Source organism: Phoca vitulina, unplaced genomic scaffold (assembly GCF_004348235.1).
Source record: "Phoca vitulina isolate PV1807 unplaced genomic scaffold, GSC_HSeal_1.0 scaffold1, whole genome shotgun sequence".
NCBI lineage: Eukaryota > Metazoa > Chordata > Mammalia > Carnivora > Phocidae > Phoca > Phoca vitulina.
Genome location: NW_022589704.1, coordinates 4,826,638 through 4,955,643, shown reverse-complemented (window position 1 = coordinate 4,955,643; position 129,006 = coordinate 4,826,638). Strand labels below are relative to the sequence as shown.

The 129,006-nt window shown below is 47.9% G+C and overlaps 3 protein-coding genes across 3 annotated transcripts in view; all 3 read right to left on the bottom strand.

The window, feature by feature from the left end:
• Positions 1-7,338: 7,338 nt before the first annotated feature.
• Positions 7,339-9,402, bottom strand: GBX2 (gastrulation brain homeobox 2). Its single transcript, XM_032408323.1, has 2 exons — positions 8,880-9,402; positions 7,339-7,862 (listed from the first exon to the last, which is right to left on the bottom strand). Exons 1-2 carry the CDS (start codon positions 9,400-9,402, stop codon positions 7,339-7,341), a joined length of 1,047 nt encoding a protein of 348 aa, XP_032264214.1.
• Positions 9,403-28,570: 19,168 nt separating this feature from the next.
• On the bottom strand, positions 28,571-88,879 carry ASB18 (ankyrin repeat and SOCS box containing 18). Its single transcript, XM_032408251.1, has 6 exons — positions 88,672-88,879; positions 68,706-68,825; positions 64,920-65,187; positions 45,531-46,035; positions 29,686-29,799; positions 28,571-28,948 (listed from the first exon to the last, which is right to left on the bottom strand). The coding sequence occupies exons 1-6, from the start codon at positions 88,877-88,879 to the stop codon at positions 28,763-28,765; spliced, it is 1,401 nt and encodes a 466-aa protein (XP_032264142.1). The 3' UTR covers positions 28,571-28,762.
• A 33,621-nt stretch (positions 88,880-122,500) lies between these two features.
• Positions 122,501-129,006, bottom strand: part of IQCA1 (IQ motif containing with AAA domain 1) — a 150,433-nt gene continuing 143,927 nt past the window's right edge. The window contains exons 18-19 of the mRNA XM_032408149.1: positions 127,364-127,602; positions 122,501-122,658 (exon numbers count right to left, since the gene is read on the bottom strand). Coding sequence (XP_032264040.1) covers positions 122,533-122,658; positions 127,364-127,602 — 365 coding nt within the window. The 3' untranslated portion in view covers positions 122,501-122,532. The remainder of the gene's footprint in view (positions 122,659-127,363; positions 127,603-129,006) is intronic.

Genomic DNA, 129,006 nt, shown 5'->3' with positions numbered 1-129,006 from the left:
CCCCCCCCCCCCCCCCCCCCCCGCCTTCCTGTGCCCTTTGCGCTGTTCTGTGCTCCATCTCCCCCAAGATCTAGCCAATCCCAAGGAAAGATGCTGGACTCTGTGAAGAGAAGGGGAAACTTGAAACAGGACCAAAGTGCCCCCAGCACCCACCCCACCATCCCAGATCCACCAGCAAGAATGCTGTCTGGAAGCCCTTTCCTTCCACCAGCCTCCTCTGTCTGCCACCTCTTCCCCAGCAGGCCCATGGCTCTGCCTCCGCCCCTGACTGGGGGGCCGACGGCCTTGTCCTCAGCGCCCAAGTCTGTGCAGAGACAGAAATCAGGTTTTGCAGTGATCCCAGGACAGACCCCACTGCAAGCACCACCCAGCTGGAGGCGCCTTTCTAGTGGCCTAGCTACTACCTCTGCAGACAGGGGGCCTCACCCCTGCCTCCCCCAGCGGCTGTGAGATCTGAGTGGGCAGGGAAAGCGCTGAGTACAGGGTGGTGTCATTCCCGATTCTATTTGCACTCTAGGCCCCAGCTACCCTGGCTGGAGCCCTGGGAGAGGTGTCCTGGAAGCTAAGAGGCTGAACCACCCAGCTTGGGTTCAGACAGGCTGGACTGGACTGACCCTGCCTGCAGGGAGACCAGTCCAAGCCCTGGTGGGGTCACCCCCGCCCCCCACCACCGCTGGTTTCCTTCCGCCGCCGTGTGGCCGGGCTCGGTTTTTGTCATTCAAAGCCAGGGCCGGCGCTCCCACCCTGGGGTCAAGCGGCCACTTCCAAACCCCCAAGGCGCTCAGCTCCCTGCGGGGTCGCCACACCAGGGGCTTGGGCAGAAGTCGGGCTGGGGGCGGGGAGAGAGGGAACAGGCAGGGGATCTGAGTCCGCCGGAGCCCGGGCCCTCCGGCGGGGTTGGGGAGGCGAGGGTGGGGGAGGGAGGCTTAATGGGATCAGGTTGGTGTAATCCCATTTCAGTCTTTGTCGTTCAGGCGGCTGCGGAGACAGAGCTGGGGGGCCGGGCCCTTTAAGACGACGTGCGGCCACACCAGAGACAGACCAGCACGACAAAGGCCCCGAGGGATCCAGTGGCGGGAAATCAGGAGAGGAAGGCGGGTGGAGGAGGGAGGGTGGGCGCCCAGCGTGACGTCCGCCTCCGAGGCTGGGCTCTGCCGCAGGCGTTAGCCTGGACACCCGGCCGCTCTCTCTAGCCTTGGGCGCGCCTTTGGGCAGGGCCCGCAGTATTGGGCGCAGGGCCCAGGAGAGTTACCCCAGCAAGGTCGGTTAGGGTCGAGAACGAGAAGCGCACGCGGGATGGGCGGCCGTGCCCACGGACGGCCTCCCGGCCTCCATCGAGCTCTGAGCTGCGGGGGCCCCGGTGCGACCAGATCTGCTCCTCTCTCCTTTAGGGACCATGGGGCGCACGATGGATGGTTCGGGAAGAACAGGCTCTCCTCGTGGTCTGACGACCCCTCCCTGAGCTGCCCAGGCCTTGGCTTTCCCCTCCTTAGCCCAGCGCATCGCGCAGCTCCAGGGTGGACACGTGGAGTCGTTGGGATCTGTTCCAGGAAGAGCACGGTGGGAAGGAGTAGGCCAGGGTCCGCGCACTGGTGCAGGTGGGGGTGTTGGTGGTGGGCTGCCAGGTTGGGAAGGAGGGATAGCCCAGAGGCCACACTCGGGGATAGCTCAAAGGCCAGAGCGGGTGTGACGGAGCAGGACATGGACCTCAGAGGCGGTCATCCCAGAGACTAGAAGGCGGGGTGGTGCCTGCACCGTGGCGGTCAGGGGTGTGTGGGGAGATCGCAGAGGCCAAATGCAGTGAGGGGACACGGACTCCGGGGTAGGGGGGCCAGAGACCAGACTCTGGGCCTCCATGCAGCAGGAAAGAAATAGGGTGGCGCGCAGAGGCGCAGGCCCCTCCAGTGGGCTTATGGCGGTGGAAGGTATGGTCCACGAGTCGGAGGAGCCCCGAGGCCAGACTCGAGCGCACAGTGGGCGCTCAACTTCGATGGGCGCCTCTGAACGGCGTTTTTGGTTCCTCCAGTGGGGTGGTTCTCTTGGCCGTTGGGGATCCAGGAAAACGGAGAAACACGGCAAGGTGGGTAGAGACGTAACAGGGAATTGCACAACTCCACGCGCTCACACCCCCACCCATACGCACTCACACCTGCGCTCGCCACAGAGCCCACTCCGTGGGGAGGGAGCGCTCGCAGGGACCGTTGGGTCCGAGCTAGAAATCCGACCGGCCTCAGGGCAGCTAAAGCAGCACGCGCGGCGGGGCGGGGCGGGGCGGGGGGGGGGGCTCCTGGGACCCAGACGGGGCGGTGAGCCGCTGCAGCCCCAGCGCCCGTAGCGCCTCTCGCCCCACCGGCACCGCGCCTCGCAGGGCGTCCATGGTCGCGGGCCTGTCCCCCCCCCCCCCCCCCGGGGCGCGGAGCTGGAGTGTGCGCCCTGCGTCGAGTGCGCTTCCCGCCCCCGGCGCCACCAGGCCGGTCCGCAGTTCCCGCAGGAGACTCCGCGCCCGTCGGGGGGACATGCGCTCCCTGACCTCAAACCAAAGCCACGGAGGGCGGAAGTCAGCTGAGGTCTCTCACTTCTGAACTATTCAAATAGGCAATCAATTTTTATGATGTAATTTATAATTTATGCAGGTTGTCTTCATACATATGGTGTTGCTTTTGTGTGTCGGGGTTTCAGGTGCTTTATTACTCTGACGCTGTGATTTGCATTCATGTTAGGTTACCAAGATCATATTTCTCCTGTTTACACCATAAGGGCCCAAAATGAAGATTAATGCCTCCTCCCTTCGCCCAGGGCCTCTCCCTGTAGACCCCAGACCGCAGCTTCCCCCCTCGACCCCAGAGCCTGGCTCCCCGAGAGCCCCGGTGGGTGCCAAGCTGCCGGAGAAAGAGGCCCTGGCCTCAGGGTCTTCCAGGAAGCCGTGCCCTGCAGAGGGTCCAAGCAGGCCACCTGCTCAGGCTGTGCACGCTGGAGCAGAGGCCTGGGGTCTCCGGGGACAGAAAACAGGGGCACGCATACAGAAGCCTCCTTCCCAGGGAGGCCACAGCTGGGCGTGGGCAGGTCACTTGGCTGCATGGTCACTCCAGTATCCCGCAGGCAGGCGAGAGGAGAGCCAGTCGAGGTGGACTCTACTGCTGGGCCGCCGGAGGGCCCCCCCCACACCCGGGGCCGCAGATGGCAGATGAGATCTGGGAAGGCTCAGGATCAGGGAAGGTGGTGACCAGATCCTGAGGTTCACCAGAGTGACCCTCCTGACTTCCAGTGCATGCAGACGCCCCTGCCAAGGGGGGGGGGACAGCGGACAACTCCACTTGGGACAGACCCAGGCAGAGGGAGCCGCCGCAGGGGCCCTCTGCTAGGCTTGCCCAACACAACTGAAATGGTTAAGCCAATTAAGCTCAAACAAACAGACACTAGGCTAAGCGGGCTTTGACCCCGAGAGAAACCGCAGTCTTGGAATGCAGGTGCTTGGGCCAGCCATAGGCCGAGAGGGAACTGCTGAGGCTCAGGCAGCCATAGGCTCAGGATGATCTTGGGAGGCACACCAGACCTGGAGGGCCCCACCCCACCCCAGTCCACCCCAGTTAGCTGAAAAGCTCCTGTGAAAGAACAATCCAGGGGGCTGAAGACTAGGAGGCAAAAGCTGGATGTAGAAGCGTGTGCTAAATCTCAAAAATTCCCCTTGGACTGGGGTTGGGGGAGGATCCAAGCGCTGGTGGCCCAGGCTGCCCCAAGGATATCCCCAGCCCCTGCAGAGAGGGTGGGAGAGGTTGCTTGGGGGCCCAAGACCAGTCTCAAGAGGGCTCTGCTCAAGGAAGTGATGTGTTTTCAAAGTACCCTTGGTTCTCCAAAGGGTGGTGGTGTGTGTGTGGGGGGTGTCACCCAACTCCCTGGGGAGCTAGGGCAGAGGGTCCCTGGTAGGGTGGCTGTTCCTTCACACCCCCCCCCCGCTACATACCCCTGTCCAGGTTGGTGGACAAGGGGTGCCGGCAGCCCCAAGGGGCTCTAGTGGATGGCTGGGGGCACAGGGCCGGGAGCTCCCAAGCGTAATTATTTGATCTGCAGATGTAAGTGGAATTTATTGTAACAACAAATATAGTGATGTCAAAACCCAACCTTGGATTAAAGCCGGCAGCCAAAGGGGAAGTGTATTAATTTCCAACAGCATCTCAGGCCAGAGCCTATTAGAACAAGCTATTCTTCAGGCCCCCCCATCAGAATTAATCATTGGGAGTTAATTTGAAGCTCAGACAAGTTGCTGTTAATTTAGTGCAGGGAGGACGGGATGGAATAAAAAGCTGAGGTGCTGGCCGAGCCTCGTGGGTCTCATTAATCAGCCAGCTGAGACGGCCTGGCTTGATTACAATTTGCAAAAAAATTCATTAGGGCCCAGGCGATTGACAATTTTTCTCTCTGCCTGTGATGTGACTCATTAGGCAGCCAAATGAAAGCCATGATGACGGCCATGATGACAGCGGCCATCAAGGGCTGCTTGTTTATCTTCCTCCCCTCGGCCTGTCTCTCGGGCCTCGGCCTCCGCACCGGGCTCTCGGGGGCGCCCCGGCATTCAGGGGTTGGGGAGGGGGGGGCAGCTTCCCGAGAGCGCAGAGAGGCTCCGCATCCTGTCCGCAGGCTGGGGGAGCCCTGGCCCTCTCCTTATGCTTCCAAAGGGCGGGAGGGCCGGGCAACTTGGTCCCCCCACACCCACCAGCGGGGTGGGGATTCCTGAAGGTGGCCCCCAGTTTCTAGGGAGCTTCATTTTCCCGCGGGGTCCGTGTAGCCAAGGCTCTGGGTCCCTCTGTGCCTTCTATCCCTACCTTGGGCTTCTGGAGAAGATGAGTAGGAGTTACACCTGTTATGGTGTCAAGGTGCACGGGAAGTGGGGACACTCCAGGATCTGCCGCGGGTACCGGGCGCTCCATACCCAGGGTGCTTCCCGCAGGCCCAGAGTGCCGAGTGGGGGCGCCCCCGCCCGGGACTCCGCACCACCAGCCACAGTTCCGCGGGGGGCGCCTATCCATCCCGCCCCAGGACCGGCTGGCTCGGGGTGTGGGGTGGGGGTGGGGGAACGGGACGTGGTGGGGGCGGCGTCTCCACTAGCCTCGAATGCGCGGTAGCGGCGTGTGGCCGGGGAAACCTGCCTCGAGCGCAGGACGCCAACGCGCGATCCGGGTGCGCTCGCCGGCGGGCCACTGGCGGGATCCCGGCGCCGGGGCAGCAAAAGGCCCCGGCGCAGCCCCCAACCGCAGGCCCCAGGGCCCTGGGGGGAGGGACCGCAAGGAGCCCCCAAGCTCTGCGCGCCCCGCAGAGCCGGCTGAGGCCTTCGGAGGACTGGCCACTCCGTCTTACTGTGCTCGAAAACCAAGTCTGGGCCATTTTCCGCCCCTGGAAATCTCGGGAACACGGCGGGAAACGCTGCCTCAGTCGCCTCGGTCCCTCACCTTGTGCGTGAAGTGCCGGCGGAGGCCTCAGGCCCCATGGCCCTCCGGCGCGGGGAGGCGACGGGCTGTAAGCCGTGTAAATTAAGTCAATACCAGTATTGACCAAGGGCGACGTGTCTCCCCTTCCAGGGCTGAGATCCGTGGTGGGCACCGCGCGCGGCTGCTCCGGAACCTGCTCCCCACGCGGAAGGCCGAGGTTGGCGAAGCCTCTGGCTTCTTTCTCTTCGCCCTTCAGGCTGCAGGTGAGCGGGCCGCGCTCACGCTCGCTCGCTCGCTCCGCGCCCCTGGAACGCCCCGGGCCCGTCCACGACAATCTCCAGTGGGCCTGGCCCCGCGCTTCGGGGTCGGGAAAGGAGCGGGCGTTCTGGGCTGGGCTCGGGGGCGCGGTGCCCGGGGGTGAGGGCAGTGGGACTTGGGGGGCCGGGGCCCTTCCCGCGCCCGGTGGGCCGCCCCGCCACGGCGGGGAGCTGCCCAGCTCTCGGGCACCCCTGCGGACCGGGCCGCCACCCCGCCTGCGTTCCTCTCCCCTACCCTCTTTGTGCGGCCGACTGCCCCAGAGCCCTTGCGGTGGGGCGGTGGTCGGGGCCCGCCCCTCCGACCCCGCCGGGAGAGGGAGGTGCCCGGCCCGCCTGCGCTCGCTGCCCGCCTCTTCCTTCCAGCTGAGCGCGGCCGGCAAGTCCAGCTCGGTTGGGTGGGTTTCTGCTCCCGTCTCAAGATAAGGCCCGGAGCCTGATTTATGGGCGTTTGGCCCAGCTTGGGGAGCGAGCACAGCTCCTTTTCCGACCGGGGATGTTGGTAAGAAAACGCGTTTCCTCCCTGGCAGTGGTCGGTTTAGAACATCAGGAGTTTGTGAAAAGCCGCCAATACCCGCACTCGCTTTCCCTCCTCCCGGCGCCCGCCTCCTCCTCTGGCCGAAGTTTGCCAGCCTCCTAGGTATTGATTAGACCATGCAAAAGGGGAAATGTCAGCTTTCTAAGATGAAAATTAGGCTTCCTTAAATTTATAACCCAACTAGAGCTCTTGCTCTCCACTTAAAAACCTGGTAGGGTGCAGGGTGGCTCGTGTCCAGCCAGCCTGCAGAGACCAGGTCAGCGGACCTTTATCCAGTAGTGGCCCCAGACGAGCCGCCTGGCCATACCCTAGTAGTACCCTCTAAACAGTCAAATCTGGACACACTTATGCGACCCAGAGATTGGTCCTTTTTTTCCCTTCTCTCTCTCTCTCTCCTTTTTATTATTCACAAGACTGCGATTGTTTAAATGTCATAAGTTATAAGAAAATAAGCTACATTGAAATAAATTAAACACAACGGAGACGTGCTTCAAACATGGCTCAGATAGGATGTGCAACCCCAGGAAAGAAAGCCAGGCAGAACCAAAGCAAAGCAAATTTCCAGGCTGCCCAAAAACATCTGCTTTTCAGTCAACTAAAAAAAAACCCACAAACCAAGATAGAAACAAAAATGAGCGTAAACCCCATGGTTTGTTCTTGAGTGTCATGTTTACCTTTGGAAAAGTATGGAAAGGAGGCTGCTATGCGTGGCGGATTACAGCAGAGGTTTTGTTTTCTTCTGGAATGTGAGTGGAGAATATTACTGGGTAGTTTGGTCCTATGACTTTCAAAATACTGCAGCTGAGATCCAGTTTATATAGATATCTATGTACAAAGTAGGATAGTATAATAAATATTTAGTGTGTCTTCAGGTGTAGCTGTAGCCCCTTCAAAAGCAGTCTTTTAAGCCTTTTTTAATGAATATACTCTCAATGTGCTTGGGATGTCCAAAGTTGGGGGGGGTGACTTTGAGTTTTGCTTCAAACATGGCAGAGGCCACCGTGGTTCCCTCCAGAGCTATGGCTTCTCCACGGTGGTCCAGGCCCTGGCTCTCCCTGGGCCCTCAGGGCCGGGCCTGCTCCAGCTGCTGATGCTGACTTCTGATAGCGAACCTGCTGACGTGGACGGGGATGGGGACGACGATCTTGGGGTTCCTGGAGGGCTCCCCTGTCTTGGAATTGGCATTGCCAGCCTTCACGCGTTTCCACTTGGCCCGGCGGTTCTGGAACCAGATTTTCACTTGCACCTCGCTGAGTTTGAGGGCGTGGGCGATCTGCGAGCGCTCGGTCAGTGAGAGGTACTTTTTGCAGTGGAACTCCTTCTCCAGCTCGAGCAGCTGCTCACTGGTGAAGGCAGTCCGCCGCCGCCGGTTCTTGCCCGTGGACGTGGTGCTGCCCGCGGCCCCGCCGCTCGGCGGGGTCTCCTCCAGCGCATGGCCGGGGTCTTCCTCCTTGTGAGCCGCCTGGCCAGTCAGATTGTCATCCGAGCTGTAGTCCAGATCACTCTCCAGCGAGAAACTCTCCTCCTTGCCCTTCGGGTCGTCTTCCACCTTTGACTCGTCTTTCCCTTGCCCTCTGACAGCCCCGACTGAAAGCAAAACCAAACGGCGTTTTATTACATTTCGCACACTGGCCTTCCTTTCCCCTTCCCACCCTCACTTGGGCCTTTTCCCCCCTTAGCGGATTGTCTTTCTATGACATTAACACATTGTGATTTCCTGGCCTTTGAGGGGCAGAGAAGGGGGGGGGGCGTGAGAAAGCTCAAAGGAGGAAAGAAGACAGTACAGGCGACGGCCCTTTGCCCAGAACCATTACTCAAGGGGCCGCCAGGCCACGTCTGCACCCTCCCAGCCTCCGGCAGCTTAAGGCATAAGTAACAGGAGGCGTGAGGCCCAAGAGAGCGTCCTCTTTGTCCCCAGGGTGGGGGCTGGGTGAAGACGGAGGGGGAAATTCATGATCCATCTTGCCCCCCCAATGAGAATTTAGTGAACCTCAATTTACATCGCAGTCAAAGTGGAGACACAGGGAGGTACAGATCCCAGACCGTCTCTCTTTTTTTTTTTTTTTTTTTGAGACAGATAATGTTTGTAAAAGGGAAGTTTTGCAGCCTTAGGAGAAGTTCCCACCAGACACCCCAACACACAGGCAGACGCACAACCTCCCAGGAATCCGCTTCTCTCGGGCAAGCCCAGTGAAGGGGTTTAATAGGTCTGGGCGCCCCCTGAGCACACGCACTGCTGAGACGCACAGCCCAACCCGCCACCCCTAAGGGCTGAAACCTACCCGGGATCCCAGGTCAAGGCGCGCGGGAGGGGGCATAGACTCATCCAAATTCGCCGCGAGACAGATCAGCCGCCCCGCGCAGCAGCTGGCCCCGGGGGCTAAATGCCACCCCACCCCCTAGCTTGTTGCTCGGCTCTAAATGCCCCCCGGAGGCCTCGCGGCACAGCTCCGCCGCGTCCTCCTGCTGCTCGGGAGGGGGGAAGCCGGGGCGGGGGTCGGGAGGGGCTCGGCCTCGCCCCCTCGGCCCCAGCGGGAACCTGGAGCTGGCTCGCCCCCGCCCCCTCCCGCCCCCGCGCCCGGGTCGCGCGCGCCGCCGACTCACCGAGCGACGCTTGCACAGCCTCGGCCGCGGAGAAGGCAAGCAACGAGCCCTCCTTGGCCAGGAAGCCTTTGCCGTCCTCGGGGTCGGCTTGCAGCGCCTCCGCCTTGTCGAAGTTGCCGCCGCCCGGCAGCGGCTGCGGCGCGAACTTGCGGGCGGCCGCCGCCTCCTGGTGCTGGGGAGACGCGGAGAAGCCTCCGGGCAGCGTAGCCATGAGCGTGGAGGTGAGCGCCATGCCCTGCGCCAGGCTGGAGCAGAAGCCGGTGGGCAGGCTGGGGATCTGGTGGTGAGGGTGCGCGGGCGGCAGCGCGGGCTGCAGCGCGGCCTGGGGCAGCGCGGGTGGCGGCGGCGGCGGCGGCGGCAGCACCACCGGCCGGTAGGGCATAAACATGGGGTAGCCGGTGTAGACGAAATGGCCAGGGCTGGGCTGCGGCGGGCTGCCGATCAGCGAGTCTATGCTGAAGGCGGTACTACTCCCCAGCGGGCGCTGCATCATCATCAGCGACGGCGGGAACGCTGCGCTCATAGACGCGCTCGGGAGAGGCCAGCGAGAGGCGAAAAGTCCCCGCGCCGCGCCGCCGCCAGGAAGCCCGCCGGGCGCCGGGAGCACAGCCGGGTGCGCCGGGCAGGGGCCGGCCGGGACCCTGAAAGCAGGCGCCGCCGCCCCTCAGTCCTGGGCGGGTTGCATGCCCGGCGGGAGCGCGTGTGGGCGGTGCGCGGGGGGAGGCCGTGCGCCCGGGAGTGGAGAGGGCACCCGGGCCCCGCGGGCACGCTGAAGCCTCTGCCCGCCGCCTGCCCGTCGGAGCCCGCGCGCGTCTCGTCTGCCACCCTCGGCCCCGGCTCGGAGCCGTCGGTGCGTCCGTCTGTCGGATCCGCAGTCCGTCGCCTCCCGCGGGCCGCTGGGGAGCGCGCGAAGCTGGCGCACTTGTCTTCGGCGGGCGCCGCCAGCACCTTTAAATCGCGCTCCTCTTTCTCATTCACATTTTGCCTGCTGCCCGGCCGGGCTTACCTCACGTGGGGCCGGGCGCCACCGCCTATTGGCTGAGCCAGGAGGGGGCGGGGGCGAAATCGGGACTCCGCCCCTTCCACCAGGGCTGGCGTTGAGCCGGCTGCGGGCGCCACCGGCGGAGCGCGCGGGCCCGAGAGCCGGAACCTGCGCGCCGGGCCCGCGCCGCGCAAACTTGAAAGGGGGCTGTTGGCTCCAAAGCTCCACGGCTCGAACCCCGCGGCCCGACAGCCTTGTCGAGGCCTCCTCCCAGGGCAGCTTCCGGGGTTAGGACCTACCGCCGCTGGGCCGAGGGCGTTTTATTTCTTCCTCAAATGCCCTGGAACAAACCTGCCCGCGGCTCACCCTAGCGTTGGGTGCTGCTGCTGCGCCCGTGGTCCAGAAGAGGTTCCCGGAGTTGGCAACAAGGTCCTGCCCCTTCACATCCGCCCCTAGGGCCCTGGTCGGGAGCTGGAAGGCCCCAGCCACCGGCGGGAGCCGGCCGGGTTGCTCGCTGCGCCCCCCGCGCTCCCGGGCGGGGCGGGGAGGCTGCTGGTTCCCCCATCCCGACCTGGGCCCTCCTGTGAGCGATCCCTTCTCATTTTTCATGACATTCTTAATCATCGCACCTATTTACACACTTTGCCTGCGCGCACCAAAATAACAGCCACGATAATTATGATAATAAAGCCAGTCCTTTATCTGCTCCATCCTCGGGGAGGAAGGGGGAGTTGCTGTGCCTCCAGACTGTATAACGTGAGATTATCCTGATGAAAGCTTTATGATGTTTGCTCAAATAAAAGCTGCGTTTTGTAAATAGGCGCTAATTAAGCACGTTGAGAACGGAGGGAGCGCTCACCCCGGCGCCGCCACCCGGTTTCCTGAATGAGGACTCGAGGGCGCGCGGTTCCCCTTTGCCTACTGCAGGATGGAGCCGATTCCCTCAAGATGTTTCCCCTGTCTCAACAATGGTAAAACCCCAGAATTTGGGAGTAAGGGGACTGGCGGGGAGGGAGTGGGAGCTAGGGAGGTGCTTATCCCCTTCTCTATGACAAAAACAAAAACTTCCAGTGCTTGAATTTCTCTTTAAAAATGGAATCGTTCGTGGCAAGGGCAGCCCGCGCAATGCGCGTCAGCGCGCGCGGGCCTTCCACGCGCCTCCAGGGCCCGGGCTCCAACTTCCCGGGTCTAGACGTTCGCCCGGAACCGCTGACAAGCACCTGGCTCGCGAGGAGAGGAGAGAAGGGCATTGTTAGATCAGTCATTAAAAATCAGCTCACGCCGAGGAGCTAGTGGTTGGGGAGTTGGCCCGTGTTGGACGTGTGTTATGTATCACTTACAAGCACATTTAATTGGGAGATAAAGATAAATCGATCTTTATGAATTTATCGACCCTATTCTTTGAAGCTCTTCTTTCTCGCTCTTCTTTCTCCTGCTCTAACCCCAAGGCCCCCAGGGGGACGTCTTAATTCCAGAGCACCTACCTCTTCAGCCAGGAACCCACTGCCCACCCAAAGGGCCCCTGAGGAAAGAGAGGAGGGTGCATCCCCGGCGCCCCCGAGGGCTGGGAAAACTCGCCGGCCCCGCCGCCAGCCGCCCTCCTCCTGCTCGCCTCCTCCCCCCCGCGCCACCGCCACCCGGACAAAGACGTCTCGAGCGCGTTTCCCCACTCCAGGCCGCAGTAATAGATGGCTCCGGCGGCAGGCGGTTTGAAAGGAATTCATTAGGACGCCGCTAACTGCGCCGCCTGCGCTCCCTTCACGCCCAGAGCCCGAGGTGGCTTAGGCGGCGTGAGGGGGGATCGTTGGAATCCGCGGGGCAGGAGGTGTCTGTGGGGTCTCTAAGCTCTAGCCCTCTTTCTCCACTCCTACAAAAGAAGAAAAAGAAGAAAAGGAAAAGGAAAAAAAAAAATCGAAGCCCAGGGCAAAAGGCTGGTTTCTTTATGAGCATAATAAATACTCCATCTCATTATGAGATAGTTAACAGGCACAGAGTCTCTGGTATGGTTACCTTGTTTTTTGAATACTAAGAAAAAATGTTCGACTCCTTGCTTGATTTACGTTGCTACAGCCGGGTCTTTTCGCCGCTTGACGCTGGGCCTGTGTAAGCTGTTACTCATTTTACCTAGGCAGATTTGCCATCCACTTTGCTATTTCGCCGGAAAAATATTGTTCTAGGGACTTCCGTCGCCTGATTACCCTCCGAGAGAGACAGGCATTCCTTTGATTATTTTGGTGATAATTCTACATTTAAAGTTCAGCAAGAAGATTTAGGTCCGTTGAATTATAGCTACACTTGAAATAATTTGATGGCATATTATTTGCATCCATAAATTGCTGTGGAAAGTATTGACTGCGGGGGTTATAATACTAATCTTCTTTTATTAGTGAGTTCAGAGAATTCTCATCAATATGAATTTTATTTACTAGTGTGCTTTTTCTCGAATGCAATGCAGTAATATTTTCTCATCTAATGCTTAACTGCTCAGAAAACGACTGTTGGCGTCATAAAAGGATTCTTGTGTTTCGCCGTGATTAACAAGATTCATTCGGGGCACCTCAGCTACCTGCAAAGCGTTCAGAGCGTGGGGACTGCGGATAATAAAAGCCCCTAGAGTTCTTCCTCGTCTCCTCAGAGAGATTTATGGGTAGCGAGCGACAGGTACATGGTTTATCCATCCTTCGGATTCCTACCTGCTTACCTCGGAACTGCCTCAAACTGCAGAGGCCTTGGGGTGACTCGGCTCAGCCCAGGCTGCGCAGGAAGACCACCCGGCGCAGATCTTTGCAACTTTGCCTTAAGAGGTCCCCCACCCCCAGCTCCCTGGGATTAGGAAAAAGGAAGGACGCAACCTCAGGCACATCTGGGTCCTCCAACTCTAGTTAACTTTCCGCGAACTTCTCCCCCCGCACCCCGCCCCCCAGGAAGGCTCCCGCGGGGATGAAGGTGGCCCACCCCCTGGGCACTTTCCTTGGCTGGTGCCAAGCTGGTGTCAAGATAGTATTAAGCCACTTAAAACCTCAGACGTCAGTAAAAGTGAGGGTAATTAAGTTGTCTCCACGCTTCGGGGCTGTCCCAGTCAATGTTTGCATGCAGGTGTATGGAGGTTGAGTATAAAATGCTAAATGCACAAGTAAATGAATATTCATGTGGCAAACTTGCGTTGGCCCGCCGAGTCCAGACCCGAGGAGGAAGCACCACGAACCGCGCCTTTTCACGCTGCCGCCAGGGTGGAGGTCGCGGGCGGTCGTGGAGAAGGGGCAGCGTGGGCGCCCCAGGTCTCCGTGGGTGCGGAGACACCCGCAGACCTAGCGGGCCGGGTGCTCCCGCCCGCCGCCCAGTCCCAGGAGACAAGCTGGTTTCTCTGGCAACCGTGTTGTTTTTATTTATAGAGACTTTGAGTGGCCTGATCATTCGGTCATTGCAGCAGCTCTTGCTCCTGGCAATCGTTGGGAAATAGCTTGGGATGGGTTTTATTTATGGAAGGGCAATTGGGATTCACACCCAGCAAACCCACAACAGTCCCTCCCAAGCCCAAGACGCACTTACAAAGGGGTGCTTGTGTAAAATTCCCCATCAGACACACCAATTTGCAAGTAGCAGAAAGCATTGAAGCCTCATCTTTTTTAACTATTTTATTCAGCCTTTTTTTTTTTTTAATCTGAAAGCCCAAAATAGACTCCATGTGGTTCTAAGTGAAGTCAGCCCTTGGCTGGCTTTGAAATAGCTCCTGCAATTATGTAAAAGAGCCATTCACTAACAGGACGGAATTAAAAGGGATCTCGCCCGCTTCCCTTTCATTGCCAACTTCTCCTGTTTGGCTTTTCAAAGCACTTCCAACACGATGTCTTTCTCCAGGACAAAAGGCAGAACAAAAAAAGTCCCCAAACTTGTAAATTGAACGTCAAGGGAACTTTAAACAATTTAAAGCCCATAAATAATGATAAAGGGGACTGGCAAAAAAGGCAAACCCATTCAATTAATAGAGTTTCCCAAGCAAAGATCAAGTGGTTTATAAAATGAAAGTCTTTGGTTTCATTATCCTCCTCCTTGACCATGCAGAAAGCAGGACAGGGGGGTTTTCTAAAGCGCCCTGAAGAAGAAACACTTTAAGGGACTGTGTGTGCTGCGACATTCTTATGTAGAAAGTTTTGCTTTTTGTCCCCCACCCTCAAAGTAGCAGAAACAAAACCGCAAACCAGAAACGTGAAGGGGAGGAGACTTTTTTTTTTTTTCCCCCCTGGTGCATTTTCTTGGGGAAGTTGGAAAATGTTCCCGGCAGGCCTGAAGGCCGGGAAACCTGACCCTTAACACCTGCGCCGCCCTCCCCACCCCAGTGCGGAGCAACACGCGGAGCCACGGCCCCCTGGCCTGCGAGCGGTGCCCTCGTGGGATTTAGGGGCCGGGGTGAGGGGGTTCCTGCACCGCCCGGGAGCCTGGGGGCTGCGGGCGTGGACTGGCCGACCTGGCACCCTATCCTGGGCTCGGCTGCGGACCCCGGGCCTAGGCGTTCGAGGGTCCCTTTTGGGAATAGCCGTACAGGTTGGAGTGGGGAGTGCGTGACCACTGGGGGTACTGGATGGCCCGGGAAGCCCCGCGCCCGCGCTCAACCAGAGAAGGGGGATCCTCTGCAGGGACTGAGCCCGGCCGCCCCGGGGTTCCCAGCATGGGAAGAGGGCGCGTCAGGCGGAGGCCGGGCGCGAGCCGGGGCCCCAGGGCTGCAGTTGGGGGACGGAGGCTGAGGCGCAGACGACAAGGGACGGCGAGGGCGAGGGCTGGGCTGCACAGGAGGAGTGTCCACTTGGGTCCGGCCCGGGGCTGGCTGCTCGCGGGGTCCGGGAGGCCGTGCGGTCTGCGAAACCCCGGCCCTGGGGCGCTGGGGGAGGGAGGCGCAGGCCGCGGGGCGTTTCTCACCTGGCTCTATCTCCTCGCATCTGCCCTCTCGGATTCCCGCGGCCCCACCTTTCAGGGACTTCAAACGACCCCCTGCCACCCGGCGCCCGACTTTCATCTCCCCGCACAGCGGGCATTGTTTGCGGGACTTCACAGATATGCTAATCCGGGGGCCGCGAAACGGGCGGCCTGGGAGGCGGGCAGAGGGCACGGAGGGGTGAGGAGGGGCGCAGCCCGGACTGGGGCCTAGGGGACCGCCTGTCGAGCAGGCCTCCTGGGATGCCGGGGTCCACTACCGTCCCCGCGGCCCGTCGGCCCGCCTTCTCCTGGAAGGCCCCGGGCTGCACACGGCCGGCGTCCGATGGATGCTGAAGTCGGAAGCGTCGGGCTCAGCCGTGCGCCCCGCGAGCTTCCAGCTCCCAAGATGAGACCGTGGGTCGGGGGAGAGGCCGGCCAAGGACTCGCGCGCGTCTCCCCGATGGCTGGGAGTCGGGAGACCCCCCGCCCCCCCCCCGCCCCGGCCCTCGCCAAGCAGGGCCCCTGCCGCTGCCCCTCGATAGCCCAGACCCCTGTAGGCGGGTTGTCTTTTAAAAAAGACGCGGTTTACCGCGACTTCATCCCTTTAACCCTTTCGAGCCCACCCTGGAGGGAGCAAGAGAGTGTTTGGGTCAACAGCTACCCGCATCTGGGGCGGCGCTCCCACTTTAACTTCTGCGGGGACCGAACAAAAAGCAGCCATGGCTTTTAGACGGAACTCCGCTTCCCCTTCTTCCAGAAATACTTGCAAAGCGGAGCCCGCGCTTGCATTGGTTACCGCCCCTTCCGACTGGAAAACAGAACCTAGAGAAGAGGTCTCCAGACTGGGGCGAGCCATTGGGTGTAAACACAGGGGAGAGAAGTTGGCTAACTGGGGAGGGAGCATGAGAATGGCCTGTGTGCCTCCTGTGGATTTCCGGGGGAAAGGTCTTTGTAAAAGTGCACTTAGCAGTAAGCTCATCTAGAAAAACTCCAGGTGGGTATGTGTGTACCTGACCAACCTAGCTCCGCTGAGGGTTCCCAGAAGGACACTTGTGACTAGTAGGGACAGCAACTCAAGGAGGGCCACCTTAAATGTCAGGCTTTCCCAAGGAGAGGGTGGAAGGGATGTGTGCCGAGGAGGGCTGGGGAGAGCCCTTCTATTAGCCCACAATTGGAGGAAGCTAACAATAGATACCAACCCCGCCTCAAAAGGCAGGCGGGGACACTTGGCTTACAATAGAGCACCCAGCTTACAGAACCGGGGAAAAGAAATGTGCTTGCTCCAAAGCCCCTGGGATGGACGCATTCCACATTGGAGGGAGATCCCAGGGTAGATCTCTGACTCTTGTTTGAGGGGCTAAAAAGACTTTAAGCAGCACAGTCAGTGACGAGGGCAGTGAGTAGAGACTGGCCACAGGACTTAGCGCTCCTCTCCACCCTCCTTGCCTCACCCATCCCCTTTGCTAACCGATCTGAGGCTAGCTGTAGGCCATTGGCCATAAGGGAGTGAGCCAGTTTCCTTCAGTGAGGTTTGAGAAGTGAAAATCTAAGTAGCCACCTGCATTTGCCAGGCAGGGACAATCTAAAAACCATTCCCTAGTTACATCATACACACTCACCGTCTTTATTGCTCTCTGCTACTGCATGAGAAGCTTGCAGTGGTCCAGGAAGGAGACCGTCCTTGTTTTTAGGCCTTTTAATTCCCTGCTGTCTCACGTTCCCTAAATATACAGCCCCTCGTTGGTGAGGTGATTGCAGAAATAATTGGATATGCTGACCTGCCAGGCCTTGGAAACAGAAGAATCTTGGTATTCCCCCCCCCCCCCCCCCTTGTCATCTGAAAAAATGCAGGGGAACTGAATTTGCCTGACTTTGCTGCCGACAGTGATCTCCCTTATGGGAGAGTTCTGGAACTTTAGGGAAAGAAGGAACCAAGAGCAAGGATGGAGAGCAAACTCTGACATCCCAAAGTATCTTCAGCTAGGGGCCAACCTGCTAGAGCACCTGTGGGTCACACAGGAGAAAGGGGGAATGAGGAGAGAGGAGCTCTTTGAGGCCCAGCAGGAAAAAATCCAGAAAACTTGAATGCTGTCCCCATACTGTCCTAGGGGACACTTCTGGGTTTTGTAGGAAATGAAAACATTTTTTTTTTTTTTTTTTGGTGGGACATGTTGTCCTTGTGTGTGTGTGTGTGTTGAGAGTGCCTGCTTTTCCTCCCCCCTCCCTCCTTCCTTTCTTCCCTCTCCCTCCTTCCTTCCTTCCCTCTCCCTCCTTCCTTCCCTCTCCCTCCTCCCTCCTTCCTTCCTTCCTTCCCTCTTTCCTTCTGTCCTTCCCTCCCTCTTTTCCTCCTTCAGTCCCTCCCACCTTCTTCCTTCCTTCCTTCCTTCCTTCCTTCCAACAGAGAGTTAAAGAAAGCCTGCTGTTCATACCTTACTATCTAGTGTTTATTCTTTTTTTTTTAAAGATTTTATTTATTCATAAGAGACAGAGAGAGAGAGAGAGAGGCAGAGGGAGAAGCAGGCTCCCCACTGAGCAGGGAGCCCGATGCGGGACTCGATCCCAGGAGTCTGGGATCATGACCTGAGCCGAAGGCAGATGCTTAACCATCTGAGCCACCCAGGCACCCTATCTAGTGTTTATTCTGCACAGTGACTTTGAAACACCCTTCGAAGTGAAGTTATTCACGTGGGTGTCCACACTGAGGGTGACGGCTGCCTTCAGGGACATTGCCACAGACACCAGGAGAGGGGTTCGGAGGCTGCTTCTGGGGGCCCCTGTGGGTGTCCGATGCCTGTTCAAACCAGCCCACAGCAGAGCAGCGGTCCAGCGCGGTGACAGACCTGAGGATGGGGCAGGGGCAGGGCTGGTGGAGAGGGCCTCTTGCAGGCCTCTGCCTCAGGCTCTCCTCCCCCCCCCCCCCCCCCCCCCGGGCAAGTGTGAAAAACTAGGTTCTTCTGGGAAATGAGCCAAAGCCAGAAGCCATCCTGCTCGTCTCCACCCGGACAAACCTTCTGTTCTCTGAAGTCTGGGACAATAATGAATGGGAAGCTTCAGAACTAGCAGAAATTGATCATGATGGCTCAGAGAGTGCGGGTGATTGACATCATGTGACCAATTTGATGCATTCACTGAGTTCAGGGACTTCCCCTCCCCCCTTGCTCACCATGTCCTCTCCTTCTAGTCATTAATTTTGTTTTTGAGAAGATGAGTATTTTAGAATCTGTTTGTTATTGTGCTGTGATAGTCCTAGCTTATCTTTTGCTTGTTATAATTTCCCCCTGTTCTAAGTTTCTCTCAGACCCACTTAAATTGCAACAAACACCCACCACCACCATCACCACCACAACAAAACCCAAGAAAACCTCAGGACACTTAAGAAATGAGAGACTTTTAAAAGTTCAACTTCATTCTACCCCAAAAAACATTCAAATTCAGTTCATTCCATATTACTGAATGTTATTTGGAAATTAATACTTTAAAATGTAATGAACTGAATACGTCCTTGTATTTTGCAACACAAATTTCACACTGCACATTTTCAATTTAATGATGTAACAAGGCTATTTCCTATCTGTAAACAGAACTCAAATGTGTATTATGTATTTTAATAAATTAATGAGGGAATGACAGGAAACATTTTTATTTGAGGCTTCACAATTTCCAAAGGATTAACAGCCTGAAAAGACGTGGGTGTGCAGAGCGCTCAGGGATCCGCATCGCCCCCTATGGGCCATGGAAGTAATGGCATCTGCTATAGAGCCTGTTTGGGCTCCGCGGTTCCAGGGGAGTAGACGGCTCCCCGGCTCCCCTTCTCAGAGATAAGAAGGCCTGAGACGTCTATTTTTTTCATGTCTACAATTGCATAAGAAAAAGATTCCCAATTTCTTTTCATTATAAACGTCCAGGGCACAAGAGAAGCCTTTGTGACAAACGAGGGGGGAAGATCAGACACAAAGTACTAGGAAATATGATCCGATTTTGGATGTGATAATAGAAACCCCACCTCGGGCTCTCTTTAAAACCCAAATTTTCCTGACTCTGACTCATCCTGAGCAGCCTCATCCAGGAAGTGGATGGATAAGAAACCCTGTAACATCTGGGCCTGACCGGCATGGGCGCACCGCCGAGCTCACCGCGGCCTCAGTTGCCCCATCTGCGTAATGGGCGGGAACCCCGGCTCTCTCCCACCAGCGGCCAGACTGCGTTTCTAAAACGGGGGTAATTAATATAGCGCTTCTGCCACGGGTTGTCGCGGAACCGAATTAGATCACGTAGCACTCCTTGGCAGGGGCCCCGGCCCAGAGTGGTTGCTCAGTAGGGTGGCTGCACTGGGCGCCGACCGCCAGCCCGGGGCGTCGCAGAGTGCTGGATGGATGTGGGGCAGCCAGGGCCGCAAGCCTGTGCGCTCAGAGGGAGGGTGTCAATTTGAGGGCAGCCTCTGATCACAAGACTCTCGAGCATTTAAAGACAAACTACAGGCCACCAATGGAACAGGATACTGTGTAGTATTTAACACACACGACTACTGGGGGTGGGGGGTGGGGGTTGCAGGTCCCAGAGCACCGCCCCCGGGTCGGCTCAGTGTCAGCCCCTCCGCACGCACTGAGACCGGTGCAGAGGCAGTTCCCCGCCCTGGGAGCTTCCTCTGCAGTGGGCTCTCATCACCAAATTGAGCACCAGAAGGGCATAAAGCACTGTCTTCCTAGGGAGATGGCCTCTATGTCATTTTAGATTATTTTATTTTAAATAAAAGCTCTGTAAATTCTGTTAACGTGCTAAACAAACAAACAAACAGACCCTAAATCCTCAACTCTTTGGGGAGGGAATAGGCAACTCGTGCACTTTACCCTCTTGCTCCCCCCCAAACTCCATGTCCTCAGGGCTCCCATCGCGATCTCACCGTCGGAGTTTTGAACGTGGCTGGGGTACTGGGGTGGACGAGGCTGGGGGGCCGGACGCGGGTGCGCGACCAGGACCAAGGGCTGACCGCTCCTTTCCTCTCCTGGGCTCCGTTTTCGCGGCAGGACCCTGGCTCGAGGGCGCCCCCTGCGGGCCGCGGTCGGGATCGGTCCCTCGGAGCGGGGGAGCCCGGCTGTGGCTATCCCGACGGGAGGGGCGCCCCGCCAAGGTCCCGGCAGGCTGGAGTCCCCCGCACTCCCGCACTTCTGGTCTCTGAGCAGCAGGGGCCTCGAGTCCTCGTTTCGGGTGTGTGTGCTGGGGGCGCTTTTACCGACCCCCTCCCCCGGGTGGTTTTTTTTTTTTTTTTTTTTGGAAAGGAGCAAACATCTCCAGTTTTAATGTGGCCCAATTATCTCGTTTAAACGACTTAAAATGTTTCTCTTTAACTCATTTCAATCTAGTAAATATGCTTCAGCAAGTAGCTAATTTCTCAGGGATGGCTTCGCCTCGTCATTTGCATATAAAGCGCGTCGGGGGCCGGCCCCCTCTTGGGGTGCCCAGGTCGCAGGCAGCTGGGCCATCTCCTCCGGGGCGGGGGGGGGGGGGGGGGGCGCCTGGGTTTGGCCCGGGAAGGCGGAGGCCGCGGTCGGCGATTGGGCCCGGGGACCAGAGCAGCAGCGGGGGCGGGGCATCCAGGCCCCCGGGAGGGGGCAACCCCTCCTCCGAGCGCCCCCCTCCGCGCCTGCGGCCACCGCATCAACCCCCGGGCCCCCGCCCGCTCCCGTCCCAGGGAGGGGCAGCCCCTTGGATGCCACTAGGGCGCGAGGGGCAGGGGCGCATTTATCCCCAAGTGCGTTTATTAAATCGCGTCTGGAGATAGATGGACGTGGATACAGGAGAGGAAATCGCAGCGCTCAGTTGAGCAATCTTCTGGCTTTAAATTCCGAATAAAAGTCTCAAATATTCCCGGGTCAGGGGGGCACTGTCTCATTAAAACCACTCTCGTCCTGAAACTGCAATGCAGACATTAAAGTGCAGTATTTTTCAATTAGAGCTGACGAATTCAATCAAAATTCCATAGATTAGGATGAAATGAGGCATGGGTCATTTACAGGGGAATTTAATTGCCGAGCCATTAGACAAATAGTATATTTGCCATTCCCGCGTTATCCATCATTTTCGACATCAATACCGGGGCCGCATCTCCCCGTCCGCAGCCGCCCGGCGTCGGCTGTAAACACTCCCTTCCCTGTATCTTCTGATTATATCTGATTTCATTTAGGGCCATGGGGGATTATAAATGTTCACGCAATCAAGTTCATTAGGACTTCAAATCGCATTTCTGATTGGGATCGCTCTGCCGCTGTCCTCGGTGCGCCTTTCAAACCCCAGGACGAGGCTTTCAAAAACATCTTTTTGAATTTAAAGCTGCACATCCTTTTGTCTTCCGACGTCCCCTCCCGCCTCCCCCTCCCCCGGGGCGGCCCCCACGCCCCCCTGTCCTCCTTCACGGGGGAGCAGTCCCGAACCCCATCGCCCCGCGGGCGGGACCCCCGCGCCCCCCCCAGACCCGCCTTCGAGACCCCCAAGGCTGGGCGACAAACCCCCCGCGCGGCCGCGGGGCTCTCAGGACCCCCGAAGCATGAGCGGGGCGCGGGGGGGTCGGACCCCAAGCGCTGGCGGATCGTGGGTGGGTACCCGGCCCTGCTGCTCGTGCCCGGGTTGGTCGCCGCGGGGAGCGAGTGGGGCGCCGGGCACCTTGGAGTCTCGGGGCCGCAGGCCTCTTGGCGGCCATTGGGCCCGACCCTGGGGACCAACACATGGGATCCCTTTCCTGGCAGACCCCTTTGACTCCAGAAAGGAGGGCGGGGGCGGGCCCCAGCAATTCTCTCTTCCTATTAGCACACCCAAGAAACAAAGGAGCAGACTCTTCTGGGGAGAGCTCGGCAAGGAAGGCTCGAGACATCCCTTCCAGCACAGTTGAAAAATAACAGCTTAATATTAACTGCTTCTCATAAAAATATACTTTCACAGTGATACAGTTACAAGAAGAAACCCTCATTTTACCCCCGTACTTTGTGCTCATCGCTGTTAGCTGCCTCAGTAATTTAATTGGAATGAAACTTGAGAAATGTGTCATTTTTGAAGAATTTATGCATCACTTCCTAGAAATCTCATTGTGTTAACTAGGAGCCTACTGCGTTCTGTTTAGAACCCATAATCACATTTTTATGTGTCTGTATTACGAGTTAATGTGACCTCCTGTCTTTAGCAGATAAAAAAATATTCTTTTTCCATAACATCTACATCCAACTCCGGTTTGCATAAAGTACCTGGAAACCCTGTTTCCCCAATGTTCTGCAAACTTATCAACTTTCTCTAGAGCAGGGCGAAGACATGTGAATGGAAAAAGTACCTACTAAATGAATAATTACACACCAAATTAAAACCCTGCATTAAACATAGTCGACAGCAAATACTGCATTCTCAATCATGTTTATTGCTTACAAATTGCATTACAAAGAAATCTACTCTTTTTATTGGCGTGATTAAGCAGAGTGTTAGGACTGCAGAAATACCATTCTGTTAGATTAGATGGAGGCTGAAGCCGGGCTCGTTCCATTGCCATGGTGAATGTATAATTTTGTTAAAGAACACGTTTAACACACAAATGAGGATTAGCTGTCATTATGGCATCATAAAAGAGTCCTCTTAAAGTTATATTTATTTATAAAACATTGCCTATAAAACGTGCATATTTAATACAAAAGAAGTAGGCAATTCCATAATCAATATTTTAATTACTGAGTTTTTTATTATAGCAGCACAATTCTATATGATACGTTACAATTCTGTAGCTTTTCTATATTCTCCTCCCCTTTTTCCTGTGAGCTAAAACCTTGTTTTCTTCTCTTCAGTTCTGGGGGGAGTGGGTTGGTGGTCGTGGGGAAGACCGTTTGCTTATGGCGCCACCTGCAGGATTCTATGGAAATGAGTTTCAATCCTTGCACTCCTCCGCGGGGCTCTAGGAATGTCACCTCAGGCTTGTTGCAGCAATTCAGTGAAATTAGTTTTTGTTTTAAAATAGAACGATGTTGGCAGTTTCACGACAAAATCCTGGGGTTTGAAAAGTATACTTACATCCACAAGTAAGATGCGGTATTGATCACAGTTGATACTTTGGGGTTTCTGAATATCCCAAGGGCACATCGAAAATTTGAGTAAGGAATGGTTTATTCTTGAAATAATGGGATAAAAGGTGCAATATTCCTGGTTTATCACTCGGTCCTTGGGCAGCCCTTAAGAGATGAAAAGCACTTGGCAAGCTAATAATATCTGCGATTGCAGTGATTAAGCCTCCCCTCAGTTGCCCCGCATCAGGACCGGTCACTGGAGCAGACCAGCTCATTCTCCAAGCCTATATTTTATACCATTTTTGTAGAGGGTTAAGTGTTCTTTGCAAAAGTTCAACAGCCTGCCCCATCAATGTGTGTCTAAAGGGTTATTTCAGAGATTGGAAAATGTGACAATTGTATATAGTAACTGGGATTAGCAAATGCTTCCAAAGGAGTCAGTGGTTTTGATTTTCTTCAAAACATGCTGCATAGGGGCACCTGGGTGGCTCAGTCGTTAAGCGTCTGCCTTCGGCTCAGGTCATGATCCCAGGGTCCTGGGATCGAGCCCTGCATCAGGCTCCCTGCTCAGCAGAGAGTCTGCTTCTCCCTCTCCCTCTGCCTGCCACTCCCACTGCTTGTTCTCTCTCTCTATCAAATAAATAAATAAAATCTTTAAAAAAACAAAAACAAAAAACCATGCTGCATTGATGATTATCATGTAACTTAAAATTAAACAGACACAAAGACACTAAAAGACCGGCCCAATGCTGTGTTCAGAATTTTAGACATGACACGTCCCAGGGTGCCATGTCCACGTACTGGCCGCCTGTGGACTGTGGATTGTGTCTGGCCATCCCGCCGTGGACGCTTCGGCCTGTGTGGGGCACAGCCAGGACGCATGGAGGCGGACCTCCTCAGGACCACTGCTGGTGGAGACCCTCACTTGTGTATTTTTGAACTCTCAGGGGTCGGATGACAAGTAGTATCGTCAAAGACACTCAATAAAAGCGGAAGGAAACTATTCCTCTGTTATCTTTTTTTAGTGGAAACAGCATTTACTCTTTTGTTACCTTCTGATTCTTGAGCCATGTGAATCCATCATTAAAAACTAAATATGAAGTTGAAAAAAACAGTTTAGGTCTTATGGAATTGAGTTTATGTAATATACTCAAAGGGAAAAGTAATGATGTCATCGGAACAGCTTAAGAATGGAAAACATTTTTAGATCCTTTAATAAAAATATACCAGGGTACATTTTGTTCACTGGAAGAGAAGTCAGCCAGGATAATTCTAGCTTTAAAGTAGAATGTCTTGGGGCGCCTGGCTGGCTCAGTCGGAGGAGCATGCGACTCTTGATCTCAGGGCTGTGCATTGGAGCCCCATGTTGGGTGTAGAGATACTTAAAAAATAAAAAAAGTAAAGTAGAATGTCTTTTTGGATAATTTATTTCACCTAGCTTACTTCTCTCCCTCCCTCCTTCCTCTTAGTCCTGTCCTCCCCCTCCCCCTATTTCTCTTTCTTATCTATGTAGACTTTCCCAGTCCCCTTGATATGAGAATTTCCTAATACCTGTAGCGCATGCTAGACACAATCATCAAAACAACAAGTTTTTTTTTAAATACAGATTTTATTTATTTGTCAGAGAGAGAGAGAGAGCATAAGCAGGGGGAGCGGCAGAGGGAGAGGGAGAAGCAGACTCCCCTGCTGAGCAGGGACCCCCTTCCAGGACTCGATCCCAGGACCCGAGCCGAAGGCAGACGCTTGACCCACTGAGCCACCCAGGCGTCCCAAAACAAGTTTTTTGACAGGTATTTTATTTTTGGCCAAACAAAGCAAATTGCTAGCAGTAATTGCATTCTGAAAAACTATGAATGACTTCCATGGGATTTGATGATTGAGATAGCCCCAAACAACCCCACGAGGCATTTTTGTCCCATACAGTCATGACCATCATTCGGGAGCAAATGGATGGCCATGGATGGCCACTAGAACCCAGGGGATTTGAATGAACCTCTAGTGCCGGTGTATTTTCTGCCTTTTCTCGTGAAGCTGCGGTGTCATGTTCCCGATGAGCGTTGCTAGGTTCCTGTCGTGCAGCAGTGCAGGCTGACCAAGAGTGTGGGGCTGGCTGGTGGAGTGGGGTGAGGGTGCTTCTCAAGGAATTTCCCGATGGTGTGTGGGACACCGTGGGGAGAGCGAGGGGTGGGGAGGTGCCTGAGCTTCCACCTGTCCTGCGACTAAATAAGCATCTCTCATTTGGTGCAGAGCCGAAGCCAGAGAGAGAGTGGCCCAGAAGGGGACCCTTCCTCTCCACAGCCCACCCCACCATGTGCCAGGTCTGTCCAGCAGTCTGGCTGACAAGTGGGTCTTCTTTGCTTGGCTGGGAGCTGCCCAAGGAGGAGGAGCCCGTGAGCCTGTCTTGTTGATGACGGGCCCTCAGCCCCAAGACGAGCAGGCTCAGTCATGGTGGGTTAAAGCAATGAGCAAAGGACTGAATCAGTGAGTGAATGATTAAACCTGAGGATTTTTTTTTTTAAGATTTTATTTATTTATTTGAGAGAGAGAGCACACAAGCGGGGGAGCGGCAGGCAGAGGGAGAGGGAGAAGCAGACTCCCTGCTGAGCAGGGAGCCCCATGCGGGACTCCATCCCAGGACCCCGGGATCATGACCTGAGAGCTGAAGGCAGCCGCTTAACTGACTGAGCCACCCAGGTGCCCCACCCCCCAGAAAAATTAAACCTGAGGAACTTTAGGGATTAGCTCTTCTGGGAATATCTACATGTTCTAAGAAAGTTCTTGGAGGTGAAAACAATGAAAAAGGATGAATTTCCTCCAGGCTGCTATAGGAAGCCATCCAGGCTTCCCGGTGATAATCCTGTTATCATTTAAGCTGTTATTTGGGGGGAAAACATGTTTTGGGAAACCCAATAATTGATCATCATTTATCAGAATTTTAGAAATATAAAGTCAGTATGTTTTAAGTTCTGCTTTGTTCCAGGATAAAACCTCTGTAAATGTTAGTGCATTTCAGAAATACAACCGAACTGTTTTCTACGGTGGGTGGGCTGGGGAGGGTGGCTGGAGAAGCCATCCTGTAAGGACAGCATGTTTGCTCAGCTTCTCATTTGCAAAATCCAGTGGGGACAGGGCTCCCTGGGGGCTGCTGTAGCTGTGTTTCTTACCCTGGACTCTTGTCCTTCCTGTTTGTTCTTATAAATAACATGACTTCGCTTTTCCACTTTTTATCCCTTTCTTGGGCCATTTTCTTCTAATAATAATGCAATCATATAACAGAAGGAACCATTTATTGAGTTTCTACTCTGGGCCGGCTCTGGATCTGGGGCTTTGCGGTCTCTGTACTCAGTGGGGCAGCCCACCAGGAGCAGGGGTGTCACCAACGCTTGTGACCCACACAACCTGCCCCCCCCCCCCCCCCCCCCGTACCTCCAGAGTCAGAATCTGCAATTCAGCAAGATCATTTTAGAGTTGGAGAAGCCCTGCCTTCCATCAGTTCTCTCATGGAATTCTGATCCAACAAGAGGGGTGCAGATACTTGCACCTTCCAGCTGAGCAAATCACATCCGATTTCTGTTAAGTAACTGTTCTTGCTCCATGGGGCAGCCCCATCTCTGGGGGGTCACTGTGGGCTCCCACCTGTCCTGCAGTGTGCTGCATGCCTTTCCAGGACAAAGCCATCTCCCCAGAGTCCCACTGTGACCACATCTACTCACCTGCTCTGTGGATCCTCATGGCTTCTCCAGTGAAGTTCAGAATCCCTAGTCTGGAAGCCAAGGCCCTCCTAGTCGGCCCCCATGCTGTCCAGCCCTTTCTTCTTCTAGTTGCCAAAGCGTGGGGACCTTCCCTTCCAGGAGGACGAATCTCTCTTCCTCCATCATGTCCTGTACCTTCTGGCACACTGCCATCTCCTTGGGAGGAGGGGTGTGAGGAATCCTGAAGCCATGTGCACACAGGCCTTTTCTAGGTCAGGTGAGTTGTCTGTCTTAGGGATGTGTGTGGGGGGGTGCGCCTGGGTGGCTCAGTCAGTTAAGCGTCCGACTCTTGGTTTCAGCTCAGGTCATGATCTCAGGGTCATGAGATCAAGCCCTGCATCGGGCTCCATGCTCAACAGGGAGTCTGCTTGGGATTCTCTCTCTCCCTCTGCCCGAACTCCACTGTCTCTCTCAAATAAAAATAAATACAATCTTTAATAAAAAGGGTGGGATGTGGGTGGGTCAGCTGCAGGTGCTGGGGGATGTGGTCCTATCACCCCCTTGGCCCACTGTGTTGAAATCAAGGCTCAGCCTGGCTACCCGCTTTGGGATGTCTGCCCGCACTGGGTAGGCCCTGTCCGGCCCCCTTTCCAGCTCTGCTGTAGGCTTCGTCATGGTGCATACACCGTCCCACCTGTGGGGCAGGTGTTTGTGAGGCTGTCCGCTCCTTTCCAGATTGCAGCAGTGGGACGCACGCCCTGCCCCACTAGGTGTGTCTCAGCAGCACCTGGCACAGGCTCAAAGAGGAAAAAATGGACTCACTGCTTATCCACAGAGGATGATCATAAAGAGCTCTCATTTTAGGGGCGCCTGGTTGGCTCAGTCAGCTAAGTGTCTGACTCTTAATTTAGACGCGGGTCATGATCTCAGGGTCATGAGATCGAGCCCCATGTTGCGCTGTGCACTGAAGGTGGAGCCTGCTTAAGGTTCTCTCTCTCCTTCTGCCCCTTCCCTGCTTGTGCTCTCTAAAAAAAATATGGCATATTAATAGAAAATTTGAGGTTTAGTAAGGCCAACAGATCAAGAGACAATTGCCATGGAAAAGATAGTTTATTACTCACCATTCCCAAGAGAAGGGGCATATCATACCACAGGGGGCCACATGGGGACGTACCAGGGTTGGTCAGGAGGTCGGGGGAGGGGATGGGGTCAGAAGCCTTTATTGTGGTTTTCATGGATGGAACAGGCCAGGCAGGATAGACAGGCTTAGGATCAGCTGGTCTGAATAATTTCAGCAGGCTCTGGGGTATAAAGGCTGTCCCTATCTCTCTGGCACCTCGCCCTGGGACAGTTAGGACTGGTGGAAGGTAGCCCAGAGTGTGACAGCCCAGTAAAGGTGGTGCTTAAGGGGGCGGTGTGTCCTCTGGACTGGTTGGTTTGCATTTGAAAAGCATGCTTGGGGGTGAGCTGTCTCTAGGAATTGGCTGACCCTGGGAGGTGCAGTCCCTCCAGGGTCAGCAAGGCCCCGGATGTCAAAGCACCAGAATACAGAATATAAAAGATAGGGTTTATACCTTGACCCTTAGAACGTCTCTCTGGTTATGTGATGCTCAGGCTGATGGCAACCTCCACCAACCCGTCTATCCTGGCATCTGTCTTCCTGGACTATTGCCCGCAGCTGAATCCGTTGGGGTTCGGTGAGGGTGTCAGATAGAAGACTCACATGGGATCACAATGTTGGGCTCGCCACCTCTCCCATGTCCTTTAGGGAGTTCTGGGCTGTAATGTGCTGAGAAGCACCAGTGGGCTCCAGAAGGGCACACTTGTACAGAAACAGGTGCCCTCTCTCAGTATGTTGTCACGTGTTGGGGACAGAGCCTTTCTAGGTGGCCAGGCTTCAGGAAGGGTGGGGCGCTCCTGTGAGGCAGTCTGAAGGCTGAGGGGCAACATGGATGCTGTTAACCCTTTGCAGGGAAAATATGTATACCTTTTAGTTCAACTTCTGTTGAAAAATACTTTCTGATCCAAATACTATGATATTTGCAGTGTTGATCCTCATAAGCAACCCAGAGAGGCAGAAAGGCCTTTTATTACCAGTTCCATTCCAAAGTGACAGTGAAGCTCAGTGAGGCCGCTGCGTCGGCCAGGGGACATGGGAGGTGCCATCCAGGTCTGCCCCTCTTCGCCCGCGGTGCTCTCCTCAACACACAGCCTCCACGGACGGCAGCGGTGAGAGCTAGAGCCTTAGTCCGAACGCTCTGGTTTTCAGTGCAAAACACCCTCTGGCTCCAAAAGGAGGTAATTTTGCAGGGACTTTGGCAAGGGTAACAGGGGTACGAGGTGAAAGCACTTTTTGCCAAATAATTTCCGAATGGCACAGCGGCAAAGATGCTGCAGACAGCGTGGGGTGTGGGCCAAGGCGAAGAAAGACTGGTAGAAGGCCTGGTGCATCTGGAAGGAAGGCAGATGGAACATAAACCCGAGCGCATGGACCCGACAGCCAGAAGACCCCACGTGTGCAGTGCCCTCCACCAAGAGGGTGTGTATATTTTTCGGAGGTGCAGTTCCTGTGGGGGTCTGAGGGAAGTCCGTTTTGGGTGGTAAGACAGATAACACAGGTTAATCTCCTCACATCCCTCTCTGCTCCCCCCCCGCACAGTGCATTTGCTGTTGAGCCATGTGCACAGAACTCAAGTCAATGAGACATGAGGGGAAATCTTCTAGAGGCTTCTGGGAAAAAAATGCCCTCACTGTTTCTTAATCGACGGTGACTGTGGACTCTGTTGGGTACATATGTGGTGCCTGCCGCTGCGTCGGCCACATCTAAGCTCTCACGGGGAGGAGGCGGACACATAGGAGCAGAGCCTGTGGATTCAGGTGGCTCGGGCGGCGCCCACCCTTCTCTGGGGGGATGGGGTTACTCAAGCCCTGATGCTCCTCAAGCCGAGCCGGGTGGGTCAGGTTTCTGCTCCTTGCAGCCAATAGCATCCCAACTGTAATAACAGCTCTTGGCTGCATGATTCCTCCCGAGGAAAACCAGCGATGCTCAGCTACACTTCCACGCTTTCCCTTTCTCTGTCCTTCTTCAGATGCTCTACGGTTCCCTGGGGATAGTGCCTAGGCGCACACGGGGGTGAGCAGAAGGACAAGGCTCTTGTACTGAGGGCAAGGAAGGGCGGCTCCCTTACCTGAGATACTTCCTCAGGAATCACTTCCCTCCAGGACTCGGACACGCGGAGCTGAGGGTAGGCGTTGAACAGAGTCTCAATAACTGTGGGAGCCGGGGCACAGGTCTTCAGCACCTGGTTGGAAGTGGTGGGAGACCAAGCTCACGTTGACTGGGTTTTGGGTTCAGGTGGGGGAAGGGCCAGCAGATATGGCGGTGTGTTTGGGTCTCACTTCTGTCACTTCCTGGCTGTGGGACTGAGGACAGTGGGGCCATGGGAGTTAGTTCCCAAAAAGCACAAGGCAGCGCTCTGGGAGGGGGCCTGTCTTAGCACCATGATGGCTGCAGGTCCCAAGTCTGGGCTTAGGAATGGCTTGCTCATTCCTGTGCCCAGGAGCAGAGTGCCCAGAGCTCCACGGGCTCTCCTGGCCTCTGCATTGCTGCTCAGAGCAAAGGGGAAAGTTTGGTCCAAGGATGGTGTTTGTAATTTCTTATCTCAACTTTCTAATATGTCAGGACAATGAGGGAGAATTGCTTTGCTGTTGAATTTCCTCCTGGCTTGGCCTTTCTATTTTATTTTCCATCCCCACTGGCGAAGGATTCCTGTTTTCTTATTAGCAAGTTTTACAATTCAGCCTCATCAGTTTCATCATGAAGATGAGAACACTATTTGCTTTTTTTAAAAAATAAATTTCTTGTGATGGTGAATGTCAGTGAGCACAAAAGTAGACCCAATGGTATGATGACCTCCATGTACCCACCATCAACCCATGGCCAGTCCCGTGCCATCCACACCCCCGTCACCTCCCCCAGGATTATTTTAAAGCCAATGCAATGGGTCCTGTCATTTCATCTGTAAATATTTCAGTGGGACTCTTGTAGGACACTTCAGGAGAAACACAACATCATAATAAGACCTGAGAAATTAACAAGTTTCTTAGCATCTTCTAATGTATGGCCAGTGTTAAAATTCACAAATTTCTCTTAAATGCCATTATATGAAAAAAAAAATTGTTTGAATAAGAACCCAAGTAAAGGCCAACAGGGTTGAGATTGGTCAATGTATTATCAGAGCTCTCATTTTTGTGTCATGTTATTTATTTGTTGAAGAAACTGGGTTATTTGTCCAGCAGAGTTTCTCAGTGTTGGGATTTTGCTCCTGGTATTGCTGTAGGGTTTTGAAACATGATGCTCTTTGTCTACTTTTTATAAATTCATAGTTGGATTGGGAAGATTGATCAAATTCAGATTTGATTTTGGGGAGGGGCAGGGCAACTTTATAGTCTTCTGTTTTTGAGGTTTAAGATTTACCAAGTGTTGTAAAATTAGTATTTCTTCATTGAGAAAACTGAGTTAAGCAATTTTCTTAAGATCAGGCACCAAATATCTATAGCAGACAATTAACAGGCAGTCCCAACAGCTGAGCTCACTGGGGCTCTCTGAACAAAGTCAAATAGAAGACAGACCTAAATCACTCAGTATGGTTGCTCCATTCACAACTTGCTGAGTTCCCTTCAGATATGAAACCCTTTTTAAATATATTAAAACAAAACAGGAAATTAATATCTCTTTGTTTAGAGATAAGCACTATTAGCATTTTGTATATACTAATGTTTTATGCATTTAGACAAAAAATTAATATATACAGTAAAAGTGGACTAATACTTTGCCTATTATTTTGAAACCTGATTTTTGTCCACTCAAAATCGATTGTGAACAATTCAGAAATTACAAATGAGCATTTCAACATCATTTCAGGAGCCATATATTTTATGAATATATTATAATGTATTCAATGAAGTGACTATTGTAAATGGATGTTATAAACAATGAACACTCTTGAATATAATTCTATCTCTTTCTGCCTCCAACAATTCTTATTTAGATAACAAGATAAATCTGTCCCCTTCTGACACTGAATTCCTGGAAGTAGAAATGTAGGGTCAAGGATTATGTACATTTTAAAGGTTTTTAAAACATACTGTCAAATTTTAAGTTTGTAAATGATCACAACTTTTTGAAGAAATGAGTATGAGAGTGCCTCTTTCTCCTCTACCCAAATCATCTCATTAATTATTTAAATTTGATAGATACAATATGGAATATTTACATTTTTGTTGACCATTTGTCTTCCTTTATAAATTGCTAAATTATGTCTTTTGCTCAGTTTTTCTATAGTATGTTCATTTTCTTTAGTAATTTGTAAATACACTTTATTAAGGTTATTTTTTAGTCAGTCATATTTTTTTAGATTTTATTTATTTATTTGACGCTTAACAACTGAGCCACCCAGGCTCCCCACAGATAGTCATTTTTACAAATAACAGTATTTTCTCCTCTCAGTATAAATATTTCACATTTATTTTTCTTGTCTTATTACATTGACCAGAGCTTTAAAGTTCAATGTTAAAGATTTGTTTATTTACGAGAGAGAGAGACAGAGAGATATATCAAGCACATGTGTGTGCAGGGAGAGGGGCAGTGGGAGAGAATCTTTAAACAGACTCCCCACTGAGCTCAGAGCGCGGCCAGGGGCTCCATCTCACAACCCTGAGATCATGACCTGAGCCAAAACCAAGAGCCGGATGCTTAGCCAAATGAGCCACCCAGGCGCTCCTAAAGTTCAATGTTAAATAACAATACTGATAGCAGACATCATCATCTTATTCCTAATTTTTTAAAAAGATTTTATTTATTTATTTGACAGAAAGAGACACAGCGAGAGAGGGAACACAAGCAGGGGGAGTGGGAGAGGGAGAAGCAGGCTTCCCGCGGAGCAGGGAGCCCAATGCGGGGCTCGATCCCAGGACCCTGGGATCATGACCTGAGCCGAAGGCAGATGCTTAACAACTGAGCCACCCAGGTGCCCCAATTTGCTAAGATTTCTGTATTTAAGAACTAAATATGGTTTGTCATTTCACTTTTTTAACCTACTTTTGTCAGGTTTTAATGTGACTTTATGCCAACTTAGTCAATTTAGAAAATTTCTATCTTTTTAACACCCTGGAAGATTTTAAAAGTACATACTTATTGGAATTAAGAAGGCACAACAGATCTTGCATTTAACACTGTCTAAGCCTGGCCTTAAGCTGCAGGTAATATCAAGTTATTATCACTTTCTCTTCCATGGTTATTGGTATACTTTGTTTTGATTTTTTCTTTTTTGAAAAATATTTTATTTTTAAGTAATCTCTACACTCAACATGGGGCTTGAACTCACAACCCCAAGATCAAGAGTTGCATGCTGTACTGACTGAGCCAGCCAGGTGCCCCTTGATTTCTTCTTGAATCAATTTTGTTAATGTATATTTCCTGAAAAACAATCATTTTATTTTATTTATTTTTAAAAAAATTAATTCCAGTATAGTTAACATACAGTGTTATATTAGTTTCAGGTATACAGTATGGTGATTCAACAATTCTATACTCAGTGCTCATCATGATGAGTGCACCCTTAGTCCCCTTCACCTACTTCACCCATCCCCCCCCCCCCCTGGCCCCTCTGGTAACCACCAGTTTGTTCTCTATAGTTAAGAGTCTGGGTTTTTTTTTTTTTTTTTGGTTTGGTTTGGTTTTGTTTTTTGTCTCTTTTCTTCTTTGTTCATTTGTCTTAGTTCTTAAATCCACATATGAGTTAGATCATATGGTATTTGTCTTTCTCTAACTGACTTATTTCACTTAGCATTATACTCTAGCTACACCCATGTTGTTGCAAATGGCAACAATCTTCATTTTAAAGAAATTTAGCATTGCATATGTATCCATCAGGGTTCCAATAGGAAATAGATGACACGTTGATATAGGATCCTTCTGGAAGGAATTTATTTTTTATTGATTTTTATTTTATTATTTTATTTTATTTTATTGATACAAGGGCTATTCAGCCAGGTGTGAGTACGGGGGAAGTCAAGGGACAGTGCACTAATGTGGAGCTGGTTTCACAGCTATTTCCACCTCTGGGCCTAAAGAGTGGAGAGTAAAGTGAGCAGTTTAGCAAGAGTAGTGATCTTGGGCTGGGGACACATAGCCAGCTTGAGGCAGAGAGAGGTCCAAGCGGAGACATCCTCTGACCTCACCCTCCTCTGGCTGTCTGCTGGGAGACTATACTGGTGAAACCCAGGCAGGCAGAGGGCCCAGAGCCTTGTCAATGTGTCCATGCAGGTGGAGAGCAAATCTGGATGGGAGATACCCCACTATATCTAGAAATAAGCACCCTTCTTCATTTGAACCAGTGTTCTTCCTTGTTTAATCTTGCTGGAATTTCACTAATTTGTTTTTTCAAGGAATCCCCTATTGGCTTTTGGCTGTTCTCTTTTAACATATTCTAACCCATTGATTATTGTGTTCATTGTTATTAATTCCTTTGTCTCTTTCTGACTCCTTGGATTGACTGCTCAGTTAATTTAGTAACCTTTTCAGGGCGCCTGGGTGGCTCATTCGTTAAGCGTCTGCCTACGGTTCAAGTCATGATCCCAGGGTCCTGGGATTGAGCCCCGCATTGGGCTCCCTGCTCAGCGGGAAGCCTGCTTCTCCCTCTCCCACCCCCCCTGCTTGTGTTCCCTCTCTCTCTGTGTCTCTGTCAAATAAATAAATAAAATCTCTTAAAAAAAATTTAGTAACCTTTTCTCCCCTTGAGTCATAATACAAGCAACTTCAAAAATGGTGTGGATTTTCCTTTGAACATAGGTATGGTCATAGCCCTAAGTTTTGAGGCACAGTGTTCTATCTTTCCTAAATATTCTGCGATTAATACCTATTGACGCAGTAATTATTTGGGTGTTTGCCATGCAATTTTCAAAAGATTGTTTTGTAAAAATTAGCTGTTTGCTATTAATTTTCTGGTGTATTGTATTACGGCTTTAAACGATGCCTGCTTTTGGAGTACCAAAAGTTGTATTCTGTTTGCAGGTTCAAAATTCAACATGCACTTGTCTCATTTACCATTTGAAGCTTCTACTTTGCCCACTTGATCTGTGAAAGACTGAGATATGAATGAAAAATCACCCAGAATTATTATTTTTTCTTAGTTTCTCCATTTTAACATAATGTTTCTTTGGCAGATAGGTTCCTAATGGTTACGTCTTCACTGTAGACTGTATTTTTTATCTCTGTCAGTGAATCTTCTCTTCCCTTCAGTCTGTGTATCTCCCAGGAATTCTTCTATGTTGCATATTAATATTGATCCATCATTTTATTTTTCATTTGTTTTTGCTACAATTACCTCTGCCTGCTCTTTAATTTTAACCTTTTAAAAATTTGTTTTGTTTTAAAGTGTTTGAGAGTCTCTGTATTGGTAATAGGGCAGTTTAAGAAATTTATAAGAAACTTATATTTATTGTTATAAATAGTCTATTTGGGTTTACTTTTGTTTAACTTTATTCTTTTTTAAAAAAATGTTTAAAAGATTTTATTTATTTATTTGAGAGAGAGAGAGCAAGAGAGAGAGCACAAGCTTGGGGAGAGGCAGAGGGAGAGGGAGAAGCAGACTTCCCACTGAGCAGGGAGCCCGACACGGGGCTCGATCTCAGGACCCCGGGATCATGACCTGAGCCGAAGGCAGACGTTCAACCGACTGAGCCACCCAGGCGCCCCTGTTGTCTGATTTATGTTACACAGATTTGTATCTTCCTTGTGTTTATTTTTATATTTTGGAAGTATGTATCCTATTTAAAATTCTACTAGTGCTTACCTTCAAAATAAAAAATGATGGCCTATATTTTCTAAACATCAAAACTGTATCTTTTGTGTTCTAGATGTGCCATTATCTCTACTCTCCCGTTCCTCTCATAATCAATTCTTCTCCTTCCTTAATAACATCTGGAGTTTTAGTCCTGGATTATGATTATTACAAGATCGTATTTTATGTTATGTATCTCCTCCAGAAATAATTTTTGGTGTTAGCGTTTAGTTTTACAACCTGCCTTTCAATTACTGAAGCTGTTTCTATTTCTATCCCAAGCTCCTACTAGAAGCTGGGGATTGTGTTACGTCAGCGTGATACAGTGACAAGATCTGCCTTCACAGAATTTTACAGTCCCAAATAATAAAAGAATAAAAAAACAATAGAAAACAGGTGCCACAGTACTGTGGTGGGGGAATCACAAGGTACTAGAAATGGTACCTAAGTCAGACCTGGATTTGCAGTGGGTGGTGAGTTGGTTGGTCAGGGAAGATTTCTGGAGGAGGTGACATTGGAGCTAAGACCTGGCTAAGGAGGAGGAGTTACAAAAGTAAGGAGAGTTCTGAAGATAAGAGTGTTCCAGGTGAACCAACCTGGGAGGTGAGGAGGAGCTGAAAATGTTGGCCGGGTACGGAGCCTGACGTGGGAAGTGTGAGCCAGAGACTGGGGACGAAGGCAGGGCATGGGCAGGAGGAGCGCCAACCACTGTGATGAGGCTGGACATGACCTTGAGGACACAAGGGAGCCCTGGGGGATTGCAAGTCAGGGAGTGACAGGATCAGATTTTAATTTCAAAAGCATCACCATGGCTACAACGTTGAGAACAGTTTCCAGGGGCCATACTGGAGGCACAGAGTGCAGCTCAGGGGACATCTCCACAGGCTAGGAGAGATGGTGGCAGTCAGGATGGAAGGAGGAGGAAGATCCTGAAAGACAGTTAGGAGGTGGAGTTGAGGGAATCTGCAGACTTGAGTTTCCCATCCCTGAGATGGTCTTTCACCTCATCTTTTTGGCTGTTGGAGCATGTCCACCCCACGGGCCTTCAGCCCAGGGCACCCCAGACAAGTTGCCCTTGCTAAGAGCACCCATGGGCTGCTACATCCGGTGGTGAGTGCTCTGCCTTGCCTTGTGCTGCACTGGCCACATCTGACATGGTTAGTCAGGTCCTCCTCTACGATACGTTCTTCACTTGGTTTCCAGGAACCCGTGCTCTCATTCCACCTCCCTCACTGGCCCCTCCTGTTTCCTTGGCGGTCTTCTCATCACTCCCTCTTCTTGATGTTGGCACACCCCTGCATTCAGCCCTTGTTCCTCTTCGTTTTCTGTGTATTCTCACTTCCTGGTGATCCCATCCAGTCTCCTGGCTTTAAATACCATGTGTATGTAAAGAAGGTGTGGGACATACGCATGATGGAACGTTGCTCAGCCATAAAAAAGACTGAAGTCTTGCCATTGGCGACAACGTGGATGGAGCTAGAGAGTATAATGCTAAGTGAAATAAGTCAGTCAGAGCAAGACACATATCATATGATCTCACTTATATGTGGAATTTAAGAAATAAAACAAATGAGCAAAGAAGAAAAGAGACAAACAAAAAAACCCCCAGACTCTTAACTATAGAGAACAAACTGGTTGTTACCAGAGGGGACGCGAGGGGGGGATGGGTGAAGTAGGTGAAGGGGACGAAGAGTGCAGTCATCGTGCTGAGCACTGAGGAATGTACAGAATTGTGGAATCACTGTATCGTACACCTGAGACTAATATAACACTGGGTGTTGATTCTACTTGACTAAAAATAAATAAATACCACCCACATGCCCCTGGGACTCAAAAGTGTATCTCCAGGTCAGTCGAATCCTTCCCTCAAGCTCTGGACTGTAACAGCCTACTGCTTCCTTGGTATCAAAACAACCCCCCGAGTTCTGTTACTTACTCTACCCACAACCTTCCCACCTCAGCTGATGGCAAACCCATCTAACCAGCCTCTCAGGCTGAATGCCTTGGAGTCATCTTTGACCCCTCCCTTTCTCTCACATCGCACATCCAATTTGCCAAGATATCCTGGTGGTTCCACTTCCAAAATACATCCAAAATCAGAGCGCCTCCCTCATGCTTGCCACCAGCGCCCCTCACGTGGATTCTGGCAACAGCCCCCTAACTTGTCCCTCCACTTCTGCACTCCTCCTCCTGACATATTTCCTCAGCACAGAGGCCAGAGCGTCCCCATCAAATGTTAGTGGGTCGTGCCACTCTGCTCAAGTCCCTCCCATGGGCAAAGTCATGACAGTGCCCTATAAGACCCCATACCATCTGAGCCTCTCCTCCACCTCTGGTCTCATCTCCTACTATCACCAGCTCTCTCCACCATCAGCCACATTGGTCCCCTCATTCTGCACACAGGTCAGGCCCACTCTAGTCTCAGGTTGCATACTGGCTGCTGGTTGGCTGGTCCCTTCCCCCCTAGATATGTCCTCACCTCTCTCAAGTCTTGACTCAAAGTCACCCACCCTAGCTACTGCACTGACAACTGCAACTGCTCACCCTTCCCCCCACTTTCTCTCTCTCTAGCCCTTATCATTTTATTGGTCCATTTTTTATGCTCATGGTTTAAAGACTGTCTTCCCCTTAGACTGTAAGCCCCACGAAGGCAGGAATACTTTTTTCCCCCTTGAACTGTTCACTCATATATCCAAAGCACCTAGTATGTTGCTGACACATGGCTGGTACTCAATAAATATCTGTTGACTAAATAATCAAATAAATAGAAGTATTTTTTTGATGCATTAGGAAGGCATATCTTATGAGCCCCTGATATCTAAAAGTGTTTTACTTTTGCCATCAAAATGAAAACCAACCTGGATGAGTCTAAAATTCTAGCATCCAAACTTTTTCTTTAAAAATCTGAAGATGGTATTTCCTTATCTCATGATACTCTGGCAGCAGAGAAATCAGAGTCCAGCCTGAGTTTTATTCCTTTATGAATAACTGTTTTCTGCTCAGATACGTGGCAAGATTTTTCTGTGCTTTTTTAGAACACTTTTGCTAGAATGTATATAGGAATGTGTCTCCCAGGACGCCTTGCTGGCTCTCCCGGTAGAGTGCGAGACTCTTGATCTCAGGGTTGTAAGTTCAAGCCCCATGTTGGGCATAGAAATTACTTAAAAATAAAATCCTAAAAAAAAAAAAAGAAATAAAAAAAAAAGGAATGTGTCTCCCATCACTGATTTGCAGAGAATATCCACTCAACTTCTAGGAGTTAAGACTTCTGGTGCAGCTAAGTTTTCTTCTATTATGTCTTTAATTACTATTTCTGATCCATTTGCTCTAGGCTCTTCTTCAGTAACATCACTTTTCTGTAGGTTGGCTCTCTACCCTCTGCTTTTCATGACCACCACTTTTTCTTCTATTTATTCATTTTTTTTTTCTTTTGCACTTAGGAAGAGCTTTTAATATTAGTCCTCCTTGTAGTGAACACACTGTGGTTGACTTTCCAACACTCCAAAGGATTAGTATAATTCAGTCAGGGTAACTCCATTCTCCTTGTCATCTCTGGTTTGGGAAAGTGCATGTTTAAGTCAGCCTGGGCCAGTGAAACACAGGAGGGCCTCCTCAGGGCTTCCAGAGAAAAGCAATTGGATTTGAAGCTGGCTGGCCCAGTTGTTGCTGGAGGCCATCTTATGACCAAGAGATGAGCCATTCTGGGGATAAAGCTGACTCACTGAGGTTGGAAAAATCTGGTTCCTTGATGGCATCATGGGGACACAGAAACAACCAATCCTAAAGCCTGCCTTGCTTCTCCATTTCTTGTTATATGAGATACAGTGGAGGCTGGAACTAAGTCAGGAGCTGCCCAGCGGGGCTGTGACCATGAGGAGGAGCCGTCGGGGTGCCAGGGCCTTGGACATGCAGGTGCTGCTGGCAAAGCTACCAAGGCAGAGAAAGTGGAGAAACACCCTGGCTTCTTTTTCCTTCCACACCTAGTTTTCCATGGTGTCACCTTCTGCTGAAGCCGGCCAGAAGCCAGCTGGTATGGGACTTTGAGCTCAGCTTGAAAGGTCTAGCTGCGCTGCCCCCATCCCCTCAACATGCAGAGTAGACTGCGGGGACACCAGCGAGGGGATCTGAAGGCACACGTGCCAACAGCACAGCTCCCTCACTTACATCACTGGCTCTGTTCCCTTTATGAATCAGTTCTGCTTTTTGCTTCCTTTCATGTGCTCTCCACCCTCCCACTGTATAACCTTGCGTCCTCCATCTTCCTTTTCACGCCATTCTACTGCCTTGTCCCCATAACCGGCTCTGTTTTAGGGACTTAGAGGCTATGTCTTGCACTCTGTAGATGAGGCACCCATGGCACACAGTTTCCCAGACTTTCTTCTGGATCTTCTGATGGGAGGTATGGATCTCCTTTCTAGTCTCTGGATGCTGTCCCCGTTATTCATTTTTCTGGCCCCCTTTCCCTGTCACGGATCCATTTATTTATCTCCCTATTCATCTGTGATTAAGGCAAGATCAGACATGAGGTCTGTTAAAATGCAGGAGAAGTCCGTGGTGCCGTTCTCATTCCACTTGGGAGCCTGTGGAGGGGCCGCGTGGAGGAAGGCTCACGAGGACGATGCCCAGCCCCATTCCGCTTCCACATTCACCTGGTAACTGTGCCCCACCGGGAGGTCTCTTCTACCCTCTTCCCAGCAGAGTTAGCAGGTTGCTATGCAACCTGAGTTCCTTGGTTTCCACCTCTGCACTTTGCTGCATCTCCTAGAATGCACTGCATCTCCAAAGGCATCCCCTACGGCCTGGTCGACTTTAAAAACATTTTTGTAATGTCTGCCTGATTGCCTGAAAACTTAGGGCAGCATGGCAGAGGAGCGGGGGCTCCCTGACTCAGACATGAGGTCATCGTGTTGGTGCTGCGGATTTGCTCTTTCTCCCCACTCCCTTCCTATCTCCCTTCCCTCTTCTTGCCTGTCTTTGCAGATGTGACAGTAGGAAGACAGGAACAGCTGCCCTTCAAAAGCTGGTACTCACATTACCACTGTAAGAATGATCACCACTGGGTCCCTCCCTACCCGAAATTTGTTTGTTTTTTTGTTTTTTGTCCCAATCCAGACGTAAGCGGGCTTTGGAGCAGGAGAGAGACGGAATGGCAGAGCGAGAGCCAGGCAGGCAAGCATCTTCCCACCCGAGCCTCGCCCAACCTTATCCTTTCACCACCGCACAGTGTGCCCCCGACGTGTGGATATTTCTGGCTTCCACGAGCCGCCACTAACATGCCATTTTCTGGAGCACAGCAGTCTCTGATTTCAGTTGTCCCCCTTGTGCGCTGGGAGGAAACCAGGCCATGAAGAGGAGTGGTTCACATTGGACCCCTCCAGATCTAGTCTCCTAAGCCATTCCTGCTTCTTCAGACCTTCCCCCGGCTACCCTCACCCGGCCAGTGACCCTGCCGTTGGCCCCCTCTCCTCTTTCTGCAAAAATGTTAAATGGTCCCCAAGGACTGCATGAGACAGGGAGGCCTCTCCCTCACTGTCCCCCCAGGAAGAGCTGCCCTCCCTTGGCAGATGCGCCCCCTCCTCCCTGGGCCCCTCCTCCCTGGGTCACAGACTGTGACCAAGTCTTATTGCCTGTCTCTGGGAATTCATTTCCTGTCTCTCCTCTGTTCCACCGCTCTGGGGCTCCGCGGCCCTCCCCAATCCCCCGGCACTGTGCCCCCTCATGTTTGCCAGGCAGCTGGCTGCTTTCATCATTTTTATGCCAACACAGTTTAAAAATCTCGGCTGCCTCCTTGCTGTCTGCAGAGATGCAGACCCTGACATCCTGGTGTCATTAGGGTCCACGCACACTCTCCTCAGCTAATGAGGCGGCAGAAAGAAAATTAAGGGGAAAAAATCACACAGGCACATTGCTCTATATGTAGATGGAGAAAAAACAAGAGCAAGAAAAACAGAGGTGCGCCATTTATGAGGGCTCGCCTCCCTCCTCCCCCCTGGGGAGGGGTGCACACGCAGCTCGGGCGGAGACAGGAAATGGTGCCTGGTTTTTGACTACTGCAACCCCGGGATTCTCCCACTAAAAAGCTTGTGAAATTGGGGGTACCGTGAAGTCACTTTACCTACTTCTGTATGTAGGTAAAACGGAATCGCAAAAACTTGAGGTCCATCCTTCCAGCATGGTCAGTGCCCAGAAGGTGAGGAAAGACTAGAGCTCTGCAGATGTTTCTAGAACCTGTCATTCTCACCGCCAACCTTCATTTCCCCTTGTGGAAGCTATCTGCATGCCTCACCTAGATCGCCACAGCGGTCTGTGCTTTTCCACCAGTCCCCTGCCCTGGCATGTTCTTTACACTTCAGCAGAAAAATCATCCCCGGTACTCATTTGATTATGTCACTTCTCCTGCTGCAAATGATGTAATACATTCCCATTGTTCTTAAGACAAAGCCTAAAACCCTTACCCCTGAAGGCCCTTCCTCTGGCCCCCTCTCACCAATTCCTCCCAGCTACTGGGGCATCTTCCAACTGCGCCCATTACAGTGCTCCTTCTGCCCCAGGACACTTGCCCGTGCTGTTCCTTCTGCCCACAAGGGTTCTTCCTTTCTTCACAGGGCTGAGTCTTCAGCCTTCAGGTCTGGGCTCACTCCACCTGTGCTTGGAGGAGCCTCTCACCCCGCCCTCTGCCCCAGCCAGCTCAGGCCCCCTGTTTGGCATTTTCCAGCTGCAGAGGGCCTTGTTTGAGCAGCTCTCTGACCATGGCAACTTCACACTGAGTGTGTGGTGGTCTGAGTCAAGGCTGGCCTCCACTCAGGTGGCAGGCAGCTCCACCAGGGCAGGACATACGCATGCTGCGGTCCAACACGAACTCCTGCCCCGAGCACCGGAGTTCTGAGAAACGTCTGCCGAAGGCGTAAGTAAGTGCGGGTGGGACACACAGCCCGTGGGTGTGGTTCGGGGACGAAGGCTCACCGCTGCTGCTGTCCCTGCACTTCACCCGCTCCTGGACCGGGTCCGAACCATTCAGACGGCCCAGGCCAGGGGCACAAGGAGCAAGAGACGTGAGCAAAACCCTTTATTCCAGACCAAGCATCCGACCCCCAATCAACTAGTGACAGTTGCAAAACAAATTCAGGTCCCCAGGTGTGTGTTTCCCTGCCCTCCTGCCCGCTCTCCTGCAGGCCGGGCCCCCGCGTACGCTGACAACTTCCAGGATTCAAACCCGGCTGCAGCCTGCCACTGCGCCTGCACCTGCCCTCGCGCCCCGACGTCTGACTCCGGTGTTAACTAGCGGGCAGCCGGGCAGAAAGGCCTGGCACTGTCAACATGCTCGCTTCCCAAGCCGTGACACCACTTTGATTTTCGGGGCAGAGCACTGCGCATGGCTCCGATGGATGCTTCGAGTCCGCCTGCCGCGGTGACGGTGCCTTTGTCTGGGCATGGGGGAGCTGTGATTTATGTCATAAGCTCGCTGTGAAACCTTTGCCTCAGTAATTCTGAGCTCCGTGGGTGTCTCTTTACATCTATTTAAAGCACGGCTGCTGCCCACGGACGGCGTGCTCTGTGACATTCCCCGGTGCCTCTGGGTACGCCCCGCCATGGCGCGGAGTCTTGCCTGCAGAGCATCTTTGTGGCTCGTCTGCGCTGGCTGCGCACTCCACGAGTCTGCTGAGCAGAGTCGGACCTGTCCCTTTGATGTCCTGCGTGGTGATTAGACCCGTTCCCTGGTGGACCACGTGCAGGGGCCTGGGGGGAGGGGCATGCTGCTGCCTGATTTCCAGGGTTTTCCCTGTTTGTCCTGGGGCACGGCTAGAACAAACACAGGCGCGTGTATCTTTGTTTACAGCATTCTCAGCGGGGTGGCAGATGCGTCCCCCTTTGCAACCTGCTCCAGACCGGAGCGCCAGGGGCTGGTGGCTGTGGACCCCGGCGGCACTCCTCCGTGGGGTGCCCCCTAGAGGTGTGGGGGACCTCGGCGTAAAGAAGTCAGATCCCCATTTGCAGAGATTTAACCTGCAGGCCACTGGGCCCTAGAGTTGCTGGAATCCCCTTCATTCATTCAGCAACACTGACTGAGGAATTGCAGGCGCAGGCACTGGGGGTGGGGGGTGGGTGACAAGGTGGCAACGCTTTTTTGTGAACGCTTCCTAGTATTAAGATTTCTCAAGGAAGCTCCAATCCCTTCCCAAATGGTGTGAAATTGCTGAGAGATTCACTGTCACTTTTAGGAGCCAGGCGCTTCTCATGGCCTCTTGGTCCCTGCTGTATAACAAACGGCCTCCGAATTCAAACCTACCTGCAGCTTGCACCCCCAGTGACCATGCTCTAGTCTCGTGTGGCTGATGAAGTATGGGGGCATCCCAGGAGAGGGCCCTTGGAGGCCCAGACGGGAGACACTGTGCCTTCTCCTGCATCTCGAGGTGAAGGTAGGGTAATTCTTATAGCTCTGAAGACAGTTCAGGTGCTAGAGGTCCTGTCCCCAGGGATGATGTCCGTGGGGCTGCACCTAGGACTTGGAAACCTACAAAGATCACTCAGATCGAATGACTCCAAGGCTAACAGCGGATTATGACTAGTCACTACTGAAATATATTGACTTTTTTTTCTTTTCAAGGATTTGCCCCAAATATTTTTCACTTTTGGCCCATTGCTCAAAGCCATTTGTTTTGTGTGTTTCTTGTTCCTTCTGTACGCAGTTTCATGCCAGGAGGGGTGAAGTGGGTGATGCAAACATGGTGTGACCTGGAGGGGCAGCAGGGGTGTCCTGTTTCCACTGTATCAGCTGATGAACTAAGACTGCTAATATTGGGACACACTGCAATGTAAATGATGACTATAAAAGGTAATTTATATTATTTTATATATAATATAAATGCTGGTGTTCCCTTTCCAGAATCTGCCATATTGAAATCCTGCAGTAGTAGAGTGTAATGGAGAACAATTCAAAGATACTGTGAGAGGTAGGGGAAGAACCTTGTCACAGGGTTTGTGAGGTAAGGACACACCCAGGGAGTTATGTCGTTGGATTTTCCCCCTTTCACCCATGTTTTAATAGACACAAGCATTACTCGGCACGCATCTACAAGGCAAAGTTGGCATTTGAGAGAGATGTGTGGATTTCACTATTTCAGACCACTTAGAGTGCTGTCCTTTTAAAGTAGAAGATTTTAGCTATTTGTTCAAAACTTACCCGGCCAAAGTATGTCTCCTGCATATGATCAGTGAGTCTGGGTATGATTTTTAAGTCAAGCACACTCAATTTATAACTAATGGAATGATTTCCCTTCAATGGAGTCTTTTTAGGAGGACGAGCCCTTATTCCAACCAATATTTGGGGGACTTTTCTTTTGGAAATATTTTCCATCTTCTAAGTACTTTCTCTGATGGGCAATCTTTACTCTTTATCTTTGTCATTTCAGGGTAGATCTGACACGTGGAAAAAGTGGCAGGCTGCTCAGAGTCAAGTCTGCAAAGTGGGGCTGAAGTCCCAACACAGCCCTGACCCTGAACTGGGCATTTCACCTGGCTGAAACCCAGGTAGGAGAACCTCATGTGCCTGGGTCATGTGCCTGGTGTATTTCGCAGGAGTGTGGTTTGTACTGAATGACAGAGATCTGCACACGTGTCAAGTGCTTTCATTAATGTCATTAGTAAGGTAGGTGGTCAGATTGGGTATTTCGTTTCAGATCAAACACTGGACTGACTTTCATTGTTTACCAATTAGATAAGCTGCCAAAATATTTTGAGCCATGATGGCGTCATCCAACTAAGTGCCCGGGGTCCCCAGTGTAACTAATTTTCTTTTAAAAATTATTATTATATTATTATTTTATTATGTTATGTTAATCACCATACATTACATCATTAGTTTTTGATGTAAAAAATTATTATTATTTAAGTTGGCTCCACACCCAACGTGGGGCTTGAACTCACTACCCTGGGATTAAGAGTCGCACGCTCCACCAGCCAGGCGCCCAGACAACTGCATTTTCTAGCGACTCTGGCGAGGAGGCTTCGGGGCCCTGCCCTTGCAAGTGTGGTCCAGCAGCCTCGGCCTCACCTGGGAACCCCCACCTCCTGCACCTGGGAATCGGGAGCGGCATTTTGCCTGGTCCCCAGGGGGGGCTGCGGGGCCCCTTAAAGTTTAGGAAGCGCATGGAGCCTCGGCTGCGGGCCCGTCCCCGCGGCCCTCTACTCACCTTGGGGAAGGCGTCGGGCCACACGGTGGGGGAGCCGTGGTTGAGCAGCGCCTGCACCGTGCGCTGCGGCGCGGCGTCGGGCGCGCAGGCGGCCGTCTGCAGGGCGCGGGCCAGCGGCGAGGCCCCGCCGTAGTCGAGCGCGCCCGCGTCGGCGCCGTGCCGCAGCAGGAGGCGCGCCAGCTCCGGGCACGCGCGGCCGCAGGCCTTGTGCAGCGGGCTGCGCTCGTCCTCGTCGCGCGCGTCCGCCGCCGCCCCGCGCCGCAGCAGGAGCGCGCACAGGCGCAGGCAGCGCGCGTGCTCGTCGGGCCGGCGCGCCGCGCCGCACGCTGTGCTCAGGGGCGTCTCGCCGCGGCCGTTCCTCGCGTCCACGCGCGCGCCGCAGCCCAGGTAGAGGCGCGCGTGCTCGTCCAGGCCGCGCTGCGCCGCCACGTGCAGCGGCGTGTCCCGGCCCGCGCCGCCCGCGCCGTGCACCGAAGCGCCGTGCTCCAGCAGCGCCTGCGCGCACCTGCGGGGAGGCCAAGGCGGTCACCGGGGGGCGGGGCGCGACCTCCGGACAGCCCCACCCGCCGCCCGCGCCCGCCGCTCCCCTCCAGCCCTCGGGGCGACTTGGCTCCCTGGAAAGCAGGGGCGGCTCTCAGTTCAGCTTTCCCGTGCCCAGCCTGGGGGAGTTCAGACTGAGCGGGGGAGAAAATGAGACTGTGGCCAGCCCTGGGGGCTACGAATGGTGGAAGTAGCTGGGACCGTTTCCTAAGAATCCCCGAGCCGAGTAGGGCCTTAGGAGGACTTTGTAACGGCTTGGTGCTACTTTGCAAGGTCATGTTCAAATGGCAGTGCTCGAAGCACTAACTGCCTGGGCTCTTTGTCGTAGCTGGCAGTCACAGAGGGCCTGCGAGTCCTGGTTCTGAAGAGGGGCCCTTGGACCGGCGGGCTCTTTCTAATCCCGTAGGTGTCTCTGCTGTAAACTGTTTGGCTTTGCTGATGGTGTGAGGCAAGGCTTGCCTTGCTCCCGCGGAGGGACTCTACCTCTTACGGCGCTGACGCGGATTGGCACTGGGGTGTCCTCAGACGGGACTGGAAGAAGGGGGTGGGGCACACAACCGTGCCTAATTGTGGGGCTACCTTTGTTTCAATCGGACTTCCCTTGGAGACTGTGAATCTTCGCTGGGCCCATCTGGGTACAGACCCCAGTGGTCTCCTGGGGGGGGGGGGCTCCCAGACTCCCATGGGACCCTGTGGTCTCCCCCAGAGGTGGGAGTCTTCTGCTGCCTCCAGGTCCACCAGCTGGATCCCACAGCCCAGTGCCTCTCTCAGGAGAGCGGCTTCCGCAGAGCCTCCCGACACCTGGGAGAACACCCACACACCTACCCAAGCGCACATGGCAGGCTGCTGACCAGGCCAGGCTCACGCTGGGCCTTGGGCCTCGGACCCCAGTGGGAAACTCTAGGCTGAAAGCAGGAGGCCAGCCGCACAGATCCTCCGCCATGGGGCCAGCCCTTGCCCTCCGTGGGCACTACCAAAACACCAGCCCCCTTCAGAGCCGCACTCCCGGGTCACCGTCTGGACAAGCCATGAGTGTGCTTGCCTTACCCGTGGAGCCCCGGGCCCCTCTAGCTCGTCCACACCTGTTGGTCCCCTTCTCATCTCCGCCCTGTTGGGACTTGAGTCGTAGGCCCCTCATCTCTCAGCCCTCCCTGGCATCCTTCCTTCCCGGGTGGCACTGTGGTCACTCTTAGCATCGCGGCCCCTGGAACTGAGGGGACGTGGCCGTCGCCCACGCCAGATGGCCACGTCTTCCATGGGGAGCCCAGTGGTCATCTACCTGCTCTTCCCCACTTGGCTGCTGAGTGCCCTTGGAGGAAACGGGGGTCTTGGACACTGGCCTCCAGCCTCCCTGGGCCCCGGGGAACTCGCGTTTGCCCGGCAGTCCACTGTTGAAGGCCAGTTCCTCCCTCCTTGCCCTTTGATAGCGACTCCAAATGTGGGTCATTAGCCTCCGCTCCCTCTGTATTTCTCCTGTCCACTCCGTCCGCCCTCTCGTCCTGCTTCCTTCAGAGCTGGGGCTCTCTCAGGAGCGGCCACCGGTCCTGCCTTCTGCCCACGAGTCCACCCTGACACCCACTAGGATCTGTTTCTGCAGCGAGCATTCTGTCCTTGCCCCATATGTCTGGGGAAGGGGGTCCCGTCTCCATCAGCTGCCCCCAGATTCAATCCTTTTCTGCCTCCCTGGGGGTCTTGTTCTGTGAGTTACTTGTTCTTTGCCTTTTCCTTGTCACCCAGCTGCCTCGTATTTCAACTGATCACTCGGCCCCGGGGACTCCACCTCGGCAGTGGTCACTGGAAATGCCTCCTCCCTCCACTCCCACTGTCACTGCCCTTTGCGGAGGCCCACGTCATTTCTAGCCTGAGCCTTAGCCACGGACCCGTACTCTGCGCCCTGCTCTAATCTAACGAGCTCCATACTACCCAGAAAGAGCCTTTCCAGTGTGACTCAGACATGCGCCAGCTGAAAACCCGAGGGCTCCTCCTGATCACTGCACAAAGCCCGTGCTCCCCCCCCACCCCCCGCCCCACGGGACGCGGCCTGACCCAGCTCCCGTGGGCCTCCCCGGCTTTATTTCCTGGAGCTCCACCTTGTGCTTCAGCCCTGCCTGGCCAGGTTCTTAGAACACACCTGCTGTGTCGTGCCCTCACACCTCCTCCTCCTCTGCGTCGCCTTCCCTGTGTCACACCCCTGTGTTGTCCTATACCGCGTACATGAAGTGCCCGGGCATCGCATTTATCACACCACATTTGAGATGTTCACTAGCACGTCTGACTCCTCTCAAGACCGGTGGCTGCTTGAGGGTAGAAGCAGGGGTTTTATTGGTCTCTGCGCATCCGTGCCCGTGGCAAGCTAGCCCGCTGTGGGTAGTTCCCGAAAGCACGTCGCACCAAGGCATCTGGCTAATGAACATCTTTCAGCTCTCCTTCCTGCGGCTGCTGTTTTTCCTGTTATTTACCTGGCTGGGGCTCCGAACGAGATCCCCCATCGAGGGTGTCCAGGCAGGAAGTGGTTGCTGCCCTTCGATCCGTTCATGTCTCCACCCCGGGTCTCTCAGTATTTTTAATTCTGTCTCTCTATTTCTCTAGCCTCCCTATAGCAGTATCTGGAGAAGTGGTCTGTCTTGGGGGAAAAATCTTTACAAACAAGTACAGTTTGATGTGAAATGTCCTTTGGGACAATAACCAGCTAAGAGAGGATGCAAATTTCACAATCAGAGTGCTTCACATTTGCTTCCTCCTTGCCTCTCTGGGAGGCATTTTGAACAGTGCAGCAGGAGGTGAGAAATCAAGGGTTCTGTCTCATTTTGCCGCTGAGCCTGTGTGTGCTCACAAACAATCACAAAACATTTTCTTCTACTATTTTTTTTTAAGCGCCCAGCCTCTCCAAATAAGTCCGCTGGGAAATACAGCTGGGCCTCTTTTCCCCATCCAGAGCCTAACTGGCGGATGGCCAGGTGCTGTTTGCAACAAGGATACCCTTCAGAAGAACGAGGGCACCGGCCCAACCTCCGGAGGGCTGCAGGTGCCCTTTTTTGTTTTTAATGAAGAGCCTCTAATTGGTTAAACCTTGGCACTTCCTTCGAGCAGGTAATGATGTAAGTTGCAGACCACAGGCATGAGAGAAACAACACAAACAATTCAAGGAGGCAGATCTCTGCTGGTGCACACTGGGCAGTCATCAAAAATGAAGGTGTGGGAGCCTGTTTAATGACATGGAAAGCCATTTGCAGTGGTTATGTGAAAAGATTAGGTACAAAATAGCACTGAACAGTCTTGTTTAAAAAAAAAAAAAAGGCAGAGACGTATAGGCATCGAGAGCAAGCAAGCCCAGAAGTCGAGAGGCCGATGTGTGTTTACCTATGGCTGATGGGGTGAGGGGTGCTTTGATTTCCTTTTTGCTTGCCTGTATTTTCAAAATTTCCATAATGAATCAGAGTTACAGTTTGAGAGGGAGCAAGAGAGGTTGATAATAACAAACCCATCCCCCGCCGGCTGTTGCGACAATTCCTGGATTCTAAGAATGTCAGCTGAGTTTTCCAGGTTCCCAGAATGAGCTCAAAGTTTCCACTGCTCTGTCCAGGTCCAAGCCGTGCTCTCAGAAAGTATGTATGGCAGTACCCCCGAGAAGGTGAGCCTGAAGGCGGGCAGGGGCTGTGAGAAGCAGAGTGATAAAGTGATAACAGTCTTGGGGACCTCCTAGACCTGACCTTGTAGGTGTCAGGGTCTCCAGTGGAAGAGGAAACGGCCCAGCAAGGAAAGCCCCACCCAAGCTTTTGCAGGAGGCTGTGGGCAACTCAGCTTTGGCTGAGTCCTTTCCTTGGGGGCAGGTTTTGTGACCAGGTTTCCTGCTATCCTGATAGACGGGCAAGTCAGGAAGGCCTGGGGCTACTGTCCGATGGTCACTGTCAGGACCCGAGGGTACATTCCCATCTAAGCATGTCAGAACCGACTTGTCTCTGTTTTACAGGAATTCAGGAGACACTGTGCGGTCTGAACAGCCCCTGATCCAAAGCAGCTGGGGCGAGCACTAACACCCCCCATTCCTCATCGCTGTCTTTGATAATGATCGTGGTGACAGGCTGTTACAGGGGCCCAGGGTTCACAGTACACGGAAAAAGTAGCTTGAGCCAAAAGGCAGGAGTTAATAGAGATGAGCCCATCAAGGGCTGTTGAATCAGTGTCATCTTAACTTATTTCTAAGTGGGGAAGTGGGACTCTGAGCCCACATCCCACACACCACTCCCATCTACCTTCCAACGTCTTCCTGGGGCACTGCCTAGTTACCTCCCAGGTGCAGAAGTCCACACCAGTCCTTCACCTGGGCTTTTCTGCTGTTTCCTCGCTCCCGCACCGTTTGACACCACCCGCCAAGCCTCCCTGCCTCCCATGAGGCAATCCCTACTCCAGGCTTTCCTTCTTCCATCCTCCCTCCTCCTCATTACTCGGTTTACACAAAGCCCTCAACAGTGGGATTTCACAGCCTCTGGACCTGAGCTGAGAGGTTCCCAGTACTTGATTTCTAAATTTATTTTTAAAAAATGTTATCTGCGGTTTTTGCAACAAATCTGCATTGTGGGTGGAATTTGCAGGTGGGAAAATTGAGGCTTAAAAAGGCCAGTGACTTGCATAAGGACATACAGCCAAGGTTTTCCTCCTCTGGCTCCAAAGCTCTCAGCCATGCCACCCACCTGCTGCCTCTTCCCATCGGTATCGTCTGTTAAGCACTCTCTCTGAGCAAGGCACTGTGCGAGGCATTTTCCGTAAGTTATTTCTGGACTTTTCTGCCAGTGCTTCATGCATTCGCTCGCTCATTCAGTAAGTGGGGGACACTGTCCGTGCTGTGTTCCGTACTGCCCTCAAGGCAGGGAGAAGTGTGTCTTGTCTGAGCACTTCCTAAGAATTTCTGGACAGACTTGCGGCAGGAACCAGAAGGCAGGACAAGGCAGGGGAGGTCACCAGCCTTGGGGACTTGGTGCTGAGGCCACAGCAGCCTGCTTCTCACCCAGTTATGCCAGCAACTCTGCACGCGAGATCTCATTCCTTCCAGCTGCACTCAGTTTTTGAGGTTTGGGCAATGATCTCAAGGGTAGGGACGTGGGAGATGAAGGTGAGCCCACCGCCAGCACATCTTGCTTGGGATGGGAACCCCAGCTATCACTGGGTAATAGCATGACTCAGCAACCACCAAGAACCAGCACTGAAAGAGCAATGCAGCGAACAGTGAGAAGGAACTATTCAAAATCACATGAAATTCAAGATTCAGAAACCTCGCTTCATCTTTTTCGTGGGGAAAGAGACATGGCTCCTAAGCACTTTGTTCGCGTGTTAAGCATCTGCCTCCTGAGCAGCGTTTCCTATGGCCGGGGGTCGCCAGTGTCCTTGGACAACCCCAACTGCCCTTCACCATTCTCCTTACACGACTGCTGCCCAGTCCCTCTGACAGGCAGAAGGGGTTTCACGCTCGATGATGTGCACAGTGAGTGTTATCAACCCGTCTCCTTGGATCATCATTGCTACTCTGTTTCCTCCTCAGAGCTGACATGCAGGCTGATGGGCTGGAGACAGGTCCCCGGGGCAGGGTGGCTGGAGCCCCAAGGCTGGGGTGGAAGCCACCGTCTGAGCCCTGGGCAAGAGCCAGCCTGTGGGGGGCAGGGGACATGGGGGAGAGACTGAGGAGGAAAATACAGCCCTGTTTTCTAATGAAGCCATTGCAAGAAGTTTCCCTCCTGTGGTTAGACTCCCCAGCTGGCTCCGAATGAGGGACGGGGAAGCCACTGCCCCAAGATTTTGATGGAGGAGCAGTTCCACTTTATTTCCCTGGACCTTCTGCTGAGGTTCTCCTTTGGGGACCTGCCACCTGCCCTTTTCTGTTCTATCTTTCTTCTCTTTCTCTTTCTTCAAGGATGCTAAGCTGTGAGACTAAACAAGCATACGTGTTTACAGTTGAAATGGCTGATGTGAATGGACAAATCCTTCAGGGTAGGGGGAAGATTGAGAGAGAAATCGGCCGGCCATTTCCATCTGTATGGTTTCTCTCGGAGCAATGGCCATCACTTATATTTTTTTCTGAAGTGAATGATGGCTGTGGCTGGTGATGATATCTTGGGCAAATTCTCCCCAAATTGCAAGTGAAACCCTGCATTTTGGTGAACTGAGAAATGATTTAAGGAACAAACTGTGAATTCTGCTTGCTTGCCCATGAAGTAGAATCTGACTTTTTAGAAGCTTCACTAGTGTCCCTTCCTCAACAAGAAACAGACAACCTCTCTCTCCTCCCAATATACTGGATGAAGAGGAAGACCCAGAAGCATCAGAATGATAAGCAAAATGAAGAATGAGCAAAAGAAGAAGGAAAGACTCGACTCCTTCTTTAAGCAGGTGTAGGGATAAGGGGCTTGTTGTAGGGGGGGCTTTGAATTGGATGAGAGAAAAGTTTTATGTATGTATGCATGTGTGAATGCATGTATGTATGGATTTTAAAGTGAGGGAAACTTTGCAGACAGAGGAATGCACAGGACTTAAGACTAGAGTTGTATAAATTTTGACAAAGGAATACACCTGTATAAGTAACATCCCAGTCAAGATGTGGAATGTTTCTGTTTCTCCAAGAAGTTCCCTTGTATTTGCTACCAGTCAGTCATCACCCCCATAGGCAACCACTGTTCTGATTTCTCTCATGATTTAATTTTGTCTTTCCTAGAATTTTCTCCTTTTTGGTGTCTGACGTCTTTTGCTCAGCATAATGTCTGTGACGTTCATCCATATTGTTGCATGCATGAGTAACATTCATTTTTATTTCGGAGTCGTATTTAATTGTATGGATATGCCACAGTTTTCAAATTCCCTCTTCTATTGAGACTGACGGACATTTGGGCATTTCTGGTTTTTTGGCTATTATGAATAAAGCTGCTATGAACATCGTTTTAAAAAAAATATTTTATTTATTTGAGAGAGAGCACAAGCAGGGGGAGGAGCAGAGGGAGAGGGAGAAGCAGACTCCCCACTGAGCAGGGAGCCCGATGTGGGACTTGATTCCAGGACCCTGGAATCATGACCGGGGCCTAAGGCAGATGCTTAACCTACTGAGCCACCCAGGTGCCCTGCTATGAACATCTTTGTGTAAATCTTCTTGAGGACATATTTTCTGATTTCTTTTGGGTAAATATCTAGAAGTAGAATTGCTGGCAGGTATATATTTAACTCTAAAAGAAACTGCCAAACATTTTTTGAAGTGTTATATTATTATACACTCCCAACAACAGTGTACATGAGTTCTGGTTGTTCGGCATTCTTGCTGATGTTCAGTATTTGTCAGGGGTTTTGACTTTAGCCATTCCAATGGGTGTGAAACAGTGAATTTTTCCTTGTGGTTTTAATTTGCATTTCCTCGATGACTAATGATGTTGAGCACCTTTTCATTTGCTTATTGGCCATTTGTATATCTTTCTTGGAGTGTCTGATCAGAGGTTTTGCCCTGAGGGTAAAGGTTTGATTTGGCCTGCCTTACCTCTTTTCATTCCTGACAGTGAGTTGTAGATGTTCAAATAGGACTTGGCAAGTGACCGGAAAGCTGACACATCTGCCTGAGAGGCCGTCCAGGGTCGGGGGGAGGGGAGTACACCTGTGATAGTACATGTCTGAAAGGTGGTGGCTAGATAACAGAGTTTTTGAAAAGAACTTAGGTGGGGATGCCTGAGTGGCTCAGTCGTTAAGCGTCTGCCTTAGGCTCAAGGGAGAGGTGATCTTTCAGCGTTGGTCTCTCTTACAACACTTGGCTTTTGACAATTTCCACTGTGTGCCACCTTACTAGCAAATCATAGGCCTTCGATGAGCCTCAGTTTCCTGATCTGAAGACTGGGGATAACAATGCCTTGCCGGTCTGCTGGAGGACTGTAGGAAGTAAGAAATTGCAAGTGCTCAGGAAGTGTGATGTTCTGCAAATAATCAAATCACCCGATGAGGACGGCCCCTCTCTGACACCTTGCTCTTTAATATCCTTCTGATGCCTCCAACTCCTGTTGGATCAGGCCATGTTTTCTCCCCTCAATATATCACTCACTCATCTAGGGTATGGAAAGTGTCGACAGTTTTCTGGATTACGTATCAATGCCCGAGAGCCTGGTAACTCTTATGCAGGTAACTCTTCCTGTTATTTGGTGGAGACTTTTGGGGTTGGTGTGGGGACTTTGAACAGTTATCCATGCTTCAACCTGACCAGAGTGTGCCTTTCTTGCCTCAGGAAACGTACTACGCTCTTTCTCTCTGCTCAGATTTCAGCCTGCCTGGTCTGAACTAGAAAAGCATTGTCCAGTGATTTTCTGCAATGATTTTAAAGGTAATTAGCTGCTTTCCCAAGTCCAATGCTGGCTTATGAATTATTTTTTATTAAGTTAAATTAATCCAGCTGGGACAAAAAAAGTAAACATGCATGCACTTTATTCATATGTTCGTGAAGGAAGCGAGTCCTTCTTCCTTCCATTTAAGTCAAGATAACTTTACATGAAAAAAAGAATCAGGACTCTACTAATTCTTTTCTCATTTTAATTATTTCAGAATTTAAAAAAGGGTCACGAGAGGAGTCTGATAATAAATAGGGCGAGGCTGACATACAGGCTACTAACGTGAAGAGAGTAACTTTACTGGAACTTTTCTTTTTGGGAAAATCTCTTCAAAAGGCTCCTAGATTAAAGCTTCGATATCCCTTTTTGTGTGTTGAATTCTGAATTCTGAAGCTTGCTGGTTGGAAGGAAGCACAGATAATTTTTCTTTTTTAATCCCAGGAACTCAGAGACTCAAAGGTTTTAAAGTCCTGCACCCATGGTGAATTGCTGACTAAAAGGGGTTGGAGCAGAAGTGGGTCCCTAGGTGTGGAGACCATTGTCATCAAGAGTAAGAAAATGAAATGGCTCTGTATGTAGGTCAACGACCCCCTCTCTACTGTAAGGTAAAAAAATTAAGGATGACCTAAAATCTACTATGTATAAAAAGATTCTGGAGAAAGTAGCTCTTTCTTGTCAAAGTGATAATATGTTTATACTACCTGAAGACAGACCTCCTCGGAGTCTAACTTTAGGGGGACTCTTTAGAGCTGAAAAGCTGTGGTCGAAACCCCAAGCCCTTTCTGACATCTATTACCTTTTTATCCTTCAAGGTAGTTGGCTATGTTATTGTAGAGGTGTTCAATGGAATCCACCAGCATTTCCCATTATAATCATTGATATCGAAGGGATTCTCAGTCAGCTGTTGCATAGTTCAGCCTGAACTTCTGGTATATTCATCACTTATTTCAAACTTTCCCCCACTAACCAGGATTTAAATAAGTCAAGACTGTCAAATGAAAGCACCAGGGAGAAATAGTCACATAGAGAGATACGTAGAGGCAGAAGAGAAATGAGAAGAAGAGGAGGAGAAAGAGGAAGACAAAAGAAAAGAGATTTAAAAAGCTCCACATGAATACAGAGGCATCTTAAAAGTCCTTATTAAACCATCTTCTGGACCTGTATGGTTTCTGAAAAACCAACTCAAGCCAGGAAATTAGTTCCTATCACACAGTGTATAAGCTGCAGCTCTAGTGGTCTGCGTACATCTCAGCTCTTTATGATACCCAAATGTGAGCTTGGTGGCTTGTTGGAAGAGCTATTGATGGGATTCACAATAATTTGTACTCTGAGTAGGTGTTTCTATCTCATTTCTTAGTAAAAAGCAATACTTTCCTAATATTGTAAAATGGGAGGTTGGAGCCTATGGTGTAAAGCCAACTTGGTTTTAAAAACTCTTCTTATTTTAAAATTATTTTAGATTTATAGGAGAGTTGCAAAGGTGGCACAGAGAATTTCCAAATGCCTCTTACCCAGCTTCCCCTAAAGTTAAGCTAGAAAGTGGAGAATGCCTGCAGCTGAGGGCAGAAATGGATCACGGGGTTTGAACTTACCAACATAATGGGCAAACACTGAACTGCTTGGCCTCTCAAAGGACCTTTGGGCTCCCAGACTGGGGCTCAGTGAAGGGGTCCTAGACAGAGCCCAGTGGACTCAGAATTGAGGAGCTGGATCTAGGAGTCTGGCGAAGCCAAGGCAGGTGGCGTTTGCAAGGCAAAGTACCGGGCAGGGGTGTCTTCACAGAGAAAGAACTTTGCAGAGGGTCTCCCTGAGTATGCGTTTGAGTACTGATTAGTGTACGTGTGTGAGGGAACTGCTCAAGACTGGGGAAATAGCCCCCCAAAAGGGTCAGAGGGAATTGTGCTCATAGCACGTACGGGTTCAGAAATAGTGCCTGCTCTCAACAACCAGAGTGTAAAACCTCAGAAATAATGGGGCACGGATTAGAGTACTAAGAAGGGTGTTGTCTCAGTAGTGGGGGAAAAATCAACCGTAGACTAAATACTGCTCTGATCAAGACCCAAAAAGATTGTAAAGTATTTCCAAATAACTTTACATTCCAGGGCAGAGATCAAGAATATTGATAGGGATACAAAAATATCCAGCACCCAGTGAAATAAACAAAGGAAAAAAAAACAAAACTCAGTCCCTTAAAACTGACCTAGATGATAGAATTAGTAGATAGGTAAAACAGTCATTACAATTATTTCCATATATTTGAGGAGCTAGAGGAAAGACAGAACACATTAAGTAAATGTGTGGAAGATATAAGAGACTTAACATTGGACTTCTAAAGTTGGAAACCATGACTGAGATGAAAAATACACTGGATGGGAATAATGGTAGATTAGGTATTTTAGAAAAAAAGATAAACTAAGTACATAAGAAAAAAATGAACAGAGCATCAGTGAGCTGTGCAACAACTTTGAATGGTGTCACATACATGTAATTGGAGTCCCCGAAAGGGAGGAGGGGATGGTACAGAAAACATGTGAAGAAATAATTGCCAAAATTTTTCCAAATTTGATCAAAAGTATAAGCCCACAGATGCAAGAAACTCACTGAATCTCAAGGACAAGAAACACGAACATCGAAACACATTATTATCAAATTGCTTATAATCAGTGATAAGGAGAAAAGAGTTAAGCTAGGAAAAGGACATTATTACAAAAGAACAAACATAAAAAAGACAGATTTCTCATTTAAAAATGGAAGTTAAAAGATAGTGGAGCTGCATCTAAAACACTGAAGGAAAAAAACTCTGCCAACCCAGAATTCTCTACCTAAAAAAGCACCTTTCAAACACTCAGGGGAAATAAAGACCTTTTCAAACATACAGACACTGAAAGGATTCACCACCAGCATATCTTCCCTATAAGAAATATTAAAGATAGCCCTTCAAGCAGAAAAAGAATGATACTAGATGAAATCTTTGATCTATACAAAAGGATGAAGGAAACTGGAAATAGGAACTCCCTGGGTAAGCATAAAAACTTTTTCTTTATTATTTCAATATATTTAAAAAAATATTGACTAGTCGAACAAAAACAGTAACAAGTTATTGTGGGACTTATACATAGAAGTAAAATATGTGATACCAACAGCACAAAGGCTCGGAGAAGAGAAATGGAAGTACACTGTTGTCCTATATGGGAAGTAGTATGGCATTACTTGAGTGCAGACTGATAAGGTAAAGATGTATACTATAAACCAAAGCAACTACTAAAATAACACAACAAAATGTTGTATAGGATAAGCCAAAACAGGAGATATAATGGAATCGCAAAGCATCCTCAATTTTTAAAAAAGATTTTATTTATTTATTTGAGAGAGAGAGAGAGAGAGCATGAGCAGGAGAGAGGGACAGAGGCGAGGGAGAAGCAGACTCCCCGCTGAGCAGGGAGTCTGATGTGGGGCTTGGTCCCAGGACTCCAGAATCATGACCTGAGCTGAAGACAGAGCTTAACCAACTGAGCCACTCAGGTGCCCCCCAAAATCCTCAATTAATTCAGAAGAAGGTAAAAAAAAGAAGATAAAGGGAACAAAGAATGGATAGAAAAAAAAAACAAAACAAGATGTTTGATTTGAACCTAGCCATTTCAAATCACATTAGATGTAAATACTTTAAGCATCCCATTAAAAGGCAGAGACTATCAGACTGGATTTAAAGAAAGATCCAGTTATAAGCTGCCTACAAGAAATCCACTTTAAAAATAAAGACACAAACTGAGGTTGGCCTTCAGTCAATTGTCAGCAAGAAACTGAGACCTTCAGGGGTGCCCGGGTGGCACAGTCGGTCAAGCACTGGACTCTTGGTTTCGGCTCAGGTTGTGATCTTGGGGTTGTGGGATGGAGCCCTGTGTTGGGCTTCTCACTCAATGCAGAGTCCACTTAAGTGTCTCTCTCCCTCTCCTTCTGCCCTCACCAAGCACTCTATCTCTCTAAAATAAATAAATAAAGCTTAAAAAAGACCCCTGAGACCTTCAGTCCACAGTCCCTGAGGAACTGAATCCTGCTGATGACCCTATGAGTTTGGCAGTAGATTCTTTTCCAATTGATTCTTCAGATGAAACCCCAGGCCTTGATGACATCTTGATTGCAGTCTTGTGCGTGACTCTGAAGTAGAGAACCCAGCTAAGCCATTCCCAGACTTTTCACCCACAGAAACTTTGAGGTGATAAACTCAAGTCTCTAAGTTTGTGGTGATTTTTTTTTTTTAAAGTAGGCTCCAAGTCCAACATGGGGCTTGAACTCATGACCCTGAGATTAAGACCTGAGCTGAAATCAAGAGTTGGGGGCTTAAATGATTGAGCCACCTTGGCGCCCCGTGGTGATGTTATGCAGCAATAGAGAACTAATATAGATGGAAAAAGACATACTAATGATAACACTGTTCAGAAGCAATTTATATTAACATCAGACTAGATATATTAATATGAGACTAAGTAGTTTTTATTTTATTTTATTTATTTTATTATTTTTAAATATTTTATGTATTTGACAGAGAGAGACACAGTGAGAGAGGGAACACAAGCAGGGGGAATGGGAGAGGGAGAAGCAGGCCTCCCGTGGAGTAGGGAGCACAATGTGGGGCTCGATCCCAGGACCCCAGGTTCATGACCTGAGCTGAAGGCAGACGCTTAATGACTGAGCCACCCAGGCACCTGAGACTAAGTAGTTTTAAAAAAATTAATTTATTTTATTTTTAAAAGATTATTTATTTGAGAGAGAGAGAGCGAGAGAGCGCAGGGTGGGGAGGGGCAGAGGGAGAGGGAGAAAGAATCTCAAGCAGACTCCACACCAAGCATGGAGCTGACATGGGCCTCGATCTCATGATCCTGAGATCACGACCTGAGCAGAGTCGGACGCCTAACCGACTGAGCCACCCAGGCGCCCCAAGACTAAGTAGATTTTAGAGCAAAGAATATTACTGTGTGTCATATGCAACTGATGAATCACTAAATACTACCCCTGAAACTAATCATCCACTATATATTAACTAACTTGAATTTAAATAAAATCTAAAAAAAATGATGGAGGCCAGTTCTTCAAGAGGACATAACCGCTAAACATCCATGTACCTAATAAAAAAGCTTCAAAATATTTGAAGCAAAAACTGATAGAACTGTAGAGAGAAACAGACAAATCCATGATTGTAGTTAGAGATTTCAACACCGCTCTTTCAATAACTTGTAAAATAAGTGGGCAGAAAATCAGTAAGGATATAGAAGACTTAACACTAGGCAACTTGACTCAGTTGACATTTATAGACTACTTCTCCAACAACAATTCCTTTCTGGTGTACATGGAACATTTGCTAAGACTGAATATATTTTGTATAATAAAAGAAGACTCACATTTAAAAGGAGCAAAGTGATACAAAGTAAGTTCTCTAATCACATGGAATTAAATTAGAAATCAATACTAGATATCTGGAAAATACCCAAATATTTGAAAACTAAATAACACACTTCTACATAATTATGGTTCAAAGAAAAAAAACAAAAAGAGAAATTAGAAAGAATTTAAAACTAATTGAAAGTGGAAAAGTATGACATTAAAATTTGTGGGATTTCGCTAAAGTAACACATAGGGGGACATGTATTGCACCAAAAGCATATATTAGAAAATTTTAAAAAAATCATTGAATCAATGACATTAGTTTCTATCTTCAGAAATTAGAAAAAGGAGAGCAAATGAAATTCAAGATAATCAAAGAATGGAGGGTAATAAAGGCCACCGGGGAAGTTAGTGAAATAGAAAACAGTAAAACCAACCAACCAACCAATGAAATCAAAAGCAAGACTGATCAGGGAAGAAAATAAAAGAAACAATATAATGAATTCTAATATCATGAATGAGAGTGGTGATATTACTATAGATTCTACAGATTAAAAGGATAATAAGAACAATTTATGCCAATAAATTCAACAATGTACATGAAAGAACTAAATCTTTTCAAAGATACAAGCTATCAAAGCTCACTCAAAAAGAAAGAAATATTTTGAGTAGCACTATAGCTATTAAAGAAATTGAATTAGTAGTTAAAAAACCTCACAAAGAAAACTCCAGGCCCAGATAGCTTCACTGATGGATTCTACTAAACATTTGAGAAAGAAATAACAATTTTATACTAGCTCTTCAAGAAAATAGGTAAGGAAGAGACACTTTCCAACTCATTTTTGAGACCAGCATTACTCTGACACCAAGACCAGATAAAGACATTACAAGAAAAGAAAATTACGGACAAATATCTTCCATGAGCATAGATACAGTTTAAATTTTTTTCCATCTAATCAAACCCAAGAATTTATTAAAAAGGATAATACTCATGATAGACTGTAGTTTATCTCAAGAAGGCAAGGTTGGTTTAACATTTGAAAAACAATCACTGTAAATCATCATCATATTAACAGACTAAAAAAACACACATCTCTAAATGTGCAGAAAAGGCATTTGAGAAAATTCAATATCCAAATATCCAAACTCTCAGGAAGCTAGGAATAGAAGGGAGCTCTATCAATCTGAAAAAGTTCAGCTATAAAATCCAACCTCTAATATCATACTTAATGGGGGAAGATGTAAGGCTTTCCTCTAAGATCAGGAATAAGAAAAGTTTTCTGCTCTTTACTACTTCTATTCATCATCGCAATGGAGGCTGTAGCCAATGCTATAAAGCCAGAAAAGGGATAAAATGCATCAATAGAAAAAGAAGTAAAACTGTTTATCCAAAGATCACATGGCTGCCTACATAGAAATCTTATGGAATTTACAGTGAGTTATGAGAACAATTAGTGAGTTTAACAAGGTTGCAAGATATGAGATCAATATGCAAAAAATAAATTATTATTTTATATAATAGCTACATATGATTAAAAATTTAAATTAAAAAATACCATTTACAAAGCACAAAAAAAATAAAAAAAATATTTAGGGATAAATCTGACAAATATGCGCTAGCCCCATACACTGAAAACTAAGAAACAGCAGAGAGAAATTAAAGACCTAAAGAAATGGAGAGCTTTATTGTGTCTGTTATATCAATTCTCCCCAAATCTATAGATTGATCCACAGATTCATAGCAATCCCAGTGAAAACCCTGCAGCCTTTTTTGTAGAAGCTGACAAACTGGTTTTAAAATTTATATGGAAATGCAAAGAGCTAGGATAGCCAAAAACAACTTTGACAATGAACAGTGCCTGAGAACTTCTACTACCTGACTTTGAGATTTCTTCTAGAGCTATAGTATGCAATACATTGACAAAGAGATCAATGAAATAGAATACAAATTCTGCCATGGAGCCCCGGCAACCTTGTATGTATCCACATAGGCCATGCAAGCGAAAGTCTTGACCCACTGCTGATCTAAGTCTTGGCAGGACACTCTGTGATCTTTATGGATGGGAAGGTTGTAAGGTGCTGCTGTAAGGCCATTGTCCACTTGCCTCCCTATCATGAGAGTTTTTCATCATCTTTTGGGTTCTGATGAGGCTTGAGACTTCCTGCCTTGCCTCCTCAGAGTGGAGCTGCAGACTCTAGAACCATTCAGCTCAAGTCTATAGTTGGCTGCTCAGCAACTGGATATCCTACAACTCACACTGCTAATCATCTGGCCCCTTTCATTTCAGTGTTGTCCTTCCTGATGTGTGGGAAGAAGAGTTGGCACCTTTGGCTATTCCTCTCTTCACTGCTTCTGTAGGTGATAAATGGTCTGAATTTAAGGGTGGCTCTTTGGGTCTTTACCAACTGAAACAGTCAGACCTTGTCCTGTCCTGTGTGTACATGACAAGAGAGTCCAGAAAGAAACCAACACATATAGTCAGTTGATTTTAGACAAAAGTACAAAGGCAATTCAGTGGAGAAAGGAAAGGCTTTTTGACAAATGGGGCTGGAACAATCAGACATCCACGTGCAGAGAAAAAAGCTTCAATCCATACCTCACACCATATCCAGAAATTAACTAAAAATGGGTCACAGACTTAAATGTAAAATATACAGTTATTAAATTTATAGAGGAAAATGCAGGAGGGAATGTTTGTGACCCTGGGTTAGGCAAAGATTTTTTTTTAAACGTATAATAACCCAAGATAATCCCTAAAAGAAAAAATTGATAAGCTGGATTCCACCAACATTAAGAATTGCTGTTCTTCAAAACACACTTTTAAGAGAAGAAAATATAACCCACACATCAGAAGATAATATTAACAAATTACATGTCTGATGAGGGACTTGCAGCCAGAATATATAAAGAAATCTCGAAATTTAAGAAGAAAACAGCCCAATTTAAAAACATGGACACAAGGTTTAAACAGATATTTCATTAAAGCAAATATATGGATGTCAGATAGGTATATGAAAAGAGGCTCAACGTCACTTGTCATTAGGGAATTTCAAATCAAAGCTACAATAGTGTACTTCTACACACCTATTAAAATGTCCACAATTAAAGAGTGACCATACCAAGGACCACTGAGGATGTGAAGGAACCAGAACACCGTTGGTGGGAATGTAACATGACCCAGCCACTTTGGAAATCAGTTTGGCAGTTTCTTAAAAGGTGACCTTTTAATCATATCATAGGACTCAGACATTCCAATCCTAAGTCTACATCCAGAAGAAAGGAAAGCATACACCCGTACAAAGGCTAGTACACAAATGTTCATAGCAGCTGTATTTGTTATGGTCTCAGACTGGAAACAATCAAATGTCTTTCAATGTGTGAATGGATAAACACATTGTGGTATTCCCAGATCACGGAAGACCACTGAGCAATGAAAAGGAGTGAATTGTGGATCCGTGAAACAACATGATCTTGAAGTAAGTATGTTGCGTGAAAGAGACCAGACAAAATATAAAAGTCTCGCAAACTCAGACTAAATTAGAGTGACAAAAAGCAGATCAGTGGGATAATGGAAGAGATAACAGTGGGGCAGGGAACCTTCTGATGGGGATGGGTATGTGCACTATCTGGATTGTGGGGATGGTTTCATGAATGCATATATATGTCCACATTTATCAAATCCCACACTTAAAACGTGCAGTTTACTGTATGCCAATCACACCTGAGTAAAGTTACTTAAAAAAATACACTGTTAGAATATTGTTTCCTTCAGTAGGTCTGAAGACCTGGGGGTCCTCGAACCTTTCTGAGTTCCTGTTCTCCTCTAAAGTGATAATGGTAGGTGGTGCCCCTCCTTGGGTCACCGAGAGCCCAATAGCCCTCCCTGTCTGCTTTTACAGTGGTGATTTTATTTAATCCTCACCCCAGTGACAGAAGAAATGATAACCCCAAGAGCAGGGACCGGAACATTTTGACTAAAGAAGTGTCAAGATGACAAAATGCAAGCTGAGAAACCCAAGCATAATAATGTCCTGTGCTACGACGCGTGGCCCCCCGCCGCCTCTCCCGGGCCCTCGTGGGCCCCGTGGGGACCGACACCCTGCAAGGTCAGCCGCGGGGCTGGACAGGCAGCTGCAGACCTTGCAGAACCCCGGCGCCTGGGCAGGCTGTGGGCTCGGTGGGCTGCGGTGTCCCCGCAAATGCCGGGGACAGCTCGGCTTCCTGTGGGACTCCGAAGCCCCGCCCGAGGAGCTAACCATTTATGTCACACTGTGACAATTATTCTGCATAAAATTATCATTAAAAACCCTAATTTTTCAGCCTCCAACCCCGCCAGTGGCCTTTTAGCATTCTTCAGCGCCGGCGTCTGCAGGCCTGTGATCACCGCGCTCATTACCTCGGTGTGGCGCCTCCCGCCTCGCGCTCGCAATCAAGCGCTAATTATACCCGCCCGGGGGCCGGGGGCCGGGAGGTCTGGGTCCGGGGTCCGGGGTCCCGGGCCTTGGGCCGGGAGGAGGATCAGTACTGTCCCGGGGCGTGGCGGGGTCTGGGTCTGGGGTCTTAGGAGTTCGGGGTAGGGGCTCAGGTCGGTCCGGGGTCCGGGGTCAAGGATCAGGGGTTCAGGGTCTGGGTGGGGTGGGGGGGGCCGGGGTAGGGACCAAGGGCGGGTCGCGGTCCGCGGTCAGGGCGGGTGACCCGGTGGAGCGGGCCATGTGGCCGCTGCGGGGTCCCGCGTCTGGGCGGGGTCAGGGCGCAGGAGGTGTCTGAGGTCCGCGGCCAGGGCGCGGGACCAGCTGGGTTCTGCTGCGCTGTGGGGGCCACAGGGTCTGGGGGCGGAGCCTGGAGGTGGGGTGGGGCTGGCTGGGTCCCGGAACGGCGACAGCGGCCCGGGTCCGGATTCGGAGTAGGGTGAGGACGCGGGGTGTGCCCGTGTCCTGGGGCATGGGCCGAGGCTGGGTGCAGGGCCCAGGGATGGGGCGGGGACCCGTTGGGTCGTGAGGCGGGACCTGCGAGGCCTGGGGGCGGAGCCAGGAGGCGGAGCCAGGGGCGGACGGGCGTGGCCTGCTTCTGGAGCAATGGCCCAGGTCCGGTCCGGGTCTGGTGCCGGGCCCGGCCGCGTGTCCTTACCCGAGCGAGGCGGCCGTGCGGCAGAGGTGCAGGGGCGCCAGGCCCTCGGCGCTGAGCAGGTCGGGGTCGGCGCCGTGCTGCAGCAGCAGCTGGGCGCAGGCCGTGTGGCCCCCCAGGCAGGCCTCGTGCAGGGCTCCCTGGCCGCCCGGGCTGGCGTCGGGGTCCGCGCCGCGGCTGAGCAGGTGGCGCACGCAGGCCGTGTGGCCACGGGCCGCAGCGATGCACAGGGGGGTGGTGAGCTCGCGCTTGTACTCTAGGGTCCAGAGGCCTGGGGGAGAGGAGAAGTAAAGTGAGTGGGGGTACCGGTGGGGGGCGGTGTCCATTAAGGCCGAAATAGGGTGAAACCATCTCTTAGAAGTAGCTACCAGGTGGGCATGTAGATACATAAAGATACACATAGACCATATAGAGGTATATAAAGATGCGGAGGGTTGGGACCAAGAAACCCAGTGAAACCCAGTGAGTTCCACAAATGAGGGAGGGGGGTGGATATCTTCTACCCTAGGGAGATGGAGGTGGGAAGACAAAGGCAGAGAGAGGCAGAGAGAGATCTTGAGGGAAAACGGGGAATGAAGTTGGAAGAAGGAGAGTCAGGAGGCCCAGGAGAGGCACACTGAGGAGGGAGGTGGAGATGCAAGGGGGAGAAAAGGAATAAAAAAGAGATTGATAGGGCCACAACTGAGCCAGAAGGAATGGAGGGTATTGAGAAGCAAGAGGGTCTTGCCAAATATGGGGGTGACTGGGGACTTGGCTAGGATTTGAGGAGTGAAGGGCTGACCCAGCAGGTGGATGGTGGGAGAATGTAAGGCAAGGATTCACATTTTCCATGCTCTGAATTAGGGACAGCTTGAGGCAGGGAAGTGAGCTGTGGATTTTTCTGGAATCCAGCTCTCTCTCATTGAACCCCAAACTTATCCCTTTATCATTAACAGGAGAAGACAGCAGACAGAATAAACTGACCCGCCGAGCCAAGGTTGCTCAAGGAAAGGCCTTAGAAAGTTTAGTCCTCTTGGAAGCGCTGGGTTTCAGAGGCTCTCTTTGATGTGGTGTCCACATTCAGCACAATTCTGGTTTGTTTCTTTGCGCTTTTTAGGGTTGTGTGTGTGTGTGTGTGTGTATAGGTTGCTCTTTCTTGGTGGATGAATGAAGCAGGTGCTATACATTGTACTTGTCTGAAAACTTTGGGCTTTCAAAAGGCCCGTGGAAGGTTGTTAGCGGCCAGGAGCGCTCGTGGAAATGGGGAAGCAGTCCCCGGTGAATACACTTCAAGGGACAGGATTTCACATGGCAGGAATGCCTTCTGATAATGATGGAAGAATCGATACCATGGCTGTAATGAGCTGCAGAGGAGACCCTTTTCACAGGCCACCTCCTTCCTGGGACCCATGCTGAGCAGGTTTTGAAAGACCACTCATAATTACCTACCTGCATGTGGTGCGGAGTTCCAGCCTGCCCTGTGTCCCCAAGGCCCAGCCTGTGGGCTGTTGCACACTCGGTGGGGGATGTGGGGCCTATTGTCCTGGTAGTGGATGATGGTGGCCAGAGGCCCTGGGGATGTGGGCCTGCATGGGTTTGGTCTCCCCTTTCTGGGGAAGCCCGGGGCTGATTTGGAGGGGGATGGATGCATATAGTTCTTGGTGATAGCAGTGGTCTACATTCCTAGAGGGGTCAGCTCCTGGTTTTGATTGTACTCATTTTCCTGAGCTAGGAAGTCTACTTACTGGGTGGGTGGGGGGCTAGGAAGGAGGTGCTCCATTCTCCAGGGCACATCCAAGTTCCCAGCCCAACTCTGTCCATGTCAGCAGCCCTGTTCACCCAGCCTGGATTCCTGAGACTTCCCGTGGACTGATGGAAGGGGTCTCGGGTGGACCTTTAGCTCAGCCACTGTGTAGGGCCAGCACCCCTGTCCAGGTCCTGGGAGACGGTGATAAGCTTCCACAAGGCCTTCAGGAAAACCTGACTTCTGAGGCAGCTGTCTGGATCAGATAGCTTGAATCTGCTGCCTATAATCCCCACTCCCCAGTCTAGGTTCTGCCACCAGGAGGAACAGGGACATAGGATTCTCCCCATGTGGTACATCCTTCTAGACATCAGCTGCTCATGCCAACGCTTTCCTTGGACTGCCAGCTGGATGAGGCCAGCATCCCATCCTGGATGTACTGAGGTACTGGGGGGCTGCTAGTGTTACCCCCTTGCCCACGGCCCCCTTCAGGGGGAGCTGTAACTGGCCACCAGCAAGTTCTCGTATGAGAGAGGGCGCTGTTCCCAAGCCGAGTTTGGTCATTTCTGCGACTTAGGTGAGCTGCTGGGGAAGCGGAGTGGCTGAGCAGAAAAGAGCAGGGAATGCAGCAGTCCCCAGCACCACCCACCTTCTCTTCCCAGTCCTCACGGAGGCCACAGGTCAGCACTGGCTCTCAGGGCTGCCCCTTCCGTGGCAACAGCTTATCGCCTTGGTGGGCAGCATGTCCTAACTTCTGTGGTTCAGGTGTGCCGTAGAAAATCAGCAGAACTCAGGAGTGGAAAGAGTAAGGCGGAAGAAAGGAAGGAGCCTTTGGATTCAGACCATGCGTTAACATTAATACCTATTTGAAATGGCAACATTGGAGCATGGTGAGTGTGTCCAGGCCTGGGAGGCATGTGATTAAAAAAAATTGACATTGATCGAGCATTTGAGCTGTTGGCTTTCTTGGTCGAACTACCACCCAGCTCCTTGGAGGAATGTGTGCCCCTGTCTGGGACAGATGAAGGAGGGGAGGCCCAGAAAGGCTCCGGGACCCCCTGAGTTGGGGGTGGTGTGGCCCAGACCACAACTGCACTTGCCTTCCCTGAGCCCCCACTGCCTCACCGGTTGCTCTGAGCTACTTAGCCCTTTGACAGTTTTGGGTTTATTTCCTTCTCCCCGCGGGGGGTATAAAAGGGATGATGTCCATTCTTTGGAAGCTGACCTTCCATTCTTTGCCTGTCCGAACCCACAAGGCAGGTACGTGGGACATGGGACATTGGCCGTTGGCCCACTGACCACAGGGTCTCAAATCCTTTTGGTCTGGCAGAGCTGCGGTGGATTCCAACACATGAGCCCTCTTGGTAAATGTCTTGCATCTGGACACCCCAGGGAAAGGGTGCCCAATGCAGAGTGCCAGTGGAGAAAGCCCTGGCTGCAGCCTGGTGGTCAGCAAGTCTCTTTATCCCAGGTTGGGGGGGGGGGGTTAGGGGAGTGTCTCTCTCCTTGGCGGGCTCTCTTGCCAGCCCAGCACGTAGTGGTGTTCAGGCTGCAAGAGTGCACTCAGACATATGACTTAGGGACCTCTGATTTCTTCCCCTCCCTCCCCCCCCTCAGGCTCCCCTAGGTTCCTGGAGGAGCACCAGCTGAGTGCTCTCCCTCTGTTAATGCCAGCTGTGCCCCAGCCACCCTGCTGTAGCTGTGGTGTTCGCAGGTTCATAGAAGGACCTCGAGCAGAGCTGCGTGCCAGGGGACCTGCCTCCCTGGCTGCCAGACACAGGCCCTAGCAGATCAGCACCCAAACCAGTGTTCTCTTTTAAAGACCAGAAGAACCTTCCAGCCTCAGGTGGCCCCTTCTCACCCACATTTTGGCCTTTCTAATTTGATTTCTCGCATCTCATCATCTAAAACATTGTGCGGACCAAATTTCATTTATAGATGTCCCTCACTCGCGTATGCTAAATGCGGCGCCTATGTGAGCAGTCCGCACACCCGAGTTACACATCCAGAGGAGTGTTAGTAGCTCCTTAAATGTAAATAGCTGAGCTTTAAAGGAAAAAGGGTACCTGACAGTCCAAATGTGGCTGGGGATTTCACCCGCCACTCCATCTCATCCTTCTTGATCTCAAACACCACGTTGGCATCCTGGAAGAACCGGTTCATGAGCTGCTCCAGACGGCTCAGATCTCCCATGACCAAGGCAGCATGGTACTCGAGCACTGGGGACCCAGCTCTAGCTTGAGGCTCTTTTTCCATCTTCTGAAAGATTTGAAGTTCTCCTCTAACTGGCTCTGGCCATCTCTCCATTGTAATGCTGTTGGTTTCAGAAAAGTTCTCCAGGAAGGGGAAAGATGGTCTTATGGAGTGTGAGCTATTTCTATTGTCATTACTCAATTGTCATCCAGTTGGGGCTCGGTGGTGGTGTATTTATAACTCCTGTGGGCTCTGATGTGATCATGGTTACTTGATATGACCAGCATCGTGTGACCACTGACATGCCAGAGTGCTCAGCCACCCCCTTGTGATTATATAGATTCAACTTCCAGAGACAGACACACCTGTTTATCTCCAACACAGCTCTCCACACGAGGGCAGACACCCGAAAATGGGTGGGGCTTCTTTTCCTGCTCTGTAGGGTGTCTTCTTGTAGTTGGCCTATCGCCTTCTTTGCTGCTGTGAACAAGGGTGGGTGGACGCGTGTTCTGAGGGCTGTTTCAGCCCTGAGCATGTATAAGGGAGCCCCAGCTGGATGCTGCAAATGACCAGGCTCTCCGCAAGTGTCCCTGCGTGGGAGGCTCCATAGGGCAGACCAGGGATTCCCAAAGGCATCATCTGGGGCCCCTGGTGGCCTGTGAGTTCCTTCCAGTTGTTGAGAACTCATCCCCAAAAGTGCATCCCTTGCTGAAGATGGGAAATGCCACAATTTCTGTTTCCTAAATGAATGGTAACAGCTTTTTATTAGCAACTTACTAGTTATTTGTTACAGTTTAGTGCAGGGCTTTATTTTATTGTCTAAAAATTAATAAAATCATCTTTTTCTCATAATATAGGTAATACACAATTCTTACACCTTTTTTCCCAATTCTTGTTTTTCTCCTACCAGGAAGTTGGGATGGGCCACTGTGGTTGGGCGATCGCATCCTTTGCCATGTCTGGTGTCAGTGATGATAAAACGTGTGACCAGAGGCTAGAGGGAGGACGGAGGCTCAGGGAGGGTGTTGCCTGGATAGGCCAAAGGGGACATGCTGGAACACATGCCTGGGACAGTTACGCACAGAGCTGCTGAGAGAGGGTAAGAACAGGAGCCACCACCCACAGGGTACCAGCGTTGGACATGCACCTGTGGGATCCTGTCGCTATATGGTGTTGCAATCAAAGGAACGACAGAGACGACAGGAAGAAAGACTTGAAGTCAAGGAATAGGGGTCACGGGGGAAGCACATCCTTCACAGCCACACTTCTTAAGCACCCTCTTCCCCCATGTTCCTGTTTCTTGATCTCCTCTGTACCTCAAAGTGCCCCTTGACTCGCTCTGTTCTTCTAAGCACGCCCCCCATCCCCCAGCCTGAGCATGCTCTCCGTATTGGCTCTTTGTTTTGAACAGTAATTTGGCCTCTGGAGGGCCCCTTTCACCAAGACTTTGCACAACAATAGGGGGCCCAGCAGAGTACCCTCAATCTTCCTTAGAAGAGGTAAAAGGTGGAGGCAAAATCGTCTGCATTTATCATTTAATAAAGATATGTTTCTACCCTGGTTATATATGCCTACCCTGCAGGCATAAATGTACATGCATGGACTGATCCAAGGCCTGGAGTTTCCCTCACATGGTAGAACTCACATCTCCTCTGCAGAAGAGGGCTGCGGGGTTCCTGGGAAGAGGGAGATGTGCTCATCTGTCTGGTCACTATGATGCCTTCATGCAGGCAGATAAGCAGTGTTGACTGTGTCCCCAAAGTTGAAGGGCTCTCATTGGTGACAGACAGCGTGGGGATCGGAGGGAAATGGTCACTGCCTGAGCTGGCTGCCATGGGGACTGGGTTTATTATCCTCACTGTGGTTGTCTGACGCCTGGGCCCAGGCTCAGTACAGAGGGTGCAGAAAGGCCCGTTGAGTTCAGCTCTTAGGGCCTGGGGTGAGCTGCAGGAGGAGGCTCCTTCTACCCAAACATCCCCAGCAAGTGGCTCTCTGTCCAGGGGCCCCATAGGTGGGCAGCCTTGGTGCCATATGAAGAAGAGGAAACTGGGACTCCGAGATTCAGGTGACTTGCTCAAGGTTTCTTGATCCTGAGATGCTCAGCACCCAAACACCTCACTGTGAGCACAAAGACTTCCTACCTCGCCCTCACTGCTGCCGTTGGCCATGACACATTTTAGCACAGGGATCGGTAGTCCCCTGATGGTGTGTGGTGTCTCAGGCCTCCAGGTGTATGCACTTGCTCTGCCCTGTGCCTGGCATTCTGGTGTTCCCCTTGTCACCTGTCTGGTGCCACCCATTCTTCAAAGCTCAGCTTAGATTCCCTTCACCTCTATGGCTAGTCCTGATGTCTGTCCTGGCACTTTGTCCATGTTACCTGGCTCACTGTTGGTTACTGCTCTCGTCTGTGCCCCTACTTGACCATGAGCTTCTGCTTCTTAGTACCTAGCACAGTGTTGTCACTGTGGTCCTCGTCTGGGCCTCAGTGCAGATGGTGAAAGAATGAATGGATTGATCTCTTTGAAATTTGCTCAAGTGCATTGAAATTCCTCTTGTTCCTGGCCATCTGCTACCTTTATCCCTTAGGGAATTTAGATGGTAACCGGGCCCCTTGGCTGGCCAAGGACAGGGACTCAGATGCTGGGGCTGAGGTTCTACCTCAGATCTGTGACCCCTACTGTACACCGTACCCTTCCCCACATGTCAAGATGCCTTACCGAATTTCATAGGACTGTCTATTGAATGCTTCATGGGGGCTCTTTATTTTTTTATTCCAGTATAATTAACACATGGCATTATATTAGTTTCCAGTGTACAATACAATGATTCAATAATTCTATACATTTCTCAGTGCTCATCACGGTAAGTGCACTCTTAATCCCCTTTATCTATTTCACCCATCCCCCCACCCACCTTCCCTCTGGCAACTACCAGTTTGTTTTCTGTATTTAAGAGTCTTTTTTTTGGGGGGTGGGAGGATGGGTTAGCCTGGTGATGGGTATTAAAGGGCACGTTCTGCATGGAGCACTGGGTGTTATGCACAAACAATGAATCATGGAACAGTACATCTAAAACTAATGATGTAATGTATGGTGATTAACATAACAATAAAACAATACTGAAAATGAAAAAAAAAAGAGTCTTTTTTTTGGTCTCTTTTTTCTTTGTTTGTTTTGTTTCTTAAATTCCACATATGAGTGAAATCATGTGGTATTTATCTTCCTCTAACTGACTTATTTCACTTAGCATTATACTGTCTGGGTCCACCTGTGTCGTTGTAAATGGCAAGATTTCTGTCTTTTTTATAGCTAATATCCCATTGTATATATATACCTCATCTTCTTTATACATTCATCCATCAATGGATACCTGGGTTGCTTCCATATCTTTTGTACATAATGCTGCAATAAACATAAGGTTGTATATATCTTCTTGAATCAATGTTTTTGTTTTCTTTGGGTAAATACCCAGTAGTGGAATTACTGGATCAAATGGTAAATCTATTTTTAATTTTTTGAGGAAACTCCATACTATTTTCCACAGTGGTTGCACCCATTTGTATTCCCACCAACAGTGTATGATGGTGCTTTTTCTTTACATCTTTGCCAATACTTGTTATTTTTTGTGTTTTTGATTTTAGCCATTCTGACAAGTGTAAAGTGATATTACTTTGTGGTTTTAATTTGCATTTCCTAATGATTAGTGATGTTGAGCATCTTTTTGTGTGTTTGTTGGTCATCTGTATGTCTTTGAAAAAATGTCTATTCAGGTCCTCTGCTCATTTTTAATTGGATTATTATTATTTTTTTGGTGTTGAGTTGTGTAAGTTCTTTATATATTTTGGATTTTAACCCCTTATAGGATATATCATTTGCAAATATCTTCTCCCATTCAGTAGGTTGCCCTTTTGTTTATTGATGGTTTCCTTTGCTGTGCAGAAGCTTTTTATTTTGGTGTAATCCCAGTAGTTTAATTTTGCTTTTATTTCCCTTGCCAAAGAAGACGTATCTAGAAAAATGTTTCTATGATTGATATCAAAGAAATTACTGCCTATGTTTTCTTCTAGGAATTTTATGGTTTCAGGTCTCACATTTAGGTCTTTAATCCATTTTGAGTTTATTTTTGCGTATGGTGTAAGAAAGTCGCCCAGTTTCATTCTTTTGCATGTTTCTGTCCAGTTTTCCCAGCACCATTTGGTGGAGACTGTCTCTTTCCCACTGGATATTCTTGCCTTCTTTGTCATAGATTAATTAACCATATAAGCATGGGTTTATTTCTGGACTCTCTATTCCGTTCCATTGATCTATGTGTCTATTTTTGTGCCACTACCATACTGTTTTGATTACTACAGTTTTCTAATGTATCTTGAAATCTGGGATTGTGATACCTCCACTTCAGCTTTGTTCTTCCTTTTCAAGACTTCTTTGGTTATTTATTTATTTATTTTTTGCAGTTCTCTTTATATTTTAGGATTATTTGTTCTAGTTCTGTAAAAAATGTTGTTGGTATTGGGATTGCATTAAATCTGTAGATTGCTTTGGATGGTATGGACATTTTAACAATATTGGTTCTCCCAACCCATGAGAATGGATCCATGAGGGCTCTTTAAAACCTCATTTCACATGTTTTAAATTTTACCTCCTTTGTCTCCATCAGCAGGGGCAAAGACAGAATCAGTTTCATCAATGGAACAGCTGAGATTTTTTTCAAGGCCCCCCTGTGTGCCTAAAACACTGCTGGGTGCTATGGACAATGCAGTGGTAAAGAATATAACCACGTTTGCAAGGAACGCACATCCTCCATCAGACATAAGAGGCTTGTGCATACAGAAAATGACGAAAGGCAACACTACAGAATCCATATCCTATATCAGTTGTACACTAAAATAAAGCCAACCACTCTCCCCACTTCATTCATATACTATGCAGTTACTCTATTAGTTCTTCAGATTTTTCATCTCTATAAGCTTAGCCATTTTGCCATGTTATTTTTCTCAGATTGATTGTGATTAGATTCATTTCTGAAGGACTTATTCATACACAACTATAATACACACAACTATAGAATGATCCAACTTGGACTTCACTTTAAACCAGAGAATTCCTTTGTTCCTGATATATTTTGTCATGGGTTATTTTTAAAAGGGGTGGGAAAATTGGAGGTAAGTCCAGGGATAAGAGCCATTCTGGCCTGTGTTCTGTGGTAAATTTAGCTTTCCATGCATTATATTTGTCAATAGCGCCCTAAATATCCAAGCTTGATTTCGGTGGGTAGGGAGTAGTAGTCCAGAAACAGACACGGTTCTTTGTGAGAGCTTTAAAAATAGCTCATGGGAGACAGCGTTGATTTTACAAATAGGACATGTAAATTACTTCAGGAGCATGACAGAGGTGTCTTGTTTTTGTTTTTTTAAAGAGCAATAATAACCATATGTGTGATTATTACATTAAAAAAAAACAAAATAAAACCCAAAAGACCCTACAAACACTTATAAACCAATCCGTTCATTCATCTATTCATTCCATAAGCATTCATGGAATATTATGCTCTAGGGTGTGTGGTTAGGTTTTTGGGGATACAGAGACAAAAAATACAATAATCCTGCCCCCAAGGATCACACAAGAAAGAGCAGTGGCCACAGGACCCTAACACATAGGAGTTTTTTAGTCCTCCTTCCCACCAGCTGAATGATGTCCTTAAGTGACAGGTGAACGGCACTGTTTCCTGATCCAGCACTGGGCTCCTTCTTGCCCATTGTACAACAGTTCTCTCCATCCATACCTTGCTTAGGTCGGGCCATTTTAATTTCATTTTCATTGTCCTCACCCTTCTCAGCTTAGTCAGAGCCAATGCATAAGCTTCAAGATATGACTCGAACCTTATCTTCTCTGCCTATTTCAGTCCTTATGAAAACTCAACTTCTTCCAAGAGTGAATTTGTATATGATGTTGCTGAACAATTACCAAAATCCTTGAGGAATTGTGATATAACAGAAGGACCAGAAAGACTAGAGTTTTAGTTTTCAGATAAGTAAAGAATTTGCTTCCTCAAAGCCTGAATTGACGTCAATGCTGGGCAAGATCCCTAAAAAGGATGAAAAAGATGGTCTGGGAACATTTAGAAAAGGGAGTGGGGGTCCTTGGAGCTTTCTGGGTCACTAGGAACAAGTCACCGTGGATAAAAGAATTTTCCTTTGTGACATGGAATTATTCATTAATATGTAGAGGGGATGTAGGCATGGCGTATAGTTTTACCTGCAGTGGAAAGTTTCCTGGAAACCTTTTAGAGAAGGTGGAAAAAAATATGGGTCTTCTTTTAGGAAAGTCTTGCTAAAAACTCCAACTTGAGAAATAATACACATGGTATGTGCAGAGCGATGGTTCAAATCTTGGCTGTAAAGTGGAACCATCTGGGGAGCATTAAAAAGATAAGGATGTCTGGATCCCAACCTGAGAGGACCTGGTGTCACGGGTTGGGGAGTGCAGCCCGGCCATCAGGTCTGTTAGATACCCTCCCCCGCCCCACAGGTGCTTCTAATGTGCAGACAAGGTTTTCATTCTGATCCCGTAGGATATATGCTTATGGATGATTTAAGTGAACATATAGACTATAGATGCCCCAAGGTGACATTAAAACCCCAGTCATATAGGATCCCATTGTCCTCTGGGTCAGGTGGCTGAGACCTTTGCACGATGCTGGGGGCTCCTGTTTATGATACTAGACTTTTCTTCTTGATTTTAGGGTCAGAGGTTAGTGGTGCTATTGTTGATATTTATACCCAAATTCAGGTGACATAAATGCAGCAAATTATTTGACGGTATTTTAAGCCGTTCAGAGAGCATATCGGTACAGAGTAACTTGTGTCAGTCAGGTGTCAGTTTGAGTTCCCTTCCTCCCTGGGACCCTGACGCACCTGTACTTTGCCTCCTTGTGTTTTTCTTTGACCTCCCTGTCCGCTCAGGCTGTGTATGCTCTGCCCTGCCCCCATGCTGGGGCACAAAATTAGCTCCTTAGTTTTTTGGTTTGGTTTGTTTGCTTTTAAGCCCACTACCAACATTATGTAGGGAGTTTGGTGACTATCCTGAAGATATGAAGGGCCTGGCAGCATGTGCACAGTCTTACCCCTCCTCTCTCCTCCATGGGCACTTCCTCTGTCTCTGGCGCAACCACTAAAGTCCGCCCCCTCCCTCCTTCCCCTTCACTGTGGTTGCATGCATTCTCAGAACCTGCCAGTTTCAGCTTCTCCTCCAGGGACCTGGTCCAGGGAAATTCTTCTGAGCAAGTACAGCACCCTTCTTGAAAGAGAGGGATTCTGATGAAAATAATCTTCTCCAAATCAGTATGCTTATTGGTTTTAGTTCTTCAGAAGAACTATCAAACGGTACCTATTTGAAGGAGGAACTTCACTTGTATCTGTGGACCACTTTAGAGTACTAAACAAACTTGATTGGTGGCCTTTTATTGCATATGGTGGAGTAATCTTGGGAAAAGAAGGACAAAAATCCAAATAGGGGTCGATATGGTGGAGTAATCTTGGGAAAAGAAGGACAAAAATCCAAATAGGGGTCGATACCCAGTTGTCCAGATATCGACCCAGGGGTCGATATCTGGACAACTCAGTGAATGGACTAAATATCTCTAATAACTACCCAGGTAGTCAACTGGATTTAAATATAATTTTGCAAAGAATATTTTTGGGACTTAAATGATAAACATAATGTTTTATCCATAGGAGACACAAAAACTGAAGGGTAGGTAACTAATGAGAGGGAGTTCTGGCCTCGGGGTCAAATGAGATGAAAAAGTAAAATCCACCTTAAAATTATAATGAGATATACAAATGGTAAGTGTTTGAATGAATTATAGTTATTATTCTCAAGTGATGTCAGGAACTTTGTATCCTGCCATTGAACTGATGAATGATTTTCTTTTGCTCAGAAGTATCTGAGGATGAGCTCTGCTCGTAGTTGGTGGAAGAATCTAGTTGAGCTTGAAATGTGGGTTTTATTACAGGCTCAGGCTGTTGTTTCTCCAGGACAGAGACTTTCCATGTGTTCAGGCCATGAGGTAGAGTTTCCAGGTCGCAAGATGCTCTGCCATTTCTTTGTGTTCTTGGAGAGAGCCAAACGTATGGATTCTTTCCTGGGCCATTGGGCAAATGTCTGCTTCCTTCTGGGATCAAGTGTCCAAGTAAATGGACAAGCTAGGACACCAAGTCATTCCCCAGGTGGACATTGTGAGATTCTGAGCACTTTCTCAAATATTCGAATGTGTATTGTTAGCCTGGTCAATTCATACTTCCTACATGGATCATTTCTATAAATGGTCATGTATGAAATCCGATCAGACCCTAGGATACTCACATTACTACTGCTTGGCCAATAGCTAAGGTCTTACAGTGAACTACTTTCACTGTAAATCATTTTTTCTTGTTTTAGTCCCCACTCTCCCATTTAATTTCTAAAACCCACTCCTCCTTCATCCCCACTCCCTGTAGCTTTTTCAAATTAAAAAAAAAAGTTTTTAGAATAATAAGCTAGGCGGGTGTGTAAGGCTCTGCTTTTAAGAGCTCCAGGACACAGTCACCCATCTACCAGAGTTAGTCACACAGACATTAATATAAAAAATGTTAAAATATCTCAACCTTTTCTCTGAATAACAATGTTAGCACAGCACACCTCATTTAACAAAACATTAAAACATTTTACTTCCTCAGATCAAGTATATCTATTAATAATGACTTAAATTGTCTGTGCTGATTTCACATTATTAAGAAATCTCATTCCCATCATGTGGAAGAACACAATATGGCGGGGGGGTGGTGCAGCGGACACACCTTGCTAACCTATTTTCCGGACATTGCTACCCAGCCCAACAAGGATCACGCCAAACAACAGAGTCACTTCTCCTTATGAATGTGGTCTTATCCAAAGGTCAAGTGCTGCTTTCATCCATAGCCCAGGAGGGCTTTTCTGGAAGCTCAGAAACAAAGGTGCCCTTGAGTGCCGCGTAGCCACCATGGTGGAGTGTGAGACGGAGCAGCCAGATCGTCAGCATGCATAGCCACGAGTAAATAGCCCTGGAAGGACATTTATGGACTCTGGGGACATTGCTGGAAAGCATATTATCGAAGCTTCCCCTGATAAAGGTGACAAAGTTTCTTTACGACTGTCATGGGGATTTAATTACATGATAAAATTGCAGCTCCTGCCCTCTTGAGACAAATTGCATGTTAAGACTGATCGTTTTTTTATGAATCTCACACAGGGAGCAAAATACTTCTCTCTTGAAGTTGCTTTGATCTGATCATTATATCCTGTCACCCTTCATATCCCTTCTAGAAATGAGACCTTGGCTGATCCTGCAGTTGAAGAGGGAGGGCTCCTGGTGGGCTTGCTTGGTTGCTTTGCAACTCTGCATGGAGCAGAGTGGGGCCAGTTTTTACCCCATGGATTTAAAGTCGACTTCACTTATTCTTCCGTTGGTAAAAGATGAGAACTTCGGGCTTCCAACAGAAAGATAGGAAAAAGACATTCTAAGACATGTAAATGATTATTAAAGACATACACAATATATAACTTTACTAATTTCAAATGCAAGTTAAAAATAACAAGATTTTTTAAAAGTCAAATTTTGGAAAACTTTGCTGAAACTGATGCTTCTTAGTTTGCAGGTGGAAGGGTAAATTTCTGTGCAATTTGGAAGTATTCTATGTTGAGCTTATACGTACAGGGGATTTTTTCAGGTGCCAGCAGCCTAGCAGCCTACAGAAGCAAAGAGTAGAAGTCCTTGCCTGTAGGAAGTGTTGCACTTCGTGGGCGAGACAGAGAGGCAACCAGTAACTAGTGAGTGGGATGAGATCCCTGCCAACAAGAGGCACAGGTCCGATGGGGAGAATGCATCAAGCAGAGCATTATAGTGATGGGGAGTAGGGGTGGGACAGGCTTTCTCCACAGGTGACATCTGAGCAAAGCACAGAGGGGGTTGAGGGACAAGGCTGGCTCATGTCCCCTGAAGGGTGTCTGTTTCCTTTCCTTGGCCTGTGGTGGGGGTGAGGAACTGTATCCTATTATTTTTGGCTGAGCAAGAGGCAAGGTGTAGCCTCAGTGCCGCATCACATGGGGCCACGGGTGCCGTCTGGAAGGGGGGTCAGGCAGAGGGGGGGATGTGGGTAGGAAAGAAGCAGCGGCCAGTGGGCCCAGGGGGTCAGAGCCGAGGTAAGTGGCAGGGACTAGACCTTTAGCGGACATGGAGATGGGCCGTCCAGACCCCACTGTTAGGGAAGACTTGTCGCCCCAGATGGTAACTCCTTCGGGGTTTGCCTCAGCTGCAGAGAGCCTCCTCACTCCAGAATACACTGTGACAGGGGTCTCAGCTCCAGAGCTCCCCCAGGGCTGGCCACGCATGGCACTGTGGGGCCCGTGTCACAGATCAACTTCTCCTCTGCCAGTCTGATTTTCTCCCTCTCTTCATAGGTGTTCATGCCCTGCAAATATCCTGTGAGGCAAACTCCACTCAGCTTCAGACTGTGAGCCCCTGAGGCTCCTGGGCCCCCTGGAAGGATGCGGGGGGGGGTGTGTTGTTAGAGCAGATGAAGACAGGAGAGCAGAGAGATGGCCTGCCCAAGAGCCAAGAAGGGTGTAAGGGATTGATGGTGTCATTCGGGTATGGTTTTGACCACAGTTTCTAACCACTGGTAAAGGACCTAGGACTTTTTTTTTTTTGGTCTCAATTTGCCATGGGCTGATTCTTTTTTTAATATACAATTAAACTTAATTACAAGAAAAAATATAATAGAAAAAAGTCCAGTAATCACACACTGTTGTACTGTCAAGTTGCTGTCAATATTTTTAAAAGCTTACTATCAATTTCCATGGCAAACACTTGACAGAGCATCATCTGCCTCCCGCTGTGCTCTGACTAGTGCTGTTATCCATCACTCACTGGGGTACAGGGTGGGTGAAAGGGTGCTGGCAGAAGTTGTGGGTTAAGTTAGCTCCTGGCACATCTTTCAGGCCCTTGAACACTTGCTATAAAATTTCAATGGGAAGCTGTTGGACAGGGGTCACCAGGCTTTTTCTGTAAAGTGCCAGATAGCAAATATTGTTGGTTTTGTAGGTCATATGGTCCCTGTGGCAACTATTCAGCTCTGCCACGATAGCATGAAAGTAGTCATTGACAAAATGTAAATGAATGAGCATGGCCAATCAAACTTTACTTGTAAAAACAGGCAGCCAGCCCTCAGTCTATAGTTTGCTGACCTTTGCTGTAGACAGTAGGGAGCTACTGCAGGTTTGTGGGAAGGGGAGAGACATGTACCTCCAAACAGGAAACTGTCGTTGCACCCTTCTCTCTGTGTGCCTTCCCCACCCCTCACTCCAGTGAACCTGCTCTCTATTCTCAAGGCAAACTCGACTCAACAACAGTCAGCAGAGCATACAGGTACCCTGGCACACATTTCGCCTATTGCCCTCACCTATATCCGGTTCTGGTTTGCTGAACTTCTTGAATCTGTAAATTTATGTCTTTCATCAAATTTGGGAAATGTTTGGTATCTATTTCTTTAAATATTTTTTCTGCTCCATTATCTTCCTTCTCTCTTTCTTGGACTCCAGTTGGATATGTTAGATCTTCTCAATTGTCCCACAGTCTCTGTTCATTTTATTTTCTATCATTTTACTTGCTGTTCATCAGGTTGGATAGTTTCTGTTGATCTATTTTCAAATTCACAGACCTTCCTCTGTTAAGCCCGTTGTTGACTAGAACAAGGCCGAACAAGGCCAACTCTAGCTTCGAGGGCGGTGGGCGCATTGTATTGCCTCAGGGACTCAACTAGTAAAGAAGGAGGCACCTTCTTGCCACCAGTCTCTCCACTGCCATCCTTCCTATGTAAGAAAAGTTTTTGTTTTTTCCAAATTAGATGGTCTCATTCCACTGCTGAATGGATCCTCACTGCCTTTCCAGGTAAGTGTAAACACCTGTCTAGAATTTGTAGTCTCACGAAGTACTGTCCCAACTTACTTGCCTTAACTTTTCTCCCTCTGCTCTGATTTGCACACCCTCATTTCCGGGCAGGTCCCTCTTCCTTGCACAGGGTGGTATGCCCCTGTGTGCTCCACGTTTGCTCCCTCTGCTCCCTCTATTTGGATTCCCTTCCTTTCGATCATAGCCTGTTAAGAACATGTCCATCTATCAAGAGCCAACCCAAGAGAATTTAGTGTCCCCCATATGCTTTTTTGGTCTAATTAATATTTATTATGTACCTACTGTGTGCCAGGATTTGGTGACTAGGACAAACCCAGTCCCTGTTCATATCCAGTTGCTGACTTTGGTATTGGAAATTAATGGGCAATGGGACAGAGAAGTAGAGCCAGGTAGTGAATTTGCCACTTCCAATTAGTGCCTTAGGAATGTTTTTCCTGAGCAGAGCACACCGTTGCAGGAACCATAATCCTCCTAGGAAGGAGAAAAGCCTCTTTGCTATCATCCTCATTTCTTTTTGTTCTTTCAAAACTCTCTAGTGTGCTTGGGAGTGATGCTAATAGAAGTATGTCATCAGCATACATTATTTCTTTATTAGGCTGTTTCTCAATTTTGATTCTGAAAATATCCTGATTTAGTCTAATTGCAATTTCACTGTGTTCCACAGGCAGTGACAATTCATACTGGGGGGAGCTGAGACGTGACCCTGTAGGATTTTTCTTCCTGCCCCATATGCTCTGAAGCTGGACCATTAGCTCTAAGACATGCATCTCATCTCATCACAGTGATTCAACCTGCTTCTGGGAAAGAAAAGAGCCTAGGGTGTGTATCTGGTTGAAAGCAAAGAAATATCTTTATTCTAGGTGGTGGGAGATATTTTTCTGTATCTAAAGCAAAAGCTGGAGCCATTTTATTCCTAAATAATTTAACTATATTCAAAGATAATCTGATGTTATTGTAGGAAAGTGTATTTCTAATAAATTCCACTTGATCTGGGTGAATCAATTCAGGCAGCGCATAATTGAGTCTGTTAGCAAGGACTTTAGCAAGAATTTTGCAATCAGTGTTAATTAAGAAGATGGGACAATAATTTGTGCATAATTCCGGATCTTTTCCTGGCTTGTGAATCAAAGTAATAAGAGCAATGCTCCGGCTGGTGGTGGGATAGTGTCATTAGGTGCTGATTTATAAGTACTTAGAAAGGTTTAATTTCATTTTGCTTCGAGCAGGGTCTCCCTGCCCCCACACTGTCGGCTCAGGGTGTGCAGCCGAGATGGCGGAGTGTTTCCCTCTCTATCCTTCCCTGTCGCCGCTGACCTCCTGCTTTCCATTTCTGTTTTATTTGGCAGCCAAAGACCCCACTTATTCATCTATGTTTTTTTCTTAATACTCTTATTTGAATTATTTGAAATCAGAGACTCCATGCTATTGATGTGTGTGGGTATGAGTATATGTGTGTGTAAGGTAAAGTAAAAGGGTTGTATGCAGCTTCAGTGGGGAAATTTGTTCATGGATCTTCCTGCAAAATGTGTCTGGGTGGGTATCAAGAGCCCTTGACAAAAACTCAGGAAACATACCTTGTTAACACACTGCTGCTAACTGGCTATTGACCAGTGGAGGAACAAATGTGAGCCTCAGTGTCCCCACCTGTAAAATGCAGCTGTAAGACGGACGAACTACAGGCATCATGGAATGCTGGGAAGAGCATTGGGTCGATACTTTCTACAGCTTTGGGACCTCGGGCGTGTAACGTCACCTCTTAGAGCCTTGTTTTCCTCAGCTGGGTAAGTGGGAAAGACAAAAGCCCTTGGGAAATGCATACTTCATGAAGGTCCTTGCTAACTGTGATTTCTCTCTCTTTGCCTCCACTTAGAGCTGGTGTCAGTTCTAGCATGTTCTGGTTTGGAGACATAGTCTCCCTAACAATTAGAACGGGCTGGCCCTGTGCCAAGCTGCTGCTTATTTGGTGCATTCAAGTTCACAAACCAGTCTCCCACCAGCCCTCCAGGAGATACCTTCCTTCCCTCACTGGTATGGAATCAGCCATCTCTTTGGCCTCTGTTAGGATGCACCGCACTTCCGAAGGCAATGGGGTTTTGTCAATGTCCTCCACAAACACAAGTCATTGGTCTCAAAACCTTAGTGCAATTTGTAAAGACCCTGAGAGATGACCCGACCAATCCCATTTTTTTAAAGGGAGGATATTAAGGTTCAGAGAGATGGACTGACAAGTTCAAGACCACAGAGGCAGTGGTGGAGCCAAGGCAAGAACCAGGGTCATCTCACTGTTAGTCTCTTGCCGTTCCCAATACACCCTGTCTCAGAGCCACCAGCAGCATGCATGCTTCTGTCATTAGTTCAAATATGACTCCTACAAGGGAGGGGCTGTGCTCATTTAACTGACATTTGACTGTTGGGTTTGTCCTGGGTGATATTCTCCTCCATGTGTGGGGAAGGGGTGGCGGATGTGGCCTTAATGTGATGGTGGACTCAGTGTTAAGCCTGCAGGGGTGCTGGTTGGATGAGAAGTTGAATTCCACAAATAGACCCCATCTTGACGTGTATGCACATGCCTATCACACGTTCCCCACACTCATTCCCCACCTATATACATGCTGCTGGATGCGATCTCTTAATAAAAACCCAATTAGTATTTCTTTAACTTGCCTCCAGATGCTTAAATACCATTACCCCAAACACAACATAATGTCTCTAGTTTTCTGTTTCAATCAAGAATTCAAGTAGCATCTTGACTTGTATATAATATATCAGCAGCAAAATCATGGAATGCTGACATCCTTAATAATAGCAATTAGTAATCAGTTGTTTCTTAAGTAGTTTGATTACGCCAGTTACCAAATTGTACAGTTGATGCATTTGGGGGCAAGAAGGGTCTCGCCACCCCTCCCCCAGCCATCCTTTCTCCCTTCCCATGCCTTAGTGGTTAGTGAGCTGATAGGCATTGAAGAGAGGCAAGGACAAATGATACAAATGTCACTAATATTAAACAGCAGAGACTAGGTTTTAGCCAAAAGTAGAATTAAATATTTCTTTGCAGAAAGACTAACCCCAGTAGTATCTATGGGAAAGCAATCTGTCCCCACCCACCTAATGTCAGGAAAGGAGCTTAGCCTGTCCGTGCCAGGCAGGATGTACAGATTTTGAGCTCCTTCTCAGGGCAGAGACCCTGTGCTAGGCTCTGGATACCAATAAGCATTCGGCAAGGATCTCACCTTCAAGGAGTTGTTTTTAAGTTTTAAATATCTGGTGGGTATAACAGTTAGCTCAGCAAGGCCATGTGTTTCAGTAACTAATGGAGACTGAGGGCATTATGTCCTCGTGGAGGGAGGAGAGTCTCCAGCAGAGGCCATCGACCAAGCAGGGTCTGGAAGAAAGGGGTGGCCTAAGCAGAGGAGGTCCTCACGTGCCTCAGAATTTGGGTGCAGCCCTGGTGGGAAGGTTCTTATTGGAATGGGGTGGATGGCATAAATGGGGGAGCTGATTATGCGGGATCTGTGTGCTCAGCCCTGTTCAGCTTATCTCTCTCTCACACACACACACACACACACACACACAGAGCATGCCCCACTCCCAGTCCATCCCAGTCCATCCTTGCAGGGGCAGGTGGCTCTTTAGGGGACATGTGAATTGTGTCTTTAGTGAAATCCCAGTCGATGACCATCCCTCTGACTCTCTACCAACCGTGTAGGGAGGATCCATGCTGTACCTTGCCCCGTGATCTGCTAGGGCTTAAAATTTCAAGTTCCTCTGACCTCTGCCCTCATCAAGGGGGGACATGTACACATGGGGAGGCTTCTCCAGAAAAAGCCATTCCCACCATTTTCTCAGCTGGTGCCTCTTTTTCTCTATGCTTTTATTGTGACACTGACATGGATGCGTCAGAATAAATTATTAGTATTTTTTGTGTTCCCTTTGGTGGAATAATAAGTTCACAGTGCAATGAACATGGGGATTTCACTGACAGATAAAAGGTCCTTGTGTGTTCATAGTGACAGGAACACAGGAGAGAATGGTTACTTTTCTTTGTCTTATTTCTGCAAATCGTCATCTTTGAACAATACTCAGAAACCTGTCAACCAGGGTTTTCCTTGGGATGGAAACTTTCCTCCTCTCCCCTAAATGCACTTGCCAGCATGCTGCTTGGCTCCTCCCTCTCCCGGTCCGAGTGGGCATTCCCAGTGTTGGTCCTCGCTGCCCAGCCCCAATCCCCATCAGTTCTTCACAGTATCCATTCCCGGTATGGGCTGCATTTCAAGGTATTGCCATAAGTTCTGACCACTCTTCAAGCATTCTAAAGACCCCACATATATATTTAAATCCAAACAGTTCTTGTTCCTGCCAAGCATGGTCCCCAAGGACTCACAGTGGCCTTGAGAAAGAGCTCATTTGCTCCCACACTCAGCAAAAAGGAACCCATGCTGCATTGCAGGCTGTGACAATGAGTGTTTGGGGTCATAGCCTCAGAGAAGCGCAGAGATGGACGGGACCTCAACAGTGAATCAAGTCAGCGTTTCCCAAAAAGCATCTACAAACTACCAATTCCCCTGGTGGCAAAACCACAACGAGCCTTTATTATACGATTGTGTCAAACTCCAAGCGTGTGATTCAGCAGGAAGCATCTTCCAAGCTCATTCCACCATGGACCTCTGTTTGGGAAGCCCTAATTGAATTTCATGTCACTGGCCCAGAAAGGGGAAGTGACTTTCCTAAGGTCACACAGCTCATTGGTGGCAGAGCCCAAGTTTCCTTCTGGAACATCCCATTCCACAAAGGGAGCTTCTCCAGGCCCCTGATAACCGCCCGGTACTGATGTTGCCTGGACTGCGAGCCTGGGAGGCATCATGCGTGTTACTCCTGTTTGCATTCTCCACTCTCCATGCTGCAAGTCACACAGCACAGGCTCAGCACACTGTCACCATCAGGTCCCTCTGTTTTCGGTCTCCGTTGGTGGCACCAGCCTCTACTTGTTACCGAGACCTTCCCATGGACCCACCCATGCAGTTCTCATCTTTGTCACTGATCTTTGTGTTTATCCTGCTCTCTTGGTTGAGACCCTTGTCATCTCTCACCTGGAAACTGCCTTCAGTCACCTTCTAAATAGGCTCTCCTCCCTTCTCTCGCTTCCTTCAAATCCTGCTTTCACATTGTGCCCAGAGCAGCATACCCAGAACACAAGACGGAGCATACTGCACTCTCTGCCTCAGGTTCAAGGCCAGCCTGCTTTCCCTATAATAGAGTCACTGGTAACAAGATGTGCCTTAATCATTCAGGGTATGATCGCCCTGAAATGAAAACAACCCTGAACTAACCCAAGCCCTTAAAACATGTCACCAGCAACGAACTTTTCTTGCCCTTCTGAATGGTGCAGTTCGGCGGGGAGAAGTATATACATATGTGATTTAGAATGTAATGGGTTCATCGTGGGAAGGAATGAAACTCTCTTAACACAAATGTCATTGCTTTCAAGTGTTCAGCAAAGTTGCGGCGCGGGGACAGTAAAGATGGTGCAGGGTAATTAGTCATGTGAAAAGAATGATATTTTAAATTGGGGATTTCAAATACACAGATCCCCAACCAGCTTCGATGGCTTTGTAAAAGGGGATGTGGAGAGAGGGGACTTGCTTTTAAGCATAGCAGAAAACAGAGGGCTTAACCACGGGGTGTAACAAAGGTAGGTGCGGTTCAGGGAAGCCAACTAGGGGTGGCACAGCCGAAGTGGGCACCCTCATCCCTGTGTCTGAAGGGGCAGGCAGGGAGATGAGAACTGTGAGCCAGGAGCTGAGCCTTTGGCACAAGGATGAAGTCAAATCGCAGCAGAGATCCAGCAGGGAGGGGTCCCTGGAGCAAATACCCACTTTCCCTGCTCCTCTTAGCACCTTCCCTTAGCTGCCTCCAACAAGAGTCAGAGCGCTTGCGGCAGGTGATACGGTTCATAAGGTCAGCTTCACAGGTGGGCACAGGGCAGGCAGTGTGCGGTGGGGAGGGTGGCAAATGCAAGACATAGAGCTCAATGCTCCTGGTGAAACTGCAGTTTATGATGACAATCTCCCTCCTCACAGCCCAGGGCAATCTCCTGCACCGGGGAGCGTACCGGGCGCTGGCTTGGCGAGACTGCAGTGCCTGTCTGCGTAAAGCTAAGGTCGGAACAAAGGCGTGTTGTTCTTTGGGCTCGTGGCTCCTGGGCCCTCACCCTGATTGTGGCCACAGATGTTAGGAAAACCAAGGAAAAGAAGCAGGAGATGGTTGCTCCCTAAAGCCTAATGCAACTTGCTTAAGTCCCCAGTGAAAGGCAGCTGAGGGGGTACACACACGCCATGAGGGAGCAGGATTGTCACCCCCTTGCGGGACTGATCTGGATCTCCCTCTTCATCACACGGAAGCCCCGCTGGCTAGCACCAATGCCCCATGCACACTCCCTTTTGATATACTTTCTGCACGGGGAGCATGTGTGTGTTTGTGTGTGTGTGTATGCAGGTGTACATGTGTGTGCACGCACACATGTATGTCAGGAGGGACTCAGTCTAGTGGGTGGGGAAGAGCCCTCTACACCTTGTAGGGGCCAAGCACACCTGACAAGCTAGAACACAGCACTCATATATGGAACATAAGGAATAGCACGGAGGTCATTAGGAGAAGGAAGGGAAAACTGAAGGGGGGGAAATCGGAGGGAGAGATGAACCCTGAGAGACTATGGACTCTGAGAAACAAACTGAGGGTTTCAGAGGGGAGGGGGGTGGGGGGATGGGTTAGGCCGGTGATGGGTATTAAGGAGGGCACGTATTGCAATGAGCATTGGCTGTTATACACTAATAATGAATCATGGAACACGGCATCAAAAACTAATGAAGAGTACTTCATTACAGTAGTATGGTGACTAACATAACATAATAAAAAAAAAATAAAGTAAATCTTGCACCAGGGCAAATAGTTCCATTTGTTATACAAAGAAGTTCTGCAAAATTTTTGACAAAAAAAAAAAAAATAGAAATGGGGAGAGATTGCCCATCTGAATAGACAGGTCCCATGTGAAGAGGTCTACAAAGAAAAACAAAGCCTTGTGGCTAAGACCTTGTCCCGAGCAGCAGAGGAAGGACAGGTGGGCAGGCGGTGGACAAGGACCAGCGCACACTTTTTCAGTTGGTGGCTCAAGGATAAATACTCCTCACCAGCAATGTTCAGGGTGTGGTGAGACACACACACTCACCGTCAGAGGAAATAGAAACCCTTTCAGAAAACAGTTGGGCAACTTTTCTGTCCTTGTTTTTTTGTCCTTGGAATTCTGCTCTTAGGAATTTATTTTAAGGATATAACCTGAATAGGAAAAAAAAAGCCATACGAATGCTAATAAAGATGCTAATTATGGCATTATTGATAGTAGTAAAAATGTAAACAAATATTCCTCTCTTGTAGGCATTTGGTTTAAGTATTTTGTGATTAATCACCTCAATAGGTGATTGAAATTAAGAAGACTATGTAGCATCATGGAAAATACTTTAGATATATTAACTCAACAGAGCAGAACACAAAATTACATCGAAGGCATGGCTGTGGGGGGGGGGATTTACACATGCATTAGGAGTGGAGAAATGCAAACAGGGCCCGTGGGAGGATGGTGGCGCCACAGAGTGCTTTTCCCCTGTTTGAGCTGTTTGCAGCGCGGGCCAGGGGCTACATAGAGACACAGTATATGCAGCATGTGTGTACGGATATAAACAAGAACCAGACAGGCAAGCACCCGGCAGGTGCCTTTTTCACCCATTCACCCTTCCACCTCCAGGAATGGCCCGCCCCGGACACACGCTCATGATGGGGAATGCCGCGACCGATCGTTCTGGCTACCTACGAGCACGCCGGCGGGCAGCTGAGCCGCGGGGTCCTTCATCCAGTCGTCACTGGCCAGTTCTATCACGGCGTCCACGTGCCCCACTTCGGTGCAGATCAAGCGGCTCACTGTCTCGTCATCCCTGGCGTCCAGGGCAGACTTTAATCTCCTCACTAAATCTGAGTGGAGCGGGTAATCCGGAAGGCGGTCAGAGCTGGACATTGTGATGTTGTTTGTGCATTGACCACACTTCTCTTCTCAATGGAGTCCAAAGGTAGCAGCTGCGCCGCGCAGGGCACTGTGGGCGTTGCTATAAATAGGACAAACCTGGCTCGCGTTTCAGGGGCTGGGGAGGGCCACTGGCTGGAGGCCTTTTTCTTCACAGGGCCATGGGAATTCGTCTTCCTGAAGGTCTCGGTTAAGGATTATTCTAGACATGGGGCAGTAGACATGTTGGTAAGCGGGGGAAGAAGAAAAGGGGGCAGCATTTTAAAAGAGAACTCTCACAGGTACTGTTGAACAATGACTTCTTTTAGCTAAGGTGAGATTCCGTCCTGAAACGGATTGAAAGGAGAAGTAGTAGCTGGGGGTCCCCTTTCCTTCTTTCCTTGAACATGGACGTGATGTGTGGAGGTGTGGCAGCCATCTTATAGCCATGAGGTAACAGTCAAGAGTGAAGGATTAACATACTGAGGAGAATGGAATAGAAGGAGGGGAAGAGATGGCTTCTCAGTGACATTTCTGGACCTTTGCTTCAGCTCTGGGCCGCCAACTACCAGACTTCCCGTCTTTATTCCTTGAGCACGGTTCATGAGTTTTCAAGGAGTTGCAGCTCAAAGTGTTCCCGGTTGATGTAGGTAGTGTATTCAGTCTACCTTTAAAGTCATGGGAATGTCCTGCTTTAGTCTACAGAGATGTAGCAGAAGTGGCTCAGCCTGTCATAAAGAATGTGGATGATCTCCCCAAGCCTTCTGGTCTTTGGCAATTGAACTCTTGCCTTCCTTAGATAAAATCCCACTGTATCTTGCTTGGACAGCAGCCAACCCCAAAGTCCTTGAAGGAGGAGCAGTGGCAAGGTGGGTTTGCTCATCAATGAGCAAGCAGCCAAGGCCACTTAATGGACTGCCTTCCAGGGTCACAGGAACTGAAAATGGACCTTGCTGGAGACATTCTGGGAATCCTGGGCAATGTGTTTTTGAGATCTTAACTCAGTGGATCAGTCTTCAGTTCAGATGTCTGACCAACTTGTAGAGAGGGTGCTTGGCCTCTGATTCTTCCTTCCACCAAAGAATTATGTTTTGAGAGAGATTTTTGAACCTGAATTTCTACGCACAAATGCTTGGCACTATCAAATGCCTTATGTTTAGAAAGAAATATAACAACACCAGCACCATTTGTGTAAATACAAAGAGAGGGAGGGTAGTGGCCATAGGAAAATTATCGGAATTTGGGTAAGGTAATTTAAAGAAAAAACCCAAGAATTACTGAGATTGCTATCAAACTTCAAATCAGAAGGGAGGTAAAGATGAAGCACTTGTTAGGCAGATAATAAGATGACAAAGCCTCAAAATATGGCACTCACTGATCTTAATTACCAAGCTATCTGCTGGGTGTTTAATCAGTAGCACATATACTATGCTAATTATTCTGGCTAATTTTGTTATAATGTAATTCTTTATCAACCCTGCTATGTATAAATTAGGAATTGAAATGTAACTAACACAAATTATATTTAAGGCAACATGAATTTTTTTATTTCAGTGTGAAATCTTCTAATCTTTATTTCTTTATCTTTCCTTTTTTTTGATTAGCCCATGTGAACCACCCCCTCCACTGCCCACCCTGCTTCAGTGCCCAACAACCTGACTATTATTTGAGGAGAAAGGAGCCCAGCACCAATATCCTCCCCCTAAATTCTTGGAAATCTTATATATGACTATCTCCTTCAGTGATTGTCCTTGAAAGGTGCAGAATGTATTTAAGCAATCAGTGGTAGACAGACACTGGCTTTCTCTGAATCAGATAAAGGTTGCTTCATTGTTCTACCTTAATGTTTAAATAATCACCAGAGGGTACCATAATTCACGTATTTTCAGTGATATATTGTATGTGACTTATGTCAATTTGTTTACAAATGTGTTTAGTTGAGAACTAATAACACAGATCCTCACAGAAAAGCACAAACATTATCTAGAGGTTTTTTTTTTTTTTTTTTTTTATGTCATTTGAGCTTGCATCCAAATGAGATCAGGCTGGTACAGAAATTGGTGGAGCTGTGCAGAGCCCACTGGCATGCCTTCAGAGACTGCCAGCCATAGAGCTTTTTAAAAAAATCAGTATTTTTGGTTTTGAATTATTTTGCAGCAAAATAACAAGCTTATTGAATAAATGGGTACAGTGTGGGTCTAATTTAGTCTCAACACCATCAGTGAGAGTCAGTTGCCAATGGAGGATCATGGTCTGGGAGAAATGGCCAGTCCCAAATACTCATACTCCATTGTGACCTCAGGGTAAGGGACAAGCACTGGGCATATTTGGATTAACTCAAAGTGACCATGAAGAGGATCTATTTCTGAGACTGATTTTCTTCTTTGACCCTGAAATGCCCCTGCTATTTCCTGAGATTCCAGAGAGCTGCTCCTTTGACATATAGGTTCCCCACTATTGGCCCCCAAGTGCTCTTAGCTCAGACCTCACCTTTAAATCCAGCTGCAGAGGCTTCCAGCTTGGGGCTGCCCTGGGGCTCCCTTCCCAGGCCATGCTCCTATCTCTCATGATTCTGTCCTCTCTCTGGTTCCTGCAGCTTGATTCCAGAGTCTCCCACTTCCCTGCTCCAGCAACATAGATGCTTCTCCCTGTGGTCAGAAGCTTTTTAATTTGGCTGAAGTTTCCTCTAAATCCCTTTTTAATGGGTCTCTGATAGCTTTTCAGGCCTGATGGTTTCAACCAGAACATTTGTGTGAATGTATTTACCGTTGTGTGGCTGGACTGGCTTGCCCATCAACCTACTAGGCCACGGGGAGCCACTTTGTGAAGTGGCATTGTTATGTGGTCTTTATGGGCAGCTCTTTGTGCAAGAAGGAAACAGAAGCCCCTTTCATTCCCTTTGTATTTTCGAAGGCTTGAAACAACACAATGGGATGTGGGCACAAACGAGATGTGATGAAAGCCATTTACAACTTTTGCAAGGTTGTTTTTTTTTTTTCCTATTGGGGCATGATTTATGATGGCACAAGGATGGAGTTGTACAATTGGAGATGCAGACATTTCCGTTAATGAAACCCTCAAAGACAAAGTAACAAATGAGTTTCATTCAATAAACACTTTTGGAGCCCTAGCATATGCCAGGAGTATAAGATACGGTATACTACATACTGATTATATGGCTCCTGACACACCCCAGGCACTCTTCTAGAGGTGTCGCGTATATAAACTCATCTTCTCGCAACAGGCTTGTGAGGTAGCACTATCATTGCCACTTGACAGAGGGAGAAGCTGAGTGGGGAGACAATTTGCTTGCAGTCACACGGCTGCTAAGTGGCAAAGCTAAGATGCAAATATGTGCAGTCTAAGTGTGCTCCTTAAAACTCCGGGTCGAGCTTCTCGGCTGTCTGACCCCTCCCTGCGGTTCCCATTCTGCTCTCTTGTAATCTGTTTCTTCCTCATCCTTCCTTTCTGTTCTTTTGCCTTTTTTGAGATGGAATCTTGTGAGAAAAGATGAGGAAACAGTGGGAGGAAGGAGAAAGGCACAAGGGCAAGGTATGGACTGGGAGTATTTGGGGGAACTTTGGGAGAAAAAGGACTAGGAGCAACTTTCATGTATGCAGGAAGTGGACAAAGAAAGAAGGAATCTTTGGTTGCTGGATGGTGTTCCCTTAAGCCAGACATTGTGTTGAGACTGGACCACCAGGGCATGGCTTTTTAAGAGTCTTAACAGCTAATTATGGGTATCAGTGCCATTGACTGGGAGACAGACAGTGAAGCATCCATCAAGCGCAATGATGGGAGGTGAGAAGTTTGCCTTCTGAGGAGTGAACGTGAAAATCAACAGATAATGCAGTCTTTGGGGATGCAGAAGAACTGTTTGAGGGCAGTAATCTGCTTTCAAATTTTAACTCTTCCCATTTCAGATAATATTAGCAACAAAGGAAAAGGAAAAAAATGGAGAAAATCTATGTCAGTGGTTGAACTTAGGGCAGAGGGCATCACCATGACAAAAATGCTGAGCAATTTCTGTGAGAAATAGCGCGGGCAAGATTGAGAAAGGGCTGACCGGCTCATCGTGGGCGTGAGTGGAAGGAAATGCAGAGAGGAGCCCTGGGGTGAGTATGGGGCTGATCTTGCCTCATCAACAGGTTCAGAGAGGGGCCCCGAGAACCACAGTGCTTCCAGAACACCAGCATCTCATGTCACATTCCATTCCTGTGCCCGGCACACACAGGCAGAGGCAGGTGGTTTCTCGGGGGGATAGTCATGCATGTTTCAGAAAGGGGCCCCGTATCAGCCATTTCAAACTAGGAACAATCCAAATGTCATCAACAGTAGAATGGATAGATAAAATGTGGTATATTTCTGCAGGGGAAAAGATAGAGTAACGAGGAGGAATATACCACAGTTACTTGCAACAAGTGCTTGACTCTTACAAATATAATGTTGAATAAATGAAAGTTGCCAGACACAAAAGAATAAATGCTGTAGGACACCATTTACATAAAATTTTAAAACAGGCAAAGGTAAACTATAGGGATAGAAGTCAAGACAGTGATGACTTTTTCCAGAGAAAGTGGGGGTAGTGAGTGGGAAGGGACATGGAGGAATTTCAGGCAGTGTTTTCCTTCTTGAACTGCTTGATGGTTACAGGGGTGTTTGTGATAATTCATTGGACTGTTACGTCGTCTGTGTGTGCGTGAACTTTTCCATATGCATCTTGTACCTCATAATATAAAAAAGATAGACATAGACTGTTTCAAAGAACAAAGCAGCTGACATAAATACAAGACAGAAATAGTCTGAAGCGCTTTTGTTGAGAGTTTCTTCATACTTTGAAACCAAAAAATGATGGGCTAGGAGAGGTGGAGTATGGATGACAGTATTCCCCCCTCCCCACCCCATGACAGATGAAGACCTGGACTTTCCATTATGAATACCAGGAAGCTCCATGGGGACCGATTCAGGGCTGAAGGGTCCCTTAGCTCATCTTCTAGACCCAGTGTTTCAGAGGTCAACCTGTCAACCAATCAACATCTGGTTTGGATGATATTTGTTGTTTCCAAGATTGTCCAGTTTTTTCTTCTCCCTCTCATTGACTTGTCACTTGTAGGAAACTCACTCTTAGTGGTCTGAATGCTCAGAATCCTACTGAAAAGGGAGCCCCTGCAAATCAATTAGAAAAAGGTAAGCAGCCTAGTGGAAAAGTGGACAAGAGACTTGTGGTGGAATTGTGGTATGAAGATAAACACTTCTGATCCAAGATGAGACTGGACGGTAATCAGTAGGAAACTGCCCAATGTCCTGGGTGGTCCACTATTATATGATAGATAGATGTAGAAGATACATATTGTACTTTGCAGTATGTAAATCGACAACACATAGTCTTTTCAAATGTCTTTGTAATGTGTGTTGATGCACAGACATTTGTTCTTATCCAAAGCCATACAAAAAGTATTAATAAATTTCCAGAGAAACATATTTATATTATCTGACTACAAGTGTATAAATTGAAAATATAACAATATCTTTAGGACAAGCAAAGATCATCAAAGCACTTGGGTATTAAAAACAAACAAAAACATTTTTTTTAAAGATTTTATTTATTTATTTGACAGAGACACACAGCGAGAGAGGGAACACAAGCAGGGGAGTGGGAGAGGGAGAAGCAGGTTTCCTGCGGAGCAGGGAGCCTGATGCCGGGCTCGATCCGAGGATGCTGGGATCATGACCTGAGCTGAAGGCAGATGCTTAATGACTGAGCCACCCAGGCACCCCGAACAAAAACATTTTTTAATAAGGAGCTCAGAGGTTATAAGATAAATCAGTGATAAGAAATTGTTTCAGATGAATGACAATGAGGGCAAAGTATAACAAAATTTACTGGAGATGGCCAAAGCCATCCTCAGAAGAAAATTCATAGCCTTCAATGTTTTTATTATGAAACAAGAAGGAAGGGAAATAGAAGGACAAGCATTCACCTCAACAGCAATATAAAGGTAAAACCAAGAAGGCAAGAATGTAGGACTAATAGATTTAGAAAAGAATGACACAGAATAAATAGAAAAATAATCAAGATAATTTAAAAAGGCAATATTTTGAAAAGAAAATATTAAAAAAGCTTCTAGCAAGATCAATAAAATAATAAGAGAACAAGCACAAATACTTAATCTTAGGGAAAAAGAGCTCTCTCTAAATAAAGAACATAGTTTCAAATCTTCAAGAAAAATATATTTTAACTCATCTGAAAGTCTTAATGAAATGAGTAATTTTTCAGGAAAATGAAAAGAAATAAAAATGAAATAAAGAAAGGGCAGAAAACCAAAGTACATCAGTTTTGTTGATGAAACTAAAAAATTCTGTCAAAGAAATAGTCACAAAAGGCCCAGGTAAAACACAACAAACGTAACAGTAATCATAGCAGGAACAACAAAGATAGACCAACATCTATTACAAATACAATTATAAAAATGCTATGTAAAATATCGACAAATCAAATCCACCAATGTATTGAAAGAATAATACATGTGACCAAGCAGTGTTTATTGTGGGATTGCAAAATTTAACTTTAAAAAATCTACTAATATGTTTTATCTCATAATATGTCAAAGGAGAAACAATATAGTTATCTCAATAGATGCTAAAATAACATTTAATGCCATCTAACACCCATTTCTTTTTTAAAAAACCTTTTATTTATTTATTTTAAGTAATCTCTACACTCAGTGCGGGGCTTGAACTCAGGACCCTGAGATCAAGAGTCACATGCTCTATCGACTGAGTCAGCCAGGCACCACCTAACAGATATTTCTTATTAAAACTCCTAGTGAGCTAGAATTAAAGGATGTTCTCCTACATGATAGAGGTTATCTTTCTAAAAGTAACAACTAACCTCATATTTAATGCTGAAACAGAGATATTTTTACTATGATCAAGAGCAGAACAGGCAAGCTCACTATCATCACTTCTTCCTTGTCTCATTTGGAATCAATTGAGTGGAGGCATCAAACAGATGCAGCTCAAAAGGTCAGCTTCATTATGATAAAGCCAACTGAAGGAGGTGGCTTCAGATCTGAAGCCAGAGAAGCTGGCTAGCAATCCCTGAATTAGGCAAGATGCATAGTCACCGGCAGCTCTGACCTTCCTTTCCCCACCCACACCCGACTAGGACTGACCCTTTCCAGGTAGCAGAGAGATCAGAGAGTACCTTCTCAGATGGGCAGACCCATAGAGAATCCAGAAGGGGTTGAGCCATGGGAGCTAATTCTTTTTTCCCAAAGATACCAATAAAATGTTCCCAAGGGAAAAGATAGGAGATGAGAGGGAGGCCAGGAGCTCTATAAAAGTTCAAGTTTTACATATGGCAGCATGAGGCCAAGGGGACCTCTGACAGTATTCTATGCTCCTCGAGAAGTTTTAGCCAGTGTGATAAGCAGAAAAAGAAATAAGAACAATAAATATCTTTAAATAAATCAGAATGACCAATTATTATCTGCAGATGATGCAGCTCTTTGGAAAACCCAAGTGAATTAACTAAAAAAAATATTCATTTGAACTTCCAAAAATGTTCGGTAAGCTGGCCTATTGCCCTCCCAAAATGAAAAAATTAATAATTTATTTATATATTACAGCAGAGTTAGAAAACTGGGCAAGGTGTGGGGGAGGGAATCCTGGAAAAATAAAATCATTCCAATGTCCAAGAAGCTACAGTAATTTGTAAAGTGTGGTTGTGGCAGAAGAATCTAAGGAAGATCAATGGAAGAGAATAGAAAGTTCAGAAACAGAACCAATAAGGTTTCGAATATGAAATCAGACATTTAAGTCATCAGGAAAGGAAAGATTTCAATAAATAGAGCTGAGATAATTGGAAAAATAAAATGTCAAATTTGTCATATTATACACCAAAAGAAATCCCAGATGATTTAAAAATTTATTTATTTATTTATTTAAAAGAAAGATTTTATTTATTTATTTATTTGAGAGAGAGAGAGAGAGAGCATGAGCAGGGAGGAGAGGGAGAAGCAGACTCCCGGATGAGCAGGGAGCCCGATGTGGGGCTCAATCCCAGGCCCCCGGGATTGTGACCTGAGCCAAAGGCAGACGCCTAACTGATTGGGCCACCCAGTTGCCCCTAAAAATTTAAATAAGGAAAATAAAACCATGTAACCATTAAAGGAGAATATAGATGCATACTTTCATTACTTGGGGATGAAAAAGATCTCTCTAAATATTAAAATAAAGGCAGAATCTGAAAGAAGACAGATTTGCCCAAACAAATAAGTTTAAACTTTTAAATATCAATAGCCCTAAAAGCAAATGGGAAGAGCACTTGTGAGAAATAGGAAAGATGATCAAAGCTTCATATGTAAAGGACTTCTTAATAGTCAATAAGCACAACTCCAAATCTCCAATGGCAAAAAAAAGGCCAAGAATATTTATGGATGTTTCACAAAAAATAAGTTAACATGCCAATAAATTGCTTTAAGTAATGTTAAACTTCACAAACATTCAGAACAATGCAAATTAAAACAAGATATTAAACTGACAAGGTTTCAAAAACACGTTTATTTGTGTGTTGAAGTGACTGTAAGAAAAGGGGCATTTACAAACACTTCTCGTGGGTATAAAATTTCTGGAGGTCAGAATGTATAGTGTGATTTTATTTTTGGTACGGTATGTGTGATAGTATGCTTAGAGAAAGATTGGAAAGACAGATTTCAAATACTAACAGTGGTTATCTCTAAATGAGTATTTTAGATTTTTATCTGTATTTTCTGTTTTCCACAATGAAATGATTACTTTTGTAATCATGCTGAAAACGCTAATTTTTTTAAAGAAAAGAATACATATGTGTGCTAGTTTAGGAAACTTTGAGGAACGAGTGAAAGACGAGAGCTTCCCCTGAAGGTACATAGGGACGGTGATTAGAAGTGTGGTGCAGTGTGGGAATTAACAGACCAACGGAGCGGGGGAGATGGTGGAGAAATAGTCCTCAGTGGATATTAGATCTTAAAATTGTTGAAGCTGAAATATTGTCACTGGGACGATTGCAAGCCATTTCTGTGGTGGGATTTTTCTCTGGGAGGGTCCACTTGGTGAACCTCTGCAAATTGGAAACAACCCAAATATCCAACAATAGGGATTTGGCTAAATAAATTATGGTACATTGATTCAGTGGAGTTGTACAAAGCTATAAAAATGCTGCAATGGTAGAATATTTAATGGCATGGAAATTTGTTTACAGTTTATTGTTAGTGAAAATCTTGTTTCAAAACAATGCATATTGTGAACCAATATTTATAAAAACACGCATTTATTTAAAGACTTGAAGAACATATTTTATTCTGCTCACTTAATTGAGTTTTTTTTTTTTTTTTGGTATAATGAGCATCTATTTCTTTCAGAAGAGAACACACAGTAGATAGAGTTTATATAAAAATGTAAAAAGGGAGAATTATTCTCCGGTCAGCAAGAATCAGCTCTAAAATGACTGGATGAATAAATACATCCAAGAAGGCATCAGTTAGAAGAGGGTTGATCAGCAGAAGACAAGAGGAAAATGCTAATGCCAAGTCCTGCTCAAGGGAGAAGACCTCTGGCCTCTGGACCCCAAATAGTAAAGACCCACAGGTCATTCCATCTACTTTTCAAGATGGAAGTTTGAGGGCACCCTAGCCTGGTGCTGTGACACATTCCAATCACCCCTTTAGTTTTCTAGATTTGGTGCAGGTAATTGACTCGCATGATTATGGAGACTGAAAAGCCCCACAGTCTGTGGTTTGCAGACTGGAGATCCAGGAAGGCTGATGGTGTGTTTCCAGTCTGTTTGAAGTCCTGAGAACCAGGAGGACCACTGGGGCAAATTCCAGACTGATGGCGGGGGCAAGACCAACATCCCAGCTCAACCACTCCAATGGGCCCAATCAAGTCGACACATAAAATTAACCTTCACGAGGATGAACCTGTAATTGTGAGATGCAGAGATCTGAGCATTTTATATTCTAGGAGGTAAAACCTTATATAGAGAGAAATATTGAAAATTCTCCAGAAAGGGGAAGAAAGTGATGGAATTAGAGCTGGTGACTGAACAGTGGGGCTGGTGAGGGGCCTGAGTTGGGGCCGGTGATGAGCACAAGGGCTGGTGACACGAGTGAATGTAAGGCTCAGGCTGCAGAGGAGCAGGAACATCCCTGATGCTGAGGGAGGGAGGATGGGACAGGTGTCCCAAAGACAAGGTAAGTTTGTCCCGAGAGTCCAGATTCTTGTGGGAGGAGGTCTAATGGTGTCTTGTCTTCCATGAAATAAGAGTGAGAGTCTGTGGCTGAGAGGGGGAAGAGGGGATTGGGAAGGGAGTGTGAACACAGCAGTGGAAATTAGAAATATATGTTGTGGCTAATGGAAGAGGTTGGTCAGGAGCAAAGAGAAAATTGGTGGATGGCACTGCAAGCCGGTGAGTTTTAGTGGCACCTACAGTGGAGGAAGCATCCTGCTCTGAGCTCATCATGTCTTACTCTTCTTTCATCTGTCAGGAAGGGTTAAGGAGGAACATGGTATCTCTCTCAGTAATCTGTAATCCAAAAGCATCGGCTCAGGGAACTCCGATTTTAGGCTACAGAAAGGTTTGTAGAGCAAGGCTCCTGGTTCTGGGGCCAGCTAGACAGAATGCATACCATGGAACTTGATCAGCCCAACCAGTAATGGTGGGGAGATGACTTCTTGTTGCAATTGTCAGAGAATTTACGGGCAGGTGGCATTTGAATGGATTCTTATGGAACAGGGAAGCTTTTGATAGATAGCAAGGTTCCCTCCCAGATGGAGGAAGAGAATGAGCAAAGGGATGTGGAGGGACCACTTGGTGTGTAGACCAGGCCAGCAGGGGTGGAAGGTGTGTGTGGGCATGGTGTCACAGGAAGGGGGCATGGGTCAGCATGCGGGGTCCTAAGTGCCAGGGATGGGCTGTTATGAGCAGTTCTTCAATTACTTAGAGGATGTTTGCAAAATGACCAGAGTGATGCTTTAGGCAGATTAATTTGGCATAGTTTATAGGAAGGAGAGGAAGGGGAGCCTCGGAATAGGGGGCAGGCCTCGGTGTCACGATATCTAAAAAGAGTGGCTAATGAGTGGCAAAACAATGAGATTAAACAATCCATGTGATTATGCATTTAAACTTCTAATTTTAAATCCAGCACCCTAATTAAGCATAAATTATTTTGCCATTCAAATGTATTCTGGCTTGAAGCCCCCTCTCTGTTGGTGGCAAGAGGGGAGGAGGGCGGAGGGGAAGTGAGCACAAGCCAACAATCAGAATTATTTGTACTTTCTACCATTGAGCCCCGAAGGCATGCAGCCGTTCCCCAGGTATCTTATCTTTTAAATTGGGCTCGCCCTTTGCCATCCTGGCTGATTTCGACCTTCTTTGAGAGGTTGCCATTCCAGGATATGGACTGTGTTCTTAGCGGCACTCCCTCCGCTCCCCCCACGTCTGCAGGCAGAAGGGCGCAGGAGGAGAGCATGGCAGGGTCCAGCCGGAGTGTGGTACGGAAGGGTTCTGGGGTCTCCATGTCTGGAGGAAATCAGAAGCCCAGGATCACCAAGAAGTATTTCCAGGCACCAACCAGGGTCATCTAGGACATCTTTCCATCAGGGAGGGGATGTCCACACCCAGCTGGGGGTGGGGGGGGATGAGCAGCACCATTGAACTTCTATGGGTGCTTCAGACTCTCTGAAGGGAAAGTTGGGTAGAATCAGAGAGGGAACACAGCAAGGAGGGGACACTGGTTTCATATAAATGTGCAAGAGCCTCCCGTGCATGCGAGAACTTGTGGTTCTGCCCATTTGCTGCTTCCCTGCAGACTGATGGGCCAGGGGGCTAATCTGTCATGCAGTGGGAATCCTGTGGCCTCACCCGTTCTACCCCTGCAGGGAGAAGTGTGTGCCGGGAAAGAAGAGGGGGCTCTTTCTCTTGGTGTCCTGCCAGATGGTCTGGGGTTGCAACAATCCAGGCCACTTGTTGCCAAGGTTAGCCCTCCCTGAGTGGGAGTCCAACACTTTGGAGTTTGGGACCACCCATGTGTGGAGGTCAGGGCAAAAGAGTTACCACCTTTCATGAGTCTGCGCTCAATGCCTTCTCTGTTCCTGACCCTGTAAGAGGGTGGAGACAGTAACCACACAGTCTCTCCTCCCTAGGTTTTATGACCCATCGACAAGACAGCTAGACAACTAGTCATAAATCTAGGGAATGTTTTTAATGGACTATGTCAAAGGGAAAGGTGGAAGAGATGATGTGTAAGTGAAGGAGTTCATAGGAAGAAAGATTAATGTGATTTTGGGATTTATTCTGAGGACTTCCTGGAGGAGGTGAGAGTGAACCTGGCCTTAGAGCAGAGCATGGTTTGGAGAGACAGGGGAGGGCTTCCTGGTCGGGACACCGCGGCAGAAACAGGGCCAGGGTGGAGGGCAAAGGAGTGACCAGGACTGACTGATCAATTTATGAACTCCACCAGTGATCCTCTGGTCCAGCCCCGGGGGTGGGGGCACAGCCGTGAACCAAAGCCGCAAGGTCCCCACCCTCCGCGAGTGTCCACCGCGTGGGAGACAGAGGGTGCAGGGTGCCCCGGAGGAAAATAACAGGGTGGGAAGCGCAGGTGTCCAGGATGGTTTCTGTTTGCTGTGGGTGATTAGGAGAGCTCCTTCGATGAGGTGACATTGAGCAACGCGGAGGGAGGGTGGGGGGAGAGAGAGCCTTGCAGACGGCGGAGGGACGAGCGTCCCAGGCTAGCGGAGCAGCAGGTGCGAAGGTCCCTGAGCAAGGAACACGCTAGGTGTGTGCGAGAAGCAGCCAGGACGCCGCGGGCTGCAGTGCCGCGAGAGAGTGAACAGGGCCTGAGTCCTGGAGGGGCTTGGTGGTCATTGTATGGATGCCGGCTGCTCTGCGGGGAGCGATGGGATGTGGCTGGAGGGTCTGGAGCAGAGTGGTGACTCACTGCCTTGGTTGCTGAGCTCAGGGCAGGCTGCAGGGACCAGGGTAGAACCAGGGAACAAGTAGGAACTTACTGCAGCAATCCAGGGGAGAGTCGATGGCGTGGACTGGGGCATTGGCAATGGAGGGCATGGCAGGAACTGGGGATCTGGATATAGGTGGAAGACGGAGGAGACGTGAGGTGGAAACTCTTCCCCAGGATGAACGAGAGCTCCCGTCCAGGGCTCCCTGAGAGGGGCAGACCTCAGTGGGGGGCTGGGGAGGATGTATTCAGGGTGCTCTGAAATCTGCTCGCAGCTCCTTCACCCATTCCCTGGCAGGCCTCGGGCCAACAGTGGGGACAGATGACTGCCCCATCCCTGGCCACACGCAGACCTGCCTCCAGCCGCTCACTCCTGCTGTGGGTCCCGCGGTCGTGGCTGCTGAGCCCAGGCCGCCCAGCAGGGGGCAGCAGCGGCCAGCCGTCAGTCCTCGGCTGTTCCGGCGATCGCCTGGCTCACGCCCAGGCTCAGAAGGCTCAGCACAAAGGCCTGGTAGGAGAGGGACGGGGTACACCCAGCAGGATACTGTCTGTCCGTCTGAAGGAGGAGTGGGATTAGCTGTGGGAGTTGGAACCACAAGGACCTGGGATTTAAATCAGTCAACTTGAGATGGGGCAGAACCCCCTTGCCATCTTAGTTAGTCTTTGGAGCCAGTCCAGGCTCACAGTTTACCAGCCAGATGCCTTGGGCAGTTAACTGATTTTTCTGTGCCTTCGTTGTCTCATCCATAAAATGGGAGGAATGTAGTGCTTTCTTGTTCTGATACACGAACAGTGCTGGCCCATGACAAGGACTCAGTGAATGTTCCTTTATGGTTCTGTGAACGTTGTTCAGTGAGGCATGAACGCGCACCCTCTGTGTACAGTGGGCATAGGAGGACCTTTGGGGCACAGGAGCCTCTCCCCTTCCTTGCAGGGGACAGTGGATCTATTCAGCTCATAGCTCGTGTGCACGACAGTGCTCCGTACTTACCTCCGGGCGGCCCCAGGTAAGAAGTCCAGGCCCTGTCCTCCCAGGGTTCTTGGACTGTGGTGACAACCTCACCAGGGCGGGGTGGGGGGACGGTGTAACAAACAGCACAAAATATCCAAGGCTGGCTGCAGGACACGGGGTGGTGGCCCAGGTCTGTCCCTTCCTGCTGGGATGTGTGGTCTGCTTCCCCAGGCGGGCTTGGATGAAATGATCTCTAGGGTCCATTTTAGTTCAGAAGCCCTTGATGTCTGAACAAGTTCGTACTTCGCATCCCCCGAGGCAGGTAGGGTGAAGATAAAAAAATCAGCGAACATCTCCTCTGCCAACAGGACCTGAATTTCCGTTAAATCCCTGCTCCAAAGCCAGCTTTTCCTGCTGCTCCGAAGGCCAGAGGAGTGTTGCCAGGTGGACCTAACTTGCCAAGCTGGACCCAACTGCTGGCAAATAGAACAAGCTTCGCTTTGTAAGGTAATGAGAAGTGGTTGCCAGGTTGTTATACTCTTTCCTGGAGGTTTGGGGAATGGACACAAAGCTGTAACCAAGAAGAGCAGATCAAAGTGTGTTTGAAAGGAAATAGCCCATTTAAAAAAATTACAGTAAAATATACATAATATAAAATTTGCCATTTTAACTAATTTGAAGTGTATGGTTCAGTGGCTTTCAGTATATTCTCACTGTTAATGCAACTATCCCCACCACCCCTCTCAGACTGAAACTTCCCAGACTGAAACTCTGTACGCAGTAAACTCTAGCTCCCTCTTGCCCCTCCCCAGCCCCTGGTGACCACCTTTCTACTTTCTATGTGACCTTGACTATGCTAGGATCTCATATGAGTGGAATCATATTTGCCTGTTTGTGATTGGCTTATTTCTATTTCATTTAGTATAAGGTCTCCAAGGCCCATCCATATTGTAGCATGGGACAGAATTTCCTTCCTTTGTAAGGCTGAATACTATTCCATTGTATGGATAGACCGCATTTTGTTTATCCACTCATCTGTTGATGGGCACTTGGATTACTTCTACCTCTCAGCTCTCATGAATATCGCTGTTGTAAACATGGGTGTGGACATGCCTGGAGCCCGTCTTGCTCCTTCCTTTCACCGTGGGCCCTTACCCCTGCTCAGAGGGGCTGCAAAAGTTCCTATCCCCAGAGCTGGGACTTCTCGCAAACAAAGTGATTCCAATCTGTTTACTTTCTCAAACACCCAGGTGTCTTCCAAAATGCTGCAACATAGAACAGAGAAGAAATGAGTGTGGTCTGGAAAATTGTAAGCCAAGAATTCCTTAATGTCCATTTCTACCAGAATAGTGTCTTAATATGCTGCTGATAGCACCGTGTGTTAGAGTCGGCACTGGGTATTAGGATTAGGACCACATCCTAATGGAGCCTCCAGGACACATTAGCCACGTTATGAACACACCCACCCCCCTTCAAGTAAGTACAGACATTAATCTGTTGAAGAGCATTGTACAGAAATATTCTTCCAGAGCCTTCAGAGATCTGGCAGAAATAACTGCGGTTTTGGCTTGTGTGTTTGGATGCTCTTCTTGACAATAGTTGTCCAGTAAGTGCAGCTTATTCTAAAGGCTGTTTTTGCAGGTCTTTCTGTGAATGTTTGAGGATGCACATCTCCCGATTTTTTTTTTTTTCCTGGCAGGGATGCATGCTTTCTATTCCTCTAAAAACAGCACTGAGTTTTTTAGTTAATTAAATTTAGTTAAAAGGAGGGAAAGTGGGCAAAAGATGCGAACAGACATTTCCCTGAAGAGGAGATGCAGATGGCAAATAAGCCCACAAAAAGAGGTTCAACATCATTAGCCATCAGGGAAACGCAAATTATAATGACAACGAGATATCGCTGCACATGTAATCCGGAGGGCTAAAGCAAGAAATAGTGACAACCCCAAATGCTGGCGAGGCTGCAGAGAGGCTGGATCCTTCAGCCATCACTGCTGAGAATTTAAAACGATGCAGCCACTCTGGGAAACAGCATGACAATTTCCTGTAGAACTAAACATGACATTTTCACAGACCCAGAGATTTCATTCCTGGGGCGTTTATCCCAGAGAAATGAAAACTTGTGTTCACACAAAAACCTGTGCACAAATATTCACAGCGGCTTTTTTTTGGGGGGGGGGGTGGTAATAACCTCAAATAGAATAACCTAAATGTCCTTCAACAGGTAGGTGGTAAGCAAGCTATAGCACATCCACACCACGGAGCCCTACTTGGCAATAAAAGGGAATGAACTGTAGACACAGGTAGCATAATTTTTGATTCATTGTTGCCAGGGGTTAGGTATGGAGGAGGCAGTGGGGAGGGGGCTGGGGTGACTTGAGGGATGGTCGTGATGGAAATGTGCTGGGTCCTGAGCGTGGTGGTGGACGCAGCAACGTGAATGTAAAAAATTGCATAGAACTACACACACACACACACACACACACACACACGACTACAAGTGAAGCTGGAGAAATCTGAATAGGAGCAGTGGGGTGTGTTTTGTCAGTGTTCTTGCTGTGACATGGTACGTTGTGCTATAATTTTGCAAGATGTTACCACTGGGGGAGACCCGGTGGAGGGTGCACATGATCTGTCTGTATTAGTTATTACAACTGCACGTGAATTTACAATTATCTCAAAGTAGAAAGGTTAATTAAAAAAAAAGGAGAGGGCTGAGCTGTCAGACTTCGTTTACCACCTTTAAGATGGACGTTTGCTCCACCCGAGGGTGGCCCCCGCCCATTCCGATGCTTACGGTGCCCGTAAGGTCACCAAGGAATTGGGACAAGCCTGGTCAGCATCAGCAGTTGACTTAGTAGACAAGGAAACACTTATGGGCAAGTTGCACCAATGGGTAAAACTTCCAGGAACCAGGTCTTTTCTCTCTGGGATTTGCAGATGTTTCGGGAGAAAAGGAAAAACACAACTATCTGCAAGCATGGTGTGTAGGGTCTTGAACATATTTTAATTTTGCAAGTGGAGCCATGCGATTGTATTTGCAGTCAAAGCTCTAACATGTATCTGGTTACCTGAGCAAAAGAAGATTGCAGAAGGAGGACACTTAAGGATAGAGAATACATTAGAGAAAGAATATGAGACAGTAATGTGGGTGTTGTCTTTACTGTTGTTCTATGCAAAACAGTGAAACTGTCCATAAACGGACTTGTAGCAAAAGCAGAGGTTTATGAGGGCTGTGTTTATCACTTCTGCAGGGGCTGGAGCCCTTTTGTCCACTTACTTAGCCTTTTGACGACCTCAATTAATGCAGAGGAAGATCTTGGAGAACTTTGGGGATCGTTTCATGTTCTTGGCGAAGTTGTTTATAATACTCTATCAATGGGGTTGGCCATAGACTGCCAGTCTGTGTCCCCCCAGAATTCCTGTGTTGAGATCTACCCCCCAATGTGATGGTATTGGGAGGTGGGGTCTTTGGGAGGTGATTAGTTCATAAGGGTGTTGTTTATAAGCCACTGAATCTGTGATACCTTTATTGTAACAGCCCAGATGGATGAGTACAGGGTTAAAAAAAAAATATGGCAAATAGCAAGCTCAAAACAATGACAACAACAAATCACACACACACACACACACACACACACACACACACACAATCCTAGTGTAGGTAAGAGTACGGAGCACCCGAAACTCAGATACTTTGCTGGTCAAGTGTAAATTGCAATAACCACCTTGGAAAACTGTTTGGCGAATATCTACTAACACTGAAAACATAGAGTAAAGCATACACCCAGCAATTCTACTCCTGGGTGTATGTCCATCTTATATACATACACTCTTTAACCGAAAGTCTTCTACAAGAATGCTCCTCGTGACATGAAGAAGGAGCTGGAAATCACACAGACACATACCACCAGTAGCATAGTTAAATAAACATGTTCCCATAATGGATAGTCTGTGGCAGTGGGAATGAACAATCTGCAGCTACATGCACAGAATGGATGAACCCTGCAGAGGGTTTGAGTAGAAGAAGCCAGAACCAAGAGTACACAGAGTGTGATTTTATATAAGGTTCAAAACAAAGCAAAAGTAAGTGGCGGTGTTAGAAATCATGACAGCGGTTATGCTTGGAAGGGGGGGTAACTGGAGAGGGGAACAAGCGGCTTCTGGATGCTGCTTACACAGGGAGCTTCGGTTGGTGAAAACTCTTTGACTTGTCCGTTCATCACATGGCTCCTTTCTCGTTATGTGTTATATGCCGATTCAAAATAGATATAGAAAATAGATATAGGGATATCGTGGCATTCTTTCATTCACAAACAGCTTTACTGAGATATGTTTATTAGTATAAATAGATAAATGATAGTATAACATCATGAAAAAATTGGGGAGAAAAGCCACCACAATATAAGAGTGATTACCTTCCACGGTGCCTCGTTACTTCTTGTTTAATATAATGTTCTAATTGGTGGTATTATGGAAGTCTAGCCTTTTTCTGACACTTTTCTTTACTTCTTTGGTGAGGACAGGGGAAGGGGGAAGAGCAGACGTTTCTGCTGTAGCTAACGGCGCCTGTTCCGTCCAGTCCTATGAAATCGGTTTCATAGGTCAAAGTGGTTGAGGATAGCCCATCGAATAGGGTTCAACCTAATAAGTTTTTAATTGCACAATTTCCAGATATAACCATTCCTTGAACTTCACAGTATCCTCTTTGAGTGAAGTGTATAAAAAGAGATTTATAACTTAGGCTTATTTCCAGTAAAGTTTTCCATAGTTTTTCATGTCACCTAGAGACAATTAGCCACATGGAAGTTAAGATTGTATACTTGTTTTGAATCATAAAAAATGTGTTGCTCATTATCAAGATTCAACAAGGAGCCTATAGATTGTTTTCAAACCTTTGACCTCATGTATTTCCAGCTGGGAGGAAGACAGGGGAAGAACACATGCCACGAGGTATATTGTGCGTGGGAGTGGAGACAGGTGGCCTTACGCCGGCAGCCCAGGGCTCAGGGGACAGGGCATTTTGCCAGCCCTGCAGCTTTTGTGTCAGGGTGGAGGCCAAGCAGAACTTATACCTTCATGAGGTATAAGTGACATATAACATTCTATTAATTTCAGGTGCGTAGCATAATGACTTGGTGTTTGCAAAATGATCACCACAGTAAGACTAGTAAACATTGGTCATCATACATAGTTAGAAAGTTTTTTTCTTCTGATGGTAACTTTTAAGATCTACTTTCTTAGCAACTTTCAAATACACAATACAGTAGTATTATTAACTAGCATCACCATGCTATGCACTGATCCCCAAGATGTATTATTTATACCTGGGGGTTTGTACCTTTTGAGCCCCTTCACCCATTTCCCCCATTTCTTTTGCACATTCTGTAACATTCCTTAATCATGAAAGTAATCATCAGCTCTGAGCTCCACGAGGCAGAATCACCGAGTCTCCTTTAAGCCGTTGGTCATCGCGGCCACACAGGCCAGTGGCCCCTGGCACCTTGTCACCTGTCACAGCCTGCCACACTGCCCCACCTGTTTTATTCCCCACAGTGGTGATCTTTGGGAAGATCTGGGCACTCCGGGGGTTGTCTCTGGAAGTCAGAATCTTTCTGAGTAGAACGTCAGTTTCCTGCAGGCCCTGCCACCTGGAAACCCGTCTTCAATGTCAGGTGGTGCCCAGCTTGGCAGAACCCACTTCCTCTTGGCCGCTGATCCATCTCCATTGGGTGCCAGTTACTGTCTTCACTCTGGCAAATGCCTGAGCACCCATGACTTGGTCCCTCTGAAAAAGCAAACTATGGGACCATATGGACCATTATCGTGACATTTCTTCTGTCAGGGAGTGAGTCCATCATCCTGAAGACGCTGCTGTGCAGATGGCTGTCTAACTGGACACGGGTAGGCAGGGCACCTGGTTATGTACTTTGTCTCAGGTGCTCCTGGGTGTGGCCCACTCATGCGGTCATTTGGCTATTTATCTAATGGCAATAATGCCCACAATGATCTCTGGTTTGCCCCCTTTCTGATTCCCAGTGCATAAGTGGTGCCTAGAACAACACTCCTGAAACTTTATGTGTATTTGAGTCACCTGGGGTGTAATAAACTGCAGATTCTGATTTAGTAGGTCTGGCGTGGAGCCCAAGATGATGTATTTCTAATAACTTTTTTGGGGACCAGCTGCATCAGTATCATCTGAGAGCTTGTCATAGATGCAGAATCTTGGGCCCCAATCCTGACCTGCAGATAAAGAACCTGCATATTAACAAGATTCATAGGAGATTCAAGTGCACAAACCAGCATGAAGAGGCGCTGCTCGGGGATGCAGCAGTGCAGGCCACTGTAAGAGGCTTGGTCTGCAGGTGACCCTATACACACAGCAGCTGCATTGGGTTATGCCAGGAGCCCTCTCATGCTGTGCAAGTCCCTTAAGACCAATCTGGATCATTCCTCCTTTACCTTTCAGGTGACTTTGATGACCCACCACCCCTCCCTACTCTTCCCATCCCTGGTGGTATGTTTCCTATTGCATAAACACTTTCCAAATCTGCCATGGTCCACTATGAACTCTTCCTACTTAATAGGCATCTGTTTTGTGCAGTGGGCCTTCTCCCCACCTTGCTATCTGTGTTCCCTAAAATTCCAGAGACCCCAGGCAGACATGGGGTCTGGTGGGTAGGATCTGAGAACATTTTGTTGACCTGTAGCCACCGTAAGGCACCCTGGGGGCAGCCACATGCCACCAGCATCTAGTTTCAGCTGCCCTTCACAGAAGTCAGGCCCTGGGCTCTGGGGATGATGGGCAGGAAGAAATCTTAGGAGAGTTTATTGACCTAATAATGCCAGCATGACACCTAGGTGAAAGCACTGTGGGGTCCCCTTGTGTCTCCAAGTAGCCAACTTTCAAGAAGATTTTATTGGCCCCAATATACTAATATCCCCTCCACTCTCCTGGCTTGGCTTCCTTCTTATCACCAAGACAACCTCCATTTCATAGGGATTCATCAAGGCAACCAGGAGGAAGGCTTTGACAAATGTTTCCTATGACAGGGGCCTAAGCTCATCCCTCCACACTTGATGGAAGTCATTAAGATTTAGCACTTCCAAATTATGTATGTCAGCTGAGATGTGTGTGCATGTGTACGCAGGTGCACGTGCATCTACATTTGGCAATGATGGTGGTATGATAAAGTAAATGCAGCGGTCGTATTCCAATATAATGGCCAAGACAAAAAGAAGATCATGGGCAAACACAGTTATTTGGCTCTGGAGAAGTCCCATCCAGTCCTAGTTCTGATAAGGAGAGAAGGAGAAAAGCAGATGTCAAGTTTTCTATTCTTCGGCATTTCTTCTAACTCTGAATATTAAGCCTGTCCAGTTAATATTCATCTCTTGAAATATCGGGTCTTTGCAGCCTTAACTTGCTACTATTACTCTGTGTATAAATTATCATAGACGTTAAAATAGGTAATATCCCCTTCCTCACAGCATAACCCCCTCTCATCCCACACCCCATTCTCTCCACCATTATGACACATGCCCCTGTAATAAAGTGGGGTATCTTTATGAAGATGGGGGACTGAGCTTGCAATGGAATCTTCACTTGACCGTCAGAAGTGTTTGTTTTCAGAGGTGAGTCTTGTCCTCCTTCAGCCTTGTGCATGCGGTACTGCCTACATGAAGCATCTGGTCCCTTAGGGTGTTCAGGACTCAAGGGGAGACATTAAGATGGATTCATCTATTCCTGGATTCTCGGTGCTAAGGATTTGCCCCTTAAGCATCTACACAAGAAGAGCCCCTTTAGAGCATCCATCTCCAGCATCCTCTCTCGGTCCTATGGTGCACCAGTCGTAACTGCAGGTGGGAAGGTAGAGCACCATCCAGAGAGTGGGGAGGGGTAAAGGTGGAGGCTGGTTAGTGCAGGCCTCTGCCCCTTGAGCTATGGCAGTGCTTACAAATCTCCACTTGAGGGCACTGTGATCCCAGTATTGTTTTGGTGTCCCCTTCACCTGGGCCCTTGGGCTGGTGGCCAACTGGTCTACCTCTTCATCAAACTCTCAATGTGCTGGTTGAGAAATGAGAGCATTTTCCATTTTCCTCAAGGATGGAGGCCTTGAGGCAGGTGACTGGCATGCCCGGTATCTCTGCACAGAGACAACATTGGATGTCCTTGGCCACTGGGGAGCCGTGTGAGTGAGAAGAGTTGGTCCAATCTCTGCAGGGGTGGTAGTTTTCTGGTGCTGCCAATGCAGGGGTGGCTACCCCAGGTGATCTCTTATTGGTGGGGGAGGGGCTGGGTCTACCTTGCTCCCAGGGCCGAGTGCCCGGGTGGAGTGTCCAGCCTCGGAAGCCAGGCCTGAAGTAGCAGCAGAATCCTGTCATCCTGGGGTCATCTCAGTATCAGTTGAGCTCAGGAAGACCTATCATTCCTTCCCTTCCTGGAGAGAGGAGAAAAACTAGGAATAGGCCTCACCAAGGCCAAATGTAGTCCAAATTCAGGTTTTGAACATTTGGAAGATGGCACAGGCCAGCCTCTGTAGGAGCAACGTGCTCCCCGGCAGTCCTGAAGTTCTCCGCCCACTGGACATGGCACCACCACGCTCCAGGGACAAACACAAAACCTTAGTCATTCCATTTTCCATCAGCTCATTTCCATAAGCATTATTTAATCCAATGGCACAATAATCCTTCCCTTGTGTATGTGTGCGTATGTATTATGCAAGATCCAAAGTCACCTGATGCCATGAGGAAAATAAAAACTCTGCATAGGGCAGAAATAATTTGCAAGGCCGACTTGGGTAAGAGTGTTCTCAAATGAACTCCAGTGGACCCACAGCTTTCAGAGGTCCACACAGGCCCCCGTTTGAAGAGCTGCATAACAAAAGGCCCTGGCTGGGTACATTATAATTTGCTCCAACTAGTTCCAAAGTACTCATATTTTCGATGATGCGAAGAGAAATACTAATGTCACAGGACGTGGGCATTGTGCTTAGAATAAATACACACACAAAAGCTAAATGTGGGTATTTTGGATGTCTTGTTGGGGAGGATGTAATTGCATTTACCTTAGAGAACACTTTGAAGTAGGAGGCTAACTGTTTTATATAAAGGTAACGTTCCTCATCAGCTGATCTGCCAGTCGCAGAATTCACACAGGATCAATTAATTTCCATGGGGAGTAAAATCTACCTTTCAAGAGGGAGAATGTCATCCTTTCTCTGGCTGTTTGATCAAGCACCAACTCACCTGTGGGGATGATGTACTGTGTTCAGAGGGCCCTGGGAGCCCCCAAGACTCCTGTGGGTCTGGGCTGCTGAGCACAGACCCCCCTCCCCCCCGCCATGTGTGCTAGGGAGACCTGGGTGTTGGGCTGGTATCAGCTTATGCGCAGGCCTGGTGCTGCTGGAGTGCAGCATAATGAGAGCTCCCCACCCTCTGAGCCTCATAAACATTGGAGCCTGGCTGGTGGGGTGAAGCGCCACATCTCACGGAGGATGGGTTGAAAATGGTCCATGCTACTTCATACCTAGGGTGAAGTGTTGCTCCCCAGTTTCTCCCTGTCCCAGGTCAGAGGGCTCAGAGTGGGTGTCTTGCACCTGCTTCCCGGCTGGCCCTCCCTCCTAGCCTTCTTGTCAAGGGCGAGCTTGTCCTCCATCTTCCCCACATCATTCACATTTCTCCAGAGCAGAGCTGAACTGACTACTTGGATCCAATATTCCCACTTTCCTAGGGGTCCCCAAGGCCCAAGGGCTGTGGTGGCAGGTGACAGTGGTCACAGTTTAGCAGATATGAGGCTACTGGACTCAGAGTCAAGATAGCACAGAGAACAAAAGGAATGAGGAAGACCAGAGGGACTGCGGGGTTGGCAGATGGGTAGGGATGTGTGTGTGGGGATGGTAACTGGGGCTCCCCTTTGGCTCCCTGGGTCTCTTCTTTGAGGCCAACTCATGCTTGGATGACCAACCACAGGCCTTGGAGTGCGACACAATGCCAAGCCAGGCCCAGAGGGGGCAGTGACTGTTACCTGGGGATGCAGGTGGGGGTTACCAGTAAACTGTGTAGCCCCCCCTGTGTCTATTTCTTCTCCTCTAGAATTTCTACTCTTCGGATATTGTAAGGTGCTTCTGCCCCCTTACTTCCTGGGCCTCCATTTAGCTGAGTAAAGCATGCTTGTTTCCCATGAATTTTTTCATTGTCAATTGATTCCTTAAAACTTACATTTTTCATTGTTCAATGTGACCTGATTTTTATTTATTTTAAAAGATTTATTTATTTATTTTAGAGTGAGAGAGAGTGTGGGGAGGAGGGGCAGAGGGAGAGTGAGAGAGAGAATGCCCAAGCAGACTCCCTGCTGAGCATGGAGACCTGTGTGGGGCTTGATGTGGGGCTTGATCCCAAGATCCTGAGATCAGATCTGAGCAGAAACCAAGAGCTGATACTGAGCCATCCGTACCACCCAGCTGTCCCTGTTACCTGCTCTTAAAAAACATACCATAGGATTCCAGATGAGCTCCCTAAGGACATATACAGAGATAAGGTTTTTGGCACAAAAATTGTAATCAAAATTGACAACAGGGCAGAGATGCTACAGAATGTACTATACTAAATCTTTTAAATTTATGGCATTTGAGAGCTATTTTCTTTCTAGCCTGCTTTCATACAGAGCAGGATAGAGGCCTGAGCCTCCATTTTTAGACTTTGATCTCATAGTCAATTGATTCCTTAAAATCCGAGTTTTTTAAAAAAATATTTTATTCTAATTGCAAATGCATTAGTTAATTAACTGCAAATGCATTTGTTAATTAACTGTGGTATGCAGTAAATGAGAAAAGTCTGGGAAAAACTGCAAATGACAAGGAAAATAAACATTCTTGTACCCCACTTCCTAGAGGTGCCTGCTCTTCTCATTCTATGTATATGTGTGTGCACCCTAAAATGCATCATCCTGATCATATTTCATCCTTGGAACTGTTTTGTTAAACATGGCAAATACCAAGGGAGATTTTCAGAGGGAAATTTGTAGCTCTAACAGTGTATATTTAAAAGAAAAAAGGCTAAAATCAATGAGATAATTGTCCTCAAAAAGTTAGAAAAAGAATAGCAAATTAACCCCTAAGAAGTGTGGAAAGGAAGAAGTGGTAAAGATAAGCTCAGAAATTAATACAATTTAAACATTACAAAAGCGACTCCTTGAAAATGATGAAGGCCTGAAGAGACGTGCCAAGGAAATGGAGAAAATGCATCAATAACCGACATTAGGGATTCTACTTCACGTCCTACAGATTTAAGGATTGTTAGAGGGTACTGGGAACAACTTTATGCCAATAAATGTGAACATTTAGATAAATTAAATGAATTCCTTAAAATATACAACTTACCAAACTGACGCAAGAAGAAATAGATTCTGAAGTGCTTTATAATACTTTAAGAAGTTAAATTGGAAACCGAAATCCTTTCCACAAAGAAAACTCAATTTGCCTGTAATGCTACCAAAAATTTAAAGAAGATGTAATGCTAATCTTGCACAAATTCTGACAGATAGAAAAAGAAAGAATTCTTTCCTACTGATTTAATGAGGTGTTGATATGAAAAGCCAACAAGAGCATTGTGAGAGAAGAAAATTATAGAGCAATTTTATTTAAGAACATAGCTGGAAATATTCTATGCAAAATATTAACAAAGATAATACAATTATTATAAAAAGCACACTTCAAATGCAACCTTTTATTTGAAAATGCAAGGCTGGTTTAACACTCAAAACATCAGTTACTACACATGAGTCAGAACAAGTAAATTATAGCATGGTGGCAATAGGACATAAATGGGACAGAAAGACTGTAGCAAAGGACGCAAAGAATCAACTAGCTGTTACATAGGACGCAAAGAATCAACTAGCTGTTACAAAGGACGCAAAGAATCAACTAACTGTTACATAGGACGCAAAGAATCAACTAGCTGTTACAAAGGACGCAAAGAATCAACTAACTGTTACATAGGACGCAAAGAATCAACCAGCTGTTACATAGGACACAAAGAATCAGGTAGCTGTTACATAGGACACAAAGAATCAGGTAGCTGTTACATAGGACACAAAGAATCAACTAACTGTTACATAGGACACAAAAAGGTGTAACCACAAAGAAAAAATTGATAAGCTTAGTTACATTCACATTAAGAACTGTTCATCAAGATGCCACGAAGGCAGTGAAGGGTAAGCTGGAGAGTGGGAGACAGTATTTGCAGTCTATGTACCTGCAAACAGCTTCTCTCTAGAACATCTAGAAAGAACTCTAAGGCTGGTTAAGGAAAAGATAGACAACCCGGCAGAGAAACAGGCAATAGGCTTATCAGGCATTGTACAAAAGAGTAGATCCAAATGGGTCCCTAAGCATATGAAAAGGTGAGCAACCTCGGCAGTCAGCAGGGAGAAGGAAGTTAAAGCCACTGTTTGGTGCCACGACACCCACTCCAGAGTGGTGAACACCCAAAGGGCCGGCCACACCATGTTTGGGAAGGTTGTGGAGTGGCATGGGGAAATTGGGACTGCCTCCTACCCTTGAGGATGCTCTGGGGTGAGCAGCTCTGAGCTCTAGCTGTTCACCTTATTTGTAAGCACAGGGTCTTGCATCTCTTAGGATAAAAACCTTGGCACTCGGGTGCCATTTGCTGTGGATATGCTGAACGTTCGGTGGTGTTCCAAGGACATTGTGCTGTGTCTTCTCAAGGATGCATCTGGAGCCCGGTTGTTTGGGAGACGTGGTGAACCTCGCCATGGTCCTTTTATCACAACTGTCCCTGATGACTGTCACAGGTTAAGGGTTTACAAATCACTATCTCTGGAATGCTTCTGTCCTAAGGGCAGTAGGAACGAGGAGCTAGAAGGATCTTTCTCTTTTATGGAGTTCACCCCAGGTCTTTTATGGATGAGGAAACACACATGGCACCCCAGGGGCCCACAGGAGGGGTCCCAGATCACCCCGTGTTCAGTCACCATCCTACTTCTCTGAGTCATGTGTATGGTCTTGTGGTATTGGGGAGCAGCTCTGTGACTTTGGGAAGATCATTAACCTCTCTGAGCCCTGCTTGTAAAGTGGGGATAATGGTTTTGGTTTTCAGTGGAGATGCACTTCCGGCAGGTGACCGTCCACGGTGAACTCCTGGCCTGCAGCAGTGGGTCCTTCCTGCCCTTCCCTGCTCCAGGTGCTGCTGAGTGGGAGCCCTGGGGACGTCTGCTCAGCCTTTCCTGTTGTGAGGAGCAGGAAGCGGATGTTTTCATGGCAGACTCACTCGGTGTAAGCTCACCACCCCCGCCCTCTGGGGCCAGGAGCACCTGTGAAGCCTGAGGCTCAAGGGTATGTGGTGCTATCAGCCCTGCTGAGGAAATGCGGACTTGTGGGAGGTGTGTGTATATGTATGTGCGTGTGTGTGTTTGTGTTGATATGTGTGGGATGTGTGTATACATGTATCTATGTATGTGTGTTTACATGTCTAATATGTGTCATGAGCTGCGTGTGTGTTTGTGTGTCATGTGTGTTTGTGTGTAGTGTGTACATGTGTTGTATATTTGTATGTATGTGTGTGGCTAGACTGGCCCAAGGTCACTCAGCTGGTTTGTGAGTTTGGACCCAGCCCAGCCCAGCCTGCACGGCATCCCAGGAAGCCACGCGCATTCCCAGGCAGGCTGGGGGAGGCCTGAGGAAGAGTTGGAGCACGGCTAGCCAGGGACTCTAGAGATGGAGTCGGGGATCCAAGAGGCAATGCATGGAGGTCTACCAGACCCCCAAACTGGCCCCCAACAAGGGAAACAGAGTTGAGTGAAACGATTGGAGATGGAGGGTGGTGGTGGGACCCTGCAGAGAGTCCCAGGCTTCTCACAGGACCCTTCCTTTCACCCTGGCCCTGAGAAGGGGGGAGCTTCCCAACCCGCCCCCCCCAGCCCTCCTCTGTCACAGCACAGCACTATTATCTCACACATGTGGACACGTCCACTATGGCGCCTGCTCTGCTGGGCAGGATCTACCTTGGGCATCAGAAGTCACTGAACAGCAAGCGATGCTCACGGAGAACATAGGTGGGACTAGGCACCGTGGCAGGTGCATCGGGCATGGCTGGTTGCCTCTCCCAGCGGCCCAGTGAGGCAGAAACTAAACGCATGCCCCCTGGGAACTCGGACTGTGCACAGCCTGTGACAGCGAGAGCTGGGATGAGACTCGGCCCTGGGGTCTGCCGGGGCCTTTGCTCTAAACCACTAGAATTGACTGCAGGGATTTAATTTCTAAGATCGTAATCCCTAGGCCAAAAGAAAGAGTGAGGCACTGCGCCTGGTTGCCATGTGGAGGAACTGGGCTAGTTGCTTCAGGCAAAAAGACAGTGATCTGACAACAAATCAGTGTGGGGGAGGCCAGAATGCCCCCCTCCGACTCCTGGGCTCCCATTTCCCTCCCCAAAGCCCACTGGGAGAAGTGTACTCCTGAACAGCTACGAGGCAGCAAACCCTACTGAGGGCATCCTCATTCGGTGCCAGGGCCCCAAAACATACTGTCTTAGGTAATTATATAGGCACAAGGAGCAGCCCTTGGGAAAAGCTAAAGCATCAGACAGACGTGCCACTTCTGCCTGGAGTCTCAGATTCTCCATCCGAGAGGGGTCCCTGCAGGGACGAAGCCAGGCAGCAGCAAGCCTGATCCCGGAGATGAGCTCGGGTTTTCGGTTACACACCCCCATTGTGCAATCTGGCCTTGCACATTCATTGCACAACCATTTTATTCATGTTTCCTCCCCTGCTCGACTGCGAAGCAGCTCGCTGCCTTGTGTCCCGGTGCCGCACATAGAAGGCGCTCAGTACAAGACTTGCAAGATGAGAAAAGAATGCTGCTTTGCTGGGGCTGTGAATTCTAATGAGACGGAATTGTTCCAGGACCGTGCATTCACGGACGATTCTAAGAGAGGGATTTCAGGGGCTGGGAGCCACTGCTTTGGGCCAAGGTCCTTTTGGTTTTCCAAATCTAGCTGCCTCGGTGGTTGCTCCCTTGGTTCCAAGTCCACTGTCTCTTACTTCCTCTGTTGTCGTTAGCATCACCCCATGTGTCTCTTCTAGTCTGGACTTTCAAGGACATCGGAAGCCACTTCTCTCAGAGGTTTGGGTCCCCTAGTGTCATTAGTGGCTGAAAATAGTGTCACTCTTGTGAAATAGCCCTGTGACAACTTTCTCAATGACTGCCTTTGTGTTACATGTGGACGTGGGCTTAGGAAGAGCCTCTGAATAGCATGAGAGTGTTCTAAACTTGCTAGTTCTAAATGGAGGTGTTTGTGTAAGCCCCAATGGTCTCGGGGACACCTTATAGGAAACGCTGTGTTATTAGGCTTCTGAACCTGAAACCTGCTGATTCCTCAGGGCAGGCCGAGTGCAGAGCCACCAAGAGCTTTAATCCCACTTTAATCAGTTTCCATTCCATAGAACACTCCCTTAATGAGGGTTAATGACATTAATTACTGTCCCCTTCACTTAAGAACATGCTCAAGAGGAGCTAAATGTCACATAATGGCCCAGGAATAGCTCAGGCCCCAGCAGAACTCCCCAGAAGAGCCTATTACTTTTCTCTCTTCCAGCCCCACTGCCCTCCACCCCACACACCTCCTATTTCCCTTTCCTCCCGTCATTTCTCCCACATCTCTGTCTGTTAGAAATGGAAGGTTGCACATTGTTGCATCACCTTTCCTGGGGACTGGGGATTTTTTGCACTGACCACTGACAGGATCATAGTTTGGTAACCTGCCCACCAGTGGATGATAACATAATGGGCATTCTCCTGCAGGACAGGTGTGCTAGTTGGGCACCCCTTTCCTTTTCTTCCTTCCTTTCTTTTTCTTTTTCTTTCTTTTTCTTTCTTTCTTTCTTTTTCTTTCTTTCTTTCTTTCTTTCTTTCTTCCTTTCTTTCTTTCTTTCTTTCTTTCTTTCTTTCTTTCTTTCTTTTTCTTCTTTCTTTCTCTTTCTTTCTTTCTTTCTCTTTCTTTCTTTTCTTTTCTTTCTTTCTTCCTTCCTTCCTTCCTTCCTTTCTTCTTCCTTTTCCTTCCTTCCTTCCTTCTCTCCCTCCATTCCTTCTTAAGATTTTATTTATTTATTTGAGAGAGAGAGAGAGAGCAAGCATGAGCAGGGGGGAGGGACAGAGGCAGAGGGAGAAGCAGGCCCCTGCTGATCAGGGAGCCCAACATAGGGCTTGATCATGGCCTGAACTGAAGGCAGACGCTTAACAACTGAGCCACCCAGGCACCCCTGGGCACCTCTTCTGAGGGCAACCTGGTGAGAGCTACTCAGATTTAAATGCACAGGTAATTTGATCTGGTAACATCTCTTCTAAAAATTTATCCCACAGATTTTTTTCCCCCATACCTACCGAGAAAAAAGAATGTATAAAAATATCCATTGGGCACTGATGGAACAGCAAAAGGGTGGACATAATTTAAATGTCTCTCAGAGACTGGTTATGCTGTATAAATAAATAATTATGCTATATTTGATCTATCTATCTTCTATCTATCCATCCATCCATCCATCTAAATTATGCTATATCCATAAAGTGGGGCATTATGTAGCTGACATAAAATGAGGCCAATCTGCATGTGCTGATATAAAACAATACCCAAGGTATATTATTAAGTGAAAAGAGCAAGGGGGTAAAGCAATATATCTATGATATATAATCCTGTGTGTAAAAACAGTGGAGTATACGTATGTGTGAGCATACGTGCATACGTACACATCTCCTGCCACACATCCAAAGCAGGAGCCGTGGTGTGAATACCACTTGTGCTGGGCCACAGCGTGCCAGGCTCCTGTGGGATTGGCAGTGACATACGGGGGGTCCACTTGTGCAGAGCAGAGGGCTCCTGTGAGCAGGGCAAAACTCGCTGGGGTGGGAGGCAACATCGTCGTTCTCGGGGACCAGGAGGTGGAGCGGGGTGGGTCAAGCCGTGGGGAACTCAAGCGAAAATCTAGCGCTGTGAGGGGCAGGAGGCCATAGTTTGGGAGGAGACCGTGTGACCAGGAACAATCCTGTCTCAGTGTGGGGGTGCCATGAGGAAGAGCAGGGGACAGTGGGATGATAGTTATTAGGCTAACCTTACCAATTACTCTGAAGCCGGACTATCCAATATGTAATCACCCTAGCCACATGAGGCTGTTTAAATTAGCATTAGATTAAAAAACCAGTTCCTCAGTTGGACCGGCCACACTTCGAGTGCTTAGTAGCTGCGTGTGACTGTTGGCTATTGCCATGGGAGAGCACAGACCTGGACCACCATTTTGGTCATTGTGGGTAGTCCTCCTGGATGGGGCTGCTGGAACGCATGTGTATCCGTTATACTCCTGCCATTTAATTATTGTTTATTAAGCTTTACCAACACAAATTTGTATGAGTTCTGACCAAGGGCGCTTGTCGTTAAACCAAGACCAAGTTGCATGATCTTGTCTACTTGTAACATGTTAACACCGTTTATTTCTTTACGGTTCTCATGATTTTCATTTCTTGACAATGCAGATCCTACTCTTTTGTAATGAGCATCAAATGCTAGAGCCTTCAAGTCTGTTCTTGGGTCATAATCAACGGTCTGGTTCCCATGCTATGTGACAGGAAGGGTCTCGGGGTGACTGTCCAGAACACATGAAAGTTGAACTGCTCTCTGAAGTTGGGGTGGGGAGTCTGCCCATCTGTCAAGCCACTTTGGGCCTTGGCCAGACGCAGTCTGAAGCAGGTAGTGGGGGGCAGGCCCACCATCTGTGGAAACCGGGGTTCCTTTGGGAAGAGGAGGCAAGTCTGCAGGAGCCCAGTTAGAAAGCTGAGGTCATTTATGAATGCAGATTTGGGATACTGCCTTCTGGTGTGTGCAGAGCATGTCCCCAGCACACGGGCCTATGGCTGTCTCTGTCCTAATCTGTGTCTGTCTCCCACGCAGACACCAGCTGAGGGGGGGACGTGCTGGGGACCAGAAGACACCCGGAAAGCAGGGGTCATTGAAGAGCTAACCTACCAGGAATCCAGGAAAACCCAGAGAGCTAGCTTGGTGTACAGAGAGGGAGATTCTACAACCTTCTCTGGTGTGACCAAAACTGTCAGATAGGGTATTCCTAAATTTCAGATGGAATTCAGTTTAAGTCTGGGGCACCTAGGTGGTGTAGTTGGTTGAGCCTCCGACTCTTGGTTTCAGCTCAGGTCATGATCATAGGGTCACGGGATCAAGCCCCATGTCGGACTCTGTGCTCAGTGGGGAGTCTGCTTGAGATTCTCCCTCTCCCTCTGCACTCCCCCTGCTTGTGCGTGCTTTCTCTCTCTCTCTAAAATGAATAAATAAGGAATAGCATGGAGGACATTAGGAGAAGGAAGGGAAAAATAGGGGGAGGAATTGGAGGGAGAGATGAACCATGAGAGACTATGGACTCTGAGAAACAAACAGGGTTTTAGAGGGGAGGAGGGAGGGGGGATGGGTTAGCCCGGTGATGGGTATTAAGGAGGGCACGTACTGCATGGAGCACTGGGTGTTATACGAAAACAATGGATCGTGGATCACCACATCAAAAACCAATGATGTATTGTATGGTGACTAACATAACATAATCAAATTAAAAAAAATGAATAAATAAATCTTTAAATAAATAAATTAATTAAATTTCAAATAAATTCAGTCTGCTTCCTCTGATGGCATTCTCACCACAACTTAGAAGCAAGGTATTTACCATCTTCCACCAAACAAACTTTCATATTCATACAAAATTTAAATTTATCTTTGACCATTATTTTTCTATTCTTTAGTCTTGTTCTCATTTAGCATTTCTTGCTTCTTCATTCAGGCTTCCTCTTTTCCACATTTACCCTATGTTTATGTAGTACTTTTCATCTAGCCCTCAGTCTTCTGGAATAGATTGCTATTCTTCCCATGCTTCTCAAGAGCAGCAGGCTGGGAGGGAGGATGATTTCAGTCCCTCTGTCCCAGATGTCCACTGTGTGATCCTGGGTTTAGGTTCCTCCATCTTCAAAATCAGAAGATTAAACTCGTTAATTTTTTTTTTTTTTTAAGTAGGCTCACACCCAGCATGGAGCCCAACATGAGGCTTGAACTCACAACCCTGAGATCAAAACCTGAGCTGAGATCAAGAGTCAGATGCTCAACTGATGGAGCCACCCTTGCGCCCCCAAGCTTGCTAATTTTAAACATCTTTTTTGGCTCCAGCAACCAAATTACTGAGTCATTCAAAGACAACAGTTTTTATTCCATTATATAAACTAGATTAATAGAGCAAAGAATTATTGTATTAAAATATGTGCAAGATAATATACAGTATATATGGATTAATAAAAAGCCAGAGTGCTGGTTACAGACTCAAATTACTTACTAATTGTCAAATTAGAGTATTTTCTAACTATCATATTGTAAATTTGGTGACTAGTACTGATGAGATGGAAAGATTGTGTGTGGAGTGGATTTCCATTACACACAAACTTTACACAGACTGAGAAACAATTATGAGCTCTAGAAACAATTGTGATGGACATTGAACTTGGTGTGCAGCCTACTAAAGATCTGAGTGAATGCAGGGGCGGATGAGCTCAGGGCGTCGGCCGGGGTCTTCTTCAGATAGGCAATGGTGAGCCTTCTCCCCAGCAGGTCAGGATCAGCTCCATCCCTGAGACACTCAAGGATGGTTCCTCAGAAGGGCATTACTTTTTCTTCTCCTTTTTCCCCTTCTTTTCCTTCTTTTTCCCTTTATCCTTTTCTTTTTCAGTGTCCCCTCCCGTTAGCGCCAAGGCTCGCCTTTTACCCATGGGGGTTTTGGCATACCAGTTCTGAAATAAAACAGATGTTTAGGAAAATATCAAAATGGCACGAATCACTGGAATATTCTTAAAAATAAAGAAAAGCTTGCTAAGGAAGGAAGGGACAAGCAGCCATTAAACTTTGGACATTTAATGTATATTTAATACAAATTCTTTTTCAGGGGATTTTCCAACCTGTATTTTGACACAACTTGAAATTTCCACCTCAAGGAGTTAACAGTTTCAGAGAATCACAGACCAAATCTAACCAGCAGCTCTTCCCATCAACTAGTCACCTATCTTTTTGGGGATCTTACTCTATTCTGAGGGTGTGGGCTTTTTTGGTAATGTGAATGATCCTCTGTGGTTCACACATGGCCACCAGAAGCTGGACCGGTGGCCACGTGGGAGCCATGGTGGCCACACAAACACTGGGAGGGGGACTATTGAAGACATGACAGAAATCCTGGAGCCAATATACCAACCAAGCACCTCGTGGTTCCAGCTGGCCCTGTGAATGCATTTTTCTCAACCTTCACTTTTCATTTGAAAGCTGAGAAACATTTTCATTTATAAACTTTATAGTGGTAATAATATTTCACTGAATGACTACACTACAAGTTGTTTATCAATTCTCCTATTAATGGACATATGGGCCATTTCCAACTTGTCATTAGGAATTTGTACATATCTCCTTGTACACTTATGAGAAAACTTCTCTAAGGCATAGACATAGAAATAGAATTCCTGGGGGGTGGGTAGGGCATGAGCATCTTTAATTTTACTGGATATTTCTAAATTGCTCTGAGTGAGAGGCTAGCTCAGTCTTTTTAAGTCTTAAATGTCTTTATAGTAATTTAGTTGGGGATAAATGTAGGTACACAGTTACGGTTCCTCAGCACTTTGCAGAAATGATCACACCGTCTTCTGGAATAGATTGCTATCAACGAGCTGCCGGACCTCCCCATTGTTGTTTCTTTGTAGGCAATCTGGCATCTTTGAAGACTAGCTTGTTATCTTAGTCCTAGGCTCACAATAATGTAGGTGTGTGTGGATTTTTTTAATTTGTTCTGCTGATCACTTGGAGGTCATTTTTAATCTAAGAACTCATGTCTTTAACTCAAGAATATTTTCAGCAAATCTTTCTTCAAATAATTGTTCCTCTAATATTTCTTCTATTCTTTTCTTTTAGAACCTCTATAAGTTATGTGTCAATGTCTTCAAAGGTTCTTAATTGCAGTTTATAGATTTTACCTTTTTGGTTTTCTGTGCTGCTTCCGGAGGGAGTATCCTCCAGTCCATAAATTTGCTCTTTGACCATGTCTAGTCTAGAGTTCACACCTCTTTTATTTTTGCCATTTCAAATTATTGTATTTTTAATTTCCAAGCTTTCTTTTTGTGCCTTTTCCCATAATTATCTCTTCTTATTCCATTTCTGCCTGTCTTTGTTTCAAAACTTAGTGTACATCTCTATTGGAAATGATGCCTTCATTTATTTTTTTGAACATCTGAATTATATTAATTTAAACATCTTTGTAAGGTTGTACTTAGCACTAGATTTCCTAAAATGTCTTGGAATTTTTATTTTCAGGTTCATTCTGAGTAGGAGGCTCTGTTGTGGTCTCCATCTCTCTCATTATTTCTCCCTCCCCCACAGTACTGCTTCTACACAATCCTTGGAAGCCAGATGCAGAAACACATCTTGTAGTGATGCTTTGAAGTCAATGCTCCTTGGTGATGTCGACACACCACAGATCTGGTCACAGAAGCAGCAGGTATTGCCACTTTATCCTCCATGGCCCTGGTTTCTTTTTTGTTTCCTAGCCTTGACTTTTCTCTATGCTGCATGCCAAGCACATGGTTGTCCCTGTTTGAGATTTATCTTTGTTTCTGGCACTTGGGGATTATTCTCATCTTTCTTTTTGCTTTGGCTCTGTTTTAAATGTAAGGTGATGAACTCCTAATTTATTGAGACATGGTATAGAATATGGGTAATAAAATTGTCTTTGGACTATGGTTTGAATTTCAGCTCTGCTCCTTTTTAGCTGTGTGACTAGGAGCAAGTCACTTTGCCTCTTTTTTTTTTTTTTCCTGTTGCAACAAATTACCACAAACTTGGTGATATAAAACAGAACATTTATTATCTTTCGGTCCTGAAGGTCAAAAGTCCAAAATGGATCTCACTGGGCTAAAATCTAGGTGTCTGCAGGATGTAATCCTTTCTGGAACTCCAGGGGAGAATCTATTCCCTCATCTTTTGCACTTTCCTGAGACTACCTGCTCTCCTGGCTTGTGGCCCCTCCTTCATCTTCAAGCTAGCAACACGGGGCTACTTGGAGTACCAATGGATCCTTCCCACGCTGCTAACTTTCTGGTTCTCTCTTCTGATTCCCTTTTCTACTTTTTATGATTATGTTGGACTCACCAGTATAAGTAAGGATTATCTGTTTTAGGTTCAGTGGATTAACAACCTTACTCCATCTGCAACCTTAACTCCTCTTGCCATGTGACCTAACATATTTATAGGTTCTAGGGACTGGGATGTAGACATTGTTGGAGGGCCATTATTCTGCCTACCATACCTGTCTATGACTCAATTTCCATTTGTAAAATAGGGAAATTGTGAGGTCTAAATGAGTTGTAACAGCACCTGGCACATATGTAGTTAATAAGTATCAACTAACATTATTATGATTATTACCATCTTTATCCTTAAATATTTTCTCCATCACGTCCACAGAGCAAGATATGATGTGTTTGGAGACTCTGCAAGATCCTAGTCTGATACACTGTCAGAAGCACGGTTAGGTCCAATTTCTCAGGGCAGAAATGATTGGCATGATCCCAGGCAACTACAGCGACAATATCACATTATTCACCAGTGTGAAGTGGCAGCCCACCTATCCATCTGCTCAATAAATTTGCCACTAAAAATGTTTATTGAACATCTAGTTGGGGCTGAGTGCTGAGCCAAGCTCTTGAGCTACGATAAGAAGCAGAAATTGATGGGCAAGGGGGCTAGTAGTGATGGTGGAAAAATGATTTAGTTTGCTCAAAAAAAAAAAAAAAAAGAATAAAATGATCAAATATGCCAAGAATGGAAGTGAGAAGCATATGTGTTCTTATCTCAGGTTATACAATGGTAAGATTTCCTTCTCTTGAATAGTGTGATCAGTTGTAGTTATTGGACCTCCAGTACCTATAACAGAAAAACTTCTACAAATCACTTCGGAAAGTTAAAAACCCAGCTAAGAGAAAGCATAGATTTTAATACCCTAAACCTAGCTCCTCAGAATAAGAAGGAAAATGGTTATTTTACAAAGGAAAAAAAAAACTGGGAATTTCAGAAGAGAATAGGATCTATCACATGAAGAGGATAAATATTTGCAATTAATTCTAACAAGGTTTAAACAGTTAACAAGAACATTAATTCAAATCCTTGACAAAAACTCCAGCTTGGAGTTGGAAATATTTCTTTGCAGTTTTGCTAGACCCCTGTCATCAAATCTATAGCTGATGGTCCAAATCTGGCTTGCTGACTGTTTTTGCACTAAAGTTTTATTAGAACACAGCCATGCCCATTCATTTACATACTGCGTATGAATGTTTTTGTACTATGACAGAAGATTGAATGGTTGTGACAGAGACTGCGGAACTCTCAAAGGTTAAAATATTTGCTCTCTGGCCATTTATGGAAAAGTTTGCCAATCCCTATGCTAATTTTGGGGAGGAATCAGTATTGTGACTCTTTTCCACCTTGTACTGAAACAGTAGCAAAGCAGGAGGGAAATATGGTTTTTAGAGTTGGTGGAAAAGTGATACATTGCAGAGGGAAATTTTCCTAATCTTAAGCAGGCTTCCAGACACACAAGGCTTAGACGAGAATTCTGATTCTTTTTCTGATGATTGCATGGCCAATGTTGTGGTGGGTATAATTGCATGGATATAATTTTTCTCCCTTGTTTTCCCAGTTGGCCAAGGAAACTGCCTCCAGGTCTAGAAAGTGAACACAACCGTATTCATTTTGATTAAAAGGAGTGTGAGACATGCCTGCTGGCCTGGGCATCTAGGCTTTCATATTGATTTGCTTGGATAAGACACATAGCTTTCTGCAACTTCTTTTCCTCCTATAAGAGAAGGATTTGGAAGAGCTGGTTCTCAGTTTCCTCTAGATCTAAAAAATTCCATGAACATCACAGAATATAACACAAAATTAGAAAATTACACTTTGGTGAGTTCTCGTGATTTCCTATTGCAAATGCACTGAAAAATGAAGCACGCCACAGCGAATCTGGGACAAAACTAGCACGGGCTTGAAATGCACTATTTAGTTTTCCTTATGCACGCAGGGCTTGTTCCATTACATGAACTATGAAGTAAAAACCAGTGAGAACCAAGGGGAAGGCACGTGTACATGTACATATTGTGTGTATGTGTATGCATGTGTGTGTGTGTGTGTGTGTGTGTGTGTGTGTGTTTGGATCCAGTGGTTTCAAAGCTTCTATTTAATTCTGCAATTTGGCTGTTAATTTATAAGGTCACAGACCACAATTTTTCCTGAATTTTGGAAGGCACATGCTTTACTGGCAAGGCTGGAACGAATTTGTGATCTAAAAATTTCAAGTTTCCAAATTTCATTGTATATAACAAATTCATGAAACTCAGGAACCAGAGGGAGGAGGTCATGTGACAAGTGTTTGCGACTAAGACCCAGCCACATAGGCGTTCCGTTTACCTTAAAGCTCTCTTCTTCCTCCTGGTACACCGGACTCATGCTGGTTAACATTGCAATAAACTCCGCAGCTGTGAGCGGTTTGTAATTTTGCTGCCGTATTCTGCGGTCTGTGAGCACACCTTGAACCACCTCGACTATGTGTCCCTGGGTGAAGCCATCGGTGACCTTTGCCAGGCAACTTATATTCAAGGCATTGGTAATGATGCCTCCATTGCGTTGAATGATCTGTTTCCACAAAACTGTTGTATCCAAGATGGTGGAAAAGACACAGAGAACAAAGGTCACCACAGAGAAAGCAATATTATCTAGTCTTGGTACAAAGTTGCATGTCATCAAGAAAGGAATGTACAGGGAGGAACACTCCATCTTAATTGTAATTCAAATGAGCAGGAAGCCATGTAACTAAATACTTCTTTTCCTCTGAGTGATTTTCAACCATAAGACATACATATCAATGGCCCTGAGGTCCTAGACCCACAAAACAAGAGAAAATGAACATGTTCAGTATAGTTTCAGTGTGGTATCTTCAAAGATGTTCAAAATCTTTCAAAATTGGAAATTCAGATAAGGTACATATAAGATCTCTGCTCATCAGAATATTATATTTTCCAAAGTGTTTGTATGAGTAGGAGTTTGACTTTTTTTTAATTATAAAGTTTTCGTGCATTATTTTTATATGTGGAATTGGAATGCAGATTCCAATTTCCATTCATCACCAGCGGGCTCAGTTCCCTTTGGGTGCAGTTTGACCCTTATTCTCCATCCCCAACAATTATAAACAGGCAGAGGTTGACTGAAATCCCCTGGGTGGATCCCTGGTGGTTCTTCGGGTTACTGGGACCTGGGGTAACAGAGAGATTTCTCTTAGAACACAGGGATGTCGTGAAAATGAATTATGGAATTACTGAACTTAAGAGATAGAATGGACTCCCACACAGCATTTGAAATAATATTACCCTCAAGGAATTACATCCATTCCACAAAGAGAGGGAAGTACATGAGATTCACCATGGCTTGTTTTGTTGAATCCAAACAGTGAGAAAGGTGAGACTTTGCCAAGGCCACCTGTCTCTGAGCCATTCTCAGCGCTGGAGTGCTGGGAGGATCTAGTCAAATGTCTCCCAACCATTTTGACCTTCTTCAAGGAATATTTGAAACAGTTTTTTTTTTAAAATGACCATTATTATATAATATGAACACTGTCAGGTCTGTTAAATGACTAGCTCATCCAAATACATTGATCCGCAAATACTTGATAAAATGAAAAGGTCTAATTATTGTCCAGGAATAGAATGACCTGCCGTATATCTATCAGCCACATCATAGAGTGGGATTTTGGGTCATGAGTCATTTTAACAATCCACCTCCACCATCGACTTTGGTGGTGATGGGGGGGGTTGGTCCTTGGCCTTGTGGTGAGCGGAGTTGCTGGGAGGGGTGCATATTACCCTGGGGCCATACTGTGTCTCCCAGCTGTGTAAGGTTGGGTATCAAGGGCCACGTGGGCCACCAAACTGACCTAAAGCAACATCTAATCCCCTAAATCTACTCGGCTACTTCCTTGGTGGCACTGTTTGAGCTCGAATCCATCTTAGGCTTACTTATAAAATGCAAGTAGAAAGATTTACTTCTGTGTGAGAAGG

Coding starts and splice junctions, on each gene's coding strand:
- ASB18 (XM_032408251.1), bottom strand. CDS start 88,879: ATGTCCAGCTCTGACCGCCTTCCGGATTACCCGCTCCACTCAGATTTA. Junction 68,826..88,671: donor CGCCGGCGTGCTCGTAGGTA/GCCAGAACGATC, acceptor TGGTCATGGGAG/ATCTGAGCCGTCTGGAGCAG. Junction 46,036..64,919: donor CGCACGGCCGCCTCGCTCGG/GTAAGGACACGC, acceptor GCCTCCCCGCAG/GTGCGCGCAGGCGCTGCTGG.
- GBX2 (XM_032408323.1), bottom strand. CDS start 9,402: ATGAGCGCAGCGTTCCCGCCGTCGCTGATGATGATGCAGCGCCCGCTG. Junction 7,863..8,879: donor GGCTGTGCAAGCGTCGCTCG/GTGAGTCGGCGG, acceptor TTTTGCTTTCAG/TCGGGGCTGTCAGAGGGCAA.